The sequence below is a fragment of the Agelaius phoeniceus genome, chromosome 22 (assembly GCF_051311805.1).
Source record: "Agelaius phoeniceus isolate bAgePho1 chromosome 22, bAgePho1.hap1, whole genome shotgun sequence".
Lineage (NCBI taxonomy): Eukaryota > Metazoa > Chordata > Aves > Passeriformes > Icteridae > Agelaius > Agelaius phoeniceus.
In genome coordinates, this window is record NC_135286.1 from 3231711 (window position 1) to 3364721 (window position 133011).

General features: G+C 55.0%; 11 protein-coding genes across 22 annotated transcripts; 4 read left to right on the forward strand and 7 right to left on the reverse strand.

The window, feature by feature from the left end:
• Window positions 1-4604: 4604 nt before the first annotated feature.
• TRAPPC3 (trafficking protein particle complex subunit 3) lies at window positions 4605-11181 on the reverse strand. 2 transcript variants are annotated; one of them, XM_077189552.1, is made up of 6 exons: window positions 11023-11178; window positions 9495-9542; window positions 7903-8000; window positions 7066-7165; window positions 6624-6806; window positions 4605-6174 (listed from the first exon to the last, which is right to left on the reverse strand). In XM_077189552.1, the coding sequence occupies exons 1-6, from the start codon at window positions 11062-11064 to the stop codon at window positions 6055-6057; spliced, it is 591 nt and encodes a 196-aa protein (XP_077045667.1). In that variant the 5' UTR covers window positions 11065-11178; the 3' UTR covers window positions 4605-6054. The 2 variants fall into 2 exon arrangements, with proteins under 2 accessions (XP_077045667.1, XP_054504337.1); XM_054648362.2 differs by lacking the exon at window positions 9495-9542 and having other exon boundaries at window positions 11023-11181.
• Window positions 11182-13181: 2000 nt separating this feature from the next.
• Window positions 13182-17253, forward strand: LOC129130180 (uncharacterized). Its single transcript, XM_077189655.1, has 14 exons — window positions 13182-13599; window positions 13667-13827; window positions 13924-14083; window positions 14226-14396; window positions 14477-14568; window positions 14660-14817; window positions 14902-15005; window positions 15103-15327; window positions 15426-15511; window positions 15699-15835; window positions 15997-16086; window positions 16200-16408; window positions 16543-16749; window positions 16857-17253. Exons 1-14 carry the CDS (start codon window positions 13282-13284, stop codon window positions 17142-17144), a joined length of 2406 nt encoding a protein of 801 aa, XP_077045770.1. The 5' UTR covers window positions 13182-13281; the 3' UTR covers window positions 17145-17253.
• A 2644-nt stretch (window positions 17254-19897) lies between these two features.
• On the forward strand, window positions 19898-35142 carry MAP7D1 (MAP7 domain containing 1). 4 transcript variants are annotated; one of them, XM_077189660.1, is made up of 18 exons: window positions 19898-20047; window positions 26265-26927; window positions 27032-27100; window positions 27934-28097; window positions 28431-28545; window positions 30312-30422; window positions 31824-31946; window positions 32071-32213; window positions 32325-32458; window positions 32550-32899; window positions 32976-33150; window positions 33216-33375; window positions 33630-33734; window positions 33858-33911; window positions 34013-34070; window positions 34152-34269; window positions 34347-34537; window positions 34611-35142. In XM_077189660.1, the coding sequence occupies exons 2-18, from the start codon at window positions 26282-26284 to the stop codon at window positions 34619-34621; spliced, it is 2727 nt and encodes a 908-aa protein (XP_077045775.1). In that variant the 5' UTR covers window positions 19898-20047; window positions 26265-26281; the 3' UTR covers window positions 34622-35142. The 4 variants fall into 4 exon arrangements, with proteins under 4 accessions (XP_077045775.1, XP_077045774.1, XP_077045776.1 ...); XM_077189659.1 differs by lacking the exon at window positions 19898-20047 and adding an exon at window positions 20059-20203; XM_054648266.2 differs by lacking the exon at window positions 19898-20047 and adding an exon at window positions 20218-20573.
• A 518-nt stretch (window positions 35143-35660) lies between these two features.
• Window positions 35661-62146, forward strand: THRAP3 (thyroid hormone receptor associated protein 3). Of its 2 annotated transcripts, none has more exons than XM_054648169.2 (13): window positions 35661-35802; window positions 40764-40822; window positions 44848-44930; window positions 48465-48625; window positions 51770-52675; window positions 54069-54809; window positions 55352-55524; window positions 55970-56081; window positions 56323-56407; window positions 58685-58869; window positions 59470-59662; window positions 60250-60396; window positions 60664-62146. In XM_054648169.2, the coding sequence occupies exons 4-13, from the start codon at window positions 48489-48491 to the stop codon at window positions 60883-60885; spliced, it is 2901 nt and encodes a 966-aa protein (XP_054504144.2). In that variant the 5' UTR covers window positions 35661-35802; window positions 40764-40822; window positions 44848-44930; window positions 48465-48488; the 3' UTR covers window positions 60886-62146. The 2 variants fall into 2 exon arrangements, with proteins under 2 accessions (XP_054504144.2, XP_054504142.2); XM_054648167.2 differs by having other exon boundaries at window positions 35662-35802; window positions 60247-60396.
• Window positions 62147-64277: 2131 nt separating this feature from the next.
• Window positions 64278-65546, forward strand: LOC129129955 (SH3 domain-containing kinase-binding protein 1-like). Its single transcript, XM_054648080.2, has 6 exons — window positions 64278-64326; window positions 64464-64575; window positions 64710-64771; window positions 64849-65167; window positions 65255-65318; window positions 65392-65546. Exons 2-6 carry the CDS (start codon window positions 64484-64486, stop codon window positions 65428-65430), a joined length of 576 nt encoding a protein of 191 aa, XP_054504055.2. The 5' UTR covers window positions 64278-64326; window positions 64464-64483; the 3' UTR covers window positions 65431-65546.
• Window positions 65547-65767: 221 nt separating this feature from the next.
• Window positions 65768-68563, reverse strand: EVA1B (eva-1 homolog B). Of its 2 annotated transcripts, XM_054648451.2 has the most exons (3): window positions 68332-68563; window positions 67023-67139; window positions 65768-66941 (listed from the first exon to the last, which is right to left on the reverse strand). In XM_054648451.2, exons 1-3 carry the CDS (start codon window positions 68408-68410, stop codon window positions 66529-66531), a joined length of 609 nt encoding a protein of 202 aa, XP_054504426.1. In that variant the 5' UTR covers window positions 68411-68563; the 3' UTR covers window positions 65768-66528. The 2 variants fall into 2 exon arrangements, with proteins under 2 accessions (XP_054504426.1, XP_077045840.1); XM_077189725.1 differs by lacking the exon at window positions 68332-68563 and having other exon boundaries at window positions 67023-67287.
• Window positions 68564-69083: 520 nt separating this feature from the next.
• Window positions 69084-91268, reverse strand: STK40 (serine/threonine kinase 40). Of its 2 annotated transcripts, none has more exons than XM_054648330.2 (12): window positions 91169-91268; window positions 85095-85207; window positions 83080-83199; window positions 82055-82140; window positions 81461-81604; window positions 80080-80307; window positions 79206-79258; window positions 76241-76356; window positions 73041-73185; window positions 72273-72392; window positions 71916-72000; window positions 69084-71280 (listed from the first exon to the last, which is right to left on the reverse strand). In XM_054648330.2, the coding sequence occupies exons 3-12, from the start codon at window positions 83189-83191 to the stop codon at window positions 71062-71064; spliced, it is 1308 nt and encodes a 435-aa protein (XP_054504305.1). In that variant the 5' UTR covers window positions 83192-83199; window positions 85095-85207; window positions 91169-91268; the 3' UTR covers window positions 69084-71061. The 2 variants fall into 2 exon arrangements, with proteins under 2 accessions (XP_054504305.1, XP_054504307.1); XM_054648332.2 differs by having other exon boundaries at window positions 85083-85207.
• Window positions 91269-92341: 1073 nt separating this feature from the next.
• On the reverse strand, window positions 92342-93847 carry LSM10 (LSM10, U7 small nuclear RNA associated). Of its 4 annotated transcripts, none has more exons than XM_077189574.1 (3): window positions 93262-93607; window positions 93046-93183; window positions 92342-93013 (listed from the first exon to the last, which is right to left on the reverse strand). In XM_077189574.1, exons 2-3 carry the CDS (start codon window positions 93166-93168, stop codon window positions 92537-92539), a joined length of 600 nt encoding a protein of 199 aa, XP_077045689.1. In that variant the 5' UTR covers window positions 93169-93183; window positions 93262-93607; the 3' UTR covers window positions 92342-92536. The 4 variants fall into 4 exon arrangements, with proteins under 4 accessions (XP_077045689.1, XP_077045690.1, XP_077045691.1 ...); XM_077189575.1 differs by having other exon boundaries at window positions 93046-93213; XM_077189576.1 differs by lacking the exons at window positions 93046-93183; window positions 93262-93607 and adding an exon at window positions 93786-93847 and having other exon boundaries at window positions 92342-92913.
• Window positions 93848-93875: 28 nt separating this feature from the next.
• Window positions 93876-113420, reverse strand: OSCP1 (organic solute carrier partner 1). 2 transcript variants are annotated; one of them, XM_077189572.1, is made up of 12 exons: window positions 113222-113420; window positions 111417-111446; window positions 107211-107365; window positions 106334-106501; window positions 105898-105978; window positions 105232-105335; window positions 104519-104647; window positions 103988-104003; window positions 95791-95844; window positions 95092-95231; window positions 94493-94556; window positions 93876-94203 (listed from the first exon to the last, which is right to left on the reverse strand). In XM_077189572.1, exons 1-12 carry the CDS (start codon window positions 113331-113333, stop codon window positions 94087-94089), a joined length of 1170 nt encoding a protein of 389 aa, XP_077045687.1. In that variant the 5' UTR covers window positions 113334-113420; the 3' UTR covers window positions 93876-94086. The 2 variants fall into 2 exon arrangements, with proteins under 2 accessions (XP_077045687.1, XP_054504348.1); XM_054648373.2 differs by lacking the exon at window positions 111417-111446 and having other exon boundaries at window positions 93879-94203; window positions 113222-113419.
• A 935-nt stretch (window positions 113421-114355) lies between these two features.
• Window positions 114356-121428, reverse strand: MRPS15 (mitochondrial ribosomal protein S15). The gene is made up of 8 exons (XM_054648365.2): window positions 121271-121428; window positions 120254-120316; window positions 119600-119675; window positions 118828-118876; window positions 118248-118332; window positions 117083-117141; window positions 114893-115084; window positions 114356-114541 (listed from the first exon to the last, which is right to left on the reverse strand). Exons 1-8 carry the CDS (start codon window positions 121344-121346, stop codon window positions 114401-114403), a joined length of 741 nt encoding a protein of 246 aa, XP_054504340.2. The 5' UTR covers window positions 121347-121428; the 3' UTR covers window positions 114356-114400.
• Window positions 121429-121791: 363 nt separating this feature from the next.
• CSF3R (colony stimulating factor 3 receptor) lies at window positions 121792-128300 on the reverse strand. Its single transcript, XM_054648260.2, has 16 exons — window positions 128084-128300; window positions 127222-127317; window positions 126646-126945; window positions 126447-126570; window positions 126203-126372; window positions 125367-125521; window positions 125040-125199; window positions 124680-124756; window positions 124246-124459; window positions 123890-124078; window positions 123608-123709; window positions 123210-123356; window positions 122883-123023; window positions 122669-122759; window positions 122452-122533; window positions 121792-122350 (listed from the first exon to the last, which is right to left on the reverse strand). Exons 2-16 carry the CDS (start codon window positions 127289-127291, stop codon window positions 121967-121969), a joined length of 2406 nt encoding a protein of 801 aa, XP_054504235.2. The 5' UTR covers window positions 127292-127317; window positions 128084-128300; the 3' UTR covers window positions 121792-121966.
• Window positions 128301-133011: the final 4711 nt, after the last annotated feature.

The window sequence follows — 133011 nt, forward strand, 5'->3', positions numbered from 1 at the left end:
CAGGTCTGTTCCTTTGTGCAGGCTCTTTATGTCCATGTGTGTGCACGTTACTGATGTTGCTACTTTAGATTTATAATTCAGTTGGAGTGATGGTTATAGAAAATCCCATTTGAGCCATTCTGTACGAGTTAAATTATTCAATTGATCAAGTGCTGCAATTGCTGTGTTAATGAGGTATTGTTATGATTAAGTGTTGGTAAATCCTTTAGACTTAATCCATTGATCCAATCTGAGGCTAAATTTAGTAAGGGGATCCTCTCTGTGCCTGGTGACTCAGCTTGGGAGTGTCCCTTACCCCCTTGCATTCCTGACTTTTTCCTCCCTTCCTTTTTCTCTCCCCATTTCCACATAATTCATTGTAGATTGTTTTTAATCCTATTTTTCTTGGTGAAATTTATCTACACCATAAGAAATAGAGAGACAAAATTATATCAAACCTGCATTTGCCAGCAATTCAGCCCCAAACCCCTCATTCACCACAGGCTCAGGGAAAGAGCAATCATTCCAGAGGCTCCCTTCCTAGGAAGCCACAATTAAAACTATTTTAAAAGAAAACAAACATTTCTCATCGAAATTCCTGCCTGGCTCTCATTGTGGGCCAAGACTGCTCAGCACCAGCAGCTTCCTCTGGGCAAACCCACCGTGCTGGGATCCGCGTCCTGAAAAATGGGAATTCTCCTGTGGAAATGCAGGAAGGCTGGAGCAGCACTGCCCTGCTGCCCCGGGGTTCCTGGGGCTCAGTGAGATCATGGTTTTGGGGTTTATGGTGCAGAGCTGGTGCCTGAGCTGTTCCCATCCCATGGGCACTGCAGCAGTTTTGGGTGGACACCGTGTCCCTGTGCCACATCCTGCACCACCAGCAGCTGGGGGTGGCTTCCAGAGGGGAATGGAGGTGCTGCTGGTGGTTGGAATTATTGGGGTTTGGGGGTGTGGGGTGAATGAGGCATGGGGGATGGACTGTCCCACACAGGGAGAGCAGCAGTGTGCTCACTGGGTCATGCCATGGGGCTGGGAATGGTGGCGTGGCCAGTGTCACCCTCCTTCCTTGCAACTGGGTCACCCCTTCATAGTTTTCCACAGTTTTTCACAGTTTTTCAGTTTTCCACAGGTTTTCTCCACTCCTGTGGTTCCTCACTGGTCCTGTCCCAAAGCCCTCCCTGCTTCACACCCTGGTCCCCATCACCTGCCCTGGGACACTCCACAAAGCCAGCCCTGGGATGCTGGAGCAGAACCCACCCCATGGGACAGAGATTTTGGGGTGCTGAGTGAGCCCAATGCTTAAAATATTTTGAGAGCCTTGGAGTAAAAATCTGACTGAAGTGTTCTACAAACTGCACTGAACTGAACCCAAAAAACAGGCAAAAAATGGATGTTAACAACTAATTAAAGCCTTCAGTGTGGTGCCTCCGGAGTGTTTGACATGGAAAAGGCTGGAAGGTTCTGGGAATCCTCCCCAGGACAAGGATGGGGGTTTTATGTGGGCGCAGATCCAAAACGCACCAAAGGATGGTTCCCAGCTCCTCCCTGAGATAAAAATCCAAGCTCACAGCCAGGAAATTGCTGCACCAGAGGGTCTGGGAGCTGCACTGCAGGAACTCCCAGGACATGGGCACAAATCAGGGTGAAGAGCAGAAAATAAGGGGCTATTGTGAGCTGCATGGCCACATTCAGCACAAGAAGCACCAACGGAGACCCGGGAGCACGGACCTGAGCAGGGCAGGAGGGCACTGAGATGGGTCCTGTCCCTGCCACAGCCGCTGGCCGTCCCTGCACGTGTCTGTGCTGCAGCAGGGACGATTTTGTCGCCGCGTTTCCCTTGGCACTCAGCAGGGCTGGCTTTCACAGGGCTGGATCCGCCCCGCAGCCGGGCAGAGCGTGGGAGGAGGGTGCCGATCCCGCTTAGGAAACGCGAAACAATAAAAGAGGAACAATGGAGCTTCCTTCCCGTCCCCCCAAATACCAAACGCCACCAGAATGTGGCTCGGCTCCGAGCAGCGCTGCCGGGGCTGCTCCTGTGTCCTCTGACCCCAGGGAGGAACTGCAGACGCCTCCTCCTCTTCCTCGCCCTGGCAAGGGATGCTGCGGGAGGGAGGACGCCAAGGAGCATCGCCAAAGGGCTGCCCTGACCCGGCGCTGCTGCCAGAGGCATTCCCAGCCTTGGAAACAGCGTTTGGGCCAGGGCAGGGGTGTGCAGCGTGGCCGTGCCTTGAGAGAGGATTTTGTCAGCTGCCTGCGCTGCCAGGGTAGCCAAACACGTGCTGCAGCCGGCCCAGGGGCCCAGGAGGGGTTATAAAAACATCCAGGTACCCAAACTCACAGATCGTTATCAGCCAGAGAACAGGTTCTCATGGGTTTGGTGCCCATGTGGTGCCAGGCAGGCACGGGGAGATGCTCGGCCAGGCTGGGCATCTGGGGGGAGCTGGATCCACACCTGAGTGGAACCCACACCCCGAGTATCCCACAGCTGCAGGTGCTTAGGACACAGGGACAGAGCCCCCTGAGGGGATGGTACCTGCCTGTCCCTGCTGGCTCCACCCTCACCTTGGCTGCCTGAGGCCACGGGCACTGTGCCAGCCTTGCCAACAGGCCCCATCCTGGTGCACAAGGGTGGGTGAAACATCCTCTGCATCCCCAGCGAGTGCCCAGCACCCTGGCCAAGCACATCTGGCTGAAAGCTGTGGGAGCTGCCCTGGCAGTGAGGACACCAGCCCGGAAACGCTCCTTTCCCAGAGAGATTCTCTTGTCCCCTCCAGGATCCTCTCCTGGCACCATCCCTGTCCCCTCAGCAAGTGCTGCTTTGTGGGGTGTGGGCAGTGCCCAGGGATGGCACCCACCCTGTTTTGGGTGACATGAGGGAGGCTGGGAGCTCTGCTTCCCACTGGAGAGCAAAGAAGGGATCACCTGCTCATGGCTGGTGCAAGAGTGGGGAGTGGGGCTGGGGCTGCCACCAGCCAGGTTGTCCAGGTTTGCCAACACTGGCCAGGTTGTCCCCACGCTGGGGACATGAACTGGTTTAAACCCTCACCCTGGAGCCTGTGAGTCACACACTGACCTTCAGCTCCTGCCAGTGTGCTCCATCAGAAGCCAATGTCCCACTTTCCTGCAGGAGGGGGACAAGGGCTGGAAAGCTCCTTCCACCTCCACAGGCACTGCAGCAACCAAAGCTCCTGCATCCTGCTGCTGTGGGAGCCTGGGATGTGTTTTGGGACACGGTGCTGTGGCTGATGCCATTGTGGGGTGCCCAGGCTGGTGAGGGCACACGGGGCTGGATGGGGGCTCACCCCAGGCACCGGGGTCCTGCAGCATCGCTCCCCAGCACCACTCCCAGCCCACATCCCCTGTTTCCCCCTTGACTTGTTGCTATTGTCATCTCCAATATCACGCAGGGATGTGAGAGGCTGGAAGTTGCCTCTTTTCCTGCCAGGTTAAATGGCTCCCTAGGAATGTCTATTATTCCCACAAGTCAACTTTCCCCTCCGCGGTATGTGTCAGGGGTCAGGGCTGGCACCACATGAAAGCCACGGGTATTCAATAACCCAGAGCCGTGGAAAGGCTTCAGTCCAAGCCCAGCCACGTTGGGGTTTATTGATGCAGATGCCTTTCCCCATTTGTTTCCTATAAACAGCACATGGTAATATTTAGTAGGTTTCAAACAGAGCTTTTTGCATATTCTCCCTTGTCTGCAGCGAGCTGCTCAGTAGTAGACAGTTTTAATTTACTTAATGCAATTTCTGCTTTTTGTTCTTCCAGAAGGTCTGGGCTGGTTTTGACCCTGTCGCCCCAGCAAATTACTTGAATTCCCAAGGGGCTGGGAGCAGGAGTCCAGGATCCACTCTCTGCAGGGGTGAGGACAAGGGATCTCACTCCCCCCAGACCCTCTGGGGCACAGCCTCAGGATCTGGGTGCATGTTGGGGCTGTTTGGGGCTGCCCTGGCTGGCTCCCACTCCTGGCCAGGCTGGCAGCACGTGGTGCTCACCAGCTCCAGAGAAAAAAAACCACTTTATGGGAAAAGCTGCCACTTCCCCATCCCTGGGGCTGGCAGAGCCCTGGCACTCAGTGCCTGGGATGGAGCGTGACTGCAGGGTGACCCTGGAGCAGGGAATGCCCAGGAGCACAGAGCAGAGATCCCACCAGAGCAGGGCTCCTGGGGAGCACTCACACAAGAAAGGGAAGCACAAACTGCTCCTGGAGGGCAGCCCTTGCTGCTCCTTGTCTCCACACTCCTGGCAGCAGCACTACACAGCCAATGCCAGCCATGGAGCAGCACTGAGCTGGCAGCAGAGGAGGCTCAGATGCCCCTCCAGGTGATTTTTTGCCACTGTGAATGCCCACAGAGAGTTTTGGCTCTGCAGCAGCTGCCTCAGGCTGGTGGCACAGTCCCAGGCACTGGGCACACAGTGCATTCACAGACCCCAGGCTGGCCACACTGAGTGTCTGCCCCCAGTCCCTCCGTGGTGCAATGCTGGGCAGGTTCCTGCAGGCAGCAGCTTCCAGGAATTCTTGGGGCAGTGCTGCTGTCACCCTGCCAGCCCTGGACACCCTGTCACCACTGTCACCCTGCCAGCACCCACCACCAGAACACAGGCAAGAGGAAACCAAAGAATTGACATCGCGATTCTTTTAATGCAATTGCTCCTAAAATGCAGCTCTAAAGTGACTTGGAATGGTCAACAATGAGAAATAAGGGATGGTTTTGAGCTCTGCAACGTGACCAAGTGGCACCTCTGCCACCAACAGCCACCTGGCACTGCTGGGCCACTGCCATGCCTGACTGCTCTTACAGCCACTCGCTGTCCCTCCACAGGGCATGTGTCACACAGGGCATCCAAAGGGACTCTGGGGCCAAAAAGGGACAGGGCCAGCCATCCAGTGCCAGATGACCCTACATTCCCCCAGAAAAGCAAAAAAAGAGCAGCACAAGCAGTGGGTTGCTCCCTCTCACCTCACATTCAGGCATCAACCAACACAAATTCTGGAGTTCACAAAGACCTTGAGGGGCTGTGCCTTCATGCTATGTAAAGTGATTTGGGAACCCAATGCTTGACTGTGCTCTCTAGCTCTGGGTGGCAGAAGCTGATGTTCCAATCTCTTGCTTTTTGTTATCTAATACTTCTTTATGTATTTATTTTTGAGAGCGGCAAGTGCCACAGGTCAAGTAACTGGGAAATTCTACTGAACACCAGTGAGAGAGAACAAACCCTGGCACTGCCTTCACACCATGCAGCCTTTACATCCTCCAACATCAGAACAGAGCCTGAAATGTTTTTAACACCTCCCAGGCCTCAGCCTGAGTTTGCTCCTCACTCCATGACACCCCATGCAGCCCCAGGCTGTGCCCACTGTGGAGCACCAATGCTCCACATGTAAAATAGTTCCTCCTGCTCCACTGGAGTTTGATCTCCTCCCCTCCAGAGGTGAGGCTTCTCACCTTGAGGGAAGGGACAATGGAAAGGCCATGGGACTCTCAGATTTCTGAGGTGCCACAGCCCCCTGAGCAGAGCAGCCCCTGCCCTGGTGCCAGCAGCTCTCCCCAGCCACCCCTTTGGATCAAGCTTGCATTTGCCAGTGACTTCAGAATCAAGTGCAGGAAGCCAGTTTGATCTACAGAAACACTACACACATCTCCAAATGGATTTTAAACACCTCATTTAAGGAAGGACAGGGTTTAGCAGGGAATCAGTGGGCTCTTGTAGCTTGGTCTCCAATTCTGGCCCTCCAACACCAATGTGAAGAGACCAGAGCTCTCCTGGAGTCTGAGCAGTTGTTCTCACACAGCCCAGGTCACAACTGGAAACTGAGCTTAGGAAGCCCCCAGGGGGAAGGAAAAGGACATCACCTGATGAAAAAGCTTCAGAATGAACCTGGGAAATAAACAGCAACCAGACAATCATCTTCTACAAAGGATGGAAGTGAGAGTAGAAGAAAACAACATCTGAGACAGTCAGTGAGTCAGTCTGAGTGTGCAGGGGCTGGAGATCCCTATGGATCTGTGAGGAAAGCTAATGGCCAAACCCAGCTGGTCCCTCCAGTCCCCAGGGAGATGGGGCTGTGGTTCACTCTTCCCCAGCTGGAAGGTTGTCTTCAATCCTCCTGATAAATTTCATCCTTATTTCTGTGACGCTGTCGCCCTTCAGGGTGTCCTGGACAAACTTCACATCGACAGCCATCTGCACCTAAGTGAGGGAAGAGCAGAGAGGAGCTGGTAACTCCCTGTTAACAGCAGCTTCTCCAGGGACTGAATGATCCTGGAGCACCAGCTTAAGGGCTCTACAGGCATGACATGACATACAGAGCTCTACAAAGTCCTAAATTTGAGACACAGCTGTTCCAGCCAATTCCCAGCTAGGGCTCACAGCAGCTGCAGAGTGAGGATTTTGGAGCTTCATACAAACTCAGGGAGATGTGCTTAAACTTGGGTCGTGAGCTGAAAGGGCTCAGGCACTACCTCTGGGCCTCAGCTGCCACACATGACAGCAGCCAAGTGCTCCTGCAGTTCTGCCCTTCTCCTGGGAATGTGGTTCAAGCCCAAAGCAAACCCAGAAATCACAAACACAGAACTCAAGTACCTGCTGACACCTGGCTGTCCATACACCCATCCCAAGGGAAGGGAGATGTGGCTCACCATTTCCAGGGCACCTCGCAGCACCCCACAGAGCAGGTTGGAGTAGATGAGGGTTGAGTGGTTGTCAGGGAGCTCCACAAAGTCCACCAAGGGGTTGTTTTCCAAGATCAGGGAGAACTCGTCGCCCCCAGGACTCCAGTTGGTGATGCTCGGAGTGATGCCCAGGTACATTTTAAATGCAATCTGTTGTGGCAAACAGGAGGAACAAGAACAGCTGAGGCAACAGCACAGCTTTGATTTTGTAAAATTACTCAAGGGGTTTGCAAACATTTCTCCTTTCTTCCAGTTCCCACCAGCCAGCAGTACTTGGGCTAAAGCATTTTTTTTCCCTCCCCACAATCTTCATCAAACTCCCAAAACAGTCCTGTGAGTAGCAAATATTCCATCCTCACATGCAAACCCCCCCCCAAAAACCCTGACAAAGCTGTGCTTGGACATTTACCTTTGCTATAACATCTGCAGTTTCACGGAAATCGTGGCACCTCCCAACATTGGAGCGGGCCAGGAAGTCCTCAATGAGCCGGACACCGATGTTGTAACCCCTGTGAAGGGACCAGAGCAACAGCTTCAGAAAGACAACAAATATTTATAAAATAAGAGAGTGAAGAAGCAAAGTCTAATCTGAGAAATGTCAGTGTTAAATAACTTCAGCCTGCCAGGGTTTTGCTCCTGGAGCAGCACACAGGGATGTGGCTGAGATCCCTGCTGTGATCCTGATACCTGGTGAAGGCTGAGCTAGAGCAGAGGCTGGACAGAGCTAAAGAATAAAGCAGGGATTTATTAAAAGGCCTCAATGGATCCACCTTGGGCAGCACAAGAGCAAAGCCAGGGCTATACCCAAGATAAACCCAAAATGGTCACAAAAAAACAAACGACTGGTCACAGGGTCTCTCACTTTTATAAGTTCTGGTCCATTTGCATATTGGAGTTAATTGTCCAATTACAGCTTTAGCCCATGAAGTCCCATTCTTCTTCCTTCTTGTTTTTCTCTCTTCAGCCCATGTTGTTTGTGCTCTTGGGCCTGAAATTTGGATCATTTGTCCTTGGTCCCCAGCAAGAGGAGGAATTGTTTTGTCTCCCTACTCTGTGCAGAGAGTTTACCATTCCCTAATATGAAGCTCAGGACCACACACTAAAGCAGCACAGAATCTGAAAAACATAAAAGCTAAAACCTGAGGCACCAATCCCTGCTGTGATCCCTGCTGTGATCCTTGCTGTGATCCCAGCTCCCCTACAGCTCCAGCATGGCAGATCCACTCCCACCTGTGCATGTACTCACATTTTGTCCAGCTGCTTGTTGACATCATCATCATTCTCGTAGTCCTTGCAGAGCTGGGTCACCAGGGCACCATAGGTCAGCGTGAACAGCTCCGAGTTCTGTGCACAGGAAAACAAAATTCACCCAACAGAACCCGCCCGGGCTCCGCTGCCTCCGAGTCCAGCGCCGCCACCTCGGCACGGAGAGGGGAACAGGGACCTGCTGTCTCAAAGGAATCTGTGCTCAACAAGGAGAGATCCCAGCTCCAGATTAACAAGGAGAGATCCCAGCTCCAGATTAACAAGGAAAGATCTCAGTTCCAGATTAACAAGGAGAGATCCCAGCTCCAGTTTAATAAGGAAAGATCCCAGCTCCAGATTAACAAGGAGAGATCCCAGCTCCAGATTAACAAGGAAAGATCTCAGTTCCAGTTTAAAAAGGAGAGATCCCAGCTCCAGTTTAATAAGGAAAGATCTCAGTTCCAGATTAACAAGAGAGATCCCAGCTCCAGTTTAATAAGGAAAGATCTCAGTTCCAGATTAACAAGGAGAGACCCCAGCTCCAGTTAAATAAGGAAAGATCTCAGTTCCAGATTAACAAGGAAAGATCTCAGTTCCAGTTTAAAAAGGAGAGATCCTAGTTCCAGTTTAATGAGATCTCAGCTCCAGTTTAACAAGGAGAGATCCCAGCTCCAGTTTAACAAGGAGAGATCCCAGCTCCAGTTTAATAAGGAGAAATCTCAGCTCCAGTTTAACAAGGAAAGATCTCAGTTCCAGTTTAATAAGGAGAAATCTCAGCTCCAGTTTAATAAGGAGAGATCCCAGCTCCAGTTCTGGCAACAACTTCATTCTCCTTGGAATGAGGCTTGGAGGAAGGGGCAAGCTACTAGAAGGTGCCCCTGCCCTTGGAAGGGGGTGGAACTGGATGAGTTTTAAGATCCCTTTCAACCCAAACTATTCTGGGATTTTGGTAAAGACACCAACACCTCCTGGATGGCTGGAGGTGCCATGCTAGGGCCCTGAATTTACCTCAAGCACTGGCCTAGAGCTGAGATCTGACTCAAACTCTTCCCTCTGTTTCATGAACATGTTACAAGTGGGCAGTGCCCATCAGGCTCCAGCTCTGGTCCTTTCAACAGGCCCAAAATGCTCCTCCACTGAGGGATTTATGAAATTCTGTACCAAGTAAAAGGACTCATCTGGCCCTAGAAAGTTGTCCAGGCACAGAATTTGCTTCACAGATCCAGAACAGGCTCAGGGTGGCCAAGCCCAGGCCAGCTCAGCTCTCATGCTGTGCACGTTCTGGGACTGGCCAGGACCAAAGTCACTCATGTTTTCTTTGCACAATTGTCAGATTTGCAGAAAAATTGCAAAAAAAGGGAAAAATTCTCCTCTCCCAGCCACCACCTTCAATCCTCACCCTCAAATGATGTCAAAGAGCATTTTTTGGGAGCCATTAAGCCAGACCAGTGATTAACGAGGTCATTACAGGCTGCAAAGCAAAACTCTGCAAAAGGAAGTTTTGGGGAACAAACAAACCCCCAGCACTGGTTTCTGCTGTCAGTTTTGGCATGCAGAGGGATCACAGGGGCTGACCTGGGATCTGTCACCTACCATGAGCTGCAGAGAGGCAGAAGGTGAAATGAATGGCAAATACCAATACTAGAGAATGAAAGCAGCAGCAGGCAGGGAGGGAAAAGAGACAAGATCAGAGTTAAGTGACAACACAGATCACCATAAGTTCACACAAAGCCACAACAAACACACAGAGGAAATACCCCCAAACAAATAGAAATTGGGTTTGTAGAGGACACAGGGAATTCCACCTTGTCTCGTTTCTGGATTAGGAAAAAATTCTTCCCTGTGAGGGTGGGCAGGCCCTGGCACAGGGTGCCCAGAGCAGCTGTGGCTGCTCCTGGATCCCTTGGAGTGCCCAAGGCCAGGCTGGACAGGGCTTGGAGCAGCCTGGGACAGTGGGAGGTGTCTCTGCCCATGGCAGGGGTGGAATGAGATGAACTTTAAGGCCCCTTCCAACCCAAACCAGTCTGGGATTCTGGGATTGCCATTCACAAGGACAAAAAGGCTTTAGGTATGAAAACAACCAGAGGGGCTGCTTGGAGCTGTTGCCACACTTTGGATCTAAAGAACTGATATGTTCTTTGGGGGTTTTGCTTAAAAATTTGCTTTCCTCTTGGAAAACTAAAGGCTGGGCAATTCCCATCACTGGAAGGACAAGGGGGAAGTTCCTTTGGCTCTGCTGGAATCAGAGACTTGGCAGAGAATTTAACAGACATGCAGAACAGGGAGCGTTGGTTTTACGGGTTTCAGTTGTTTTAGTAAAGACAGAGGTGGAGAGGGGATGGGGATGGGGATGGATGGAGGGAATCCAGCTGTCCCCAGCCTGAGGTGCTGTCACCGTGTGAGGCCATGGCGGTGTCACCTGCCACCAGCAGCCCCAGCACTCCCAGAGCTGATCTCACTTATGGCTGAGATGCTGTTATTAAAGGCAACTTGAGCTGTTACAATAAGACAGATTTGGAACAATTTTTTCATTTTCAATCCATTTGATGTAATTAAGGTGCCCAAAGCTTTCCCAGTATTTCTATTATTTGACAATCCACACAATGCATCTGTTTTATGGCTACGGAAGTGCCAGAACTCCAGTGAATTAACACAATTCTTTACACAATCGTTGTATTTAAGGAGCTGAATCCCTAGAAAAGAATCCTCTGGGGTTTGGTGAGGCAGGAGAGGGCAGGTAAGCCCGAACCAACCCCTCCTCACGGCCAAAGAGGAAGAAGACCCCAGGTTTTATTTTTTTATTACTTATTTTGCATTAAAAATTCATGAATTCGACCTGGTTTGACCCAGAATTGGAGCTCAGCTCTGGAGCTTTGGGCTCCATCTTTCAGTTCCTGCCTCAGCCGGGCTGATAACGCGGAATGAGCTGGAGAGGGGAAGCGAAACACGCCAGGGAAGCGTTTTGGGTGAGAACTTCCCACAAAGGGGAGCGCCCGGTGCCGCTGTTGGCTGCCCGGCCCCGCCGCACCGGGCGCTGCGGCCCGGGCCCGGTCACCCGCGCCGCGGGCCGGTTCCCCGGGTGCCCCACGCCATGCGCTCGCCACGCCGGCCCCGCCGTTACCATTTTCTTGCTCTCGGTGCCGCGCCCGCCCTGCCGCGACATCGTGTCCGCCCGGCCCGGCCCGGCCCGGCCGCTCTGTCCGCCGCGGGCACCAAGGGATCCCCGGAACGCCGCGGGGCACCACGGGACACGCAGTCCCCGCCGCGCCGCCGTCCGCGCCCCGCCCGCCCGGCTGGACTACAAATCCAAGAGGGCATCGCGCGCCAACGTGACCGTGAGGCACCGCCCAATCCCGGCGGGAGGTGACGGCCGCGGTCGCCGCCAGAGGGCGCTACCGCCCGCCTCAACTGTGGCGCCGTCGCCATCGGGGCCGCGCTGGGCCCGGCCCGGCCCCGCCGCTCCCGCTGCCCCCGAACGCCGGCCTGTGGCCCCTGCCCGGCCGGTGGCTCAATGGTGACCCCGGTGCTGCTCCCTACGGCTGGTCCCGGTGCTGCTGGCTCCCTGCAGGCCTCCCCGCGGCCCCCAGCCCCATGGGAAAGGGGGCTTCGGCTGCGCTCCTGCTCCCACCTTGGTCCCACACTGCCACCTTGGAGTCGGAGTAGAATCGTGGAATATCCCCAGCTGGGAGGGACCCACAAGGATCGAGGCCAACTCCTGGCCCTGCACAGGACACCCCAGCAATCCCACCGTGTTCCTGAGAGCATTGTGCAAACGTTCCTTGAGCTCTGCCAGGGCCAGGCCCTGTTCCTGTGCCTTCCTTGCCCGGCTCCAGGGGCTGGACAGGGGCTGATTTCTGGGGAAAGGGCAGATAGGCGGATGAAGCAAGCCCTGTGCTGGCAGGATTGGGCAAGCTCAGATCCTTAGGCTGCGGCTCAATATGGAACACAAGCAGGTTTCCACCCCGTGAGGCCCACAAATGACCCCACAAGAGCAGGGCAAAGGACAGGCTGTCACAGAAACCAGCCGGCTCGGGGCTGCAGAACTGCAGGGAATATTCCCTGAACAGCTCAGCTTCCCCTGACCCTCCTCAAGCCAGCATGGCCCCGGGTGCACCAGGTTCTGCTCCCAGACAGAGTGTGCCTGGCATTGTTTACTTTTCATTTAATCTCCTGTTGTTTATTTGTTTATCCCATTATGTCCCCGTCCCAGACCTGTCACTGAGTGAGTGCTGGGGTGGTGTGCTGGGGGCAGGACGTGCTCTGGGCACAGGGGGACCGCCCCAATCCTGCTGGCTGCTCAGGAATCCAGCAGCTGGGAGCTGGCTCGCTGTCACCGCCGAGCAGGAGCCTGGGGACCGGCCGGGCTGTGGTGACCTGCTGGCATTGCCTTACATGGCTGCATCCCCAGGACACGGCCAGCTGCGGGGCACTGGGCTGGCACCGGGGCGTGCTTTGGTTGTCCCAGGCTCTGCAGAGCCACGTCCCCTCCTGCTCCCAGTCCCAAGTGCCACCTTGTGCTCTCCTGCCACAGTGGCCACCACTCCCCAGGTGGCTGATGGAGATCATTGAATCCTAGAACACCCTGAGTTGGATCAAACCCACAAGGACCATGGAGTCCAGCTCCTGGCCCTGCCCAGACACCCCAACAATCCCACCCTGTGCCTGAGAGCGTTGTCCAAACGCTCCTGGAGCTCTGGCAGCCTTGGGGCCATGCCCATTCCCTGGGAAGCCTGGGCAGTGCCCAGCACCCTCGGGGGGGAGAACATTTTCCTAATATCCAACGTAAGAAGGCACCGTGTCCCTGGTCACCACAGAGGTCCCTGGCAGTGTCCCTCCGTGCTGAGCTGGGGGGCACGAGGGGCACAGGGCACCCGCGGTGGCATCTCAGTCCGTGTCGTGCCACAACGCCCAGTGAGCACGGGAGATCCCTCCCAGGCGGAGCCGTTACTGCTCCCCGGCCCCGGGCAGGGGCCGAGCCAGCCCCGCTGCAGCCGAGGGCACCGAGAGCCGGTCTGACGGCGCCGGGCGGCTCTGCCGGTTCCCGCCCGCACACGGGAGATGCTCCGGGAGACGGGCGGAACCGAAACGCCGCCACTTGTCCCCGCGGCGGGGCCGGGTGCGCGGGGCTCGGGGCTCGCCGGCCCCCGCATACAGACCCCGATGCACGGGGTGAATCTCGCAAACCGGCCCGGGGGGCGGCCGGGACCTGGCAAAGCCCCCCGGGCCCCCCTGACCTGTCCCGTTCTACCGCGCTCCGCCCCGTCCGGTGGGCGCAGGACCGCCTGCAGCGCGCTCCGCCCCGCCGCGCCCATCGCGGGGGCTTGGTGCACCGGGGCCGGGCCGAACCGTGCCGTGCAGATCCCGGGAGCCGGGCCGGGCCATGCCGTGCAAATCCCGGGAGCCAGGCCGAGCCATGCCGTGCGGATCGCGGGGCCCGAGCCGTGCCGTGCCGTGCAAATTCCAGGAGCCAGGCCGAGCCATGCCGTGCAAATCCCGGGAGCCGGGCCGGGCCATGCCGTGCGGGGCTCTCCCAGCAGCGGCGCTGGGGCTGCGGGTGCTGGTGCTGAGCGCGGCGCTGGGCGCGGGGGCAGCCCGGGCTCAGACGCCCCCCTTCCCTTTCTGGGACCCCTCTCTGCCCTGGCAGCGCCGCCTCGACGACCTGCTGGGCCGGCTGAGCCCCGCCGAGCTGGTGCTGCAGGTGAGGGGGCGGCGGGACCCCCCCGGGGCCCCCGCGGGACTCCCCGCTCAGCGCCGCTGCCCCGCAGGTGGCGAGGGGGGGAGCGATGGGGAACGGCCCCGCGCCCCCCATCCCGCGGCTGGGCATCGCGCCCTACAACTGGAACACCGAGTGTCTGCGGGGCGACGGCGAGGCACCTGGATGGGCCACGGCTTTCCCGCAGGCGTTGGGGCTCGCCGCCGCCTTCAGGTACCAGCACCGGGGACCGGGGGTGTGGGATGGGACCTGGTGAGACAGGTCCCCCCTTGCCTACGTCGCCCTGACACCCCTGCGCTGTTCCCACAGTCCCGAACTCATCTACCGTGTGGCCAACGCCACGGCCACCGAGGTGAGAGCCAAACACAACAGCTTTGCTGCTGCTGGACGCTACACTGACCACACCGGGCTCAGCTGCTTCAGCCCCGTCCTGAACATCATGAGGCACCCGCTGTGGGGGAGGAACCAGGTGCCAGCTTGGGCGGGTGATCCCTGGCTGGGATCAGACCACAAGGGACCGTGGCTGACCAGCTGGATGTGGCCATGGCTTGCCAGGCTGTGGGGATGTGGGGACGGGGCTCCCAGAGGTGACCCACCTGTGCCTCGGACAGGAGACCTATGGGGAGGACCCGTTCCTGAGTGGGGAGCTTGCCCGCAGCTTTGTGCAGGGGCTGCAGGGCCAGCACCCCCGTTACGTTAAGGCCAGCGCTGGCTGCAAACACTTCAGCGTGCACGGAGGCCCTGAGAACATCCCCGTCTCCAGGCTAAGCTTCGATGCCAAGGTGAGCACAGCGGGGCAGGGGGTGTTAATAGGGCAGGGGACACTCCAGGTGCTGACCCCGCTCTGCCATGGTGCTTGCAGGTGCTGGAGCGGGACTGGCGCATGACCTTCCTGCCCCAGTTCCAGGCATGTGTGCGGGCTGGCTCCTACAGCTTCATGTGCAGCTATAACAGGTGTGGAGCATGGCAGGGGCCACGTGGGCTGGGCTGCCCTTGGCATGGCCAGTGCCCTGCTCTCCTGGCTGCCCCATCCCCTCTCCAACAGGATCAACGGCGTCCCCGCTTGTGCCAACAAGAAGCTGCTGACGGACATCCTGCGTGGCGAGTGGGGCTTTGATGGCTACGTGGTGAGCGACGAGGGGGCTGTGGAGCTCATCATGCTAGGGCACCACTACACACAGAGCTTCCTGGAGACAGCAGTTGGTGAGCTCAGGGGCTGGGCATGGGGTCAGTCCCCAGGCATGACACAGCCATGATGGGAGTTCTCCCTTCTCCCTGGCACGGCAGCCTCGGTGAACGCTGGCTGCAACCTGGAGCTCTCCTATGGCATGAGGAACAACGTGTTCATGCGCATCCCTCAGGCTCTGGCCATGGGCAATATCACGCTGCAGGTGAGCTGAGGGGAGTGGGACCAGGGGTGTGGGCAGAGAGCCTGGGCTGTCTCTGCCAGGCACAACTGAGGTGTTGGGGTCGTCGGGGTCTCCACAGATGCTGCGTGACCGGGTCCGGCCCCTCTTCTACACACGGATGCGGCTGGGGGAGTTTGACCCCCCAGCCATGAACCCCTACAGCTCCCTGGACCTGAGTGTGGTGCAGAGCCCCGAGCACCGCAACCTCTCGCTGGAAGCTGCTGTCAAGAGCTTTGTGCTGCTGAAGAATGTGCGGGGGACACTGCCCCTGCGGGCCCAGGCCCTGTCCAGCCAGCGCCTCGTGGTGAGCCCCTGCAAGGGGGTGGGCAGGGGCACATGCTGGGTCCAACCCAGGTGTCACAGGGCTGCTGGTGCCCACCCTCACCCCTCTGCCCTCTGCAGGTCGTGGGTCCCTTTGCTGACAATCCCCGGGTACTGTTTGGGGACTATGCACCAGTGCCAGAGCCTCAGTACATCTACACTCCCCGGTGAGACAGCGTGGTCCTACCTCATGTCCCCCTCTCCTGGTCACTATTCCCCTCTTCTGGGCACTGTCCAGGGCTGCTGCTGGAGCTGCTTGGCCCTTGGCTGGTGGCCAGGCAAGGGAGCTGTCCCCATTGTGCCCCGACCCTGGGGCACAGCTGCCCCTGTGTCCTCTGCTCTTCCCTGGTGCAGGAGGGGGCTGGAGATGCTGGGGGCCAATGTCAGCTTCACAGCAGGCTGCAGCGAGCCATGGTGCAAGCGGTACTCACGGGCAGAGCTGGTGAGGGTGGTCGGGGCAGCTGATGTGGTGCTGGTCTGCCTGGGCACAGGTAGGTGGGAGTGGGAGGGCACTGGGTGGGCACTGCCAGAGGAAGGGGAATGCTCTGGGAGAGAGGGGCTGCCCATGAGCCACCTCTGAGGCGGTCGGTGCCCCTCTGCCCTGTCTACCCACAGGGGTGTAAGGGGCTCTCCCTTGGCTGTCCCCACCCAGGGGTAGATGTGGAGACAGAGGCCAAAGACCGGAGTGACCTGTCCCTGCCGGGGCACCAGCTGGAGCTGCTGCAGGATGCTGTGCAGGCGGGTAGGGGCTCTGTGGCACCTCAACCCACCCAGGTTTTCCCCATCCATGGCACACCCTGGGGCCATCCCAGCAGTGCCACTACCGGCCTCTCAGTGACAGCCACCTCCCTGCAGCCGCTGGGCGCCCCGTCATTCTGCTGCTGTTCAACGCGGGGCCCCTGGACGTGAGCTGGGCTCAGGCACACGACGGCGTGGGGGCCATCCTGGCCTGCTTCTTCCCTGCCCAGGCCACGGGTTTGGCCATTGCCAGGGTCCTGCTGGGCGAGGCAGGGGCCAGCCCGGCTGGCCGGCTGCCAGCCACTTGGCCTGCAGGCATGCACCAGGTAAGGCCAGGGTTGCTGGTTGCACCCTTAGCCTTTCCCTGCCTTGCTGGCTGGAGCAGCTGCGGGGTGCAGGGCTGTGGTTCTTGCCTGTGCCCGCCCAGCCCTGCCCTGTTCCACTGGCCCTTGTCCCGCAGGTGCCACCAATGGAGAACTACACCATGGAGGGACGGACATACCGCTACTATGGGCAGGAGGCCCCGCTCTACCCTTTTGGGTACGGGCTGTCCTACACCACCTTCCGCTATCGGGACCTGGTGCTGAGCCCCCCAGTGCTGCCCCTCTGTGCCAACCTCTCTGTGTCTGTGGTGCTGGAGAACACAGGGCTGCGGGACAGTGAGGAGGTGGGCACAGCTGCTCTGCACTGATCTGGCTGTGTGGGGTACAAATGTGCCCGAGCTCCCCCTGCAAGGGAGAGTCCCACTGTGCTGAGTCCCATCCCTCCGTGCAGGTGGTGCAGCTGTACCTGCGCTGGGAGCAGTCATCCGTGCCGGTGCCCCGCTGGCAGCTGGTGGCTTTCCGCCGTGTGGCCGTGCTGGCCGGCCGGGAGGTGAAGCTGTTCTTCCAGGTGCTGGCCGAGCAGCGCGCTGTCTGGGCGCAGGACTGGCGCCTGGAGCCCGGCACCTTCACCCTGTTCGCTGGAGGGCAGCAGCCGGGCCAGAAGACACGGGCGCCCTCGGAGGTGCTGAGCGCACGGTTCAGTGTCACCGGCACGGCCCGGCCCTTACGCACGTGTTAGCGGCGGGGGTGGGCACAGGGTGCTGGCAGAGGAAGGGATGGAAGGTACTCCGTGTGCCGTGGGCAGTGTGGTGCTTCTCTGCCCTGCAATAAAGTGCTGGTGCTCCGTGGCAGCTGTGTGGGGCCTCCCCTCCATCCTTCCAGGCGCCGCGCTGGCATCTCCCCGGAGCAGGACCGCGCTGCCCTGCTCGGTGCTTTCACCCTCCTGCCCTGGCTGTCCCACCCCGAGGCGCCGCTGCTGCAGCCCCACACCCTGCCCGTGCCCCACACCGGCCTCGGGGCAGCGGCCGCCGGAGCCGCGTGTGCTGCGGCCACACGTGCCTGCTCCTCCCGCTCTATTTATAACCGCAGGGCTGCCCCAGCGCATTCCCTGCGCCGAGGGAGCGGTGACTGGCAGCCCTGCGAGGCTCGGCAGGGCAGGGGCTGGCTCTTCTCCTTCCCAGGCCGGGATGCTGCAGGGAAGGGGGCAGTGTTTGGAGCGAGCAAGCCCTGCGCTGGCCCGAGGGACAGATCCAACCCTGCAGCAGCTCGGGGGCTGTGGAACAGCGCTGGGATGTGATTCTGGCAGCAATGCTGGCGGGGAGCCGGAGCTGGGCAGGAACTCCTCCGGATGGTGTTGGAAGACTGTGATCTCCTCCAGCCCCGAGGCCGGAGGCCAAGGTGGGGGCGGCGGGGAGCGCGTGGGGCTGCCCAGGCCTGACCCCATGACATCAGGACACTAATTACAGATGCGGCTTGGGATAATTACAGAGCAGGCGCGAGCTGCGGCAGGGCAGGGCGCAGCCCGCTGTGGCTCAGCCCATTGCTGCCCCATTTGTCACTGACAGCCACAGGGGATTGTTCTGCAGCAGCTGAGATTTGCCATGGGCTGTGGTGTAGCCCCATGGCAGCATGCTGGGTGTCTGGTTGTTGCCCTGATATGCTTCTGGAGATGGGTTCCTATTGCATCCATCCATCCACCCCAGGACAGGACACAGGGACAGACACTCGTTCCCAGGGTCCTGTTGGGTCACTGCCCCATGGCTAGAGGGAATCAGCTGGAGTGCTTTGGGGACAGGGATTCAGAGCAGCCCTTGTGAGCACCGTGTCAGAGCAGCAGGGTGGGAGCAGCCTGGGGCCAGGGCAAAGTCCTGGGGCTGAGGAGAGAGGTGGGAGCAGAGGGATAGGGAGCAGGTGGAAATGGGTGGGATGGGGTGTCCCACACAGTACTTTGCTCAGAGGTGCTGGCAGAGTTTATTTGCCATCCTTATCCCTGTTTGCTCCCAGACTTGCACAGTGTCAGCTCCCGCTGGCAGGGCTGAGCTGTGGCTGTAGTTATCCTTTGACTTTGAGGTGCTGATCCCTTTGGGTCCCTACAGTTGGTATCAGGGCCAGGTATTGGGCCTGAGGGTGCAGCCCCCTGCCCAGACTGGCCCGACAGAGCCATGGCAGTGTTGCACCCCACGCTGCAGGGCTGAGGAGCACAGGGAGTGCTGGGGCATGCTGCAGCCAGGGCTGGGTGCCGTGCTCATCATGAGCTCATCGGATTTTCCATCAGCTCAGGGGGGGCAGCTGTTCCCAGCACCACGGGAACGGTGGGGCTGGACCCAGGAACCCCAACACAGCAGGGCTCTGCCTGCAGCAGAGTCATTGATCAATTCCTGCTTGTATAAGCCCATCGACTTGGGCTGGCATGGCATTCATGAGCCCTCTCATGTTGCACTGTTGGAGCACGGCCACAGGCCCTGTACACCCACGGCTGCCCCTTCCTCACCATGCCCCTGCTCCAGACTGACCCCTCTGTGGGGAGAAGGACCATGGATGTGGCTGGATCCAGTGCCAGGCTGTCCCAGGGCCTTGAGGTGCTCATCTGCTCCAGGTGATGCTGTGGGACCCACAGGCAAAGAGGCTTTGGAAGCCACCCATAGTCACCCTTGGAGCATGTCATGGAGTGGCTCCAGTCCTGTTCTGCCAGATCCCTTGTGTGCCATGGAAATACAGAGCTGTGGGGCTGCTGCAGCCCTTTGGAGGCTCAGCCACGCAACAATGTGAGTGGGGCTGTTCCCCTTTCCTGTGCCAGGGCATATCCTGGCTTTGTGAGTTCTTTGGGACATTGCTCTCCCTGCCATCCTCCTGGGGTGCCCAGCTCCCAGAGCTGAGGCTTGGCCGTGCAGCATTCCCTGGTGGGGAGTCAGCTGGCAGGCGAGGCTCTGGGAGTTTCAGGAAGCCTCTGCTCTGTCTGGTGAGGTGGGAGGGTGCAGGGCTACAGGCTGTAGGAGGGTGATGACTTTAGGGTGATTTGGGGTGTAGGGCTACCCCTGCAGCATCACAGAGTGGGGCCGCCCCGTCTGCTGAGGAGCTCCTCATCCCTGACTCAGGGGAATGCACTTCCAGGGAAAAGGGCTGGGATTTCGGTAAACCTGTTTGCCTGGTAGGTGAGGGAGGATGAGTGGCAGGGGATCTCCTGGCCTGCGGTGACATCATGCCCAAAACAGGCATCTCTGATGGGTGCTGCGCGCAGAAAACTAACTTGGTTCATCCACACACCCAGAGCCGGGCACTGTGCGGGATGCCTGGAGCAGGCTGGCCACGAGGTGGACAAGGACACGTCCCTGCCTCCCGGTGCCCCTGCACAGCCTGGAGCCGTGTTCCTTCCACTGCTGGTGCTGCCCACCCGTCCCCTACCCTGGCCGTGCTGCTGCATTCCCGTCCAAGCAGGGCCCAAAGGGGTTTCAGCGCTGAGCGGGGGCCGCTGCTCCTGCCCGGGGAGCGGGAGAGGCCTCTGTTGTCTGCCGGTTACCGGGGCAGGGTGGGATGCGGGCGGGGGGAAGCCCCGCCAGCGGAGGCGGCTGCTGGCGGTGACTAAGGCTCACGTGTGACGGGGAGCGGGGGAGCAGCAGCTCCAAGGCCTCTCGAACAGCTGAGGTGGGGCTCGGAAACGGGAAATCGGTGTCTTTTTGGGGCGCCTGAGGCTGGGGCAGCCGGTCCGGGTGATGCTGGCTGTGCATCGCGGTGCTGCTCGGGGCGGGGCGGGTTTGCTGCGGGGCCAGCGCTTTGCGCGTGACCGGAGCATCGTAAAATGTGTGTGCGAGCCCCAAAATCTGGGAGAGCAGGGGCTGGAGGCGGGCGAGTGGCCGAGCAGAGCTGGGGGATGCTGAGCGCTGCGGGGACAGGCCCGAGGCGGGAGTGACGGGCGCGGGGTCCCAGCCGCGGCTGCGGGAGGAGCGGCGCCGGCTCGGGGCTGCGGGGCCGCGTCTGGAGCCGGGGCGAGGCGGAGCATCCCCCGGCCGCTCCCCCCGGCCGGGGCCGCGGGGCCGGGGCGGGGAGCGCCGAGCGTCCTCCCCCGCGGGCCGGGGGGAGCGGGGCTGGGCCAGCCCCTGCGCCTGCCGCGCCATGGAGCGGAGCTGCGCCGGGCGGGAGCCGCAGCCCCGGCCCCAGCCCCAGCCCCTCGGTAAGGATCCGCGGCGGCGGCGGTGGCGCCGGTACCGGCTCCGGGGAGTGCCCGGGCCCCCTCCCGCACCGCGGGGCCGCAGGGAGTCGGGGTGCGGGATGCGGCCCGGGGCTGCGGGGTCTGCCGGGGGGTGCGGGATGCGGCCCGCCGTGCCGGCGGAGATGCGGCGGCCGGGTCCGCGGAATGCGGCGGAGCGGAGCGGGGCGGCGGCCCGGGGAGGCGGTGGAGGAGCCGGGGGGGGCGAGGGGGGGAACGCACTGCCGGGGCCGGGGCGGCTTCCCGGGAGGGACAAAGCCCGGGCACGGCCCTTCCATCTTGGGGAGGGCCGGAGCGGCCCCGGCCCCGCCGCCGGGGGGGTGCAGCGGGGCTGCCCTTGGGAAGCCCCGGGGGTGGCGGCGGCGGCGCCGCCCCGGCTCGTCCCCGCCGGGCGGTGGGCGATGCCCCCGGTGGGAGGCACCCGCTGCCCCCAGCCCGCCGGGGCCGCCCCCTCCCCGCCGCGTGGACTCGCGGCTGGTCCCGGCAGGGCCGGTCCCGCTGCCCCGGGATGAACCGGGGAGGGCGGCGGCGGCGGGGCCGCGCTCGGGGCCGGGGTTGGCGCTGCCTCTCGGGGCTCCAGCGCAGCGCTCGCTGTGACTAAGCAGAGCTCCGCGGAGCCGCTTCCCACCGCGGGAGGAAGAGGAGAGGCGGCTCCCCTCCCCCTCGGCCCCAGTGCTCCATCGCCCGGGCCCGCGGACAGGGAGGGATCGCTGCGGCTCCCGGCGATGCTGAAAACCGGCGGCTCCCGCACCAACCGGCCGCGAGTCCTGCCATCGCTGCCCGAAGGACGCGTCCTGCGCCAGACATGTTGTCTGAGTCCCGCTGTCTGCCCCCGCCGCCTTCCCGCTCGCCGTGGCCTGCCCACTCGATGCTGTGGCGGCCCGGGGACCGGGGCTGGCTGCTCCCGGCCGCCCTGTGGGTCACTGGCTGCTCTCCCGTGAGCACAGAATGGTGCTGAAGGAACACGGACGGTTTTTTGCACCATGTCCTCCTTCAGGGACCATCCCTGCCCTGTCCCGCGTGGGTGACCTGCATGACTGGGCAGCCCGGGCTGCTTCCTGTCCTGCTGCCTAGAGCGGCTCGGAGCCACCAGCAGGGATGGGATTTCACTCAAGGGGTCGGGACCCACCATGTGTGGGGCAGCCAGTGGCACTGGAGGCCAGCAACTCCTGAAGGGCAGCCAGGGCAGGGTGTGACCTGCAGAGCTGCCCAGGTGGGCAGAGGGATGCAGTGTACCAAGGGACAAGGACCGAGGCAGGGAGCAGGCAGAGGTTTGTCCTTATCCAGGTTTCCCTCAGCTTCTCCAGCCCTTCTCCCTTGGCACGGAGGAGAGGGAGGGCGAGCTGGTTGCCCGCCAGTGCCTGTGTTTGGGAGCAGCAGCTCGAGAGTTCTCCCAGCGCGGGAGCCGCTGCTGCGAAACCGTCAGAGCAACGTGATGCGACGTGCAGAGTGGTGATGTGACAGTCCCGTGGTGCCATGTCCAAAATAGTTAGCACAGCTCTCACTCCTTGGAGGGCTCTGAGCAGGGTCGGGCAGCCCCACAGGCAGCCTGCTGGGAAAAGAGCCGGATCCTGCATGGCCCCAGCCCTGGTAGGTGCCACATCCGTGTTGTCAGGCACAGGACCTGTTTTTTGGGGGTACTGACCTGCTCCCCAAGGGGCTGGATGCTGGCAGGCTCGGAGCCCCATGCCCTGCCTTCCAGCCAGGTTTCTGTTTCCCAGCATGATGCTAGCAGACAGGTTTTCGGGAGCGCGCCTGGGCTGGCTGCCCTGGGCACTGGTGGCGCCGCATGGGTCGCCCCAAGGACGAGGGCACCTCCTGTCGCCACTGCCAGTGTGCCAGATGGATGGTGGGCAGGTGTTCCTGCCCCTGCCCTCGGGCTGGTTGGGCTTGCACAGTGACCACAGCCACGGTTTGCTGTGGGGGTGTTGGGGCAGCAGCAGCAGCTCCAGCTCTTTCCTTCATGTATGTTTTAAACCCTGGAAACCCCCTGGCTCTGGCCTTGCTCTCGCCACGAGATCCCAAGTTCCCCTTGCTGCTCTCCAGCTCAGCACATCGCTGCTGGTTCACAGGAGCTCAGTGACCCCTGCCCTGGCCCAGGGGCTGGTGCAGTTCCCCCATGGCTGCCCCCATACCCCTATCCCAGAGCCTTGGCAGCACACGAGCCCTGGGAAGGGAGGCTGGATATGCCTCTTTCTCCGGCCTGGCACTTGGTTGTGCCCTGGCAGGGGCCCTGCTGCCTGTCTCCTCCTGCCCTGCTCCAGCCTGTCCCCCAGAGCAGGGCTCTGGGCAGTGGTGGGGCACTGTGGCTGAAGCCCAGCCAGCTGCCAGCTGTGTTTCACTGGCTCCAAGGTGGCGGGGAGAGGAGCCAGCCATGGGTGACAGTGCCCGTGTGCCTGGGGACAGGCTGCAAGTGGCTGTCCCTGCTGAGGACAGGGTGTCATTGCTGATGGCGGCTGCCAGGGTGGCACTGGCCACCCCTGAGGCAGGGGCTGCTGGCATTGCCCATATCTCCCTGCCCAGGCATGTGAGCCAGCACTGAGGGTGCGTGTCAGTGCTGTGCCTGCAGGCAGGACATAGTGGGGACGTGTTGGGAATGTGCTGTGGACGTTCCAGGGATGTGTCAGGAGCACTTGCTCACTGTCCCTGTCATCCAGGTGTGAGGGTTGCTGCAGCACACTGGAATCCCAGGAGCTGGGTGGGACAGGGCAGGGCTCAGCCCCAAGGCCCATCTGAGTGCTGAGCCTGGGGTGGGATCAGGGGCAGCACTGGGTCTTGGAGCACCTCCAGGGCTTGGAGCATCCTGGTGCATGCCACAGTGCTCTGGTGGCCTCAGGCAGAGTGGACACCAGCACCAACAGAGCCATCCCTGCTCTGTGGCCACGGCTGCCTTCCTGCTCTGCACCAGGACCTGCTGGCAAGGAGAGACCCAGGAACCCATCCCCATGGGGCTGCTATCAAGGCAGGGGAGGCAGCTGGGAACAGCTGCACCAGGGAGGGCCTGAGGGTGTATTGCACACATGGATGTCCCCAGGGCTGTGGGGAGCAGCTCTGCAGGGCCAGCAGTGGCTCTTTGGGCTGGCCTCAGGGTCACGTCCTTGGCACAGCAGGGACTGCTGCCATGGCCAGGGTGGCTGGGCACTGTGACACCAGCACCTTTAGGTGGCTTTGCACCGCTCAGCAATGACCTCCAGTACACCATCAGCCCTGCTGATGCCCCCTGCCCTGCTGGGCATGCGGAGCTGCCTGTGGCTGCCCTGGCTGTGCTGCAGAGCAGGAACACAAGGATATGGATCTGAGGGGAGCTGAGGTGACATTGGGCGGGTGCCCCCCCGTCCTTTTGGGCAGTGCCCTGCAGGGACAGTTAACGAGGGCCGCTGGTCCGAGCAGCGCCCGCGGGCCTCGATGTGCTCTCGCTTCACGGCACCGGGATCTGCCTGCGCCTGGCTGAGCATCCCTGGCCATGTGCCGGCCAAGGAACCGCGCTGCACCGGGCACTGCCGGGCTGGAGGTGCCGCTGGTGCTCGGTGGCACGGGCACCAGTGCCAAAGGGACTCATGGGAGGAGCAGGACGGGCTGGGTGCTGCAGCACCGAGGGCAGCACCGTGCCCTGTGCTGGGCACAGCGCCGTCCCGGTGGCAGCACCATGGGGCTGGGTGCTGCAGGGCAGCCGTGCCTGCGTGTCTGGGGGGACGGGAGCTAATCCGTGTGGAATGCCCCGGCCGGGGGAGAGGGGACGCCCGCGCCGCCTGGGCGCAGGCAGCGTTGGGTTTCAGGGCAGCTGCCGTGCTGGAGCAGCGACAGGGACAGATGGCGGCAGGGCTGGCCCTGCCCCACCTTGGGGTCTTGGCTGGGCCTGGAAGTCTTGGCCGTGCCCACAGCCCTGCCCTGGCCACAGGTGCTGTTTTCTCTCTGGCCATGGGGCAGGGCAGATCCTGCCCAGGGCTCTGTGCCTGGCTGTGTGGAGTGGCAGGAGCACCCACTGTCCCCTGCCAGTGCTCCCCACACGTCCAGGGCTCTCTGAGGTATTTCCATCTGCTCAGGGGATCAGCCTGGCCTTGATGCTTTCACACCCTGTGGGCAGCACTTGGCTGTGCCGCCACAGTGGTCCCAGGGTCACCCCTCCCAGCTGGTACACACGCAGTGACACTGCAGGTGCCATCCTGGGACCTGGCACCTGGGGGCTGCCAAGCCCTGCTGCCTGTGGTTGCCCATCTGAGGCAGCCCTGGGGGAACACAGCAGGGCAGCCCCCAGTCCCAGCCCCTCATCAGACCGACGGCTGCCTCGCAGGGCGCAGCTCTGGGGCCGTGGGATGTGCAGGATCGGGGCCAGGGGATGGGCTGGCTTCCTGCAGCACAAAATGCCCGGAAAGTCTGCGGGGGGGCCGGGGCTGCCTGTGTCCCACGGACTCCAGGGTGGGGGAACCCTGTGGCACAGCCCTGGCCTGGGGGGCTGCAGCAGCACCCCCAGCCCCTCTCTGGGGACCAGGGGAGCTGGGGTGTGGCCATGCTGTCAGTGCAGGGGGCTGGCAGTGCCCAGTGCCTGTTTGGGCAGCCTGGGCTGACCCTGGCTTGGAGCACTCCAGCATGGGGTGGGTGAGGAGCTGTGGGGTGGGTGAGCAGCCGTGGAGTGGGTGGGGAGCGGCGCCGGCTGTGTTTGCAGAGCCCACACTTTGCCCCTTGCTGAGGGTTGTGGAGAGCTCTGCAAACACGGCTGAGCCGTGTGTGACATCAGCTGGTGGTGGCTGCTGGTCACTGGGGTTCTGCCATCCTCCCCTGGAGCCAGGGACTCACTGCAGTGATGTCCATGGGGCTGGAACTGTGTGTCCTGGGGTGGGTCTGGCATCATTCTGGCTGGGAGTGACAGTGCTGCTGCTGCATAGGGGTTGGAGTTGGGATCCTGGCAAGTACTGAAGGGTTTGTTTGCAGAGGGCTGATAATGGGGGCCGGGGGAGTCACCACCACTGTTGTCACTGTGGACTCTTCTGACACCACTTCTACAGAGGGCACGTGCCATGGCATTGCCAGGCGCTGGCACCGCGTTGGGCTGTGCTCAGGGTGCCCAGGGGTCACCCAGAACGGGGGACATCCCCCAGGCTGCCCCAGGGCCGGCCTCACGCGGGGAGGGGGCTCTGTCTGGCAGCCTGGTGTGCATTCCTGGGCCATGAGTTCATGGCTGCGGGTCCGTGGGGGCCACGGGCTGTCACGGTGACGTCAGGCCAGGCCCGCGCCCATCCTGCCTCCGGCCGCGCCGCGGAAGCGCTCGACGTCCTCGTCCCCTGGGGAGAGCGGCAGGGGAGTGTGGGGGTCCCTGTGCCCCTGGGGGGTCTCTGGCCCCGTGTCCCCCCACGGCAGGGCCGGGTGGCAGCTGCCAGGGGATGAAGGGCAGCTTTGTGGTGGCAGTGCCTGGCGGAGCCCAGCTGTCCCTCTGTGCATTGTGCGCCCAGCGCCTGGCACCCGCTGTGGGTGCCCCCAGGATTGGGGCAGCAGCAGCAGGGCTGAGGTGGGGTCCCACTGCCCTCCCTGGCCTTGCTCCTGAGGGTTGTGTTTGGGGGGAGAGGGCTGTGTCCCCTGAGAGCTGTGTTTGGGGAGGATGGGTCTTCCACAGGCTTCCCCACTTGAGTGACCTTGTGTTCTGCTCTGTCCCTCTTGCAGGGAAGCCACCATCCCCGATGGGAGACAGCGTCCCCCCGCCCTCGGTGCCACCCCCTACGCCTGGGGGTGCTCTGCAGGGAGAGCGCAGCTTCCCCCAGCATGACCGACCCGGCCCTCCGGATGTCATCCCCTCTGAGAAGCCCATCCCACCCGTCCCTGCAGCCATCAGCCCCTCTGAGAAGATCATCTCGCCCATCCCTGCAGCCATGCCCCCCTCCCAGCAGCCCGTGTGCCCCCCGGCCCTGCTGCCCCCCTCTGAGAGCAGCAGCCCCCTGCAGCATGACCGACCCAGCCCTCCAGCCGTGGCACTGCCAGGACAGCCCGTGTCCCCCAGCCCTGCCACTGTGGTCCCCTCAGCACAGAGTGTTCCCCCCCGGGGTGACCAATCCCCCCCTGGACCCCCCAAGCCGCCTGGGATGGAGCACCCCAAAGAAGAGGCACTGTCCCACCCCACTGGCCAGCCTGTCCCCGTCCATGCTGCTGCCCCGTGCTCCGCGGAGACGCTGCCCCATGGGAGCCAGCCCCCAGCCCCAGCTGCCATCGAGGGGGCCCCTCCTGATGCCAAGAGCTCCCTGGGTGCCACAGCCGGGCCCTCAAAGGATGTGAGCCCCCGGAGCAGCCGCCCCTCAGCATCTCCTGCTGCCAGCCCCCGGCCCAAGCAAGGTGGGTGCCAGGAGGTTGTGGTGCTCCAGTGATGCTGCACCCCGTGGGCACAATCGATGCCTGGTGGGGCTGGGCACTACCCTGACGGTGTTTCCCCTCTGCAGATGCCCAGAAAGCCCAGGCAAGGCACAAGCAGGCGAAGGAGCGGCGCGAGGAGCGAGCCAAGTACCTGGGTATGGAGCTGGGAGGGAAAGTGGATGGGGGGGAGGCAGGGGCTAAGGAGCTTTGCTGGGTCATGGGCAATCCCATTAGCTGTGGTGAGCTGAGCCTGGGTGTGAACTGCAGTGCTGGCAGCACTGCCCACCAGGCACACCACTGATTCCCTGGCACATTGCTGACCCTTGGGCACACCACTGACCCCTACACACACCACTGACCCCCGGGCGCCCCACTGACCCCTACACACACCACTGATTCCCTGGCACATTGCTGACCCCCGGGCACACCACTGACCCCTACACACACCACTGACCCCCAGGCGCCCCACTGACCCCCCAGCACACCACTGACCCCCGGGCACACTGCTGACCCCCAAGCACACCACTGACCCCTGGGCACACTGCTGACCCCAGGCATGCTGCTGACCCCCCAGCACACACTGTTGCTCCCTGCTTTCGATACTCCCCGGGTCTGTGCAGGTGCCACAGCCCTGGTACCTGTCTCTGCCATGTGCAGGCAGCCCCAGCAGCCCCAGAGTGGCTCGGGGCAGCGGGCGAGCAGGGCCCCTGCGCTGAGCATGGGGCCTCCTTGTCCCCGCGCTCTTTCCACCCTCATTCCCCCATTGTTCACCGCGCGGCTCGGCGGGCTCCCGGCGGGCTCCCGGCCTTCCTTTTGTCCTGGCCCAAACCCCTCCCTCGCCGGCCGGCCCTGATGCTGCCTGCCCTGCCTGCCCTGCCTGCCCCGGCCGCAGCCGGCCTGTGGCCCCACGCCACCCGCATGGGCACGCGGTCCCAGCACGGCGCTGCCCGGGGCTGTGCCTCCGGTGCCACCCTGCTGCTCCCCACAGCTGCCAAGCGGGTGCTGTGGCTGGAGAAGGAGGAGAAGGCGCGGCTGCTGCGGGAGAAGCAGCTGGAGGAGCGGCGCAAGCGGCTGGAGGAGCAGCGGCTGCGGGCGGAGAAGCGCCGGGCGGTGCTGGAGGAGCGGCAGAGGCAGAAGCTGGAGAAGAATAAGGTGGGGATGGGGATGGGTATCAGGGGGCTGGGGTGGCACGTGGGATGCAATCCCTGAGGAGTTCTCGTGGCTCCAGCAGCCCTTCAGGAGATGCTTCATGAGCCCTTCAGGAGCTGCCCACTGTACCCATCCTCTGCTGCCCCTCCTTCCTGGTGCAGAGCCTGCGCTGTGCCCAGCTTCTCGGCACGTGTGCCCTGGCCAGGGCAGGCATCACTGTCCTGTGCCCCTCCAAGCACCCCTATCGCTGTCATGGCCTCAAGCTGGGAGGCTCTGGCTGGCCCCAGCCCTGCTCCCTCAGCTGCTGGGCTCAGCCTGTCCCTCTCCCTTGGGCAGGAGCGCTATGAGGCAGCAATCCAGCGGTCGGTCAAGAAGACGTGGGCAGAGATCCGGCAGCAGCGGTGGTCCTGGGCTGGGGCCCTGCACCACGGCTCCCCTGCACACAAGGATGGTGAGTGCTGGGCTGGGCACAGGCACCTGGGGACCCTGTGGCTCTGACAGCCGTGGGGGCAGCTGGGCATCTCTCTGCCGGCCCTCAAATCCAGATCAGCCCCACTTGGTGGGGCATGCTGCCGTCACTCTGGGCTGTGCTGGGGACTGATGGGGTCCCGTGGCTGTTCCCTGCTCCTGTGGGGCTGGGTGTAAGCTGGAGGCTGTGTGTCACAGTCCCTGTTCCAGTCAGAGACCTGCCTGGGGGCAGCCCTGGCTGCCTCAGCATGCCATGGCCACGCTGCCAGGTGTCCAACAGCTGTGAAGAGCCCCTGGCCCCAGGGGCTGTGGGGCTGCACGAGGCCTCTGCAGGCTCTGGTTGGGGTCTGTGCTGCGGCGTGTCCCCTTGTCCCCCAGCTGGGTAGGGGCAGTGCTTGGCCCCTCCAGGTCCAGTATGGAGGTGACCATGGCTGTATGTGTGGCTGCAGAAGCTGGTCCTGCTCTGTGAGGGCTTCTTGGGGACACCGTGCACGAGTCAGCACTTGGACAAGTGGAGGTCTCCACTGTCCCCTGACTGCTGTGCTGTGCTGGCAGGTGCCAGCACTGTCTGGCATGGATGGTGACATAGGGGAGAGCGCTGTGTCCCTAGGAACTGTCTGGCCTTCACGTGCCATGGGGCAGGTGTTGTGTTCTTGGCTGTACCTGGCCAGACTGTGTAGAGGTTCCTGGCTGTACATGGCCAGGCTGTGTACAGGTGTTGTGTGCCAAGTTGTGCATACTGGCACCAGTGCTGTGTGTACAGGTGTTGTGTGCCAGGCTGTGTGCACTGGCACCGTGTGCCCAGTGCCGTGTGTTCAGGTGTTGCGTGCCCGGCTGTACCTGGCTGGGCTGTGTGTACAGGCTCCACATTCTGGGTTATCCTGTCTCGGTGCCATGTGTGCCATTGTGGCTCGTGGCACGCTCGGGGTGTCTGTGATGCAGCACCTGGCAGGGTCTGGCAAGGGGACACCTTCCCCTGACACTTCCCATCGGGATGTGCTGCTGGAGCTGCTGCCAGCTGTCACTCACCAATCTCCTGTCTCCACCTGAGCTCCCCTGGCTGTTTGTCCAGAGCAGCCAGGCAGGGTGGGAAGATCCCAGCTACCTGTGGAGGTGCTGCCAGCCACCAGCACTGTCCTGGGAGTGCCATAGTGACCCAGCACCGGTGTGATGTTGTCTCATGTCTGTCTGGACCTGCTGCCCTCACTCTGCTCCCCCAGGGTGGATGCTCATCTGGTGCTGCCGAGGTCCCCGGCCACCCACTCCCAATTCCCAGGACTGTGTTTGGGAAAACTGTTGTAGCAGGGCCTGGGAGCCTCCCTGGCTCTCTGAGGATGAGATCCCTGCATGACCCAGCATGACCCTGCAGGGTTCAGACACTGCCATACTGAATGCCAGTGCTGTGTGTTGTGTCCCCAGACACCAGTGTCCCCTCTGGCCCCACTCTGTGCCGTGTCCCTGGATTCCAGCATCTCCTGTCCCACTCTGTGCCGTGTCCCCAGACTCCAGCATCTCCTGTCACATTCTGTGTTGTGTCCCTGGATTCCAGCATCTCCTGCCCCACTCTGTACCATGTCCCTGGATTCCAGCATCTCCTACCCCATTCTGTGCTGTGTCCCTGGACTCCAGCATCTCCCCTGGTCGTTCCACTTCTGCCCCAGTGCCCTGGCACGTCCGTGCATGCTGCATGTGGGGGGCCCAGCCCCGGCCCCGGGACCTTAATGCCCTTGTGTCTTTTCCCTCCTCCAGGTGCGAGCCGGTGCTCGGTGTCCGCTGTAAACCTCCCCAAACACGTCGACTCTATAATCAACAAGCGGCTCTCCAAATCCTCCGCCACCCTCTGGAACTCTCCCAGTAGAAGTAAGAGCCCTTTGCGTTTGCCCCAGCGCAGGGGGCACAGCCAGGCCCCCGCCCAGTGCTGGGGACCCCCGATGCCAGGGTCCCCCATCCCCAGGTGCCCGCGGAGAGAGGAGAAGCCGTTTGCTGTTTGGGGGAGGAGGCTGGAACCGGCCGGTGGCTCCTTGAGGCTGTGTGGGCTGGGAGGAGAAGGAAGAGGAGGAGGAGGAGGAAGAATGGCTGTGTGGTGGCAGCCCCATGGGGCGCCAGGATGAGGATGGGAGCTTGGCTCCCTGCCCCAGGGCGGCTCTGGTGGGTGCTGGTGCAGCCACAGAGGGGCTGCCTGTCACCTGCCCTACTGGGGCTGGGCACGGTGCCAGTGCCCCCACAGGCTCCTGAGTGCCACAGAGCTCTGTGGCCGTGGTGGTGCTGCAAGGTCATCCTGGCCCTGGGAGCGCTGCCCAGGGCTGCAGCCATGCCAGAGGGATGTGTCCAACAGAGAGATGTGTCCAGTGCCGGGGCTGCTGTTGTGTTTCGGGGTTGCCTGGCGATGGGCTCCTTCCCGGACGGGTATAAATAGCCAGAGCAGCTGACGCCGGTGGCTGTGGTGACGCAGGCAGCTCCCAGCACCCTGTGCTGGGGCTCAGCCCAGGGACAGGCACCTGGGGGCTGTCAGCACTGCCCCACTGGGAGCAGCATCTCCCTGGGCCTGTGCCAGACTTGCCACCCTGTCCCCCTGAAGCATCCATGGCTCTGTGCTCTCCCCTCCCAGCAGCTGGTGCTGCCCCTGGCCTGGTGCCCAGTGGAGAGGGGCAGAGGGGCCCTGTCTCCACGGGTGGTTCCCATGCGCCGCAGGGTGTTTGGTGACGTGCTGCAGGGCAGCCAGTGGCAGCTTGGTGCCCAGCTGAGCCAGCTGTGTGGCCAGGCATCGCCGTTCTGTGGGTGCTGTAATCCTGGCCTGGTGATTTAGCACAGCTCCCGTGGGATGAGGGCACACTGTGCTGTCCCCCGGGCAGCTGGTATGTGCCAGGGCCTTGGTCACACAGGGCAGGGGCACAGAAGGGTGCCATTGCTGGGCAGAAGGAGAGGGCAGAGCAGGGGGGCTGCTGTCACCAGGGTGGCACCTGGCACCACTGGCACACGGTGACTGCAGTTTCCACAGGACACAAGGGCGCCGTTGTCGTCATGCCACAGCGCCGTCCATAGCACCCACGCCCACCCATGGGCATGGCCCTTCATCCTGCTCAGCTCTGTGGGGCCGTGGGGAGCCCTCCCCAGCACGGCCAAGCTCTGGGCACTCCTGGAACTGTGCCTGCGCCGTGGTATTGCTGCAGACACACGGCTGCTCCCTCCCAATGGCGGCTGTGAGAGCAGGACTGGAGTCTGGAGGTTTGTGGTGCACTAATGGCCCCTCTCCCTCCCCAGACCGGAGCTTGCAGCTGAGCCCATGGGAGAGCAGCATCGTGGACCGGCTGATGACGCCCACCCTGTCCTTCCTCGCGCGCAGCCGGAGCGCCGTGACGCTGGCTGGGAATGGCAAGGAGCAGGGTGAGCCCCCAGGGCTCAGGGACACGCGAGTCCTGGCACAGGCAGCCAGATGAGTGAGCCTGGAGTCAGTGGGCATCTGCCATTGGTGCCGGCTCCATCCTGACCCTGCTCACTCCTCCCCCAGTGCCCGTGTGCCCCCGCTCAGCCTCCGCCAGCCCCCTCAGCCCCTGCCACAACCACCGCCTGCCGCACCGCTGCTGGGAGCGCCGGAAGGCGGCCGCCGCCAGCCCTGATGTGACGCCACGCCGCAGGACCGAGCCCTCGCCTGTGAGTGCCACCTCCCAGGGGTGCCAGGGCAGCTGTGAGGCACGGCGTGGCTTCTGGCCAAGCCCAGCACCCAGTGCTGACACCATCTCTGTCTGTCCTTGGCCGGAGCAGAAGAAGAAGGAGAAGAAGGAGAAGGATCGGGAGAATGCCAAGGAGCGCAGCGCCCTGTCCCGTGAGCGCAGCCTCAGGAAGCGGCAGTCGCTGCCGGCGGCACAGCCCCGGCTCCTGCCTGCGGCTGACAGCAGGTCGGGACCCCCACCCTGAGGCTTCCCAGCTCCTGACCCCAGCCGAGGGCTGCCCCAGCCCGACTAACACTGTCTCTTGCTCTGTTTGCAGCCCCGGCCCCAAGAACCGTCCCTCATCCCCTGCTGCCCCCAAGAACCGTCCTTCATCCCCTGCCACCCCCAAGAACCGTCCCTCATCCCCTGCCACTCCCAAGAACCGTCCCTCGTCCCCTGCCACTCCCAAGGCCCGCCCGGCGTCCCCCAGCCCGGCCCTCAGCTCTCCCCACAAGCCGCCCCTGCCTCGAAGCGTCCATTCCTCCCCCAAGGTGCGGGCCAGGGCTCGGGAGGAGCGGGGGGAGCAGGAGGGCCAGGCAAAGGCACGGGAGAGGAAGGAGGAGGAGCGGGGTCCGGCACCCCCAGCCCTTCCCGAGCCCCCCAAGGTGCCCACAGAGCCGACAGCAGGTGGGTACAGTGTCACAGGGGAAGCCACAGGGCTGGGAGAAGCCAGAGCAGCCCTGACACTGCCTGCCTCCCCCAGGCCCCCCAGTCCCTGCAGCCCCCGGCCCTGTGCCAGCCAGCCCCCCAGCCAGACCCCCTGCTGGCACCACGGACCGCGAGGAGGCTGCCCGGCTGTTGGCGGAGAAACGACGCCAGGCCCGGGAGCAGCGGGAGCGGGAGGAGCGGGAGCGCCGGGAGCAGGAGGAGCAGGAGAGGTGGGTGTTGTCCCCTTGGCCCCCAGCCCCAGGCTCCTGCCGTGCTCAGGGCCCCCTCCCCGCAGGCGGGCGCAGGAGGAGCGGGCACAGCGGGCGGCCGAGGAGCAGAGCCGGAGGGAGGCCCTGGCACGGCAGCGGGAGGAGGAGCGGCGGCTGCAGGAGGAACGAGAGGCCCAGGAGAGAGCCCGGGCTGAGCGAGAGGAGGTGGAGCGGCTGCAGAGACAGGTGGGGGTGACAGAGTGTGGGGGAAAGGGGCTGCAGGAGGTGGGGGGCAAAGGCAGGGATGGAGGAGGAAGGTGGGGATGTTCTCCTGTGATTCACTCTCATGAGAACCAGCCCAGCCCCTCAAGGCCCAGGGTGGCAGGAGGGAACATGGGGCAGGGCTGTGCTGAGCTGTCCAGGCAGCACATCCCCACAGTCCCTGCCCCATCCCTTTCCCCCCATCACATCTCATCCCTTCCTGCCCTGCTGTGGCACAGAAGGAAGAGGCCGAGGCGCGGGCGCGCGAAGAGGCTGAGCGGCAGCGCCTGGAGAGGGAGAAGCACTTCCAGCGTGAGGAGCAGGAGCGGCTGGAGAGGAAGAAGGTGAGGCTGGGGGGCATCTCCAGGCATGGGGCTCGGCAGGTTTTTCCCTGGAAGGGGTCCTGCCTGGCACCAGGGGCAGGTCTGGGTGGTCAGGGCCGTGTGTGAGTCCCTGTGTGACTGCAGCGCCTGGAGGAGATCATGAAGAGGACGCGCAAGTCGGACGCAGCAGACACCAAGGTGGGAGTCTGTCCTCTGTCCTGGGGCACAGGGGATTTGGGCACTCAACAGAGCCCTCCTGCCCCTGCCTGCAGCCCCTCACAGCTCTCCTCTCCCTGCAGAAGAAGGACGACAAGAAGGTGGTGAACGGGAAAGCAGCCGAGCAGGAAGATGCCCCAGGTGTGTGGGCACCCCGGGCTGCTTCCCCCAGCCATGCTCTGGCCCAGGCCATGGCTGAGCCAGGTTCTGCCATGTCCTCAGGCCGTGAGAAGCACCTGGGGCCAATCCCCAAGGCAGAGGAGCTCCCGGAGACAGAGACCCCAAGCGCAGGGACGCCGGGGGGAACGAAGGGCTTGGTGGGCGAGGGGCTGCAGCCAAGGTGAGACACCGTGGGGACACCGGGCAGGGGCCAGGGGCAGTGGGGCTGGGGCTGAGCCCAGCCCTCCCATCCCACAGCTCCAAGGAGGCGGCAGCCCTGGTGAACGGCGTGCAGCCCGGCAAGCACGAGAACGGCTTCTCGGGCAGCGAGGGCTCCAAGGAGCTGCGGGATCTCTCCCACCACGGTGGCAGCCCCGGCAGCATCATCCCCTTTGGCGACAAGGAGCCCTTCCTCAAGCAGGCCGTGGTGAAGCCCCCGCAGGTGACAGGTGAGCAGCAGGAGGGGTGTGGGGGGACACTGCTGTGAGCAGCCCAAGCTCACACTGCTCTCCCCACCTGCAGAGGTGCTGTGAGGGCCTGGCTGATGTCCCCAGGGGCCAGTGCCTGCGCCCTGACCTCAGTGGCCCACGCAGACCCGTAGCTGTCGTCACAACACGACCCTCGCTGCTCCTCCCGGGCACCCGGGGGCTGCAGGACCCCGGCGAGGACGCCTGGCTCCTCTCTTTGTTCTCGTTTTTATTTCGTTTTGTTGGGTTTTTTTTTTTATTTTAAATATGCACCTTATCAGACTGACAGCCCACCCTCGCAGCCCGCCGGAGCCGCCCCAGACGTGTGGTGTAATGATGTAGTTATTTAACTCGCTGGGTACAACGTCTGTGAATACTGTAAATAGAGCCGGCCGGGCGTGGGGATGCTCTGGGGGCCTCGGGGCAGGGGGAAGCCGTGTCACAGCTCCCGGTCCCCACGTTCCCCCGCATGTCCGTGTGTCCAGTGTCCCCGGGCCCGGCCGGCACCACGCTGCTCTGTGCCCTTGTGACAGTGTTATGCATCCAGACAACCTTTGACAACAATTAAAAGTGGACAATGCCCTCGGCGTGCGTCTCTGTGTCCGGGGAGGGGACTGGACTGGGCTGGGCTGGGCTGGGCAGGGCAGGGCAGGGCGCTCTCCCGGCCCCCACAGCAGCGGGGCAGGTTTGCCCCCGTGCCCGGGGTCGCCCCCGGAGCTCCCAGCGGTGCCCGCTCCATCAGCTCCGTCCCGGCGATCGGGGGAAACCTCATCCCAGCGGCCCCACCCGCAAGCAGGGCCCTGTCCCGTGGCTGCCCCTTCCCTCCCAGGCCCTCAGGAGCCGCACGTGGGACAGACTGGGAGGGTTACATTAGGGCTGGACGGGAGAGGGCCCGCAAGGCCCCTTTGGCGAGGGCCGTGCCGCGCCCTGGCCGCCCGCACGGCGAGGGAGGCCGCTCCCCGTCACCGCCCCCGCCGCCATTTCCCGCCCGCGGTGCCGCTCCCCGCCGGAAGGGCTGCGCGCACTGCCGCGCCACGGGCGGAGGAGGAAGTGGCGGAATGGCACTCGCGACGCCCGCCGGGAGCTGTAGTGCGGCGGAGCCGCCGGGTTGGGGGCGCGCTGTGCGGGCCGGACTACGGCTCCCGGCGGCTCCCGCGGGCGGGCAGAGCGCGCGCGCGGGCCGGAAGTGCGTGAGGCGGAGGCGGAGGGGGCGCCTGGTGCGGAGGGGCCGCGGCGAAGCGGCGCCGGTGAGTGTAGGGGCACCGGGGGGGTCTGCGGGTCCGGCTCCGCCCTGCCCGCCGCCACCGGGAGCTCTCCTTACCCCTCCCTCCTCCCCGCGCCCTCCGCAGCCGCCTCGCCCCGGCTCTGCCCACTCCCCCCTCCCGCCCCTGCTGGGCCTCACCGCGGCGCTGCTCCCCCCCGTTCCCGGTGTCCTGGCCCCGCACATCCCCGGGCGAGGCTCGTTCGCGGCTCTCGGGACCGCTCTGGCCCGGCCCCAGCGGCGCCTCGTGGTAGGCCTGGGCCCGGGCAGGCCTTGGCGCCTCCTCGCGGCCCCGGGGCCGGTTGGGCCTGCCCAGCCCTTTCCCAGAGCCGCTCGTGGTCCGATGTGGTTTTCGCAGCCTGTTCCGCTGCCCCATTCCCGGAGATCCCCGTCTTCCGCCCGCGCCTCTGGGCCGCGCCCTTTAGGTTCTCCTCTTCGTCGGTCTGTCCCGGAGGTCCTGTCCCAGTGTCCCGCGGCGCGGGAGGCGCTGCCGGGGCCCGGCACCTGGAGGGAGCCGCGGCCATCACCCCCGCGTCCCAAGCGCCGCGGGTGTGCGGCTCCCGCCGCGGCGCTCAGCGCCGCCCGGTTCCCGGTGCGGCGGGAAGGATCAGGATCGGTGCTCTCTCACTGCCCGCTTTGCGTCCGCTTGCTCGTGAAGTTTGGCTGAACTTCAGGCGATGTGGCAGAAGAGGCGTTGCAGTGGCTCAGACACACGTGTGAAGCCTGAGTCTTCGTTTTCCATGTACTGATAAAGGGTTTTTTCTGCTAGTTCGTGGTGTTTTGGGGAAATGAACGTAGTTGAGGTTTCTAAATATGCGTTTTGAAGCCTGCCCAAGGTGATTGTCACTGTATTTCGTCCTGGATGGGGTTCTGGGTGTTTCTGTGGAAAGTGACGTGGTAAGTGTGGAGTAAGCAGCGCTCCATGGCATCAGCAAATCATGGCATGGTTTGGGTGGGAATGGGCCGTAAAGCTCATCCCATCCCACCCTCTGCCATGTGCAGGGACACCTTCCCCTACCCCAGCCTGGACACTTCCAGGGATCCTGGGTGATCTGTGCCAGGATCACAGAGAGGAATTTCTCCCTGATCTTCAATCCAAACCCACTTTCAATGTGAAGCCATTCCCTGTGCCCTGCCTTGGGAGGAGCAGGTGAACTTGTGTGTGTGTTTGTATGCAACACCATCATCTCAGGACCTGGCAGAGGTGGGGGACTCCTTGATTTTTATGTGTACAGTGATGTGCCAGATGCTGTGGCACGAGAACAGATTTGCTGCTTTAAATGAACAATGTAAAACCATTTGGAAGATGGTCTGGGTTGTCTGGGAGCTGGTGCTGGAAGAGAAGAGCCTTTATTGCTGCAGCAGCAGGGTCACATCAGCAAACGGACATTTTCAGGCTGCTTTCCCTGAGAGCACAATTAAATCATCCAGTTCCTCTCTGGAAGGACTCCTGAGAATTCCCTCTCATGGGGAGCGAGGGCAGATGCTGTGTCAGTGCTGATGGTGTGTGACATTTCGGGTGGGCTTTACTGTGCCCTTGGTGGGTGCTGGGCTGGGAGAGCAGCTCGCAGGGATTGGGTGTCACAGCCTTGGCTCCGCTCACTCAAAAGGTGTTTCAAAGCTTTGCCTCCCAAAAGAGAGTCAGTGTAGGCACAGGAAAGCAAATGCTAGGATACAGCAGTGTCTTCTCCTGGAGTCTTCTGTGGTTGCTTTGTGTCCTGCTCTGGAACTTCACAGGTGCCCAGCATGGAGTGAGGAAATGGCTGGCTTTGTGACCTTTCTGATGGGTTGCACAATCTCACAGCAGATGAAAGGACAAAACAGGACAGTTAGTGTAGAGAGCTTTTGCAAATGTACATTTTTGTGTCATAGGATCCTCTGGAGGGTCCAGGGCCTTGTGATTTTTGTCTAACATTTCTTTGGGTGCTGTTAGATATTTTTGAATTGCATCCTTCCTTCTAGGAATTATTGTCCCTACTTCAGCAGGAACAGGGAGGGCAAGTAAGAACTTGATTTGAACAGTTTCCTCCAATGTCCTTAGGCAGCTGAAGGCTGGGAATGCTGCTCCTGAGGCAGTGCTCCAGTGGATGGGCCTTGGTGTCTGCTCCACATGAGTGTGATTTGGAAATGCTGCAGTCTGGTCACAGGGGGTTGCAGAGTTCTGGGGTCTGAACCCTTCCCCTCCAGCTGGGGGTCTGGTCCATGGGGTGAGGGAGGTGCAGGGCTGCCCCTTATCTCATTTTCACATCCTTTTTGTCCAGAGATCCAGAAAGGAAACCTTTTACCTGTCAGGTTATTGCAAGGGGAGGTCAGGCATTGGGAGGGAGGGACTGCCCAGGGAAGTTTGGAGTCCCCATCCCTGGAAGTGTCCAAGGAACACCTGGATGTGACACTCAGTGCTCTGGGCAGGGTGACAAGGTGGGGATCAGTCACAGGCTGGACTTGATGATCTTTGAGGTCCTTTCCAACCTAAATGAATCTGTGAAGAGATGACCTGGCCCTGGGGAGGAAGTGCCTTCCCAAGGTGCTGTAACGAGCAGTGGTGCTCTGGCTGCAGCCACGTGTTCACCCAGACTTGTTGGCAGCAGCAGCTGGAGCAGCCATGGATCCCTGCCCCTGTTCTTTGTCTGCCTGTGTCTCTGCTGAGTTATACCCTGCTGACTTCCTGCTGTTTTCCATCCTTCCTAATTCCCTGCCTCTCTGTGAGCTGTGTGTCTCTGGAAGACAGTTCTGCTGTCAGTGCTTCAGCAATGCTGTCTGGGAAGAGGCTTCCCTGGACACTGGGCTTTGGCCCAGCCATGTGCCCTGACCTTCACTTCCAGTTCTTTTTCATGGAAGTAAGGCTTTGTCATGTGTATTGTAAAAAAAATGGATATTCTGCTGATGGGGTTATGATAATATAATTTAGCTGTCTGCTGCTTTCTCCAGCTGATTTAAGTCAGGAAGTGTGTAAAGTATTAAAGAAAATGATCATTTGGGTCAGGCCAGGCATGTGGGCTCACAGTGAGGTGCAGGAAAGCTGGTGAACACTTTCTGACATTGGTGTTGCTATTAGAAAACAAAAGTGTTATGGTTATAAAACACCAGCACATAGAGTAAGTGACAATCCATGCACATCAGCAGATCTAAATTTAGTTTACCTGTTCCCACTTTCTCTGTTGTCAAAGAAATGTTGCTTTGGGAGGCCTAGGGAGTGCTGAGCTGGGCTGGATAAGGCTGAGGATGCTTTTCATTGTAAGGCCGTGATGTTCCCTGGTTGTATCCCTGGAGGAATCGAGTGGTTTTGCAGAAGTCTGAGTATTTTTCAGCTCACTTGGCTTTGTCTTTGTGAAAGGGCAGTTTGTCATGTCGGAACTCGTTAATTGTTTGAGCAGCCACAGAGCCCTTGAACTTTTTCTCCATTTCTGGAAAAGTTTACAGTATCCTGAGCTGTGTTTAATGGCTGCACGTGCCAGGGCAGGGATGTGGGGTTTGGGTCGTGTGGTTTCCTCAGAATTATGGCGATACAGGGAGTTCTTTGGTGAGGCAGGAATTGCAGGACATTTAGCCACATCGTTCAAGCCATGGGCATTGGAAGAGAAAGGAGTGGTGGTGGCAGTTACAGAAGCTGTTCTGGCTCCCTGGGGAGCTTGATGGTGCCAGGCTGTGTGACAGCTGCTGCTGGCAGTGGGGCTGTGCCAGTGCCCCTTGAGCTGCCCCCGTTCCTGGACACGGTGGTGCATGTGCTGGGCAGGCCTGGGAGCAAGGCTTAAACTGCTCTGAGGGAGTCTGTAGTGAGTCCCAAGATGAGGAAGTTGTTAAGTTTGGCCCCAGCAGCTCATCAGGTCTTTGTTCCTGCTGGTGCCAGGACAGATGGGTGCCTGGGAAGGAGCTGGTGCCATTTTGTTTCCGGGTGACAGGCTGGGTGTGTGGGTCTGGAGTCTCCTACCCTAAAGGAAACATCCTCCCCCTCCTCACAGAGAAACTGTGTTAGGAGAGCCTGAGCATTGAGGGAGTCACTGCTGGGAGCTTGGAGAAGTGAAGAGTTCCTGCTTAATTTAGCTTTATCATGTCAGAGCTATGAATAGTGAAATCACGGGATCACATTTCATGCCAGCTGGGAATGGTGTTTGCGCTGCCTCACTCCATGGTAACCGGAAGCTGCTGGGCCTTAAAAAAAAAAAAAAAGTGAAGCTAATGGCACACAGAGATGGCAGCTGGCTGCTCTGGGGGTTGTTTCCCACCCCAGGAGGAGTTTTCTGTCCATGCCCTTGCTCCTGTCGCACCTGAGCACCGCTGGTGCCTCTCTGGTGTCTGAGAGTGCGGCCTGTGCACAGCCCTGCTCCCAGCTCCAGTGATCCCACAGCAAGTGCCCTGCTCACAATTTCACCTCCACAGTCGTCACCCGGCCATTTTTAGCCTGCCATGATTTACAGGGTAAGGTGGGTGTGCAAACCCCAGAGAGCCCCTGCTGGGACTGCAGGGTGAGGAGCTGGCTCAGCTGGGCACTGCTCCTGCTGCTGCCTGGGGTCGCTCCTGCCTTTGGCTGAGTGAAAGCAGCAGAGGAAAGCGGGGCAAGGAGCCCCCCAGGAATGGCTGCTCTGGGAGCACTGGAGGTGATGGGGCTGTGGGGTGTCAGGCTGGAATTCATTCATTAATGATGTTAACTAACCTGTGCCTTAACACGGGGCTGGACATGTGATACCAGGTGCCATGGTATACATTGTATTTTACACCTGAAATAATTACAGTAATTGCTCCTGTGGGGCTGTGGGTGAGGTTGGTTTCCCGAGTTAAGACCTGTGTATGCACTGTCTGATCAGATGAGGTTATTTTCATGGCCTTCTTTTATTGAGAAACAGTGCTGAGATGAATGGCTGCAATCAGAATCCTTTCCTGTGCTGCTAAAATAAAATGATTTACCAGTGTTTGGTTTGGTTTAAATTTGATTTTCCTTTTTTTACTTAGGTCAATCGCTTCTAAAGAAGCAGTGTTTAGAAGCAGATTTGATGGGACACTTGTACAAGGTACGTGAATACAGCATGGAAAATTGTTCAAATAAGTGTTCAAATAATTGTTCAAATAAACTTATTCCATATGTACAGGATTCCTGTGGATGGGCATTTCTCTCTGTTTTGAAGTTTGTCAGACTGTAGGGATGGCCTGGTCTGGTGCATTGTCCTTACAATAATGCCACAATTAGAAAAAATAAATAAAGAACTTTAAATGTTATACCAGGTCATGGAAATCCCTGAGGTAGTGGGATTCCCATTAAGGTAGAGATAAATGAAGTGCTGGCTTGAGAATATGTGAGTAGTTTTGCTCTTTTCAGCTTATAAATGACATTTGCTGGAGTTTGTATTTTCATAGGTTAAATGTGTGGAGAGTTGTAATCCCTCAGGAGATTTTTTGGCTGACACTATACTGTGTATTGCAGAAGAAATTCCAAAGAACCCCCAGTCAAACTGTTTTGCTGTTACTTGCTGTTTATTTGGAAGCAGAACTTCCACGTTTTTAAGCGTGCGTGGCGCCTGCTGGGCTCCAGCTGGCAGACACCTGAGAGGATGGAAATGTCCTGGAGGGTGCAGTTCATCCTCCCTTTGCTGAGAACTTCACTTACACACAAGTTTGAATTCCTTGAGTTAACTAATTTGTGGACAGTTTTCTTAAGGGGAGTAAATTGGACCATTTCTTGCTTCTTGTGGGGGTTGCAGAACTCCAGGCATGGATTCCCAGCCCTCCCAGCATCCAAAACTGCTCAGAACAGCAGGGCTGTCCTGTGAGGAAGCCATCAATTTGGGGAAAGACCTGATCTTTCTGCTTTTCCCAAGCTCTGTAAATTTGGACAGAAAAAGCTGATGAAATAGGTTTTTCCCTTTTTTAAAAATTATGGCTGTTTTCTTCTGTGTTTAACAGAAATTCCAGCCGCCCAACTTCTGTAACAAAAGCACCCAGATTTCTAATCAGCTTTTTCTTGGATTGTTTCCTTGAGCTCCCTGTCACTAAACTGTCTGAATAACAACATATGACTTTTAAAGCTCAAACATTTGTAAAATAGTGTCTCTCAAAAAGCCAGTTTCAAAAAGTCACTGATTGGGGTTTGTAGCTGGTCACATTAATTGGAAAGGGATTGTTCAGCACTACAGTCTGCAGAATCAGTTCTTTCCACAAGAACCTGTAAATACTCTTCCAGCCATTCCACAGAAACTGCTTCTAATTATCTGAACCCAGGGCTGGAGCTCAGGGTTAAACTTCTTTAGGGATTTGTTTAATGATGTGAGAACCCAAATGTGCTTGAAGGAAGATCTTCATTTTGAAAGCACATAGACTGGAGAGAAATTGAAACTGCTGCTGACAAATTTGTGTTTCTCTTGCTGTGGCAGAATAATTTTGGATGTTTATCTCTTGTTAGGGTAGAACACTCTGTTTTGTGGTTAGGTTTTTGGTAATTTTTTTTTAGCAGTGTTGTCTGGGACATTTTTTGCTGAGGAGGTCGGTAGGTGTAGTTGTACCTTTGGTTAATGTGTGTCATAAATCTTCTGAAAACACACTGGTATTGGATCTGGGAAGAGAAATCATTCTGCTTTTTGTTCCCTCAATGAAATTTGATTAGAATTAACATTTTAATTTGCTCCTCCCTGGCTGGCTGTAGGAACTGTGCAGGTGGCTCTACCTTTCCCCTCAAGTTTTCCACTGATATCAAGAACATACTTTAAGCATCTTGCACCAAAAATTAGCTTGAAAAAGAAGAATCCAGTAGAAAGTGAGGTGTTAAGAGTTGGGTTCTGAGCTAACAAAGATGAGCCTGCTCTCTGCACTTGCTGCTGCACTTCAGGGACATGGAGAGAGCTGCAACTCTTTATAAGCTTATTTTTGCAGTGATTGTTGTTGCCTCATTATACAGAGCACACTTTGTAAGGTATTTTGTGGGATTATTAGTTTTTTTCAGAATGAACTAATCTTGTTTGGGTTTTGGGGCTTGGGATTAGGAATTGTAGAGCTGGCAGAAGGAGAATTACTTTTTTTTTTTTTCTTTCCTGATAATGAGGGGTGTTGAGCAAATGAAGGAGCAGTTCAGCTGTTCCTCCTGAGCTGAATGTCTGTGCTGGTGACACCAAATGGATGCCAAGAGGCTCGGGCAGAAATGTGCTCTCTAATGAGGTGCCACCTCATTTGCTTTGGGCCTCACAGCAAAATAAATCACAACGGCTTCACTCAAATGCTGGCCAGTAAAAAGCAAATTTTTGTTTTCCTACAGCACTTCCAGAGACCTTCTTACAAATGCTTTTACAAAACATTTAATATTGATGAGCTGAGTGTTTGCAAGCACTGTGTGATAAACAGAAACCACTGTAATGAATTTCACCACACTGCTTGTGTCTGAGGCGTGTGCATGAGCCGTGTCACTTGTTTCCAGGTGTTTTGGGGTTTCTGCTCAGATAGGAACTCAAACAGCTGCCTTGGCAGGGAGGTGCATGCTGCATTCCCTGTCCAAGCTGGCCAGCTGTGGTGCAGGATCCTCACTGGCACCTGGGCATGGAGTGGGCTCAGCTGGAATGTGCCAGCTGGCTGCTCTGGGCAGGGCTGCTCTGCAGCAGCTGGGGAAGGGCTGAAATCCCAACTCCTGCTGCCTGAAAGACCTCGAACAACGGAGTGCAAGATGGAAAGAGTCACAAAGTAACACAGGCCAGTTGGAAGAAGGGAACAGATTCCTGGAAAAAGGCTTTTTGACAACCAGCAATGTTTTCGATTTGACCCATGACTTGGCACATGGAAATGTTCTTTACAGTGTTCTGGAATAAGAAACTCCTGGACTATGATTTCCACTTCAGCACAGAGCGTTGAGCACATTTCCCAATTTCCTTTCACTATCTGAAAGAAAGGTTTGCTACTCCTGCCTGTTGTGTCTTGACTTGATTACTTTTTCTGTAATAGTGCTCTAAACACAAGAATAGTATTTTTCTCCAAAGGAGAATCCAGGTTTTGCTCTGGATGACACCTCTGTGTGGGGGATTGTGGTGGTAACAGTGGTGTTTGGGAAATAGGCAAAAAAACCCCAGAGCCCCAGGGTCACAAAGCAAGAAATAATGGATATCGCAAATTCTTTCTGCCACTGTGAAAGGCTGAAAGTCAAAGATTTTTGTATGATACAAGCTGAGATTTCTTTTTGTGGACATTTAGACTGATGGACAAGACAACAGAAAAATAATAAAAACAGTTCTGTGGTGTGTTCTTTGTGGCTTTTTTCCCAAGATTGGTAAGCAGGATTTAAAAATCACTAAACTTTGCAACTCCACCTTTCCTCTTGGGTAAGAACAAAACTTAATCACCAGTTCAGAGAAAGGTTTCAAGGCTACTTGAAAACTGCACTCTTTCAGTGAAGTAAGGACAGGAAATTAATACCTTTTAACAAGTCTATTTTATGGCTGAACACAGAGTAAGTGACATTCTTGCTGTTAGCTCAGAGGTTTAATAACATGGAGTAATTTCTGAGGTTGTGTTTACTGTTGTTTTCTCTCCTAAAACCTCTGCCCCTCCAGCAGTGCATGGAAGGATTCTGAAATGTAACTGTAGACCTGTCAGAAAAGCTCCCAGTGGACTGGTGGCTCCCTTGGATGACGGCCATATACTGATGGATGAATTGTCAGGAAAAGAATTGTTTCTGTTGACTTGTGGATTCCTTTAACAATATGGGAAAATCCTTAGTCCTGAGCCCAGTAAGAGCATTCCAATGGGCTGAGAGGAATGGCTCCAGCACGGCTGTACAGGTGCACTGGCAGATGTGTGTCACAGCAGGTGGCATGGGGCAGGGGAGGTGGAGCAAGGAAGGAAGAGGATTTGAAATTTTGGAAGCATGAAAGGATCATTTTGAAACCTACATTTTCCATAAAAGTCCGTGAAAAAATTCCTGGTCAGCTGTGGTGTGTGTGTTCCCTGAAACACTGAGGATCTGATGAATCTTTTGGGTGCAGCAGGAGCTTAGGGCAGCCAGTTCACCTCTGGTGGCAGCACAGCAATGCATGTACAAAGGTGTGCTTTCTTCTCATTTCAGGTTTTCTTCCTGATTTCCTAATTGACAAAGCTGAGACGGTGAAATCTGACAGAAGGGTGCAAGGTGTGAGCCTGCTCAAGCAGGTAAGCACAGCAAATAAAATATTCACAAGAGGTAAAACTGCCTGTCTTGGGATTTCTAATAGACTTCTTTTATCTTCTCTTCTGGGCATGCTACAAGTTAGACTGATGGTAAAATTCTGCTTTCATTGTTGTTGTGCAAAAAATACGGAGCAGGTTTAGAAGAAAATTATCAGCCTTGTGTCTTGGAATGTTTGGACTTGTCCTCCTAAGTAACTGCAAAATATAAGAGTAAAGTAGAACAATTTAGTGAAAAAATCCTGGATGTCCTGGAAGAAGTAGTACCTATTTTTGGTTTTTTAATGCTATATTGATTAATCTCTTGATTTATGCCCTGGTGATTTTTGGGAGAAGAGCACTGCTTCCCCCATATACCATAACTGGCCAGATTATTAAATGTCACACTGATCTAAGTGTTAAATCCCATATTGTGCCATGTGCCCTCCTCCAGCTTTGCTCTTAGCTTGAGCATTGCAGTGATTTCAGTCAGTGGCTTTAAAAGTTTTCCTTAACTATTGTGAACATTTAAATTCCAAAGCTGTGGAAGCTCTTGGAAGGGCCCAGCTGTGAGAGTCTCTCAGTGGTGACCTTTTTTCATTGCTGCAGAGTGGAGCAGAGTTGTGCCTCCCTTTTGGGCTCTGTCAGGAGGTAAAACATTAACTTCCCTGCCACTGTTTCCTGACAATAGTTTGCCTTCTGGGCAAAGTCCATCCTGGTACTTTAGTGGGAGCATTTGCTCCTCTATTGTTTCCATCAGTGGTCTGCTGGATTGCCCTGAGGGTTTGGGAATGCAGAAAGCAAAGTTTGCTCTATGCAGTGTGGTTTTATGACAGATGAACAAAGCTGTCAGGTGTCTGTTTCCCAGGGGGTGGTGCCTTTACCACAGCTTCTAAACAGCACACAGATGACATCCAAAACCAGGATGTTTTTGGATGGGACACTACACTCCTTGGGAAGATCTGCTGGGCAGCTTAGAACTGGGCCTGCAGAGGAAACAAACCAAAAAACAAAAGTTGCAAATCCCTGGCAGTGCTTCCCAGCAGGACATGCCTTCCAGATGAGTGTAGCCACGCTTGCCTGCTGGGAGAGGAGATCTGCAGCAGGCAGCAGCTTCAGCCTTGTCCCTTCCCAGGTGCAGGAGGAGCTGCTCTCGGGGGGTTCTGTAGCTGTAGGAAGGAGGTGGGACTCTGGCAGGGCAGATTAAAGATGAGTCCCCATAGCACTGTGCAAATGTTTCTGCTTGCAGTCCCTGCTCAGGGCCAGACCCAGCATCTCCAGGAGCTCCGTGGGCAGGGGAAAAACAGGAATGGCAGGGAAGAATGGGAATGGGAGGTCAGCAGCCACTGCTGTGCTCAGAGTTTGTCTTTGCTTCACTTACAGGCACCTCTTTATTTAAAACATACAAAATCCTTTTTATAAGAACAGATGCTTTCAGAGCAGGGTATTTTGCTGAACATAATTTATCTGAGTCAGTCATTCTTAAAACTAAATGTGTATCACAGTAAGTTTACAACTGCAGTTAGCTCAGGGGAGCTGACGTGACTCCAGTGTGCAATTTGTTTAACCTTTTAAGTGCTGGTGGAGCATAGCAACTCTGTTTCTATCCTAGTAGGAGTTACTTCATATGTTAGGAATGAATCAACTTTAAAATGTTGGCAGAGATAAAGAATCCAGGACGTGAGTGTTTGGCACACATTGCACACACCAGGGTGGTTTGGCTAGGAAGTGCTGTAGATCAAAGTGAAAGGCAAAAGCTATTAAGCAGATCAAAGTGGTAATTTAAAAATCTATTTTGGGGTCTTCTTGGGATTTCCTGAGAGTTGGTGCCACATCTTCTGTATCTTGCAGTAGTTCCTGTTACCATTTCTTTCTTCTCCTCTTCCATGTTTTGGTTTCCAATGCTCAGCGTTGGATTGTTGTGAGCAACAGAGTAGGAAGTGTTGCAGGAAGTGGTTCAACAGACATAGTCAGTGAATTAAAAGGAAATACTTAAAAATTTTCCTTTCACACATTCTTTCTCTGAAAAATCTCCAAGCACAGGAACAAACTTTGGTTCTCAGTAGCAGTATCTTTCGATTTTCATTCCTGGGGTAATGGGGAATAAAACAACATCTATTGTTTCCTAACAGAACAGGAACATCAATTTTATTATTTTTCCTGCATGCTTTCTGATGTGGAATATATTCAAATACTTCAGTTGAATTGATCTAACATCTTTAGTGTAGTTAAAGGGAAGAACAGGAGCATGTAACATGATTTTTTAAAATAAAAGCCAGCTTCCCATTTCTAGAAAGTCCCAGCTCTGGTGATGAACCACCATCCACTCTCCCAGCAGCTGCTCCTGTCCCAGACATTGTGTTTTTCCTAGAAGTGCCCTGGCAGAAGTTGAAGCCTTTAGTAACCATATATGTAATTTTGGAGAGCCTCTGGAAGTGAAGGCATTGCAAGTCAGTCCTCTGGAATTTCCTTAAAATGGGTATAACAGCAGCAGCCACACTTGATCAGTTGTGTTTATGTACCTGAATGTCTCTATTTTTAAACAGTGGGTAAAAAAAAAAAGATGAAGTTTGTGCTAACATGGTTCCTTTTTATTTCTGGCTCTTTTTCATTAGTCATTGTAAGTGGAAAGGTTGTTGGTAACTTATTGAATATGCAATTAATGCAAATTTTGCTCGTTGGTAAAGGAGAACAGATCAGGGAGGGTGTAGCTGAAAGATTTGTGTGGTCAGACTATTCCCTGAATCATCTTCCAAGGGACTTTCTAACCTTTACCTGGATACATGCCTGAAAATAGCCCAGGTAACTCATAATTACAGCTATTTTGAGTCATTTAGTGCTACAGTGTAATCTCTTCTCTCTCTGAATATTTGGAAGGACATCTGATTTATTTTGGCTGCAACAGAACTCCTGGCTGGGTGATCCACACTGGTGACTGATCACAGCAACTGCAGGAACTGCACAAGTAGAGAGGACAGGACTAAACCTGAGCAGAGCTGTGCAAAGAGGGTCACATTCCTGTGTCTTGGAGTATCAACTCTTTTTTGATTGCCTCTGAAAGTTTAGATAAAAGTTTATGGGGTGGGTTTTTTGATGCTGAGCTTTTTTATTTCTTCCCTGTCGTTTAAAGCAGTGGCAGCTGGCTGCACAGACAGGGATGTGGCTGCAATTACATGGAATTTTCACTTCCATGGACTAGTTTGCCTCTAGAGGTGTCCTTGCCTCAGCCAGCACCGTGGCCCTGCCCCTTCCCAGGTTTGCATTAACTTGGTGCTTTCAACTGTCACACTCTCATTTGTGATTACTCTGAGTTTAGAGCCTTTTATTCTTTTTGCAGTTTTCCTTTTTAGACTGAAATAAACCTTCTATTCTGAGCCCAGCACCATTCATCTGTTCCTAGCAGCACTTCAAACATTCCTATTTCCAGCCTTATCGAGCTCCACGTCCCTGGAGTCTGTCAGCCTGCCAGGTGCTGCCTGTCCTCTCCTATCAACCACATGCTTCATTTCTCAAATACTTCTGTGTCCCTGTTTCCCTCAGGTGCACTGACAGGTGCTTGCAGAGATGTCTAAAACAAACAAATCCAAGTCTGGCTCGCGTTCCTCGCGCTCGAGGTCGGGCTCGAGGTCCCGCTCCCGTTCCTTCTCCAAATCCCGCTCCCGGTCCCGCTCCATCTCCCGCTCCAGGAAACGCAGACTGAGGTGAGTGTGCAGCCAGAGGGTGGGACAGGGCTTTTCCTCCCTTGCAGGTGGTTTGTCACTTAGCTCCTTTCCAGGGAAAGATTTCGATTAGATCCCAGGACAGATAACGTCCTGTGGGTCAGGCTGCTTCCTGCCAACCTGTGCTCTTTGGGTGTTTCAGTCACTTAGGAGAACAAATAAATAAATAGGAGAGTATGATGTTTGTCAGCACAGTCAAGATCTTTATTTTGAGACTTTGACTTTTTTATGGAGGCTTTAATGTAATGGATCCCAGACTCAAGGGTCTTGGTAGATGTCATTGTGTGGTTTTCTCCTCTTGAGAAGTGAATTCAAGCAAGTTTTAATATCAGTTTTAGACACTGCTGTGAAAGGTGGGAACAATTCTTGATATATTTCTGATAATATTCTTCCCTTTCCAGTTCTTCCCTTGCTCCTCCCCTTGGCATACAGAAGCCAGGTAACAGGGAAGATCCTCCTGGAGGAATAAAGTGAATAAAAAATAATTTTGCTGCAGTTAATGTTAAGAAATTATTAATATCTGTAATAGTTGTTCCTGTCTCCCTGAATTGCTTCTGAGCAGGCCATTACAGGCTTGTGTCTTCCCTGGATGTTGTTTTTTTCCTTTTCTTTTGGCTAAGCATTCTGCATCTGGCAAAGCCATTCCAGTTGGAGGGGGTGTAATGGTGTTCTCCTGCCTTTTCACACGTATTCTGAAAACCTCTGGGCTGTGAACACATGCAAGTGTTACCAGTTAGAGATTTTAAAAGTACAGAAGCTCTGATGAATGTACAGTTGGAGAAAGAAGGACATGACAAAACTAAATTAGAGGCGGAGACTTGAGTCCAACCGAGCCCTTTGCAGAAGGAAGCTGGAATGCTGGAAGATCCATGCTCATTTGGGAATATCTCCTAGCAGTGAAGGAGCTTTGGCAGTTGAGAAAAAGGCACCCTGTGTAAACCTGATTGTTTCCTCTGTGCTGCTGCTGCTGCTGAAGCTACTTCTGCTTTATAAATAATTCCTTTTTTTTAAAAAAAGGAGTCTGAATGGAGGGGGTCGGCCCAGCCCAGCCCCTCTGCCTGGCCTTGGGATGTGCTCCAAGGTAGGTCTGGTGGGATCTCAGCATAAAAGGCCATTGCTGTGTACTTCAGGATGCACCACAAATTATTTTATTCTTCTTTTGGTAGGTTTCTGTTTATCCTGAGTTACATTGCTGTGTTGGAGTCTGCCTAGTATCTTCTGCTTTCTTTATGACTTTATTTCTCACTTCTTGTAAATGCTGGGGATTTAGCCCTGGAGCAGTGCAGTGCCTACAGTTCTAGGGGCTAGCAGAGTTGGGGGAATTACCACTTTTGGTGCTTCTTTTACTGCATAACTTTTACTGTATTTTTCTAAAAAGATTTCTGGTAAATAGTCTGCAACTTTTGGAGTGAAATCTTCCTGCTGCAGCCTCTCTAAATCACTAGAACAGATTTTGGAAGCGTCGTACGACAGGTCCTTGTTGATAATTGATCCCAGATGCAGCAGTTGTCTGAAAATTGAGCGTCTCTGCTCCTCATGCCTTGGACTAGAGCTTCTTATAACTGGTCCTTGCCTCCTGCCTCTCTGCTTTTCCTTCTGGTCACTGTTGTTTGAATGAAGAAGTGCCTCAGATAAGTTTTTTACTTGTTTGAAGGATGGAAAAATCTGTTAAAATGGTCATTAAGCTGTTTGTTAGCAATGATTGGAGTATGAATAAGAGTTTCCTGCTAAACTGTGACCTGTTTGGTAGGAGGAAGAAATGAAAACAGAACTAAAGTTCATCTCTGACTGCACATGTGTGCTAACCATGTAGGAATTCCAACAGCAGGTTGTTCTCCTTCGCTTCTGGGGGTTTGGGGTGTGAGAGGTGAGGAGCAGCAGTGAGATCTGTGTGAGGAAGTTCATGTCCATTGGAGTACGACCAACGTGTGTGTCAGAGCTAGAAAGGGCTGTGGAGTGCAAGAAAGGGCTGTGGAAACCATTCCAATGAATGTTATTTACTAAAATTCCATTCGGAAAAAAATCTCTTTTCTATTTCAACTTCCTAGTTTGGCCAGTCCTTCCTGTAGCTCTGGCATCTGAGCTACAACGGGACCTTTAAACAGTTACACAACCGCAGCAATTTAATGGGAGAAGCTGCTGGGACAGTTAGTCACTGGAATCTGCATTTTTCCAGGGTTTGTGTGTTCCGGGATTCGGGTTTTGTGGATGTGGGCAGGGACGTCCACAGCGGCACCTGGTGGTGCCTGGCAGAGGTGTCCCAGAGCTGTCCCTGCCCGGGAATTCCGTGGGATGGAGCCACGGGTTGGAGCCACGGGATGGAGCATGGGATAGAGCCATGGGATGGTGGAAAGGTGCCATGGGATGGTGCCATGGGATGGAGCCAAGGGATAGAGCCATGGGATGGAGCCAAGGGATAGAGCCATGGGATAGAGCCAAGGGATAGAGCCATGGGATGGAGCCATGGGATGGTGGAATGGTGCCACAGGATGGTGCCATGGGATGGTGCCACAGGATGCACCTTTGGGAGCTTAAACCCACAGGGCAGCGTGCCCTTTGCCCTGCTGCTGTTGGAGTGTAGCCATTTATTGAACTTGCCTGACTAAAAAGTGAAGTTTCATCTGGATTATCCGAATTTTAAAGTGCATCTGAAGTTGGGACAAGAGAGGGAGATTTGGGGTCTGTTGCAATAACAGTAGTCTGATTTGTGTAAAAATTACTTCTTTGTGGGTGAGGTATAACCATGACCTTGAATTGTTAAGGGCTGGATGCTTGAGATCTGTCACTTTTTCTGAAGCTGGATAACAGCCATTTTCATCCCAGCAAAATAGAGAGCAAAGTGTGCTTATCATGGTCTCTGCAATGATCCTGAAATCAAATACTTGACAGTATCACAGGTACAAGTTATTTCCACTGCAATTTGTTCATGGCAAAGTGTAATACCTCAATCAGATAAGGGTAACCTAAAGGATTTTCTTTTAAAAGCTTAGAAATGAGTTTTTCAAAGTCTTTTAAAAATATGTCTTCAAATAAAAAGTTGTGGCAGAAGAATAAACTCCAAAAATAAATTATGAAAAAAAAAAACTGTAACAAAAAAAAATGGTGTAATTCTTTTTTTTTAATCAGTTCTAGGTCTCGTTCAAGATCCTATTCTCCATCTCACAACAGAGAAAGGAACCACCCACGGGTCTATCAGAACCGTGATTTCAGAGGCCATAACAGAGGATACCGGAGACCGTATTATTTCCGTGGCCGGAACCGAGGGTTTTACCCCTGGGGCCAGTACAACCGAGGAGGATATGGGAATTACAGATCCAACTGGCAAAACTACCGCCAGGCCTACAGCCCTCGCAGGGGGAGGTCGCGCTCCCGCTCGCCCAAGAGGAGATCTCCTTCCCCAAGGTCCAGAAGCCATTCCAGGAATTCGGATAAATCATCTTCCGACCGCTCAAGGAGGTCGTCCTCTTCCCGCTCGTCCTCGAATCACAGTCGGGTTGAATCTTCCAAGCGTAAATCTGGCAAGGAGAAGAAATCATCCTCCAAGGATGCCCGGGCATCCCAGGCTGCGGGAGACAACCAAGGAGACGAGTCTAAGGAGCAGCAGTTTTCAGGAGCCGGGGCTCAAGATGCCAAGGCATCCGAGGGATCAAAAGCGTGGCAAGATGTCAGCAGCTATGGCACGGGCTCCACGTCCAGAGGGTCGGTGTCGGAGCTGAGCCCCCGGGAGCGCAGCCCTGCCCTCAAGAGCCCGCTGCAGTCGGTCGTGGTGCGGCGGCGCTCGCCCCGGCCCAGCCCCGTGCAGAAGCCGAGCCCACCACGCTCCAGCCCGTCCCCGATGGGCTCTGCTGCCCAGAGCGGCTCCACCTCCTTCCAGGGGGGCTCCCACCAGAGCCCCTTCGAGCACGGCTCGGCAGGAATGAGCCCCACCAGAAAGAGCCCGGTGTGCAAAAGCCCCACACCCGTCAGTTCGCTGTATGGTGCCGCTCCGAAGGAGGAGGGCACGGCTCCCGGGGGAGGAGCCTTCTCCAAGAGGCAAGTGATGTGTTTTGTGGTGTTGGGTTATTTTTTGGGTTGCTTTTGAGGAGCCAGATGCACATGTGGGTGCTCCATGAGCGTGGCAAGGGGCTGGGGCAGGCTCTAGCTAGGAAGCTGTGCCAGCATACTGCCAGCTCTGGGCCTGGCCCTTTCTGAATTATGGAAAAAAACCAGCCCAGAGTTGTAGGAAGTTGGAATTGGTTTTCCAACTTGGATGATTCTAAAGATTGTATATATTCCCTGCAAAAATGTTCATAGCCCATGAACATTTGAAGTGGAGATTGCCCAAGGAGGTTTCTTGGCAGCTGGAAGCTCACATTTCCCAGTTACATACGTGTTGGTTATAGACATTTTTAGTGTTGCCTTCTGGAATTGTTAGGTACTGTAAATTAGAAGAAATTAATTAAATCCTACTGCATATCCTGCTGCAAACAGCGTGGGGCAGGTGCAGCTGCAGTGCTTGTGCCTGTGTGTGTGGGTAGGATGAGAAGCTAAAGCACCAAATACATCTCTAAAATGAAGACAGCCTTCCATGCAGGAGGCATCTGCTTCCATCATTCTCTAGATTAATCCACTGCAGATTGTGCCCAAAGGTGACACTTTGTTTTAAAAGATACAGCACTATTTACAAGTGCTTTCAAGTCTTTTATTGTTTTTAAAGATGGTTTGAAGTGATTCTATATTAAGGATGTCTGAAATTTAAAAAGGGGAAAAAACTCCTGTGACTCTTTATTTGGACTTTCCAAAGCATGGAGCTGGTGTCCGTGGGCTTTCCTGCTGTCCCACAGAGCCAGGGTTTTGATTTGTGAATGCTTTAAAACTGTTCAGATGCTATAAACCAGCTGAATTGTTCTCAACAGAAGTGTTTTATCTCTCCCAGCAGCATATTCTCCTCTGTTAACCTGTTTGCTTTTATTTGTGTTTGCAGTCTGTCATGAAATATTTAGCTTACCTATGAAACTTGCATCCCAAATTTGAAGTAGCTTTTGAGGCTTTTATTTCCAGTATGTTGTTAAAAGCAGAACAGTCCAATTTCAAAGGTTTGATGTGTTGTTCTCCTGAACCAGGTTTGTAAGTAAATAAACAGAGTGGGTAAGATGTTCCTCTTTTCCTTCCAATACATCTGTGGGTCAGCTGGGTTTGATTTGTCCTTGAGCCTCATTCCATCAGTTCTGCATATCCATCTCCTTGTACATTTGCTGAATTTAGTGAGAACAAAAGTCTGAATTCAGGCTGAGTAATCTGCTTGACATTTTAATTATTTTAGGGCCTAGAGGCAGCTTTCAGTACATGCATAGCTTGGTTCTCTGAAGTTTTGACTCTTTGAACTGAAGAATTGACCTCGTTGAGCTCTAATAAGAAACCTCCTGTAATGTCTCTTTATGATCAGGTATCTGGAAGAGCAGAAGACTGAGAACGGGAAAGACAAAGACCAGAAAGTAACAAATGCTGAGAAAGAAAAAAGTAAAGAAAAAGGGAATTTCTCTGAGTTGGGATCAACAGATGGAAAGGCAAAATCTGACTCGTACGGATCGAAAGCTGACTCGGAGAAGGGATACCGCGGCAGCCAGTCGCCCAAGCGCTACAAGTTCAGGGATGACTTTGACAAGCTCAAGGTCCCAGAGTTCCACAAGGAAGGTCATTATGGGAAAGATGAAACAGATGAGCAGGACAAGAAAGACAAGGCAAAGGGCCGGAAAGATTCGGAATTTGATGATGAGCCCAAATTTATGTCTAAAGTCGTAGCGACTTCAAGTAAAAGTCAAGAAGAGGATAGGTCAGGAAAATGGGAAGGTGTGGTGTTCCTGCCACCTGGAAAAGAGAAGCAAAGGAAGTCTGATGAAATGGAGGAGGAAAGCTATTCTGAAAGATCCAAAAAAGAAGAGAGATCAGGATCCAAGAGAAATGAACCTGGTCACAGGGGTTTTGTACCTGAAAAGAATTTTAGAGTGACCACTTACAAGTCAAGCCAGGAAAAAAGCTCTTCCCCTCCACCAAGGAAGGCTTCTGAGGTGAAGGAGAAGCCAGGCACCAAAGTAGAGGGGCTAACTCCTGGCAAATCCTCCTTTTCCATTACTCGTGAGGCCCAGGTCAATATTCGAATGGATTCCTTCGATGAGGATCTTGCACGGTAAGGATCTCCAGCTTTTGAGCAGTCTCAGTTGTGATGTTTTTTCCTGTTTCTCTTCCTGAGATCTCCATGTGCTTGCCAAGTGTGAGGAAGGCTAAGCAATATTGCATCACAATTTGTGGTTTGGGGAGCTAGAGATTAACTTTTTCCTAACCTTTGCTGTGTAAGATTAGTTTAGGATGTACCAGGCTCTGAGAAGGACCCCAGATGGAGTCAGGTACTCAGTGGCTTCTGGCTGAGGGAAGCTGAGTTGTTCAGGGGAGCTATTGTGCTGCTTAAATCCCTTTGATCCTCTGCTGTGTGTTTTACTACTCTTATTCTCCATGCAGCATTAGAATAGTGACCTGAATTATCACAGGAACCTGGAGCAGTGTGTTTAGGGATGTTTAAAGGAACTCCTTGCTCATGCTTTTGAGTACTCATGGGTGCCTCCCTAATAGCAACATAAACCATCAGTGAGCTCCCAGCTCCTGCAGAATTAAACACCTTCAATTGCTCTCCTTCACCCCATTCTTCTGTTTCATGGGCTCTTCTTTTTCCAGTCCCAGTGGCATATTGGCTCAGGAGAGGAAGCTGTGCCGGGATCTTGTGCACAGCAACAAGAAAGAGCAGGAATTCCGCTCCATTTTCCATCACATCCAGTCGGCTCAGTCGCAGCGCAGCCCTTCTGAACTGTTTGCTCAGCACATAGTGACTATAGTCCATCATGTAAGAGGTGGGTCAGGAGTCCGTGTGTCCTCGGGGAAGGTTCACTCCTGCCTTGCCCAAATCAGTGGGGTTTGTGCACTCAAAATGCCTGCAGTTGTTTTCCAGCAGATATTCCAGAGATGAGAGCAGCAGCATGATCACGATCATCTTTATTTACATAAATACTCCTCTGCACAGACAGAAGGTGTTCTTGTTTTTACCTGAGCAATATTCAGAGTCTGGGACTTAGAATGTTGTGTTCTGATGAGTTTGTGACTCGCTTGAAGAAATTGTGTTCATTTCACTGAAACACCAAAAACTGAAACTGCAGTTTGTCAGCAGCATTAGAGCTCATCCCCACGCTGCTTCACTGACCTGCACCTGGGTTTTAACAGGCTGTGGGATGGGTGGGCTTTGTCTTTTTACAAAACTGGCACTAATATTTTGGTATTGTTTGTTCAAACCCCTGACAGAGCATCACTTTGGGTCTTCAGCTATGACGCTGAACGAACGCTTTACCAAATATCTAAAGAAAGGAATGGAACAAGATGCAGCTAAAAACAAAAAGAGCCCTGAAATCCACAGGTTGGTGCCATTAGACACTGCCTTAACATTGCAGAAGTATTCCAGATTTCATTTCTTAAGCTCTGGAATAATTCCAGAATAATTCAAGTATATAACTAGCTTCAACCAAAAAAAGGAAAAATATGGGAAGTTTTAAATACCTTTGGAAATACTGGTCTGCTTTAAAGGACATTTGATCTAAAATCTTCAGGTTCTTCTTATGAGCAAGGTTATATCTGTGTTGTTTTGTTTTTTCCTTTAGGAGGATAGATATATCTCCCAGTACTTTTAGAAAACATGGATTCTCTCAAGAGGAATCGAAAAGCTCCAGAGATTCTGGCTTCAAGGTGAACTGTTACTCTGATTAGTTTAATTCAACAAAATGAGTGCATTGGGCATGAACTTAACAGTGATGTTTTTGTTTAAATTACTCTCTACTTAAGTTTGTGTTTTTCTTTTAAGGATGGGCATAATTCTAAAAATGAACTACAAAGGGTTAATTTTTATTAAAAATGTATCAACAACCTTTGTGAAGTGGTTAGACTATGGTAAATGACCCCAAATCAATTGAGGTGAGCTTGAGAAAAAAGAGAGGATTTTTGGAACAAGTGCCCATGATGAGAGAAGAGACTTTTTGTGATATTTTTCTGCTTGTAAGTATGATTAACTCCATTGTTACGTGCAATTTTGCCAACCATGTTTTCAAAGACATGCATGTCAAAAAGAGGAAAGTAAAACTAAATGCTGAGCTAAAGCAGATACACTATTAAGCAGTTGATAAATTTTGTTCTAACAACTGACTGTGCCATTTCTGTTGATTGCTGTTACTTTAACATTCAGCACTTGTCTTAGATCCAGAGCATTTGGGATTGAGTGTTTTAGCTTTGCTGAGTAGATGAATGTTAAGCCATTGCACTCACTGTAAACAATTATAAAAAAGGCTTAACGTAAAATGTTTGAGATTTTAACCTTTGTTTATTCACCTTCATACATATTTACATTGAAGAGATTTTAACCAGTCCTGCTGAAACCTTACTTGTTTCATATTTGTTTTCGATTTTTTCCAAACACACTTGTGGCTTGACATGGACGATGGTGAGATGGATTTGATGGGCCTGAACTCTGAGCATCAGCTTGGCAGAGTGTGTTATAAACGTGGTTTCCAAACAGCTCGCCAGCCTTCCGTGAAACAGACGTGCCCTCCCAAACCCAAATAGGTGTTTGCTGTGCCACATAAGGGAGCTGCTGCTGATTTTGTCACTTATCTGACATCCATCGTGTTGGGAGCAGTTTTATTCTCAGAGTAGAAATTAAAGCTCTTTGCCTGGGGAAAGTAGAAGAGCAAAATATCAAAACAAAATGCCTGCTTTCACTCCTGCGTTATTTGACATATTTATTTAAACAAAAAAGTGGTTAGAAACTCATGTAAGTAAAAATTTAACAGCTAGAGAATTACTAATCCTTTTGTATTTAATTGAAGGCAATTAATTTGATGTATGTTGCATATCAAGTTGTACAGTTCCCAGGATGAGTGTTGTGTAAATGCAGTAGCAATGGCTGAGGCTGGGTGTTGGTACCAACATGGTGTAAGGCTTCCTGCTGCCCAATTACCTGTTTGTCAAACCACAGCCACTGTCACTTAGGGCAGGCAGCAGAATCTCACCCAGGTGCCACAGGGCTCAAAGGAGGAGCAGGGACAACAACTGCTCCTTTCCCAAAGAAACTCCTAATCCCTTCTTGAAGTACCAATTTAAATACAGCTCAAAGCAAGCATTGCCAGGTGTCTTTTATGTTTGTTTTTAATTAGCAATGTAAATTTAGTTTTAATTTTTCATGCAGCTGGTGGGTTTTTGCTCTGTGAGACACCAGCTTGCCTTAGCAGACTTGGCAGGACTGTGGGAGACACGCAGTGTGTCGGTGGGGCTTTGTGGCACCTGTCACACGGTGCCCTCCAGCCCAAGGGAAGGAGCTGTAGGTGGCATCTGCACCCAGTAAATCTTCCTGACAGATGTAGTAATTCCTTCCTATCCATGGGATATTGGCCTTCTCCCAGACCCCTTGGATGCTGCATTTCACTGGCCTCCTCCTGCCCCTTGGATCACTAATCTTGGGTAGCTCCAAGCAGCAAAGAGCTTTTGCTTCTCCCAGAGTGTCACTTTTAGATCTGGGGTTCAAATCCCTCTGGCCCCTGCCCAGGTGAGACTGTCAGCAGGACCTCAGGTGCACCCATGGGCTGTCAGAGGGCTCTGCCACACTGTCCTTGTGGTCCATAATGAGCTGCATGGGATTCCCAAGTTGTTCACATCCTTGCTGGCTGTGGTGTACAATAAATGTCAGCTTCCATGTCTCCCTCCCCTCTACCAGACTGTTTATTTTAATGCTGTTTAAAGAGGAGATTAAAATTTTAAAAATCAGTTATTTTTAAGTGTAGGAAAATTGAATTCTGACAGACTTATTTTAATAGTGCATTATTTGACATCTTAAAGTGGAATATTCATTAGTGCTCAGTTAAACTCCAGTTCTCCAGAAGTCTGTGCAGTCAGTAAAGCAAAGTAAATGGTGCTGAGCTGGGGCACTGCAGACCTTGTGTTCAACTCTGCCCTCCCTCTCCTCTGCATTTGTAGGCTGAAGGAAAATATAAGGACGACCCTGTTGATCTGCGCCTTGATATTGAACGCCGTAAAAAACATAAGGAAAGAGATCTTAAACGCGATAAATCCAGGGAGTCGGTGGACTCGAGAGATTCAAGTCACTCAAGGGAAAGATCAACTGAGAAAACGGAGAAAAGTCACAAAGGCTCAAAGAAAAAGTATGTAGGAAACCCAGTAGCCATTTCCTTGTGCCTCTCGTGTCTCTGCTGCTCAGGTTGGAGATGGCACCGTGTACAACAGTTGTGCACACAGTTGTGCACCTGTGACATAACTCCTCCAGTGGCCTGAGCTACCCCTCTGCGTGTCGTCTCGCTATCATTGTATCTCTCAGAAACACTAAATAATTGTAAAAGGTAGATGGGAAAGCTCCATGTGTCAGGATGGGTGAGTCACTTTTCCTTCTTGTTCCTGTTGTGTCAAGAGAGAAACAGCCATGTTAAAATGACTTGGCTTTGATGTTCATTTAATCCTTTTCTATTAGCTTAATTTTCCATTTGACTAAAACTCCATGGATGCATGCTAAGCTGAGAGCAGATGGTGTAAACACCTTAGGAAGGAGCAACGAGTTCCTTCAGGAGAGGTCTTGGGCCCTGTGTTAAAGCCTGAGCTCTTACCATGGCTTTTCCTCTTGTAGTAGGAAAAGGAGAGCATGGCATTGATAAGACAGTGATAAAGAAGTGGTTTTGTATCTGATGGGTCACAGCTGAGTGCCTAATGCTGTTGTGTCCCACTCCCCTCCATCCCCACCACTGGAACAGGAAACACCGACGGGTGCGTGAGAGATCCAGGTCCAGCTCGTCGTCGTCGTGGTCCTCTCACTCCGTCAAAGCAGAGGAGTATCCCGAGGAGACTGAGGAGAGGGAGGAGAGCTCCACAGGCTTTGACAAATCCCGGCTTGGGACTAAGGAATTCTCTGGTCCAAATGAGAGAGGAAGAGCGAGAGGAACCTTTGTAAGTGTTCTCCACCCCTGCTCCAAATGGTCTCCACCTGTGCCGTGAGGGTTGATTCCCAGAGGGGGCAGGAAGTGGCTGTTGTGTGTTGCTCTGTCAGTTCAAGCTACCCTAGAGGAGAAGCCCTCAGGCTGATGAGCCCCAGTGTAATCACTCCAGGTTTAGAGCATAAACCAGGCTGCTGGGGCTGTGCTGTGGGCAGCAAACTCCAGCAGAACAAAGCCTGGAAGCTTCTGTGCATTAGTGATGCTGAGCAGCCCAATGGCCACACGCTGTGCTTCCACTGGGGTTTGGCCATGCTCATGTGTGCAGTCCATGTACAGTCCTGGAAATGCCCCTGGGTGATTTTCATCAGCTTTACAGGAGCTGTGATGTGCTGTGTGATCAGATGAACTGAAAATCCAAAAACCAAGAGTGCAGGAGGTGGTGTGGCCACATTAAAGCCATCCTCTTGCTTTAGTGATGGGTTTTAGAGGTGTTTTGGATGGGATGGTGGGAATGTTAGGAGCCCTGGAAGCTGGCTGGGGTGGGAGGATTCTGCCTCTGCAGCTGTTCCATTTTTGTCCTCTGTGTTGCTGTTGCAGCAGTTCAGAGCTCGAGGGAGAGGATGGGGCAGAGGCAACTTTTCAGGCAACAACAACAGCAACAGTGGCGGCAACAATGACTTCCAGAAGCGCAGCAGAGAGGAGGAGTGGGACCCTGAGTACACACCTAAGAGCAAGAAATACTACTTGGTACGTACCTGGGTGCTGAGACACCCGCGTGCTCCCGGTGTGTCCGGTCTCAGGTGCTTTAGAGGCGAAGGCACCCGCTGTCACTGACACACCAGGTAAGGCTTCGGGTGACGCTTGACGGGCGGCTGCCGGCTCCTGCCTAAAGAGAGCTCGTTCCTGCTCCCTGTAGAGTGGTTCCCATTAAGTGGACCCCCAAGGGCGGTCGCAGAGGCGCGGTGCAGGGCGGTGCCAGCCTGTCTCACCTGCTGTCCTTGGCTTCCCGTGCAGCACGACGACCGCGAGGGCGAGGGCACGGACAAGTGGGTGAACAGGGGCCGCGGCCGTGGCGCCTTCCCCCGGGGAAGAGGCCGCTTCATGTTCCGCAAGTCCAGCACCAGCCCCAAGTGGGCTCATGACAAGTTCAGTGGGGAAGAGGGAGAAATCGAAGACGACGAAAGCGGAACGGAAAACCGGGAGGAAAAGGACGCCCTGCAGACGACGGCCGAGTAGCCGCGGGGCCCGCGCGGTGCTGGGAGCTCTGGCAGGAGGGGAGGGGTCAGGCTGGTGCTGGGGTGTCAGGGTGATCCCCACGTGCTGAGCAGAGCCCTGGAGAGCAGCTCGGAAACCATCCCGACGTTGTTTAACTGCATTTCCAGAGTTCAGCCTCCCCAAGCACGGACTGGGACTGATCCATCATTTACGCTCGGATCCGCTCCTGGAGTTTCTCTTCCCAAAGACTTCTCTTCCCTTCTGGACTGGATACGGTCAAGCGCTGGGTGAGACCCCAGATTTTCCCTTCTCTGTGACCTTATGGATGGTCGGTTATTTTTTGGTAACAGGCTTTGAGGACGATGTGGTTTTAGTTTGTGCCCACCTGACCTCACCTGTCCTGACATTTTGTTTCTCTTTTATAATTTGACCCAGTGATAGTCGGGGTTCACTCGCCCGCTCAAATTTTCCTCCCCTATTGTGTATTCAATTTTCTAAATTCTGCTTATTTTAGGCCTTTACATACGTAGTAGCATCAATTCAGAGATAATTTTGGAAACTATTTTTGGTTCTTATAAATAAGAAAATAATGAAGCATGTGAGTAAACATCTAAATGTTCATTTGTTGGGACCAAACTGCTATGACCTTTTTTTTTTTTTTTTAACTTTTTTTAATGTAACAGTTGAGTTTAGGGCCTTTTAAAAATTATTGTTTTCCTTTTATGTTGGAAGTTAACAAAATTAGCATGGTTTAAAAGAGAAAAAAAATTATACCCTACTTCTGGCCACTGTTTGTGTTCACTATTAGGCCTGGTGTGTGCTGGACCCCAAACTGCTTGTAGCATTTGTGTCTCCTCCCTGCAGCTGGTTGTGACCCGAGTGCCCTTTCCAAGGTGACACAGTTTTCTAAGGAACTTCCGAATTCTTCTTGGGGAAAAATATAAATGGAGATGAGAATTTTTCAGTATTTTTTATTAATCTTTTTATAAAACCAAAAAAGCAGATTCCTCCTGAGCTGGTTGAGGACGGCCCTTAGGATGCATTTCTTTTTATCTTCTACTTTATTCTGGAGCAGTTTGTGAGGGTTCCCGGCCAGGTCTGAGCCTGGGCGGGGAGGCACAGCCGTGCCCGTGCTCCCCCTGTCCCTCTCCCCAGGATTGCTGTGCTGTTCCCCACACACCAGCTAGAGTTTGGTTTGTTTTGACTTGAACAGTTCCTGTTTAGCAAAGCCCCGAAGTTTGTTTATGCAAATAAAATACAATAAAATAAGTCGTAGGTGTAACTCTGCTTGGTTTGTGTCCTGAGTTGCTGGGTGGGAGCCTGAAAGGATCAAGGAGCAACAGGGGAGCAACTCCCTGTTGGGTTTTATGCACTAATAGATAATTCAGCTGCTGTTTTGGCAGCCTGGGGACAGTGATGATACAGCCACAGGCCCTGCCTGCTGCCAGCAGGGATTGTGTGACTCGTGCACAGGAGCAGCTCCATCCTTCCCACCAGGAGCTCCCACGGGCTGGTCCCGGTGCTGGGCAGGTACAGCCCTGTGTGCTGCCCTGCCTGGAGCCCAGCAGCAGCTGCTTCTCCACTGCTGCCAGCCCAAGGGAGGCTGCTGGGGGTGCTGCTGGCTGTGCAGCCTCTGCAGGAGTTCAGCTTTCCTGGCTGCTGTGGGTAACGCTGTTGGCCAAGAGCTGTTGGGGCAGTGCTGGGTTAACGGCTGGTGCTTCCCTTCACACTCAGCCTTGAGCCAGCCGGAGGAAATGGGTGCCCAGTGTTCCCAGCTCCTTGGCCTGAGTGGCCACAGCTGGGGAGTGCAATGGAATCTCTGTTCTGCCATCCTTCTCTGCCCTGCGGCTGATTCCCTGCCCCCAGCTTGGTATTCTGGGTCAGGTGCGTTTGGCCAAAAGGAATATCCACGCTGTCTCCTGGAGCAGGCGGTGGCCATGGCCAGCCGGGATTCCTGGTGTCACTCTGACCCTTCAGGCCCTGCAGAGGGACAGCTGCAGCGTGACCACCCCCTGCACTCACGGCCTGTGGGTTTTGGCCCCTCTGCGGTTTGGGTTTCACTTCCCCTCCAGCCGAGGTGTCAGAACCGCTGTGAGACCCGGCTGAGCGTGAGCTCCCACCCCGGGCCGGCTGCGGTCCTGGCCCCGGCTCCCCCCGCGGCCTCAGATCCGTCACGCAGGGAAGGAGCCCCAGTGCCGGCACCGAGCCCCGGCCGTGGCACAGATGGCCCAGCCCTGCCCGGGGCCGGAGAAGGTGCGTGAGGGCTCCAGGCTGGGGATGCCCAGGGGAGACACAGCTCTGGGGGGCTCTGTTATGCCAGCGCTCCCTGCCCGCGGTCCCAGCGCCCTCCAGTCCCACCCTCATCCAAAGCCTCTCCCACAGCCCAAACCCAGTACAGAGACTCCCCTGAGCCTGGCCCTGGTGTCCATCCGGCCCTGGTGTCCATCTGGCCCTGGTGTCCCGCCGGGATGGCCGGGCAGCCCGGGAAGGGCACGAGGTGGGTTCGGGGAGCCGGAGTCCCCCGCGGGGCACAGGGATGCGGCGTGGACCAGCACTGAGGTGCGTCTGCTTCAACTTCCTTCCCAGCGTGGAGCCGATTTCCTCCGGCATCACGTGCACGGTGTGGGGCTGGGGCAGCCTGGCACGGCACGGCTCGGCCTCGGGGCAGCCCCGCAGCAGCAGGTAGGAGGGAGCAGCCGCGGGTCCCTGCACGGGGATCATGCCCAGGGCAGTGCCCGTGTGTGATCGCACTGCTCCAGGGCTGGGCTGTGCCCTGGGGCCCGGGAGAGCTGCTGGAGAGGGGCGGGCAGGATGCTGGGCACTGCTGGGCACCATCTCCCTGTGCCACCGGAGCCAAGGAGCACCGGGGCCTTGGATAGGGGTGTTCTCACCCCCGCAGCCCTCGGTGCTTCAGCCGTATCTTTGGGTGGGTAATCCCAGCACCATTTTTGGTGTCTGCGAGGCCTCTGTGACAAGGGCTGTGCTGGTGGCAGCAGCAGGGACCGGGCAGCATCAGGGCTGCTGGCCCACCATGGGGTCAATGGCCCACCACGGGGATATGGTGGCCCACCACGGGGACATGGCGGCCAACTGTGGTGACAGGGGGGCCTGCCATGGGGACAGGGTGTCCGTCATGGCCTGATGTCCTGTATCCCACCTCGCCAGTGGGTTTGTCCTGCTGTGACCCCAGGGTTCAGCAGTTCAGGGATGCTGCTGTGCTGTGCCATGGATGGTGGTGGGGATGACACCCTGCCCGTGTTGCAGCGCTCACGGCAGCTCTGCAGCTGCCTGCTCTGTCTCACGCAGAGGAAGCACCGACCACAGCAGGGCTGGTGTGGGGCTGGTGCAGGGCTGGGAGAGGCTGGAACAAGGGCCCTCCTCAGCACCCGATGATCCCCTTTGCTCCTCAGCAGCTGCAACCAGAGAGAAGAACAAGGAGGGCGAGGACAGGGATCCCCCCGGGTGAGTCCCCCCGGCTGGGGGAGAGGGAAGCACAGGGATGTGCCTGGGCCAGCGCATGTCACGAGCAGGAAGCGCTTCCTGCCCCTCTCGTCAGTGCTGGTCCCAGCCCCAGCCTTGCTTCTGCCTCCTCTCCCCAGAGCTCCCAGCACCAGTGAGGATGGAGCCAACCAAGTTCCCACTCACCAAGAGGATGGCTCCTGCTCCCCCCATTCCTGCCAAGACCAAACCAGCCCCCGTGCTGGCCACCAAGTAAGACACGTGTGGCTGTGCTGGGCTGTCCAGGGCCCCTGCGGTGTCCCAGTGACAGCACCATGCTCATGGCTGGCCTTGGTGAGGGGCTGGCACCTCCCTGGCTGTGCCACTCACACCTCTGCTGTCCCCAGGCCCAGTGACCCCCAGCCCAGCACCTCAGCTGACATGGAGTGGGGCAGAGCCGGTGACCCAGGTAGGATGCAGGGGCCATGCAGGGGTGGCCGGGCCCTGCCCAGCACCAGGGGCTGATTCTTGTTCTTTCTTTGGCAGATCCCAATGGCTTCAACATGGTGTCAGTGACCACAGCCAGGCTGAGCCACCCCACAGCCACACGGCCACGAGTCCCCGGCCAGCGGCCACCCAGCATGGCCTTGGGGAGCACGGAGGGTCCCCATGGCGGGGAGCAGCCCCAGGGGCTGCCCCATGCTGCCCTCTGTGCCCCTGTCCCCAGCACGGGGCAGGCGCCTGTCCCACCATGGAGCACAGAGGGGCAGGAGGTGCAGGAGGGGAGGCCACTGGCCCTGGAGGACCTGAAGGCTGAGGTCCGGACTCTGCACATCCTTGTGGACCTGATGCGAGTCCAGCACCTGTGAGTGGGGATGGGGGTGTCAGGGGGTCCCCAGTGGCTCCTGGCTGCTTGTCCTGGCCCCAGCTGAGCCACCCTGGTGTGTTGCAGGCGGGACCTGCAGGAGCTGCGGCAGGAGCTGTGCCAGGAGCGGGCTCAGCGCCAGGCACTGCAGGTGAGTCCCTGCCAGGGGTTGCCTTGTCCTGGGGTCCCCTGTGCCCCCCAACAATCACAGCCTCTCCCCACAGGCGGAGATCGAGCGGGTGAGGAAGGGGCTGCCCTGTTAGCATGGAGGGCAGGTGGGTGGCACACGGCTCTGTGTGCCCCCCCAGCCTGGTTCTGTACCCATCGGATACCAAAGGCCACCCCCACACCCAGGCACTGCTCCCTGAAGCACAACAGCCCCATGACCTATAGAAATCGTTTAAAATAAACTATTTTGGGTACAAAGTGCTGTGTGGGGGTTGCTCAGGGCTGCCATGCCCCTGAAGGGTTGGGCTGGTCCTGCCAGGCACAAAGGGTCCCACCATGGCCCAAGGGGTCCCTCCAGGGCCCGTGGCAGGGTTGGGGCAGGGCCTCCTCCTCCTCCTCCCCCCCCTCCTCCTCCTCCACCCCCGCACAGTTTCCCAGGCCAGCTCCAGTCCCAGCCCCAGCCCATCCTGGCCTCCAGCCACTGGAGAACATCTGGAAAACATCTGGATCCTGCTGGCGCTGGCGGCAGGGGGGAACCAGCCTGGGAAGGAGCTATTTTTATAAATCTGCCGGGGAGGGGGCAGCGGGGCCCGGCACCCCGCGGGGCTGGGCTGGGATGGGGCAGGATGCGGCTGGGCCCGGCGGGAGCTGCCGCATCCCTGGGGAGCAGCGGCCGGCCCAGAGTCCAGCGGGAACATCCGCCCTGCTCCGGCCGCAGGGCGCGGGGTCACGGCGGGCGGCGCCGGAAAAGACCCGGCTAATTTTAGTGGGGCCGGGAAGGGAATTGGCTCGGGGAGGGGTCCAGGGCCCCCAGAACGCTGGACCCGGCACGCTGGGCTCTAGTTCCTGTACAACAGCACCATGTTTGTGGGGCAGGAGCCCGCGGCTCACACGGACGCACAGCCCGGCCCTGCCCCACAGGTGAATCCGGCAAGGGCTGCCCTGTCCTTGTCCCTATCCCCGCGTGTCCCGGGGCTGCTCGGCTGGTGCCAGCCGTCGTACCAATGGCTCAAAGTGCATCGTGTCCCGCAGTGGCGGGGGCGAGTCCAGCCCCGGGGGTGCCCGTGACGCCGGGTCTGGCTCTCCGTGGTGCAGGGACAGTCCAAGGCAGCTCCTCCGTCCGTCTGGTCCCTCCTGGCACGGTGTGGGATCAGCCGCGGGGAGCAGACACCGTGCCAGGGCAGCCGCCGGGCTCAGTAGTAGTGGACGCGGCCCAGGGTGCCGATGGTGCCGGATCCCAGGATGTCGGGCTGCCCGTTGCGCCAGATCTCGCGGATGATGCGCTCCCGCTCCTCCAGCCGCTGCGCCCGCTCCAGCTCCTCGGCCGACGCGAACACGTTCACGGCCAGCGCCCCGTCCCCGGGACCGTGGCTTTCCAGCGGGATCTCGGTCACCGGCAGCAGCGACTCAGACGCTGCGCGGTCGACGGTGTCCTCTTCGTCCTCGTCCTCCTCGTCGTCCTCGTCGTCCTCGCTGATGTCGCCGGGGCGCGCCGGGGGCCGCGGGGAGGGCCGGCAGGACAAGCGCAGCACCAGCAGGCACAGGGTGAGCACCAGCCCGAAGCAGACGCCCAGCACGAAGTAGAGCCCGAAGCTCTCGGGGTTGGCTGCAGGGGAACGGAGGAGGTCAGGGACCTGCCCGTGCCCGCCGGGGGCCCGCGGTGCCTCCCAGCCCCGTCCCGGCTCACCTCGGATGTGGGCGTACGCGGCCATGCTGTTGCTGAGCAGCTCCATGTCCCTCCGGCGACTCTCCATCCTGTGCCTGGCGGTTCTCAGCGGCTCCAGGGGCGGCACATGCTGGGCATCTGCGGGACACGGGCTGAGCAAGGCTCTGCAGGGGCTGGGATCCCCCCCAAGTGCCCCGTCCCTTTCAAGGCCGTGCCTGGGCATGCCCTTGATGAGCTCCAGCTGAGCAGGGCTTCGTGCCTGGGCTGCGCTGCTCCATCCAGGGCTGGAGCCGTCCCACTCCCGCCGCCCTCCGTCCTTCCTGAGGGAGCGGGACGGATGCGGCCCCTCCTGGCCACGGCATCAGGCGGGTCTGAGGCACCGGGCCAGGGCTTGTGTGCCCTGCCCGGCCATGGGATGGGTCACGGGGCAGAGCAGGGCCCCAGCACCAGGCTGCCGGTGCTCATGGGCACACACGTGTGCTCCACACGCTCCTGGGGCGGTGTCCCTGTCCCCCACACTGTTCCGGCCCAGCTCCAGCCTTGGCCCTTTGCCGTGGGACCCTGCGGGGCAGGGACAAGGCCAGGCACGGTGCAAAGGCCACCGGGACAGGCCAGCGGTCAGGATGAAAGGCAGGACAGCAGGAAGGATGGGCAGCAGGGCGGTGGGAAGGATGGGAGGCAGGACAGCGGGCAGGGCAGGGCAGGGCGGGAGAAAATTTGGCCCTGGCAGGGGACGAGCTCATTCCCAGAAACGGCTCCAGAGAGGGAGGAATGAGGAAAGAAATGCAGAAAATGTGACACATCAGCAAAACCATCCCGGACGGTCCAGAGCTGAGGGGCCGCGGCACATTCTGGGGCTGGGCAGCCCCTCTAGTGGGACACCCCAAAACAAGGAGTGGGGGGTGCCCTCCCCATGGAGCAGCTGCACGGGCAGCCCTGCCCCGGCAAGGGGCTGCGGTGGGGCTGGAGGGGCACAGCCCCCCATGGAACCCAGGGATCCCCTGCCGGTGGCGGGGCATTGATGAGGGCTGGGCCGGCTGTAGGGCCCGTGGGTCCCCAAGATCCAAGCCCCGAGGTGCTCAGTGCCGTGTCCCCGAGCATTACACCGTGTCCCCAAGCCGCCTGCTCCGCATCTTCCAGCGCTACGTGCCCGCAGCCCGAGCTGTGTCACCGAGCCCTGTGCCCTCAGCCCCCGTGTCCCCGCACCAGCCCCGCATCCACCGGCCCTGCAATTCCCCGACGCCAGAGCACCTGAGCGGGATGGGACCGAGCCTCGACACCCGCCGGGGCCGTGCTGAGGTGCCCCGGGGCGCCCGGGGCTGGTACTCACCGGGGCGGGAAGGCGGCGGCGGCAGAGCCGCTGCACTTTGGCTGGAGCGAGGGAAGAGAGAGCAAGGTCTGTTTAGCATTAACGCTGCAGCAACAGGAAATAGTTCGGAGGCGGCTGGCGGTCAGCGCTCCCGCCGGAGCCAATGGCAGCCCCGGCCGGTGCTGAGCGGGGCGCGGGGCCGGGGCTCGTCCCGCTCCCCCGGGACGCCACGCTCGGCCCTGCGCTGGAACCGCCCCGGAGCGGGGCCACAGGCGGCTCCAGGCCCCGGCCCAGCCTTGTCCAGCGCCCATCCGGCCAGGCCGGGCTTGGCTGTGCCCAGCCTAGGCTGGGCGGGCGGTGCCGGAGCCAAGGCGAGCGCTCTGGGCTGGGGGGTTCAGCCCCAGCGGCCAGCGTGGGTTTGAGGAGCTGCCGGGGCCGGTGCCAGCCCCACGGAGGTGGCGGCCACGCAGGGTGGTGCCCTCAGCCCCACGGGCCGAGGTGCGGGACACGCCAGGGCTGGTGGGGCCGCACCTCGGGGCCACGAGGCTCCGCATGCCAGCGCTGTCCCCAGCGGCCACTCCAGGCTGGCCTGGGAGGGACAGGCCCGGCGGGACTCGGGGCCCTGGGGCAGGACAGGGCTGGGGGTCCCATGGGGCACTCAGGCCCGTTGGTCTGTGAGCCTGCCCCCCTCCCAGAGCACATCAGTACCCCAAAATCCCCCATCCCACCCATCCCTCCCACCCCTTCCCTGTGGGGTCACCGGGCTGTCGTATGAAGTTTTATTGCCGACATGCAGGAGTAGTTCCGATGTAGTACAAAAATAACGTCTTTATACAAATTTTTTTCCTTTTTTTTTTTCTTTTTCTTTTTTTTTTCCTTACAACAGGCTCTGTCCCGCCGTGGCCCTGTGGCCCCCATGCCCCCTGCACCACCCCCTTCCAGTTTGCCTTAGCACAAGTGAATTGACCGGTGCTGCCACTGCAGGATCCTGGTGTGATACAGCCTCAGGGAGTCCCAGAATATTGCTTTTTGCTTTAACATTGGGGAAAATCAGTAAAAATAAACAGGGAATGAGGCAGGAGAGAACCAGAAGGAGAGAGCAGGGCCCTGCTGGGGTGCTCAGGGGATCCCTGCCCTGCTGCTGGTGGCACAGGGGGTGATGGGCCCACAGGACAGACCCACCATTTCAAAATAAAATAAATAAGGCGAAAGAGTTGGGGCTACTGGCTCAGCTGGGGTGGTGCAGGGAGCTGGTCTGTGTTAGTGTTCACAAGGCCCTGCCTGGCCACAGGGCCTTGGCGAGGCGCAGGCAGGACGTAATGCCCAACACGGCCAGGGAGGTTCAGGTCCAGCCCCCTGTCCCCACAAAGCCACTGCTGGGGTGGCCCAGCTTAGACCCCGTCCCCTTCCCTAGCCCGGGGCAAGAAAAGGCAACAAAACGCTACAAACATCTGCAACTCGCTCGCTGCCCATGCCCAGAGAGCAGTGCAGCCCCAAAAAGCAGGGCAGCCGCCCCAGCTCCAAGCCTCCCTGCTCACAGGGCTGGCAGGAGGGTGATGCCAGGGCTGGGAGCAGCCAGGAGCAGGGAAGGAGGCAGCTGAAGAAGGAGCTGCCTTGAGCAGGAGCCTGGGGCAGGGCACTGGGAGCCTTGGGAGCTCTGTGTGAGAACAGTTCATCGGGCAAGACAGGCATCCAGTTCATAAATGAGGCTCAGAAACAATCGTTCCTGCTCTCAGCACAGGCCAAAGCTCTTCCAGTGGCACCAGGTGACAAACCAGGATGTCTTTCCCCTGCCTTGGCATGAGGGCAGAAGCAGCCCCAGGTTTGGGCTGGCATGGCAAGAAAAGCTGGGAACAAATACAGTAGAGACTTCAGCCAGCCCCTCCTATCTCTAGGCGAATTATTTTGGGAAGCTTTTCACATTATAACTCATATATTACATCTGTACCACAACTGAGGGGGGAAACGCTAAATCAGAATTAATGCAACTGTAACTGCACCTGGGATATGCTACTGAAAAATAAGATAAAATCATAAATCCTTATAAACTAAAGGAATCAGTGAGAGGTGGGAGAGGGGGCAGGGGCCCTGGCAGGCCAAGTCCTGCAAAACCTTTGAACTGGGGACAGGATCTGATCCCTGCCCAGACGACTCCTCAGCTCCTGCCTGAGGCGGTGGCCGGGCTCTCCGGTCACAGCGGTGGCCACACAGGACTGGCCAGCATGGCCAGACCAGGTGGCACCTAAGGACAAAAACAGATTTGATGCAGATGAAGGGAAGTGGGAGGTTTCAAGAAATTCTGCCTTTCGAGAAACCCTGATAAATCCAAGCTTATTCAAACCACACGGAGCGGGCGCCACGGGCCGGCCCCGCGCTGCACGGCCACGGCTCTGTGCCAGCAGCTTCACCCTTGGAAGTCTCCTCCTTTCCCACGGGCTTTGCTCGATCCAGAGAACAGCATGGTTAAAAAGACAAGAGAGGTAGATTACAGTCATGATCAAAAGCAGATTAGTCATCTAGGCTTCGATTTTAAAAAAACAGATTCCAGAAGATGCCAAGAGGTTGCTGCTTCCAAAACTAGCTTTTCCAAAAGTCTTCTCCGTCCGGGGCGGGTGTGAGTGCGTGTCCCTGGACAGAGCTTGGGATTGCTACATTATTCCCCGTCGTGGGACACCGGTATTGCTGTAGGCTGGAGCAGGCGAGGTGAGGGCAGACTGCAGGGTGGTGCTCGTGCTCTTGGGGCAGGGGAAGCTACTTCCGGAGGTACCTCTGGGCCAGGATGGCCGCGTCCAAAGGGTTCATGGGCTGCGCGTCGTGGCCCAGGCGCCGCACGGGTGGGATGTTCCCGAACTGCCGCTTCTGCAGGAAGCTCTTGGCCTCATGCAAGGTGTTCTTCTCCTCAGCCAAGAGCAGCTGCTGCCTCATGTAGTTCTCAAACTCGTACTGGGAGCACTCCTCCGTCACCTTCACCTGCAGAGACCGACCTGTCAGAGCCACACCTGGCAGCCCCACGGCTCCTCTGATGGGCCTGAGCTACCACGGGATAACTGGGGTCCCAATGCAGGGAAGGGACCTGCTGCTGGGGACACAGGCAGGACTCCTCGTGAGCTAGCAGTGCCACCAGGACACAGCAGCTCTGTCCTGACATGGCTCATCCCAGCCCTGGCAGCACTGAGGCTGCAGCTGCCTGACCCCTGTCCCTGCGGCACCGTCACAGATCCTGCATGGCTGTCCCTGGGCAGCCAGGCTGTGGCCAACACTTCTAGCATGAAACAAACCGGCAGGAAAACAGGATGTTTGCTCCCATGGCAGAGCTCACTGGGAGCCAGAGCCAACACTGCTGCCTCCTCCCAGCATTCCCAGCTGTGTGAGAGGGAGTGAGCGCTGCTGGGAGCGGAGCGAGCTGCTCTCATCAGCTCCGGGGCCGAGCTCACTTCCTGGCAGCTCAGCCAGCTGGATGTGCCTCCTGCTCCCAGCAGCATCGGCCTTTCCTTCCGCTGCACAACGTGAAGGACTCGGCTCTGTCCTCCCCACCCTCCCCTTCCCAGCTGGGGGACACAATGGGTGCCACCACAGACAGTTCTGTGGAAAGCAGGGAAACCTACCTCCTGGGGGTTTTCGGGATTAGCCACTTGGTCATCTATGTCCGGCACCACTTGCAAAGGGCCACTCAGTGAGGACATGGACTGCCTGGAGGAGAGCACAGCATTGGGATCCAGAGCATGGCACTGGCTCAGCCACTCTCACCCAGCCCCAGGGTGATCCCACCGGGATGGTCACGGCTGCCATAAGCATTTGCACAGGCCTCCCCAGCTGTATCCATCAGCACGCAGTGGTGGACACATGGGATTTAAAGACTTACTGCAGTTCCCAGACTCTCCTCTGGTGAGGTGAGCCAGCCACAGCTGGAACAACACAGCCTGTGGCCAGAGACAGCGTGTCCTGTCTCTCCTTGCACATACCAGGACGCTATGATGGAGCTGAGGGAATCCAGCACTTCAGAAGCCGTCAGCCGCTGCTGCGGGTCCAGGACCAGCAGTTTCCGGATCAAGCACACAGTGTTTTCTGAGACCCGGCCATCCCTGGGACAGACAACACAGGGTGAGCCTGGGGTGGGCTCAGTGTGGCAGGATGGACATGCTGGGAGCACAGCCCAGTGTCGCAGGCAACTTTTATGAAAAATCCTTTCCTTAGGACTTTTCCTCCTGAGAAGCTGAGAGGCCTCAGGAACAAAATGTAACCAATGGTTATCTGCTGCTGTGGAATGCAACAGGTGCATCTGGGATTGGGCTCATGTGGTTGTTTCTAATTAATGGCCAATCACAGCCCAGCCGGCTCGGACACAGAGCCCGAGCCACAAGCCTTTGTTATCATTCCTTTCTATTCTATTCTTAGCTAACCTTCTGAAGAAACCTTTTCTTCTATTCTTTTAGTATAGTTTTAATGTAATATATATCTAAAATACTAAATCAAGCCTTCTGAAACATGGAGTCAGATCCTTCATCTCTTCCCTCATCCAAGAACCCCTGTGAACACGGTCACAGGCCAGGAGCTACAGGAGCAACCACTGCTCTGAGCCTGCCTCACCTTCCCACAAACTGTCCCAACCCCTGCTCCTGCTTCCTGCACCCCGCCTGTTGTCAGTCCTGCTGTGACCCTTGGGGTGCTGAGGGGTGCAGCTGGCCCAGTCAGCCCCTCATGGGCAGGCAGGAAGGGCAGGCTGTACTCACTCGGGGATGGTGTACTCGGCAGCCTTGATTTTGCGGAAGAGCTCCTGAGGTATGCTGTCGTAGAAGGGGAACTGGCCGTAGAGCATGGTGAACAGCACCACCCCCAGCGCCCACATGTCACTGGGCTTCCCGCGGTATGGCCGGCCTGCAGGAGAGGGCACACACAGCCTGAAAATCCTGGAAAGCACAGCCCTGGCAACCCCCTCACCTCCCACAGCAGGGGTGCTGAGTAACCCTCACATGGGACCCTTTTTCTAAGCATTAACCAAAACAGTTAAGGCTTCCCATAACATGACACCAAAACTCTTTCCAAGGTGCATCCTCTGTGAATAAGCAAATTGTCCATTTCCACACAAGTGTCCTCCTGTTTCCTATGGAGCAGGAATATCCCTGCTGTGAACCAAGGGCATCAGGCAGTTGGAACTGCTGTGCTGGAGTTGCCAGGTCAGTGTCCCTCACACAGAACCACCCAGCTTGCAAGGTGGAGGGAATTCAAGGAGCAGGGAGCACAGGGCAGGAGGATGCAGGAAAGAAGACCAGGCAGGATAAAGCTGAGCCCATGGAGAAGGGACTCTGACTGTGGGATGAATCTAGCACACAGCCACTGAAGCCAGATGTAAAAGCACAAAAGGTGCTTTCCTGCACAAAGACATTTAGACAAAGACACCAGACAAACCCTAAACCAAGGCTGCTGCAGCCCCAGGATTCACCTGATGGAAATGCTGCTTCTAAATCCCTTTGGTCACAACAATCAGCACACAGCAGCATGGACAGGGTCACAAAATCAAACCCCAGTGCTACAGCAGAGCACAGGACTCGGGAGAGACTTCCTCTGACTCACACAGTGAGTCACTGCTGCAGCATTTGGTATTTGTACTAATTATTCTTTGCTTTATATGCTCAGAAAAAGGCACCTCTCCCTCCTCCTCCAACTTTTCCTGCTGTGACATTTCAGCAGCCATCCCTCAGCAGAGACAGCTTCTCCTGGAGACCCACAACAATGATTAATTCCTCAGGCGCTCCAGCTTCCCCCTGCCCAGGAGCACCGGCAATACAGAGGGAGGCATGTGCCAAGCCTGAAGGTGGAATGTCCTCAAGTAACTTCCCCCTTGATACTTGGGGGGGAGCTGCAGACTGAGCAGTTTTGGGAGAGCATTTTGGAGAGCACAGGATGGGCCCCATGGGCTGTTGGCACACACCAGAACTGGGGTGCAGCACAATGGCAGTGAGAGCAGGATGAGTCCTGAGCTAAGGCTGTGCCTAGCAGGGTCTCAAGCAGCCTCAGCTGTCAGGTATCAGCCAAGACAGCCTGTTCAGTGCCCCTTGGCCAGTTATACCACAAGAGTGCCCTGAGAAGGTAGCTGGAGGCCTGAACAGATCAGCACCCTGGAGCAGAAGGAGCAGCTCCTCGTAGCCTCCTTCAGCTACTTGAGCCACAACTGCTCCAAGCTCCTGCAGAGCAGTTGGCTTCTATCATCCATCTGGTCACAAGGGCCTCAGGATATCCTGCAGAACAGGAAAGGCTTGCAAGAGCCCCAGGATCCACCTCCTCGCCTGCCTTTGCTCCCTTCCTTGCCGGGAGGGAAGTGCCTCAAACCTGCCTGGCAGATCAGGATGGAAGAGCTCGGCTACATTTACTGCTGCTGCCTGCAAACCTGACAAAAAACCTCCTGAGGGGAGTCCACTGGGGTGGGATCCTCCAGGACTGGCTCCCTCTGAGGCCATTTCTGCAATACAGTTGCTTGGGATAGCAGGAACAAGTAACTCGTGTTAATGCCTGATATCTGGATCTACAAGAGGGAGAGGCTTTGTGTGCACAGTCCCACCTGTATGTGCAGCTACTAATCTGGCTCACCTGCATGAGAGGAAAAACCCCCCAAAATGATGCCTGGGTCACTACACTGACAACCAGGACCAGCCCTGCCTGCTCAAAGGCTGGTACAGGAGCACAGAATCACAGAGTTACTGGGTTGGAAGAGACCTTCAAGATTGAGTCCAACCCAGCTGCAACACCTCAACTAAACCCTGGCACCCAGTGCCACATCCAGGCTTGTTTTAAACACACCCAGGGATGGGGACTCCACCACCTCCCTGGGGAGACCACTCCAGGACTTTACCACCCTTTCTGAAAAAACTTTTTCCTAATATCAAACCTGGTCATAAAAGGAGACCAGGTTGTTCAAACACAATCTACCCCTCCTAAACCCCTGCTGGCTGGGTCAGATACCCTGGCCATCCTGTAATGCTGCATGATGAAATCAATAAAAACTGTTCCATTATCTTATCAGGTACTGAGGTTAGGCTAACTGACCTATAATTACCAGGATCCTCCTTCCCACCCTTTCTGTGAATGGGTGTCACACTGGCCAGCTTCCAGTCATCTGGAACTCCCCCAGTGAGCCAGGACTGCTGGTAAATGATGGAGAGAGGCTTCACAAGTTCCTCTGCCAGCTCCCTCATCACCCTGGGGTGGATCCCATCTGGTCCCAAAGATTTATGAGCAGAGCAGAGATGAGAGCTCATGGAGAGAAACCTCCTGAAGCAACTGGACAGAAAGTACAGCTGTTCCTGATGGTCCCATGCACTGGGAACAGTTAAAGGCAGGAGGACACCAGGGAAAGCTGCTTTGTGGTGGAGCCAGACTCTGCTCAGAGCCTCTGCTGGAGACAAGGCACAGGCCAGGCTGCTGGAGGGGGGGATCCAGCCCAGACTGCTTTGGCCTGCTGTCATCATTCCTTTAATTTTAAGTAACTCCTCTCAGTTGGTCCAGAAGCTGCCCAGAGGGTCACTGGCAGTGAGCAGCAGCTGGAGGAACTGGTGCTCTTAGGGCACAGCTGGAATGCACTGACATCCTGGTGGGATCTGGACTGGCTGCCCCTTGGGCCCAGGGTTTTTACCTGCAGCTTAAGGAAAGCCTCAAGAACTGAATTCTGACACTGGAAACAGAACATGTTGTCTGCAGTCAGATTCATTTGGGAACAGCCAAATTTGAAGCAGCTTTGAAGTTCAGACAAGCTCTAAGAAAAAAGTCAGCCTCACTCCTCCCCTCCAACTTTCCCAGCTGGAAAACCAGACCAAGTCTCCTAACTGGACCTTAATTAAGAGGCTCTCATGAAGGTGCATATGGGAACACAACAGGTGTTTTTATTTACTGTCAGGAGGCACAAATAAGTGAAATGAGTGCTGAGGGGAATTCCTACCACTGAGCACGTCTGGGCTGATGTAGGCAGGGCTGCCACGCTGGTCCTTCAGCAGGTCATCCTCGCTCACCAGGTGCTTGCCCAGGCAGAAGTTGGTGATGGTGATCCTGTGAGTCCTGGGGAGAAGCACAGGGAAGGGTGTCAGGGGACACAGGCCATCCTGCACAGACAGCAAGGTGACTCCAGAACAGGGACTGTGCCTGTGGGGCTTTCTAGGGGGCTTGAACTGCTGGGAGAAGACACATAGAGGTGTAAAATGAACTCTATCCCAAAGGGGAGGGATTCCATGCCTGCCAGAAAGGCTTGCAAGGCACTCACAGGGGCAGTAAAAGGCTCTGTGACAATGTCTGGGTGGCCTGTGTCAGCGTGGCTGCAAGCACAGGCTGTACCTGGCTCATCTTGCAGCCTTGGCTGATCTCCTAGGAACATCCCAGCCTGCAGCACCAGAGTTGCAGGATCTGCCCCAGGTGCTGCCTGAGCACTGGAGGGCAGGAGTGTGAACAAAGCTGAGGTTTATTTCAGCTGCTGATTGTGCCCTGCACTTCCCAGCTGCCATCTTCTCCACACAGCATCTTCTGGGAGCTAAGGGAAAATACCCTGTGGAAGCTGCCCCATGCCTGGCCCCTGAGCACTGGGTGTTTACAGTCACCACAGGAGCTGCAGGAGTTGTGATCAGACTCAGCACAACCACGCCTGTGTCACTCAAGAATCCCACACAGGAGCCTTCAGGTGGCAGTTCCATCTGATCTACAGGACTGCTCTCCACACACAGGTGTGCACAACACAAGGCCTGAGCAACACCCAAAAACCTTACACAGAAAAGGGAGAGCTGCAAGTACACAGAATTTCTTTATTAGTTCACCCCTACTTCTCTATGGTACTGCCAGCTCCCATTAACAATTTTTTCCAGTGCAAGTGAGCTAATTACAAAACTATTGTTCCATTAATCTTCCCTGTCATTCAGATAATTTGGATTTTAACTTACAATGTAAAGGTGTGAGTACAAAAACACTGTCTGGAAGATTTCTTGAAAAGTATTTCACAACTAGAACCTGAGAGAATGGATTAAGTCAGTCACAGTAACAAAGAAACATTTCCAGCCAGTCTCACAGACAAATGAAATAGAAGCAAGTGTGGGTTGGCCATGGAGAGCTGGTTATTAAAACAGACAGACTTGTGTTTAAGAAGTGTTAGCTTCAACTGTCAGGAGACTTCCCTGGCTGAATAACAAGCTGCAGGATTTGTTAAGGATTTAAAAGACTAAGTGTTCTATAGGACACTAAAATGTTCAGGGTTGCTTGATTCTATTTAGTCCCTGAAATTTGATCTAATCTGTAATCACTCAACTCCTCCTGCACTGGCTTATGAGGAAACCTGAGAGGCTTTAATGTTTGTGGGGAAGGGAATCTGAGGGAAGTCCCCCAGGTGGGATGTGCCTGCAGGACCTTGCAGTGCCACGTTGTTACCTTCCTTCCCTGCCCTGAGAAGGGCCCTGGCTCTTTGTGAGCAGGGCTGGAGCAGAACAAAGGGTTCAGCTCAGCCCCACGGGCTGCTCCTCTCCATGGAGATGGCGCTTACGCCTCTCCCACCCTTCCCTGTGACTCACTGCTGCACAGGCTGCAGCTCTCCCTCAGCAACGCTGAGAAAAAAGCAAAAGCAGAGATGTAACACAAAGAGAGACTCTGGCAAGTGTGTTCAAAGCTTCAAACACCTCCCCCTGCTAGTGGGGCCCTGGGTGTAGCTCCACTGGTGGGGTGCTCCCCTGCACTCAGTGCCCAGAAAAGAAGGGAAGTTCTGCATGGATCCTTTAAAGCACCAACCTTTGTCTGCCTCTTCCAGCAAGGAGGAGAATCAAAGCAGCAAGCACAAGAGATTTATCTTAAAGCAGCTCTACAGAAACAACTTGAACCAACTTAGAGGTGGCCCTGAGAAGCAGCAGCAGCTGTGTGTGTGTGTGTGGGGAACCAAGAAGTTCAAGTTCTATAGATAAAAGCTGTTTCCTCTCAGTGCTAGGGAGGAGAAAGCAGCAAGCTGTGAGCTCAGCAAACCTGCAAGCTTTGTAGACTCAAAGCCAGCAGAACTCCAGCCTTCCCTCTTTTTATTCATTCCACAGAAACCCAGACAGTGTGAAAAGGATGAATTCCGCTCATTCTTCAAGTAAGTGCAAAATATTTAGTCAGTAATGTAATCCTGGAGGAGAGAGCAGAGGATCTGAGCTGCACTAGGCTGCCAGCTAAGGAACACAGACCCCAAGGCACTGAGCAGCTCCTCAGAGCCCCCAAGCAGAGCCAGGCCACCTCCCCCTGCCCTGGGGTCCTGCTGAGCTCCTGCCCCTCTCTGGGCTGGTCCCTCTGGGTCTGCACCAGCATCCAGCACCTGCCAGGCTCCAGAGGCTCCTGTCAAACCAGCAAGGGAACAAGGGAGCCATTTCATACACAAATCCACACTGGACAGAAGTGCTTTTGTTTTGATAAGTCAATATTTCACTGCTAGCAAAAACACAGCAGGGCAGCAGTCAGATCTAACACTGCTGTGATTGTAGAACAGCCAGCAGGGCTGGGAATGCCTTTAGCATGATGGAGGGTGAATGATGGGAACAGAACCAACCACCATGGTTTTTTTTGGTTCTTTTTAATATATATAAAATCAATACTTTTCTTGCAGGTTACTAAATTACTATAAAATTGAGTTTTCAGCAGTTAGAATCCAAAAAGAAGTCCTGACAAGGGGCCACTAAGCTGGGTGGGAAAAGTGAACTACCCAGGTGGGGCTAAATTCAGTTTTGGAGATTAATTTATATAACTTTGAGCTGGATTTGTGGTTTTGCACAGCCTGCTTCCCTTTTCCTCACTCTCCTGCACAAGAGTACTCAACAAGTGCTGCCTTTGGCAGTGTTTGCATTAGAAATCTGCTTCAAGGAAGAAACAAGACTACTGCCAGGCCAGCAGCTCTCCAGCACACTTACCTTTTGTTTAGCACCATGTTTCCTAGTTTCAAGTCTCTGTGCACAATGTTTTTCTGTAAAAAATATAGGAGTATTACATGAGCAAAAGCCTATTTGTTGTAGAAGTATAAATTTCATACTTGCACAAGAGCACTAAAAAGAAATCATGGCATCTGCACACTCTGAAATAACCCAGGTCAAGGTTTCAGATCAGGTTTCACCCTGAGTACTTTGTGCCCTTCACTTTTGATTGTGATCAGGACAGAACAAGCAAATTTGCTACTCTGAACACAAAGACAGACTTAGTGTATCCAAGAGACCTGGAACTGAAGTGTCCAGGCTTGGTTAGAGCAATCTGATGAGCATTCCTTTACCAGACCCACAGTGCACTGCCCTGTGTCACAGGGGAACGAGTCAAACACCAGCAGAATCCATTTTTATTACAATAGTTTCTAGTTCATTGATCTCAAAATCTGTAGCTTGAGGTTCTGATCTCCAATCAATTCTTGCACTGTGATTTATTTTGCTTTGCAGGGAAACAGTTTCTGTTTCCTGTGCTTGATCAGGCTCTGCTCTCCTCTTTGACTGCCCCTGTCTGAGCTTACCACACTGTGGTTCACCTGACCTGCCCTCAGCCCAGCTGGTCCCTCTCCACAGCCCACAAACACCACATTATCATTCAGAAACATGAGGAGCAGGGAGGGAAGGGAATGCAAACATGAGGAGCAGGGTTAGAAGGGCTTGGGGCACGAGGTCTTATGCAGACCACTGTTAACATCCCTGCCTTGTAACCTGGCCACTGCCAGCCCCAGGAAGTTCTGAAGCATCTGCTATTCTAACATGGGAAAATTTTGCCTCCCAGCACTGGAAGGGAGCTCTCTTTCCAAGCTCTCACCTTGTGTAATGCTTCTACCACTCGTACCACGTCATAAAATATCACCACGGTTTCCCGCTCGCTGAGTCTCTTCTCTTTAATGACATAATGCTGCAGATTGATCAGATCTGCTGTTTTGTCACTGAAATCATGAGCACAGAGACAGTCCAACACCAGGCAAATGCGCTTCTTCATCTTCCTGACCATCCTGTTGGCTTCCAGATCTTCTATGATTTCACAAGCTCGGTCCTGGGGGAGGCAAACACAGAAGCAACCCCTGAGGGCAGCTTCAGGACACATGCACAGAGCCTGGCAGAGCAAATAACTCAGTATCTGGGGGGTGATCTCAAAATAAGCAAATGCAATCACAGTGCTTGGTCTTTGTCCTGAAGCAGGATTTCAAAAAGATACAGGAGCTCACTTAATGAATCACAGAGTCTCAGGCTGGTTTGGGTTGGAGGGAACCTTAAGTTTCATCTCATTCCATCCCCTGCCATGGTCAGGGACACCTTCCACGATTTCAGATTGCTCCAAGCCCTGTCCAATCTGGCCTTGGACACTTCCAGGGATGGTGCAGCCACAGCCAGGGCCTCCCCCCCTCACTGGGAAGAACTTTTCCTAGGAGGAGGAGTACAGAAGGCAGAGGAAGTCTCTGCTCTGTGTGCACATCAGCACTAATGCTCTTTATGCACACAGACACCTTGAGCTGAACCCAGGACAGCTCTGCAGTGGAGCAGCCTCTGGGAACAGAAGGATCCAACACACTGTTCATAAGAAGAACAGAAATCTCAAGGCACAATTAGCAGTTCTTCCATGACAGTAAACAACACACAGCAGAGCTGGACATTTGGCTTATTTAAGATTTAGTACAGATGGTCTCAAGTGAAAAGCGTGTTGGCAAAATGTAACCAGCAAGTCAGGCAATACCAACACCCAAACCAGTAATTGCTATCAGCCCCTCACATCAGTGAACAGCCCTAAAGGCACCAACAGCAACACAATCCAGTCACACAAAACTGATCAGCACAGTGACTGGTTTAACTTGCTGAAACAGTGTCTTGGCTATTTGTCCCCTCTTACAAGTTATAAACAGTAGAGGGACCAGAAAGCACAAATTTAGTTCTAAAATATGCTAATTAATTTGCCAATGAAATAGCTGTTGTTCTGTCTGAAGAGGGGGGTGCTGAGTGCCTGTCCCACCTGTGAATGTTCTCACATTTCTCAAAATCCTGCTGTACTCTCCAGAGCTCCTGTTTGAAGCAGCTCTGAGGTGGTTAACCCCAGAGTGCTGCAACTTGGACACACAAGAGCAGGGTCAGCACGAACTGTACATTAAACAAAAGCAGCTCAATCCATCAGCAATCCCTGGCATTGCCCCAGCCTGGATGGTGACCAAGTGTACCTGGAAGAGCCCGTGATGATGGACCACTCCTTCCTGGTTGTGGAGCAGGGAAAGAAGAGAATACTCCGTGTGCAGCAGCATCTTGCCCTGTCGCTCCTCCTGGGTTTCTATTCCTTTATCACCTCTTTCTTCTAAGGTGAGAATCTTCAGGAAAAGGGAAAATGCCTTTACAGTTCCCAGAGGCACACAAATGCCCCCAGCCCTCTCTCATTTTTGGCATTCCCAGGTGTTTACAGCTGGTGGAAGTGCTCTGATGGTTGTGTCCTTGCCACAGGCCTGTCTGAACTCAGCACCATCTGTGCAGAATGCACAGCAGCAGCTTCATTAACATGCAAAGGAGGCTGTTTGCAAATATCCCAAGTGGGTTTCCCCTCCTGGAGCTGCCCCATTCAGGTACAGATCCAAGGGCTCTGGGAGAGCAGCAGAGGCCTCATGTCAGGGCTGATCTGGACGTGGATCTGGCCCTGCCAAGGGGGAGCTGCAGCAGCCATGTCCCACTGCACTGCTTCAGCCCACACCACTCACTCACTGCCCAGGTGCTTCTGCACAGGAGCTGGCGAGCCCTGAAGGTCTGGGAGCCTGCAGTTTGCTTACCTTCAGCTGATAAAAGTCATCTGTCCCGTCCTTTCTTGCCAAACACTGAACAATACTTGGCACAGGGGAGTTACCTAAACGTGGACCTACAGCACAAAGCAGAAACAGACTTGTTTTCCCTCCAGCAGCAGTGACTAACCCGGGTTACATCAGCTGTCACTAGTTATGTTTGCTTGCACCAAGTTCCCTTTTCTGCAGGAGGCTTGAGTGCATTTTCACAAATCTAAAGCCAAAAAAAAAAAAAAATAAAAAAGGTCTTGAACTCTGAAACCTTTTGGGGTAATGTTTCATTTGTTTTCTGGAGCAACATTTATCAAAGCCCACACATGGCCCAGCTGTTTGCAGAAATCCTAATTTCTGCATGCCTGAACCACACAGCTCTTACATTCACAGCAACACCCATGGCAACTGTTACTGCCACACCTGGGAACACAGCTGCCACCTCTGCAGGGATGGCTCAGGGGTGTCCAAATTAGCCCAGATTTCAAGTAAACATACAGTCTCCACTCCTCACTTTAAATCAGTCAGCTCCAACTGATTTTCTATTGTGAAGTCTATGATGACAGTTCTGAACTAACAACTATTCTAGAACTGTCCAGAGCTGGCAGAGTGGCCTTGCCTTGGTACATAGCACTTTGAGTAGCACTAGTGAACTGTTAAGTTGCCCCCATGCTGATGTGACAACACATTCCAAGTCAGCAGGGTCGAACACAGCTCATATCAAAAAAAAACCCCAATGAATTTGAAACAAAACAAACCCCTCCCAAAAAAAGCTCCAAAGGGGGTAAAATCAGGATCCATTTCTCTCCCAAGCCCCACCTGCCTTGCTGCACTGGCATCCCACATCTCCTGAGCTTGGCCAGCTGCAGGAGCTCCCAGGCTGCTGCTCTGCACATCCAGTGACCTGCGCTCTCAGGTAAGACACTGAGTTACACCCCTGCTTGCCCTCACTCCACAGTGCCTTCTGTTTTCAGTGTTGGCACCAGCAGCCAGCCTGCCCAGTGCAGAGCCCCCTCCCTGCTTACCCAGGATGAAAGGACCTGCTCTCTTGGCGTTATTCCCGGAAATCCCCGCGCACAGAGCCTTTGCCTTAGCGGATGTTTCCCCAGCTCCTCTGTCCGATGCTCGCCGCTTCATCCTTGGCTCTTGAAAGAGAACAGAGATCGCATCCCTGAGTTATTTTCTCTTGTTATTCCTGATTTCTACTGGAAGGCTGTCACCTACAGATGCACTGGTGGCTCTGCCTACTTGTGTGTCTACACACAGCCCTGGCTCCCTGCTGACAGACCAGGGGTGGGCTGCAGGCTCAGAGCAGCTCTCAAGGCATAAATCAGCCTTCTTATTCAGGGCAACATTTCCTACAACAGTTGTTTGAGAGACATAGTGGGAACAAGTCAAGATAATTAAAGCTTGTTTTACAGCAAAAACAAGTTTGCAAATTAACATATTCTAAAAGCTCTGAAAGAAGATGCCCAAGTTAGCCCTGTGTATGGGTGTCTACTGCTGCTGCAGCCTTTTGGGGGTTTCTCCACAGAGGATCCACATGAGGCATCACAGCCACCCACTGAGTCCCTCAGAGGTTTGAGTCTGTTCCTCAAACAGCCAAGAATGCACAAAACTGACCACAAAAATCAGTGTCTTTCACCTTTCCCAACAAGGGCATAGAAAACAAGCACAATAGTTATTGTGACATTCAGTTCAGTTCACAATGTTTTTTCAAAAATGTATTTTTAGCCTTGAAAAAAGTCCCCTCTCTCTGTACCTCATTAGACTCTGACCTTATTACGTTTCCATCTACCTACATCCAGTGCAGCTGGAATTTGGACTCCAGCACATAAAACCCTGTCACCTCAGCCTCCATGTGCAGGAATCAATGCTGTGTTTAGAACTAACACGTTATTAAATGCTCCAATGGACATTCCAGTGAAAAGCAACACTGGTGACAACGTGTGTTTTCCTGCACAACGACTATGGGCAAAACCCCATTTGATCTATTAAATGTGAATCTCGTGGTTTGCATCTAGGAATTTATTCAAGGTCCACACATCATCGCTATTTAGCACTACTAAAAACTCAACTACCTCCTCCTTATTCAGATAGTGCAGAAAGTCTGATTTCCAACATCCATTTTCTGCTGTTCAGAAATCTAAAGAGAATTTGCACAGACAAGATCTAAAGGGCCAAATAAATTCAAGGCTTATGACTAAAACTAAAGAAAAGTCTTGTTTCAGTTTAGCTGGAAAAGCATCTCTCAGGTGAGCTTCTGGGTGTGGTGTGAGCTCCCCACATCCATCAGCTCCAGCCAACGGAAGCTCTGCTCCCAGTACAGCTCCTCTTCATCTTTAGATTTTAGAAAACAGCTTCAAAGACTTTTGCAAAGACACATTCAACGTCTGTGCTCTCACTTTTTAAAGACACTTTGGGGGGTAGGTGAGAAGAGGAACCAAGCACAGCTCCATTTTCTTACTCAAACCCAATCCCAAGAGTTCTGCCCGAAGAGGTTACTACAGCAGACAGGGGAAAACATTTTCTGGGTTGTACATATTTGTTTGAGAAGATCCCAGGTGTTTCACCACATAAGAGATTGATAAATCACCTCCCTGTGAGTGAAGTTCACCCTCTGGCAGTCCCGCCCTTTCTGTGGACACAGGCTGATCTCACTGCATTGATTCATCCAGCAGCACCTGCCCAGGACCAGCAACAGCCAGGAAATAAAGGGAGGAGCCTTGCAGCAGACTTTGCATCCCTGCACTCCTGACTCCAGCACCTTCACACCTCCACAGAGCAGTGTCACCGTGCCAGTGAGCTGAACGGGACCCAGCTCTGACCCCCATGTGCTCCTTGCTGTTCATTCTGCATCCCTGACCCAACATCCTGATGAGCTCCTCCTCTCCTTGCACATCACTGTCTCAGCTGGAAATGTGAGTAACACTTCCCCTGGAGAAACCCCATGCACAGGAGCTCTGAGATAATCCCATTGTGCAATTTGGCTTGCTGGTGTAAATGGTGCTACTGTAATCAAAACAACCCGAGGACTCACGTAGTTCAGCATCAACTGTATCGTTACTCTTCTTCCAAACTAGGTTTTCCAACGTCTCAGGAGGCAGGAGTTGTCACCTTGGAGAAGGCTGGATGGGCAAAAGGTCGAGGACTCTGTAATGTGAAATGAGATTCACTTGATGCCGTGGTTCTGGATTATTCTGATTATGATAACACAGGATGCACTGAACCTTTATTTGGGCTGTTTCTCTGGGCTTGGAAAAAAGGATTGAAGCTCCTGGTGAGAGAATAAAAGGCTCTGGAAGTTCAGTTCCTGCACTGCTGGACAAACTCCCATGTCACCCGTCTCCAAAGTGATGCAGGGCAGGCCTTTGGAGCAGGGACAAACACAGGCTCCACTTGAACCCCCACCATGCAGAACCTGCCTGGGTCTAATAACATCTCAAACACACCTGACTGAGCACCAAGAGACTCCCTGCCACCACCAGCAGCTTTTTATCATGCTAGGAGTTGAGTTCAGGTCAGATCAGTATCTGAAATCACTTTCCCTGGGATGGAGTTTTAAACATGGGTTTGTGCTGGTTCCTTGCAGCAATGTAAGAGGCTCTCTCTCAAGACTGATCCTGCTGATGTTAAAATGATTTTTTCTTTTCAGTCTTAAGAACTGGAAAGTCTCACCTGTTTGTGGACAGATGGATCCCTTCCCCCTAAATCCAAGCTGAATCAAACCATCCTCCTCCCTTGTCCTGCCATTGGAACAAAAATGGTTCCTCACACAGACAAAGTTACAAGTCCAGTACAGAAATTTATACCTAATTTTGATGTGACACACAGGATGTATCAAACATCTCACTGGAGAAGCCAGTCCAAAGCCTTTCAGTGTGCTAGCTAGGCCTTTAATAGAATTATGAATCAATTAATTTGGGGACCTAAATGTAATGCCTTTTAATTATGTAGCTTAAGGGAATTGTTTAATTCCTGAATTACTGCATGTCCCAGTGCCCGGTGTAACAACAATGGAAAACATGAGCTGAGGAAAGCCCTTTTCATCCCAGAATGAGGAACAAGCAGGTCCTGCAGTCCAGCAGCCACAGCTCAGAGCTGGAATGGAAAAGGTACCTCTGGGGCATGAGCAGAATTACTCAGCAGCACAGGAACCACTCTTGGCTTCAGAGCAGTTGCTCCAGCCCCCACTGCACTTTTGGGGGGCTTGTCTTGCCCCAAGGGCACAGCATGAACTCAGTGGTGGTTACACTTCTGGTGTGAGGACTAGGAACCCCAAAGTGCTTGACCCTGCTGCTGTGATGAGCTGATTGTGGTGAATAAGGCAGTGGCTGGGCTGGGAACCAGCAGCAGGTGACAGAGCCCAAGAGCTCCTGCTGGAAGTTCAGGACTGCTGAGAAGTTCCTTCAAGGAGCTCACACCATTCCAGGGACCTGCCTCTGGAGGCCACAGATGGAGACATTCCATCACCCACTGCAGCAGCATTCCTGCCCAGCATTCCCTCCTGAAGCCAAAAGCTGGAACATTTGGGATGAAGCTGCAGAGCTGCTCCACAGGTTTTTGTCCCTCTCTGTGCAGCCTTCAGGTTTGCAAAAATAGAGTTAAAAAAACAGAATCACATGAGCAGCATCAGGCTGCACCTTTTCTCACCCAAATACCACAGTGGGCAGTATTTATCAGTGATGGTTAACCCAAGGTCACATTTAAGCCTGGCTCATGGGAAGCTGTGTTGAACATGACCTAAAAAGCTCCACGAACAAAACATTAAATGGGAAAAAGCTGGAGCACGGCCCAGCTTCCCACATGGAACACCAGCAGGTCGGTGTCACTGCAAGGAGCAACGATCCCAGTGTTGCCTCACTCCTTCCCGGGCAAACCCGGCCAGAACAGCTCAGAGCCGAGTCATCAGCACGCCCAGGGACAAAGCTCGGCTCTCATTGGAAAAGCTTCCCTGAGAACAGGCGGAGCTTGGATCGGGCAGGCCTGCGGAGGAGTCACTGGCTGGGGGATTAAAGGGAATGTTTGCGGGGCAGATCCCAAGGAAAGCAGGCTGTTGCATTAAGTGTATGAAATATGGGCAGAAACACACCCCTTGTGTCCCAGCTGGTCCTCAGAGACCAGGAGCACATCCAGAGACCCCGAAGACCAAGAAGACATCATCCCACCCTGGGAGCAGGGAGAGGAGAGTCACCCACCAAGTGTATCCAAGGGTTTTTTAGCTTTTCTTCCTCCTCAAAAGGTGAAATTTCTGCCCCCCCCCCCTCATCCACAGCCCACCCTTATCCTCTTCCTCCCACAGTACACACAGCATGATCTAGGGGGAAATTGAGAGAGAGTTATGTGTGGTAGCATGTACTTCATTAAGCTGATGTGCATTTTAATATTTAAATGACTCTTAGTCAGGCAAAAGTTACTTTCTGGACATAGCGTCCTTCAAAGTTTCAGTCACAGGACTTTTGTTTTGTTCTTCAGTGCCAAACCTGTCTGTCCCTCCTCCTACAGCCAGCTCAGCCTTCCTGACATCAGCCAGGAACAATTTCATCCCTAAAGATAATGTGGAATGCACAGGGGAAGCCTCAGCCCTTCCCTGGCTCCTTGCTCACATGGGAAGAGGAGTGGGGGTATCAGGGTGGGCTCCACTCCTCTCCCTCTGCACAGCACAGAGGAGATTCCCTCTTCAGGAATGTTAACTGTTAGTTACTGAAGGCTCTGGGGGTTGAACGGTTCTCCAGGAGAAGCAATAATAGATCTATGTATATATATTTATATATATATATATATATATAAAAAGCCCATTGGATGACTCAGTGCAGCCTGTGTTCCGCTGTGCTGCCCTTCCAGGAAGGGAAGCCTGCTCCCGAAACAGAGCCCTGACTCACACGGTTCTTGGAACCCAGAGGAGACTCATTCAACTTCTTCCCTAAGCGAGAAGTTCGCTCAAAACCAGGCACAGAGTTTCTCTGCCCACGGGAATAGGAGGAATCCTGGGGCACTGGGGCAGCACGAGGGGCTGGGACAGCCCTGTGCTGTTGGAAGGCACCCAGGGGAGTCTGGAACCGCTGAGCTCCACAAGCTGGGAGACAGGAACACCTCTGAACTGCCCCACTGGAGATCCTCCTGCCTCAGCCCAGCCTGAGGATCAGCTGAACCCCAGGCACGTGAACAAGGCACAGCCAGCGCCTGGGAGTCCCTACAGGAGCCCAGCACACCTTACCTCCACCCACATGCAGCTGTGGCCAGTCTCCAGCTCCTCAGGGGCCAAAAAGGCTTCCACAGGCCAAGTCACATAGCAGGGAAAGCAAATTCCATCCTGGCTGCCCCCCCTGGCAGCCAGGGAAACTCTGAAGCACAGGATTCCAGTGCGTAACTACGGCGCAAGCAACAAGCCAGGCTTTCTTCAAGCCCTTCTGATGCATCAACACATGAGATAGCCAAGGACTCATCTCTGGGAGTTCCCTCTTTGGTTACATAAACACCAACCTCAGCTTAACCCTTTCGTGCTGCAGCACAGGCCACATCCACCAGGAAAAATCCCCGTTGCAGCCCAGCACCCTGACAGCAGGAGCCTGGAAATGCAGCTGCAGCACTTGAGGCTGCACTGCTGCCCCAACACAAATCCCTGACCCGGTCTGTGCCTGCAGTCAGGCTGTGCTCACCTCCCAGACCCCACCAGGGGTGAGGGCTGGGTTGTATGACAAGGTTTTATTTCTCATTGATTGCTTCTGATACTACCAATATGCCATAAGCCCCTGCAGCAGGACCTCTGTGTGCACAGAGTGTGACCCACACACGTGCTGACACTTCCCAGCGAGGTGTGGCTGCAGTTTCTTTCAGCAGTGACTCACCTGGCCCTACCTGGAGACAAACGTGTTGAAGTTACCTGCACACACTGCCAGGCCTACGCTGCTGGGGTTTGCAGTGTGACAACACACTGACAGGAACTGCACACTTGCAAAAAAAATATTACCCAAACCAGCCTGTTTCACACAGAAAATGGCCAAACAGAGCCTACTCTGTCCAGCAAGAGCTCCCAGGCAGGAAGGAGACACACACTGCACCTGCCTGGAGCCCCTGCACAGGTAACACCCCCCAAGCTCACTGGGCAGCTCAGGCAAAATCCCCAGGGCTGTCTCTAGTCATAGTCACAGAACAGATTGGGTTGGGAGGGACCTTAAAGACCCTTCCACCCTCCAGCCATGGGCAAAGAGACTTTTCACTACCCCAGGTTGCTCCAAGCCCTGTCCAACTTGGCCTGGAACATTTCCAGGGATGAGGCAGCCACAGCTTCCCTGGGTAACCTTTGCCAGGGCCTCCCCACCCTCACAGGGAAGAATTTCTCCCCAGTATCCCATCCATCCCTGCCCTCTCTCAGTGTGAAGCCATTCCCCCTTTTCCTGTCACTTGAGGCTCTTGTGAATAGTCTCTATCCATCTTCCCTGTAGCCCATTCAGGTACTGGAAAGGGCAGTTATGTCACCCTGAAGGCTCTCTTCTCCAGGCTGAACAACCCCAAGTCTCTCACAGCAGAAGTGCTCCAGCCCTCTGATCAGGTTCGTGCTTCCTCTGGACTCACTCCAACAGGTCCATATCCTTTCTGTGCTGAATCACAGCCCAGCTCAGTGCCTGTCAGCCTTCCCTTGCCTATCCCAGGCTCTGAAACATCCTGAGGGTCACAGCCCAGCTGAACTTTGCTTTTAAGGAGCACAATTATGAGATCAAACCCTCAGCATGGATAGCACAGAGAAACAATCAATGGATGCAGCACAAGCCCTCCAGCAACGGGGAAATATGTCCTGAATCCTGAGTACTGCCAGCCCAGGGCTCCATGCCAGCAGGTGAGTGCTCCCCTGCTGTCCCTCGGGCCACGCCTCACCTGGGTGCCAGGTCCAACCTCACCTGGGTGCCAGGTGCCTCCCCTGCTGCCTCAGAGGAGCCAGCTGTCCCACAGCACATGGCAGAGGGGTGGTGGCTCAGCCCCGCCACATCAGGCAATGGCCTCTGCTCTGACTTCTCCAGCTCCCTCTGGACATGGGATTGCAGCCCCACACCTCCAGCACACCTGTTCATACCGGCAGATGTTAAGCCCATACATTAAGGCTCTAAACTAGCAAAGAACTGAATCCCCAGCTCTGCTGCAGCACATTTCAGCACAGCCTGGGCAGGAGGGAGCACAACCCCAAACCCCTTGTGCAAGCAGTGGAGATGATGTCCCAATGAGGTCCCCCCAGCAGTGAGACCTTTCACACCCTCAGTACTGCACAAGCAGCAGGGCTCCCAAGGCCACAGCCAGAGAGGGACAGCACCCAGCTCTGGGTGTGGGAGGTTCCCCAGCGCCCCGGGTGAGCTGCAGGGAGTGCAGGGCAGGGTCCGTCCCTGCTCCGAGTAACACCTGCTGGTGTTACTCACCCTCACTCAGAGGCACAGCCCTCACCTACTCACTGCTGAGGCACACGAGGCTCCTCCTCGGCACAGAGGTCCCAGAAGTCTAAATTCAAACGTTCCTGCCCAGACTGGAGGCAAAGCCAGCCCAGTCACGGGCTGTGCCTTCTTCAGCCCCCCGCTCATGCCCCCGAGCTGCTGCGGGGCTCAAACCGAGCCCCCAGCCTGGAGAGCACCGGCAGCACCGAGCCGAGCCGGGCGGCCAAGGCACCTGGGGGGCTCCCCCGGCCCGGCGGACGAGCGGTACCACCGGAGCGTCTGCCCGCAGCGCCCGGCCCGGCCCAGCCACGGTGGGACCGGGATGGGGACGGGTCCGGGGCCATGTTCCCCACACTCTACTCACGCTTCGCCCTCATTCACCGACAGCCCCAGCTCCCTCGTCTCTCACGTATGTCCATGGGCCCGGTCCCGGTTCCCTCCGCTCTCTCTCATCCTCCTCACTCAGTCACGGCCCAGTCCCGGTTCGGGTTACCCCCGCTCTGTCTCACCCCTCACTCACCCGTGGCCCGGTCCCGGTTCCCCCGCTCTCTCCCGCCCCTCACTCACCCCGGTCCGGTTCTCCCGTTCTCTCCCACCTCTCACTCACCCCGGCCCGTTCTCCCGCTCTCTCTCGCCCCTCACTCACCCACAGCCCCGGCCCGGTTCCCCCCGTTCTCTCCCATCCCTCACTCACCCATGGCCCCGGGCCCGGCCCGGCCCGGCCTCGCTCCGCTCCGGCGGCCGCCTGGCACCGGAAGTGACGCACCGCCACCGCCCCCCGCGACCAGCCCGCCCTCTGCCGGCCGCCGCCGGAACGGGGAAACGCGGCGCTGATTGGGCGATGGCGACAACGCGAGCGGTGATTGGAGGAGAGCCCGGGGGCCGGACCGGGTTTTGCGGCGGGCTCTGATTGGTTGGAGCGTGCAGCAGAGAGGGAAGCAAGCAGCGGACGCTGATTGGCTGTGGTGCGATGAACCTGTCGCTGATTGGTTCAGGCCGGGACCAGGAGCCTGCAGGGTTGGTGAGCACGCGGGAGATTCGAACGAGCCGTGATTGGCCAAGGGGCGGGGCCTGTCGACACGGCCGCACCCACAGATTCCGCGGGCCACGCCCACAGAGCCCCGCCCGGCGGCAGCGGGACCCCCGGATTGGGACCCCCGGATTGGGGCACCCTGGGTTGGAACACCCTGGGTTTGGACCCCCGGACTGCGACATCCTGGACTGCGACACCCTGGGTTGGGTCTCCTGGACTGCGACACCCTGGGTTGGGTCTCCTGGACTGGGGCACCCTGGGTTGGGACCCCCGGACTGGAACCACAGAACCCCCACGCTCTGAGCCCCAGGCTGAGACTGGCGGGGTTGGAACCCCCCAGGCTGGGCCCACCGGTCTGCCCTGCGCTGCTGCCCAGCCCCAGGCCTGTGCAAACGAGCACCCCCAGGGCACAGCCCCCGGCTGTCCTGTGGGGTCCCTGTGGGAACTGGCTATGGTGGACTGCAGACTTTGGTAATGGAGGAAGCAGAGGAGCTGGCAGTGCCAGCATTCTGTGTCCTGGGTGAAGCATGTTCCTGCTTTTTGAGGCAGACTGTGCTGCCCCTTCGCCAGCATGTTCACTCTGTTCATCTCGCTGAACTTCTCGAATGGTGGCTCAGCAGAATGATGAGCACAGACCAGAACCAGCCCCTGCCCAGCTCAACACCAGTGGCTCCAGCTCCTAGGGTGGCCATGCTGCAAGTCCTTTACTCAGTGGGCACGGAAAGGCTGAGCCAGGGGCAGTGGGATGGCAGCTCCGGCCAAGAGTCCTTTGGCCATTGGAGGAGGGACGTGAGTAGTTGCCAATGGAACAGGAAATCAGCAGAGAGACCACAAAGCCTTTAAATGGTGTTATTCACTACAAAAACCAGTCCTGCTCCTCTGCAGGTGGGGGGAACAGCAGAGCCCCAAGTCCTTGGGGGAAAACGTTCCTTGGGGGATGTCACTGGGTGGGACAGCGAGAGCTGGCAGTCCATCAGAGGGGCACATCCACCCAGGTCCATCCTGGCTGCTGTGGGCAGCACCAGGCCCTCACTTGTGCTTGGCAGGGAGGAACTCCCTGCGTCCCTTGTCGCGGCCCCCGAAGTAGCGCACCCTGTGGATGGCCTGCAGCTGCTCCTCGATGGTGGCCCGGATGTCCACCTCGTCGGGGATGTGCACGTAGCGGATGTTCCTGCCGGTCACAAAGAGCTCGTCCAGGCGGGACACGGCGCCCTGCCTGTCCGTGAAGGTCACCTCGGCCAGGCGCACGTTCATGAAGGCGTCCACGCTGGTGACGCGCCCCGCGGCCGCGCTCTCGTCGCGCAGCTCCACGGTGGTGACGCGGCCGCGCAGGCCCTGCAGCAGGATCACCAGGCTGTTCTCGGCGATGGTGCGCTCCTTCACCGAGTGGCTCACCTCCATGGCGGCTGCGGCGGGACAGGGGCTGGGGACAGGGGCTGGGGACATCCGCCCGCTGTGCCTCACATGGAGCAGTCCCCTCCCAGGGGCCAAGCCCTGCACACACACCTGAATATGGACCAGGCCCTGAACACACACACCTGAATATGGACCAGGCCCTGAACACACACCTGCCCACGGACCAAATCCTGCCCACACACCTGCACATGGATCAGCCCCTGCACACGGACCAACCCCTGAACACACACCTGAACATGGGACATCCCCTGCACACACACCTGCCCATGGACCAACCCCTGCACACACACCTGAACATGGACCAACCCCTGCCCACGGACCAAATCCTGCACACACACCTGAACACGGACCAGCCCTTGCACACACACCTGCTCACAGACCAACCCCTGCACACACACCCGAACATGGAAAAACACCTGAACATGGACAAACACCTGAACATGGACCAAACCCTGCACACATACCTGTAAATGGACTAACTCCTGCCCATGGACCAGTCCCTGCACACACACCTGCCCACTGTACCATCCCTCAAACGCTCACCTGCACGCACACACACCGTGTGCTCACCTGCACTTGCACACATCGCCCCTCGCACTCTCACCTGCACACGCATCACCGCTCACACACGGCCCCTTTCACACTTACCCGCACACTCCCCTGCTCCCATAGCACCCCTCGCCCCAGTCACTCCCATTCTCCTCGCCCACCCCCCTGGCACACGTTCCTCCCCCCTCCCCGCCCGCTGGGCTGCTCCGTGTCCCTCTCGCCCTGTCCCTGCCCTCAGCCCCCCCTCCCGGGTCCCCCCGCTGTCCCTGTCCCCATCCCCCTCTCCCGCACACCGGGCCCCCCCCGCACTCACGCGCCGCCGCCTTCCCGCGCGCTCGCCCGCGCCGCCCCGCCCCTCGCGCACGCGCGGCCCCGCCCCTCGCCCCGCCCACGGCGGGAAGGGGCGGGGCGGCCACGCGCGCTGCCCGTGTGTCCCAATGTCCCCAAGTCCCGTTGTCCCCGTGTCCCGGTGTCCGTTTGTCCCAACGTCCCGGTGTCCGCTTGTCACAATGTCCGGGTGTCCCGGTGTCCGCTTGTCACAATGTCCCGCTGTCCGCGTGTCTCAATGTCCCCAAGAGCCGGTGTCCGCTTGTCCCGCTGTCCCCATGTCCCGCTCAGAGCCCGTCCATCAGTGCCAGCAGGTCCTCGCCCTTCTCGGCGCTGCCCGGGCGCGGCTCGGCCACGTCCAGCTCGCCCAGGATGCGGGACAGCTCCGCCCGCCGCGCCGGCTCCTGCGGCACAGACAGACCGCGCTCAGCCCCCAGCGCTGCCCCCGCAGCCCGGGCTGGGCTGGGACGTGCCCCTTCTACAACCCCAACTCGGCTAAAAACTTGCTCTGGTGTTTGTCAGGATTCAAATTTTCTTAGTAAATATTCACCAATCCCACTGTCTTGGCAGAAAATTGGGCATTACTTCGTTACAAGCTTAAGTGAAATGGGGGAAAAATGTATTTTTAAGTCCCTACTCTGGGTGAAACACAGTCCTTAGTGAGGCAGGGATGGGGAGAAACATGTTACATACCTGTGTGGCTTCAATGTTGATAACCTTGTAGGACAGCTCCTCTGGTCTGGTCTGTGCAGCGTGTCTTGGTTAAAAACATGAAAAGAGTGGTTAATCCCATGAAGATGTATAAGGAAATTATAAAAATCAGGCTTCTGTAGGCACAAATGATGCTCAGAGGATGCTCACAGGACCAGACTGGATGGGGCTTGAAGCAGCCTGGTCTACTGGATGGCATCCCTTCCCATGGCAGAGTAGAATTAGAGGTCCCTTCCAACCCAAACCATTCTGGAATTCCATGAAGTTTGGCAATGCCTCTGTTCCTACTTGGCAAAATAAGGTATTCACCCCAGTTTGGAGGATTCTCCCTGTCCTAGATATTTTACTAAGTGCAGAAACAGCAGGAATATTTCTGCAGCAGAAACAAGCAGATAGAAACGTCCTGCTAAAATGGCTGGGGGGATATTTCTGTCCAGTGGCACTGGGAGAAAAGCTGCATCACAGGAGGCATCTGGAGCAGGATAACAGCACACTGCTCTGACCCCAAAGCTCTCGAGGGCCAGCTTTGCTCTCCAGGGCTCCCCACAGGGCACCCCAAACCCAAAAGGACCCCAGCATACTCTTCCTCCTCGTCAGTGGTGAACAAGTTCAGCCGAAATCCCGACTCGCCACCAGCAGGTTTCTGGATGTCCAAACCTCCCAGCAGCCTGGCCAAAAAGTTCAGCTCTTCTTTAGCAAGAGGGTTGGGGGCTATGTTCTCCTGCAGGAAACAGCAATGGGTTTGTTGGGCAATTACCTGGGAGATTTGGGCTGCAAGGAGCTTTGATATTCCATATATGTCCTTCATATATTCCTGCTATTCCATACATGTCCTTCATATATTCCTGATATTCCATACATGTCCTTCATATATTCCTGATATTCCATACATGTCCTTCAGAGGGATATAAACACATTTATTTCCCTGTTTTTCCTGGGACAGATTGTGCAGATAACCACAGTAATCATCAGCTCCAGGCTGGAAATGGTTGCTTGAATTTATAGACTCAGCACAAGATACTTTTCCAGCTAAACTGGACAGATGAGAAATCTGTAAGGCCAACTTTCTGTTTTCTGAGGAGATTAAAATGGAAGCAGGAATATCCTTGCAGCAGTGTGTGGATTCTTTGGGAAAACGTGCCCTTCCCCTGGCTTCAAAGGATAGGGGAGGATTGGATGAGGCTCTGAGAACACCAGAAAAGCTTCCCTGACCTTATCCCCTATCTATAGAGTCAGAATTTGGCCAGTTTAGGCAGGGACAGGAGGAGGACAGCACTGACCTTTGCCTGGGATGCCAGGTTTTTGGAAGATCCTGCCATGTGTGTCTCCACTGGCCGGGTTGTCGTAACGGCGGGAGAGATGCGACACACCATATGCGATGAATAGCAAATCTCGAAGTTTATTGAAAGCTTACACATTTTTATAATAGTGTTAATGAAGCTTATGCATATTGCAAAATCTAAGCTCATTATTGGTTAAAGCACACTATAATCAAACACACCTACTTCTATCTCTTAACAATTATTTTGCTTCTATGTATACATTCTTCTAATTTCTCTACCTTGGGATAACTACATTTTCTGGCAAGCAATTTTCTCCCCCGTCTTCCCGTTTTAGAGAAGGTCACTGTGACCTTCATCAGTAATTGGGCATCGGTTGCTCAGTTCCCAGCTTGTTTCTCTTACCCTTATCCATTGGTATCACATCGGAATGTCCTTTCTCAGCTAACCAATTATCCAAAAAGCTCTCTACATCTCCCCTGTTTTTCTGTTGAACAAGCATAGTTTGATTAAATGCAGTAGTTATCATCTTTCTCACCATATTCTGCAAGCACATACAAAAACAAGGCAAAACTAATACTAACAGCAAAACTACAATAGCTACTACAATGCTAACCTTAATAAGTGAACGTAACCATGATCCTAAGTTTAAAGATTTGAGCCATCCATCAATACCAAGGCCTGATTCCACCTGTAAGTTCCCAGTTAACCTCCGTAACTCAGAGAGCTGTGAGTGTACAGATCGTGCATGATCAGAGAGATTCATGCAACACATGCCCTCAAATTCATCACAACCATGGCCTTGTGCAAGTAAGAGAAAATCAATTGCAGCTCTATTTTGAAGCGTTGCATGGCGAATAGAATCTACATCAAGCAAAAGACTAGAAATTGCTAAAGAAGTTGCATTTGTTTGTTTAGCAAGCCAACATCCTAACTTATTTAAAATAGCATGAGCACCTGCTGCTGATACCCCTGGAGTTAAGAAAGATGCTGCAACTATGGCCGCTGGGGACCAAAACTTTACATCATCCCGGCAGTCGGCTGCAAAAGCATGAGCCATTCGCTTGCTTCTACGATAGCGACGGCTCATGTTCAGTATCATGGACATGTTAGGTGTAAGTAGAGACAGCCGTCCAAGTGTACATGGTCCCCCGTGCAGCATTGATGGGATACCGGCCCAAGCACGGTCTCCACATATCAGGAAATATCCTGCTGGCAATTGAATAGGGTCATTTGATGAGACTGACACTCTCTTTGTTGTATAACTGCACCAGGCCGATGCATTTCGGTAGACAGCCATGCTGGAAGTTACAACATTAGAGTGGTTCTTGATTGACAGCTGGCTTCTATGTTTAAAGTGAATGCATGCATCTGCCATCACTGACCCTAACAATTCTAACTCTTGGGGTTCCTGTGGTGCTAGAGGAAAGCGGGAAATCCATTGGTCCCAATTGTCCACACTCACCCTAGCATTGCTGACCTTACAAGTTGGCACATGTAAAGGGCACGGCCAGGGATCTGCTGGCAATCCAACCAAGCAAGTTGTGAAAGGATTGCCAGGGGAAGACAACGACAGGCAAATAGTCTCCTGTTTAGTTAGGTTTGCCAGGGTGACCCATATGTTAGTTTTGGGCTGAGGTGGGGCCCATGCTGGATGGTCTACACCGTCCCCAAAGGAAGCAAAAATTAATAAAGCGACAACATAAAGTCTCCATCCCATCCTGATTTCCTCAGGCACCCTTTTGGGCCACCCGGCCATCAAGCCTGTCACAAACTCTTAAGAACGTCTCTTTCTCCTTAGCTTCAGCCCCTTTAAGCTTCTCAGACAATCGTCCCACACTTGATTGGGATCCTGACCCACCAAAATAGGACCTATCACGTTTGCTTGTGCCAGAGGAATATTTCTACCACACTTAGTCTGCAAGATACAGGACCGGGATATCCCCAGAATACGTCTGACTAAATGTTGTATTTCCCACCTAAACCATGCAAGGATCTTCTGTTCTGGGGACTCATACAATTGTAACCCCTGGAAACCGGGCAGCCCTGTGAATGATGTAAGATCCCTCTGCCAAGAGTTAAACCGCCAATAGAACTTACAGTGTTCACACCACAACTCAGGTAAACGAGTTTGGTGTACCCACTTAGTCTCCTGACAACCTCCACAGAAAAGCAGCACCCATGCAGTACAGCGTCTATCTTGACACTTAATACAAGCTAAATTTCTAGGCCCCTTAAATTCCAACTCAGTAAGCATCGAATACAAACTTAATATGTTATCAAGAGACTTGCACCGATCAATTGCTCGATCGATGGCAGCATCACAGTGTCCTTTCAGTTTGAGAAGTATCGGTCGAAGGATGATCAGCAGCTTCGTCCCCACCCGCTGACGATCCTCTTCGCTCAGCCGGTCGAGCTGTTCCATCAAGCACAGCTGCTCGGGTCCATTTAGCAGGTACCCACAAAGGTCCTGTAGGAGTAGAAACACAAAGATATCCGCGGCCCCAATATAACACCTTAGCAGGACTTTGCCACTGTCCTGACTTGGGATCCCTGTATCTCACCCACACATCTTTCTTTACACCATCTGCTTCACGTACATAGTGACGAATCACAGCAGGAACCTTGTTTTCCCCAAAAACACACAGGTGGTTCAAAACAAACAAGCACTTTAACAATCTCTCTTGTGGCTCTCTGGTATCCTTATATTTACTCAGATATCTTTTTAAGGTACCATTTGCTCTCTCAACAATCGCTTGTCCTGTAGGAGAATTGGGGATGCCGGTTATGTGCTCTATTCCCCACATTTGCAGAAATTGCTTTATTCTTTTGCTACTGTAAGCAGGCCCATTGTCTGTCTTGATACGCTGTGGTACTCCCATTACTGCAAAACAACTGCTGAGATGTCTCTCTACCTGCCCTGCTTTCTCACCAGTCTGCGCTGTGGCCCATATAAAGTGACTGTAAGTGTCTATGGTAACATGTACATACTTCAACCTCCCAAACTCTGCCACATGTGTGACATCCATTTGCCAGGTCTCATTTGTGCTCAGCCCTCTTGGGTTAACTCCCAGACCTAAACCACAGCCTCCATTGTGATGACTGCATATAGGACAGGCTTTGACTATTGCCCGTGCCTCCTCCATAGATATTTGAAATTCTCTATGAAGGCCTTTTGCATTCTGATGGAACATGGAGTGTGCCTCTCTGGCTATGGTCTGTTTGGGAATCGGAGTTGCTTGTGTGACTGAGACTAACTTATCTGCTCGCATGTTACCTTCTCCCAGGCCAATATTCCATTTGTGACTTCTGATATGGATAACACAAAAGGAATGCTTTCTTAGCCTAATTGCTCTCTGCAGTTGCATAAACAGCTCATGTAACCTCCTGTTTTGAACCTCTTTTATGGAGGCATCCTCTATTCTCTCACACACCCCTGCAACATACAAAGAATCTGTTACAATGTTAAGAGGTCCAGAGAAATGCATCATGGCCCATACAACAGCCAAAAGCTCCATCGTTTGTAAAGTGTCCACCTCAGTAGCTCGGAGTATGTGATGATGCCATTGTCCCTTTTCTCGCCAGGTCACTGCAGCAGTTTTAGATTTTCTTCCTGCATCAGTGTAGGCAGTTGTAGCATCCGACAAGGGCTTCAGTGATCTTTTTGGGCATTGAATCCAACCCCATTGTCCTACCCAATTCAATGGTACATTGGGAATATCATCAGTGGCAGTCACACTACCGGCTCCCAACAGAGCCTCTTGTAACTCCATACTGTTTGCCAGATACCATGTCAATGTATCCTTTTTCATTGGTATCTGTATCTGATCAGGTTCCTTTCCCATAATCTGTATTGTCCGTTCACGACCCTTTTTAAGGAGATCAGCTAGACTTTCAATTTTCTGAAGAAGGGTTTTCTGTTGTTGAAGTGGAGGAGATATCCATTCCAAGGCCCATGTCTCCCCCGTTTTTCTGTTGTGCTGAGTAAGTGCACCCAGTAAAAATTTTTGTCCACACCAAACTGTCAGCTGTATAGGAAGGTCGAGATCACGTCTCCGAACACTGCCTTGCGTAACACAGTCCAATATCCGCTGCAGTGTCTCAGCCTGTTCAGGGGCTATACGAACAGGCTGTGCCGGATCAGTCCCCTTCAGTAAAGGTCGAAGCTCGTCCAAGAGGTCATTAGGGATACCCACAATGGGGCGTAGCCACTGTAGATCCCCCAGTAACTTCTGAACATCATGCAACGTATGCAATTTGATGTTTAATTTCAATTTCTGAGGGGTAACAATTTGATCAGTAAGTGTCCACCCCAAATATTTCCACGGTGCAGACAACTGAATTTTTTCAGGAGCTACAGCCAGTCCATGGAGCTTCAGAGCATCATGTATTGCCTGAATTTGTTGACGCGCAAAAGGTTCTGGTTGTGCAAATAGAATGTCATCCATATAATGATAAATAATTGTGTCAGGCCAGGCATGTCGCAAGGGCTGTAGAGCTGCAGCGACATAAAGTTGACACAAGGTGGCGCTGTTCCGCATTCCCTGGGGAAGAGAAACCCATTCGAATCTCTTGTCCGGCTCTGCTCTGTTTAAAGACGGCAAAGTGAATGCAAACCTGCGAGTATCTCGAGGATGCAGAGCAATAGTAAAAAAGCAGTCCTTCAGATCAATAATCAGAAGTGGCCAGTCCCTTGGTAGCATAGCCGGGTTAGGTAAACCAGGTTGTAGGGCCCCCATTGGCTCCATCTGTTCATTCACAGCTCGCAAATCATGTATCAAGCGATACTTTCCCGACTTCTTCTTAATCACAAAGATCGGCGTGTTCCATGGACTTGTTGACAGCTGTAAATGTCCATGTGTATATTGTTCGTATACCAGCATGTGAACCTGCTCGAGACTTTCCCTTTTTAAAGGCCACTGCTTAACCCATACCGGTGTGTTCGTGGTCCAGGTCAATGGGATTGGGAAAGTCCATGCAATGGCCCTTAGCCTAAAGGGTGCTCATTTGTCAAAACCACACCCATCTGAGCCAAAATGTCCCGACCGATTAGACACTGCACAGTAGGAGGCAAAGGTACAACTGACAAAACACCCCGTACAGCTTTATCCTCAATAGTCACAGTTAACATGGGTGTCTTCCTTGCAAATGTCAGGCCTCCAACTCCGGTTACTGGCATAGTAGTTGACTGCAATGGCCAAGCGTGGGGCCAAAAATCCGGACTCACAATGCTGGAGTCTGCGCCAGTGTCTAACAGTCCTTCCAAGGTTCGCCTTTCGCCCTGATAGTCCAAAATGACAGTGCGCTTTGGCCGTTCATTTAAGTTCATTGTCAAAAGGGCAAGGCCCCCCGTGGATCCGAATCCATGTTCTCCTCTGGACTGTGCCTGACGAGGGGGTACAGTCTTAGCCAACTGCTGCAAAGGAATTAATTGAGCTATCCTCTGTCCCTTTTCGATCCTTATCGGTGGAAAAAGAGTATGCACCATAATAGAAATCTCTCCCGTGTAATCAGCATCTATTACTCCAGGTAAAACAAATAATCCCATCATCGTAGCCGAGGAACGGCCTAAAAGCAGAGCTCCCATAGGTAATCCATCAATAATGAGTGGTCCTTTTACCCCAGTTGGAACCTTCTCCGGGTGGGTAGTCATCAACGTCACGGCTGCTGCTGCTTCGAGATCTAGTCCAAGGCTCCCGGCAGTTGCGGGCTGGGGGCAGGTTGAGTCGAAGTTGTGACAGCTGCTATTTGTGTCTGGGCGCGGCGGCTGGCGGGCGCGCTGGCTCTGCCGTTTCCCGAGCGGCGTCTGCAGACTCCGGTATTGTGGGTGTCCAGGCGGCAACGGCTACACCAAACACTGACGGCGGGACAGTCCCGTCGCGTATGTCCCGTTCCTCCACATCGGTAGCACCTGCATCGGCTAGTGGATGGAGCTCGTGGAGCATTTATTGCAGCTGCTTGGAGCGGGGCGAGGGCTGCCAGTACTTGGTTTTGAGAGGACTCTGCCTGCCTCTGCAACCCGACCCCTAGCTCTTTAATAGCATCTACTAACATTGCCTGTGATCCCAGCGGGACATTAGCTAATCGCTCTAAAGCTTCCTCTATAGACCAATTAGCCCCCAGGGTATTTATCACATTCTTGGTAAGCTGATTGCCGTTTTGAAGTGCGCATTGTTTAAGCATGGACCCTTTCATGAATTCAGGGACTCCTGCTCGTTCAATAGCGCTGGCTACCCTGTCTATAAAAGCTCCGAAAGACTCTTCAGTACCCTGCTTCATTCCCATGTAAGAAGGAATTCCTCCTGGATCCTTAATTCTATCGATAGCTAAACGTGCTAAGCGCATAGCCTCTCTGCACTTTTCGGGCCCAATCAATGCTTGTGCCTCTGTTCTAAGAAATGGCCCGAACCCCATTAACTCCTCCAGGGTCACCCCATATAACGGGTCTCCTGGCTGCCGTACCACTGCGACATATTGCTGACAAATCGCCTGCCAATGGGCATTAAATAAAAGCTGTTGGTGTTGAGTAAAAATGAGCCGCGTTACCGTCCTGCAATCTGCCGGCAGCAAAACCTGAGTACCCCAGATGTAATCCAGCATTTGTTTTGTGGGCTCACTAGTTACCCCAAATTGACTAACTGTGGACCGTAACTGCGACAAGAGTTTCCAGTCCAGGGCAGTTATCGTGGCCTGAAACCCTCCCCCTGGCTGGGGAGAATAGATCACCGGGCAGGCCATTTCCATAGCAGCCGATCTTGCCTCCTCATCCCCCGTGTCCATAAATTCTTTAGCTACCGCCGCCCATGCCTCCCTTCGCTGCTGAGCAACGGCCCTTGCAAGGTCACCGTTCGACCCGGGGACGGTCGAACCGCTAAGCGGAGGAGGTGTAGGGCTTAACACCGGGACAGGCGGCGCGGACGGCACGGCTGGAGGACACGCAGGGGGGGGGCTGCTGCCCGAAAGAGGAACTGGTAGCGGCGGGGAGCCGTTGTCTGGAGCGGGGGCTGGGGTTGGCGGGGAGCCGCCGCTTATTGCAGATGCCGGTGCCGGCGGCAGACCGCCACCTGAGGCAGGAACCGAAATCGATGAGGGGGTGCCCGTCAAAACCGGCGCCGAAGCTGGCGGGGCCGTGCCGCTTAAAGGAGGCACCGATGGGGGTGGGGAACTGCCGTTTAAGGTAGAAGGCGATGCCGGCGGCAGATTGACTGTGGACGTAACAGGAGGCAGCGGGGAACCAAACCAGTCCCCATAACTCCTGTTCCTTTCATGAGCTGCACTGGCCTGCCGGGCAGCTCTTTCCTCTGCCTGGTATTTTAGCAATTCATCATGAACGACTCGCCATAACTTCCCCCACTTTTTCGCGGTCTTATCGTCATCTATGACTGCGTGCCACAGCTTATCCCCGAATATACGCCACTCTGACAATTCATGCACTGTATGTGGATTACGAAAAAGCCCCTGTGCACACCCATAAGCTAACAACCCAGGAAGTTCTTTCTGTAAATCTATCCCTCTAATCTGACGCCCTCTTAAAAAGTCAGTAAATAAATCATATGCTGCTTGCCTGTCTTTATCCATTTCAACGACGATTGCGCGCTTCTTGCGGCTCTATTCAGGTCCGGCAGCACGTAGCAGCCGGGCCCTGCTATCAGGTCGCCCGGGGCACGAACACCTTCCTTTTTCAGCGGTGTTTTTTGCCGTCCCCAGCCGCGAAAGGACCTGCACTTGACTTTTACGCCTCCGACCGTGGCTAGTCCCGAAGGTACACGTCCGGGGTCACCATTTGTCGTAACGGCGGGAGAGATGCGACACACCATATGCGATGAATAGCAAATCTCGAAGTTTATTGAAAGCTTACACATTTTTATAATAGTGTTAATGAAGCTTATGCATATTGCAAAATCTAAGCTCATTATTGGTTAAAGCACACTATAATCAAACACACCTACTTCTATCTCTTAACAATTATTTTGCTTCTATGTATACATTCTTCTAATTTCTCTACCTTGGGATAACTACATTTTCTGGCAAGCAATTTTCTCCCCCGTCTTCCCGTTTTAGAGAAGGTCACTGTGACCTTCATCAGTAATTGGGCATCGGTTGCTCAGTTCCCAGCTTGTTTCTCTTACCCTTATCCATTGGTATCACATCGGAATGTCCTTTCTCAGCTAACCAATTATCCAAAAAGCTCTCTACACCGGGTCACACTGTACCTGCAGGGAAAACACTCGTCAAGAACAGCTTGTTCTGGGACCAGGTGCAGAACCAGAGGGAGCAGCACAGGCTGCAGAATTTTAGGATATTTCCCTGAAGACTGAACAACTGCAATGAGAAGCTGCAGCTCAGTGTGGTGCAATGGTGAGGCAGTGAGGTGTGTGAGGGACAAAGCTGTGAGAAGGAGCACAGATCTCTTTGGATGGAAAATGTACATTAAGGCCAGCATGGAGAACAGAGAGGATTTCTTGATTGTGGAAACATTAAATCACATTTCACATGAGATGCAGCACCAGGTGATAACACTCCTTGCTCAGCTCCACTGACATAAATGAAAGTTTTGCCTGTTTTTTGCAGCTCTTTATACACTGTCCACACAGGACAGCACCTTGTAACAAAGTCAATCTGATAATTAATAGCAAAAGAGGCCAAAACCACACCAGGCTGAAGATGTGCTTCTGACCAATCCATCAGCATTTGGTCCCGGTTTCTACACAGAACAAAAATTACTTACATATTTGTCCCAAGTTTGAGGACTCTGTCTCCATAAAGCTCAAAAGATCCTTCCCTCTGTGGAGTAACATAATTCCCAGCAGTGGTGAACTCAGCCCTTTTAACTTCCACTCCTTTGTGATTGAATATCCTTAAAAACGAGGCATTATTGAAACATTTAGTAGCTTCAGTCCTGATTTTAGTACCTAATTCCTCTGCTTTCTGCACGAGGGGAATAAAACTCTATTTTGTATAATAATAATAATAATAATAATAATAATAATAATAATAATAATAATAATAATAATAATAATAAACATTATATTATGTATAATAATAATCTGTGTAATAATAATAATTCTGTACATTGCTAAATGCCTCTTTTATGGGATAAATTAATAATAGCTAATTTATTATAATAGAAAACTCCCAAAAGCAGCTCAGCATTTCATTGCTGGGTGATTTAGTCCGAAATCTTCCCCTTTAAATTGTATTAAATATAAATAATATATAAACATATAGAAATAATATAATATAATATAATATGTAAATAATAATAATAATAATAATAATAATAATAATAATAATAATAATAATAATAATAATATTTTAAGGCCCCTTAAATTTCATGGAGTTTCAGCTATCCATGCATCAGGATTGTCAGTCTGAGCTAGATTTCTGAGCCCTCTGGCATGGGATGCTCCTCCCTGTGCCCCACACATGGCACCAGCTCACCTGATGAGCCCTGGCACCTCTGTGCCCCACGGGACGGGCCCTGAGATTGGCAGCACGAAGCGACCATTGGAGTTTTGCACTTTATCCTTCAGGAAGATGGAGACCTGCAAAAGGACATCACAAACATCACAGCCTGGGGAAATCCCCTGCAGACCTTCCCGTCCGAATTCCCTGAAATCTGAGCCTGAGCCTCTCTGCCTGTGCTGGGGAAGGTTTCCCAGAGCTCTTGATCTGTGTGGAGGGATGTATTTACAAAGCCACTGATGTGGAATTGTGGTGCTGAAGATGGGCACACTGATCTAACATTAAATAAATTATATTAAAAACTACATCCTGTTCATGCACGTGAGTGTGACCAGCTTGTTTAGAGAACATCAAGAGTTCATGCTCAGGTTTCCTATCAAGTTTCTTCTGAAAGGAAAACCAGATTTATCAATCAGCAAATCACACTAGTAGAGATTCCTTTTTTCATCATATTGTAGAATTATTCAGCATTATTACAGAATATGTGCTCAATTTGTGAAATTTGAGTGCAATTACAAGCACATCAAGATCATTGAAAAGCACAAACAACAAACCCAACCCTGCAGTGTTTATAAGCAGATCCCTTTATATTCCAGCCCCAAACTCCATCATTCTCCCTGCCTAGTTGGTTTGGGCTCTTACCCTGATGTGCATGTCCTGGAAGAAAATGAGAAGTGTTTGCCTGATGAGCTGGAATTCACCATCAGAGAGAGGGTTGTAGGTCTGGAAAAGGAAAATCATCATGCAAGGGTTTACAGGGGTGCCAGGATCCATCCAGGGAAAGAAGGAACAAGCTGAATATTCTGATCCACTTGCAGGGGGAGCAGAGATGCTCTAAGGGGGCTGCTGTTTTTATCAATAATTATTGTCTGCCACTAAAATTCTGATTTAATTTCTACTGAAATCAGTGGAGACTTAAATCAGGCTGAATAAGCAACATATTGATTTAAACTGGGCCAGTAAAAGAATACCACTTGACTCACAGCCCTCTCCAATGCAGTAATTAATCTCTTGAGAGGTAAAAAACCCCATAAAATCAAACCACAGTGTGTCCCACCCTTTTCCTGAGGATTCTTACCTCGATCAGCCTCCGGAAGGTCTCATCCACCTGGTTCAGAATGCCAGGGGAGTCAGAGATGAAATCCTTGATGGCATCCAGGTGGTTGAAGGTGACCAGCAGAATGTCCCTGGGCCGAGGGCACAGCAGCACTTGGTATTTGAAGGCCATGGTCATGAGGTCGTAGAGCTGCAAAGAAACACAGGAATGTTGGTTGGAAACCTCCTGGGCATGGAGAGAGAGATTCAGTCCAGCCAGCGCCTGCCTGTGACACAAGGAACCATTTTAGCTTCATTTCTTACAAAACAAGAGCACTGCAGTCCCATCCCCAGCCTTCCTGCTGGGTCTCCAATGGCACCAGGGCTCAGTGAGCAATACTGTTGTATTTGCAAGGTGCCCTGATGAATGATCAATCTGGGCCATGTTCTCAGAAGGCTAATTTATTATTTTATGATACTATATTATATTAAAGGAGACTATACTAAACTATACTAAAGAATACAGAAAGGATACTTACAGGTTAAAAAGATAATAATAAAAACTCATGACTTTCCAGAGTCTCTGCACAGCTTGGCCCTGATTGGCCAAAGAGTGAAAACAACTCACAGCAGAAACCAATGAAACAATCACCTGTGGGTAAACAATCTCCAAACACATTCCACATGTGAGCACAACACAGGAGAAGCAAATGAGATGAGAAATTGTTTTCCTTTTTCTCTGACACTTCTCAGCTTCCCAGGAGAAAAATCCTGGGCGAAGGGATTTTCAGAAAATATGACAGTGACAGAGAACCATTTTCACAAGGAAAGCTGCTCCAAAATGCTTCAAAATGGAAAAGCCACGGGTTAAATATTGCGACAGAACCTGGTGAAGGGCAGCTGGGGAGCAGGAGTGTTACCTTGTCCATGCTGGCCTGGTTGAGTCTCATGATGGAGGCGTGGGCCAGGCGGTCGTACACGGTGCGCAGCGCTTTCTTGGAGTACAGATCCTGGGGCTTGAACAGCTCCTCCATGAATTTCCTGTTGAACATGGTGCTGATGATGTCGTTCATAACTGCAAAGACAAAGTTAGGCTCTGTGGTTTGCTCCAGAACAGCCTGGTCCTGCTCCATGCCAGGGGCACACCAGGGACAGAGCACAACGGGAGAGGGGGAGCAGCACCTCTGCATCCTGCTCTGCCTCAGCCCCACCTGAGCAGCACCTCTGCATCCTGCTCTGCCTTAGCCTGAGCAGCACCTCTGCATCCTGCTCTGCCTCACCTGAGCAGCCCCTCTGCATCCAGCTCTGCCTCACCTGAGCAGCCCCTCTGCATCCTGCTCTGCCTTAGCCTGAGCAGCCCCTCTGCATCCTGCTCTGCCTTAGCCTGAGCAGCACCTCTGCATCCAGCTCTGCCTTAGCCTGAGCAGCCCCTCTGCATCCTGCTCTGCATCCAGCCCCACCTGAGCAGCCCCTCTGCCTCCAGCTCTGTCTCAGCCCCACCTGGCCTCAGCCACCTGATGTCCCCCAGGGCACAAATGCCACCTGAGCTGAAGGCAGCAGGCCCTGTTTGCCAGTGGGAATAAGGCTGGCTTTGCTGCCCTGGTTTTACAGCTATGGTTGGCAGTTTTAATTTTTAAATAATGTTGTTCGTAGGCTGCTCTGATGTGTTATTATCTTAAAAAGTTGCAGTTCTGCTTCCTAAGGAGAGTTTTGCACTGTGGTAGATCTTTGCTGTGCCTGTTTCTCCACACCCTCTGACACCACCAGTCTATTTTTTAACTTCTCAACAGAAGCTCCTGCAGGGCTCTCTGTAATCTTTATTCCAATCAGATTAACACTGGCAGGTATTTAATAAAGCATTTATGTCCCTGGGATCTACATCAACCCACTCAGGGCTCTCACAGATGAAACATCTGCAGGCCCTAGAGTTTCAAATGCACTACTCCAAACTTCCTTACTTGTGGTTAATTTTTGATGTGTAAATTTAGCCATGGAACTGTTTTATTACTGAGGAGTTCTTAGAGCTCAGGAGTGCTGAGTGTGAGGGCTGTGCTCTGGTGATTGAGCTTCTAATGCAAACAAGATGGAAAACATTGTGCAGTGCTTCCAGCAGATGCAGCACCTGAGCTTTTGTGCTGGATCTGCCACTTTTATTATCTCCCTGATACACTCTAAAGAGTTATCATCAATAAACATTTATTCCTCTATCAAAAAAAAAAAAAAAAAGGGTAAATGAATACATCAGGTCACAGATTACTGTACAAGTGTGGATTTTCCTAAGCAGATAACTGTTACAAAGCTCATAATGCCAGACAATTCTTGTGGACTAGAAAAATCTCAGAGCAAATAATAAAAAAATTAAAAAAAAAAAAGAAAAGAAGAAAAAGTGAACATACAGAGAGTGGTAGTGACCAATGGTTTGAGTTATTGCCTTAATGATTCCCTGGGGGGGGTCAGACACCTGGCTTTTTACACCTGTCCTACCCCAGCAGACAAAACAAAGGTAATTTCCTAATTTCCCTGTCACTTCATCTCTCCCCAGAGGATAAACTCCCTGGGGACTGCTGGGAGCCAGGGCGGGGAGAGCTGTGCTCCCAAGGGCAGAGGCCTCCTGAAGTGGCCCCAAACCTCTCCCTAAACCCTGCTGGTTCCAGGCTCCTCACACACAGCTCAGCAGCCCCTCTGCTGAACCTGACAGGGCTCCCTGGTCCTGGCTTAAACACCCCAAAACCACAGACAGATCCTCAGCTCCTGAGCAGTCTGGATTAAGAATACACCTAATTACAAATGGGGAAAAAAAGTCCCTCCTTCCTTTTAAACAAACTGGCCATAAAACAATCCCTACTTGCAATCTCAGGCAGAAATCCCCTATTTTTCATGGAGAAAATAAAATATATCAGTACTAGTAGATATTAGTATCTAGTTAATTTTGCAGGGAATCAATTATGACAAAAATAAGAACTTCTGCTTTATTCTACTATTAAGGAAAATATTTTTTAAGCTGCTTGTGTGTGCTGCCCACAGAAAGACTTCTCCTGTCTTTGGAGAGCCACAAACAACCCAAACCAGCAGGAGACAGACACCTCCCAGTACACTGATTTTTCAACAGAAAAACCAGAGTCATAAATTATATTCTGAAATTAAAACCTCTTGTGTGGGCTATAAAAAGAACTGAGAAAGACATTAAAAAAAAAATCAATCATGGTAAAGGGCAAATCGATAATAAATCTCTCACATGTTTGATAATGACACAGCAAAGGTCTCAGAGGGGGCCCTGGAGTGGCCATGGCAGGTGACACAGGAGCATTGGCCCAGGGACATGGCACAAGCAACACAGAAAAAGCAACTGAGCAGAGAGGGGAGGTCATCCCTGGGATGAGAGGAGGGGAACCAGTGCAGCCAGTGTGATGGACAGGACTGAAGCTGGGGGTGATGGTGGCTTTGGCCTCCTACACCAAGTCTCTGGTGACAGATTGGTGTCACTGGCATGGCTGGGATGCATGACAGGAGGCTGGAGCTAGGCCTGGGTGATGCTGGTGCTTCCTGGTGTTTTGCAGAGATAATCAAAACTCTACAACCTTTGTGAAAGTTGTAAAGCTGGTTTATGTTTATTGCAGCGCTGGATGCATGTGGGAATTGCTCTTCTAAAATGACACGTGTTCCTCTGGGAGCTTCAGGTCTCTTTTTATCTCTTTCTCAAATACATATGCATATAATTTCACAGTAGGTTCATGCATATTCATTTTTACGAATTTTGCATGATATTTGCCACTAGTTCTTCTTTATCAGAAAGAATTCTTAGGTCAGGTTGAGCAGCTCTCACAGCAGCCTCTCTCTATCACCCTCTGTCTCCTGCCCCTTATCTCTGTCCTTCACTGAAGCAGTTTCTCTGAGCCTAGGCTTTTGCAGTCAGGCTACAGAGCTATGCTTTCTAACCACAGACTCAACTCAAAAATGTACATTTCACCTTTATTTAAAATGCATTTCTACCCTGGAAAATTTCCACTCTGCCTCAGTGGAGGATGTTTGGCGCGGCAGAAGGAACATTCTGTGCTCTGGACAGTCACCCTGAGTGCCACAGGCTCCTCAGGGACCTTGTCACTGACAGGGGCTGACACCAGAAGCCCCCTGAGATCCCCTGGAGCACTGAGCACAGTGCTCTCTCCCACAGGAGAAGGGAAGGGTCAGCCTGGCACCTGCCCCTGAGCCAGCCCCGTCCCCTGCCTCGCAGCTCTGGGCAGCTCCTCCTGGTTTGGGATGGGATGGAATCTGTCCCTGGATGTGTGCTTGGAAACAGGATGTAATGGTAAGAAAAAAGCTGGGGCAGACCCCAGGACATCAGCATTTACCTTCAGTATATATGAAAACCTACCAAAATGGTGCTTGTTTTGCAAAACACCAATCACAACCTTGATAATCACAGCCTTGATCCCTCCTAAAAAAAAAGGGCTGCTCAGAAGGACCCTGTAAGTTCTGCTCGTGCTCACTTGAACAAAAACCTGAGATTCAAGAGATTCATTTCCTCATTCCCCTGCTGCAGGCTCCTGTTCCAGGGCAGATTCCAGAGGGAAACACCCAAGGGCTCAATCCCACCCTCAGGATCCTCCAGCCAGGATGAGCTGAGGGCTTCTGCTCCTTTGGGATGGCTCTGCCAGGTGTGACCACCAGCACAGGTGGGTAAAGCAGCTGGGATGGGAATGCCTTCGATCATCCCTGGAGTTCACCTGTCCAAACCCTGAGCAATGCATGAGATAAAACCTTAAAAAAATGGAATATACCCAATATTCCTGCAATTAAGCAGAAAAACAACCTGCACAATGCTCACACAATTACATGCTTGCATGAAAACGGTGGTAAAGAAACACAAACACCATTTTTGCAGGCAAGACCACCAGGATAAAAAGCTTTGATCCATTTACATTCTTGGTTAAATGAACAGCTGATTTTTGAGGCCATATGATTTTAAGGTACGGTCTGGGGGTATTTTTGTCACTGATTTACAGTAATTTAAGGAGCAGGTGAGCATTATTTGTTCATTTGTGACACTGACTGAAGGCTGCAGGAACAGCCTCAGGTGTTCAGGCACGATGAGCCCCAGGTGTGCATGCAGCCAGCAGTTACTGTACCTCGTTTCCTGTCCACATCTGTCCATTCATCTACACGAAGCATACAAAACAAAACAGCAGTTCAAGATGTAAGAACAAGAGTTGCAAGGAGAAGAAAAGAAAATAGAAAGAAATAAACTCAAATAAAAAAAAAGAAGCTAACTAATGGATTTTGCCTCTTCTCATCAGCATTCAGCAGTGAATGAGAACCTCACCCTCCCCTTGGATAAAATTCTGCTGCTTCAGTGCACATCAAATTTTACCCCTTGCATGAGCTTGGGTAGTTTTCAGCTGTATTTTGCACTTAGAAGTAACCAACATTTGAGTGAACAGCTTTAAGCATCAACAAACACCTCAGTGTGGATGAACCACATCTCAGTGAAATTAACACACAATTTTTTGGAAGGAAAAAAAAAATCCATGTGTGGACAAACTAAAACAGCCCAATTCTCCTGCTGAGATACTCCACCAAGATTTAATTTAGCTAAAATCCTAAACTTGTCCCTGCACGAACAGCAGTAAACCTCTGTCACATCATCCCCTCATCAGGACACACATGAATAATTACAAATTTCCCCCCTCACAAACAACACAACAATTACACAGTGAACCCTTTGTTGTTTAGCACTTCATAAAGGACAGGCAGAAGGGATAACAATACCAAGCTCATACCAAGTTGATTTTTTATTAAAACATCACAGAGCTTCCCAAGGCACATTCCCCATGCCCTGACAGAGAGGTGCAAGGACTTGTAAAGCAGAGATTTAAACTGAAGTGGTAAATGCAAAGATGCTTGGCTGGGAGCTGGAGTTTCATGGCCCACGTGAAGACACGAGGCTCTGTTTGTACAAGGATTTTGGCCAAATGAGATTGTATAAAAGCCAGGATTTCAGGAGCTGTACTGGTATTTGAATTTCACACAATTGCATGTGCTGTCTCTGCATGAGATTTATAATTTTATTCCCGGAAACTCCTTCCCATTGCAAAGCATCCTGCTTTGCCCCAAACAGTCCAGGAGCTGTTATCCTGGGTTATTTTGAGTCCAAAAGTTCATTTCTGAAGCTTTAACCCCCGAATTGAGCACAGAAACACCAACACAAACTCCACTTTCTCCTTTTGGGTGAGAACCTCCCAAACCAACCTCAGCAACACCCTCGGGGCTGGGAAGGAACTTGAGGAACTTCACCGAGCTCAACCCAACGGGCTGTGCTGCCCAGCGCAGAGCACAAAGCGCTGAGGGCTGATTTCTGTGATAATTACTGCGGTAATTACTGACATCGGGGCAGGGAAACTGGCGCCGTGAGCCCGCAGCATCCTCTGGTGACAGCACAGCGTGTCCCTGTGTGTGTCCCTGTGCCACAGCTGACAGAAGGAGAGGACACAGCCTCAAGCTGCGCCAAGGGAAGTTTAGGTTAGAAATTAAAAAAAATTATTTGCTGAAAAAGCGATCGGGGAATGGAATTGTCTGCCCAGGGAGGAGGTGGAATCACCATCCCTGGAGGAGTTTAAAAACAGACTCGAGGTGGCACTCGGTGCCGGGGTTTAGCTGATGGGGAGGTGTTAGGGCATGGGTTGGGCTGGGTGATATTAAAGGTATTTTCCAACCTGGCTCACTGTGATTCTGTGGCATCCCGGGAAGCGGCACCGCGGGGCGGAGCAGCCCGAGCCGCCCTGGGGGAGGCGGGAGCGGGGGCAGAGCCGTGCCCGGGGACACCGGCAGCGGCACTGATGGCACCGGGACACCGGCAGCGGGGGCAGGGCCGTGCCCGGGGACACCGGCAGCGGCTCCGCCACACCGGGAGCGGAGGGAGCCGCGCACCGCTCACCTTTGCGCGCCTTCTCTCCGGGGATGCTCTGGGCGCGCAGCCGCTGGTCCAGGATGTAGAGCATCTCCCCGCCCAGGTTCAGGAACAGCAGCGGCAGCGTCCGCGCCGACATGGCCCCGGCACAGCCCGGCCCGGCCCGGCCCCGCTCCCCGCACCGCCGCCGCCGCCGTTGCCGGGCAGCCGCGGGGCCAATCGGGGAGCGCCGTCTTGGCCGGGCGGGGCGCGCCTGCGCATCGCCCCGGAGTGAGTGAGCATCGTCCGGTCTGAGTGTGCATCATCCTGATCTGTGTGCATCATCGTGATCTGAGTGTGCATCATCCTGATCTGAGTGTGCTTCATCCCGATCTGAGTGTGCATCATCGTGATCTGAGTGTGCATCATCCCGATCTGAGTGTGCTTCATCCCTATCTGAGTGTGCATCATCCCGATCTGAGTGTGCATCATCCCGATCTGAGTGTGCATCATCGTGATCTGAGTGTGCATCATCCTGATCTGAGTGTGCATCATCCCTATCTGAGTGTGCATCATCCCTATCTGAGTGTGCATCATCCCGGTCTGAGTGTGCATCATCCCGATCTGAGTGTGCATCCTCGTGATCCGTGTGTGCATCATCCCCAGTCCGTGTGTGCATTGTCCCTGTCCCTGTGCCATCATCCCAGTCCCTGTGTGGATCATCCCAGTGCACAAGCACAGCCCCAGCACACTGAGGAATGGTTTGGGTTGGAAAGGACCTTAAAGCCCACTCAGTGCCACCCCTGCCATGGCAGGGACACCTTCCACTACCCCAGGTTGCTCCAAGCCCTGTCCAACCTGGCCTTGGACACTTCCCAGGGATCCAGGGTCTCCCCACCCTCATAGGGAAGAATTTATTCATAATGTCCAATTTAAATGTCTTAAGTTTCAGTTTATAAATATCTAAGAAGATGTGGCAGTGCAAACCTCTGGACTGGCTGTGCTGACAGGGCACAGGCAGCCCTTGAGCTGTTCCCACTGACAGACCTGCAGGGTAATGCTGGAGCCCCCAAGGTCCTCTCACAGACCAACCTGCCCAGCACTCGGCCTGAAATTAAACTTCTAAACCACTCAAACCACCAGCTGCCCTTCCCAGGTGCCCACACCACATGAGCAAAGAGGTTTCAGGTCTTTGGGCAGGAGTTTATTGTCAGCCTGGCTGTGCCACTACACAGGCGTCCCCTCCTGCGCCTGCTTCTCCTGCACCTGCTTCTCCTGCTGTTCCCGTGCAGCTCTTGCTCTCGCCTGCCACTCTCTCCTCTTCTTCAGTCTCTCAGCTGCTTGCAGCTTCTGCTTCTCCTGGAACACCTGTGGAAGCAGAAGGGAGAGAAATAAAGCTGCCTGCAGAGCTGCTGCCCAGGGTGTCTGCTGCAGGCAAAGTGGCTCCAGCAGGAGCCAGATCAAATCCTCCTTCTGTGCCTTCCTTGCTCCAGGAAACCATCTGAGATTATTCTGTTACAGCCACCCAGTCAATCACTGAATCTTTCAGGCTGGAAAAGACTTCTGAGACCACATCTTTACAGGGGTTTTTCCCTGTGCAGCCTGCTCCATACCTTGATGCACAAAGCCTTCCTGACCAAAGGGATTTCTCCAGCAAACATGAATGCCACAAAACCCATTTCCCACACTTTCACAGAGGGGTTTTTCCCTGCTCCATACCTTGATGCACAAAGCCTTCTTGACCATCCAGCGCTTGGTGATGCGGCGGGTGTAGGGCTGGGGGGGGCTGTACTGGATGCCCAGCTCCTTGCAGGTGTTCTCAAAGGTGCTGTAGTTGACCCGGCGCAGGTAGCCCAGCATCTTCCTCCTCCTGTCCAGACCCATCAGCATGAGCCTGCGGTTGCTTTTGTCCTGCAAAGCACCCAAGGTTCACTCCACTACAGGCAGATTATTGTATTTCATTCCCCCCAGATGCAGGAAGGAATGATGTGTTACTGTCATATTTTCTGAAAAATCCCTTCGCCAAGGTTTTTTCTCCTGGGAAGCTGAGAAGCCTCAGAGAAAAAGAAAAACAGTATTATCTCATTTGCTTCTGCCTGTTTTGCTGCTTTGGAATGTGGTCTAGAGATTGTTTACTATCAGGTGTATATTTGATTAGTTTCATGTGAATTGTTTTTACTTAGTAACCAATCACTGTCCAGCTGTGATGGGACTTTGGAAAGAGTCACGAATTTTCATTATCATTCTTGTTAAGCCTTCTGTCTGTATCCTTTCTCTATTCTTAAGTATAGATAATATAATATAATATAATATAATATAATATAATATAATATAATATAATATAATAATACATTAGCCTTCTAAAAACATAAATTCAGATTCTCAACTCCTCCTTCATCCTGGGGACCCAGCAAATCCCACAATAATGAATCTGACTCCATGGTCTCAGAAGGCTAATTTATTATTTTGTGACACTATATTAAAGAGTACTATACTAAAGAATACAGAAAGGATACTTACAGGTTAAAAAGATAATAATGAAAACTCGTGACTCTCTCCAGAGTTCCTGACACAGCTTGGCACTGATTGCCCAATGAGTGAAAACAACAGCAGAAGCCAGTGAAACAATCTCCAAACACATTCCAAATGAGCAAAACACAGGAGAAACAAATCAGATAGTTATTGTTTTCCTTTTTCTCTGAGGCCTCTCAGCTTCCCAGGAGAAAAATCCTGGGCTGAAGGGATTTTTCCAGAAAATGTGACTGCCACAGCAGATCATCCTGCCTGTCTAGTAAATTACTGAGAACAGAGCAGCTTTTGGCTGAAATGCAATGATAAGGTTAAGGACAGAGTCTTAGAACAATTTCTGTTGGCAGATGCTGGGAGTACATCAGGTCAGCACAAGCTGATCCAAGGAGATGTAATTTACTTTGCACTGCAATTGCTTTCTCCCTTCCATGGTTGCACCTTCACCTTCCCTGAAGACTGTTTCCAGCTTGTGCACAGTTTCAGGCTGTGCCAAAGCTGCAGGGAAGGTCTTCTGGGTAAAACCTGCTTCTCTTTAAGTGTGCTGCTTCAGAATAACAGAAGCATTTACCTTTGTTTTGCCAGAAATTAAATATGAAAATAATCTGTGACTTGGCTCTGACTGTCTGGCTGTTCTTTGGAAGGGCACAAGCACAGCCTGAGCCACACCAGTCAGGGCAATCCCTCACAGGAGACATCTCCCTGCCCTATACAAGTGATTTATGTAAAAAATTCGGCCAAGGAATTCCAAGAGGTCCAACTTCAACACTTGGTACAGCTTCTGGTGGCTTGTAGTAAAAAGCTCAGTTCTGTTCTCTTGTATCCCTCAAGTTTTCATGAGTAACAATTATGCACTTCTTTCAAATGCAGTTATCAATCCATTTCCCACCTTTTGCCCTGCATAAAGAATCCTTGATGTCTCTTTCATGAACATAAATTCAGGCAAGTTGTCTCAAATTTGGGCCTGAACCCAGGTAGCTGCAGGCAAGGGAGTGGGACATTCACACAGTGCTGTCCACCAAACGTTTCCATGAGCAGAACAAGCACAGATTTTGCTCTTTGTTTATTACTGCAGCTGCAATCATCAATTAGTCAAAACTAAGGGGTGAAGCCACATCTGCAGTGAGGAGAAATGGAGCTCAAGTCTGCCCAAAGGAATCTGCTCAGCTGTTTCCTCCACTACAGTAACAAACCTGAACACAGAGCAGAGTGGGCGAGAACCCAGCTGTGCCTGAGCCAGCAGCTCCCCACACTGGCACCAAGGAGCAGCTGTAGCTATTTCATAAACCTCCTTAGGAAAGCCATAATCCCCAAGATTAAACTCCTTTTGCTATAAACTGAGAAAACCACCTGAGCAGCTGTGGGCTGAGATCCCTGAGTTACCTTGGGGTGCCTCTGGAGGTGCTCCTCGAGCGTGCGAATCTTGGCGGTCAAAATAGCAACTGCAAAGGACAGAGAGAGAAGCTGTGTGAGAGCAGCAGCTTTCCCAGGTGATTTAGGATCATCTGCCTTGCCTCAAGCTGCCAGCTGAGCACTGCTGCTCCTGCAGGGACCCACAGCAGCACAGCAGGGGCTGCCCATGGCAAAACAGCGCCCAAAATAAAACAGTGTCCAAAATAAAACAGTGCCCACAGCAAAACACTGCCCACAGCAGCACAAAAAACACTGCCCACAGCAAACACTGCCCATGGCCAAACGCTGCCCAAAACAAAACAGCACCCAAACCAAAACAGCAGCACAAAAACCACTGCCTACAGCAAAACACCATCTACAACAAGCACTGCCCACAGCAAACACTGCCCAAAGCAGCCCCTGCCCACAGCCCACTGCACAACAAACAAGAACACACAACCTGCAGGGCTGTGATTGTTATGAGGCTGCTTAATTAGAGGGTAAGGTTTTAGCAACACATCATATAAATTTGTCTTTGAATTTATTCCTCTTGCATTCATTCAGTTCCCAGCGATTTGACATTTGTTTCACCTCATGGGGTTTAAGCTCTGGGGGAGCAGACAGCAATAAAAGGGTTTTTTTTCCAAGGGCAGCACCAGGTCTTTGGGATTTCAGGTGCTAGAGGGAGGGGCTGGTGGCATCCTGAGGCACTGAAGGGCTTTGCTGATGACAAAGGAGCTGTCAGTGTTGGTCAGTGCAGCATGACCTTTGTCCCTGCACTGTCCCCACTGTGCCTCAGCCACAGCTCTCTGATGCAGAGAAAAATTTGGGTTCTGTGGCTGAATTTGGTTCATTTTGGTAACAGCTGCAGCTCAGTGCTTCAAGTCACAGAAGCACTCCAAGCAGAATGAAGCACACAGTGCCTCTGGAGGGTGGATGTGGAGCAGGAATTTGGAAGCACCCCAGCAACCTCTGCAACACTTGCAGACCTGGAGCAGCCCTGCAGGGCATCCTGCAGGCTACCTGCCCCTCAGCAGCTCTCCTGGAGGAGATTCTCCTGAATTCTACAGCAAACTGGAAGTGCTGGGGTGGGAACAGCTGAATAGAAGCAGAGATGTTTCATCTGCCAACAATACCCTTCCCTTTTTTAACTTGCCTTGCACCTCAAAGGAGCCATTGTCATGGGGAGACCTCCTGACCTTCTCCACCAGCTGCTGGGTCTTTACCTTCAACTTCTCCCTCTGTGGGGCACAGAAAAGAGGTTGTCACTGTCCCAGAACACTCAGCTCTCTTCCCAAACACCCAGATAAAGGCTTTGCAATTCAGACCTTTACTCATCCTTTTAAGCTGAAGTGGCAAGCGTAGAGGAATGGCATGGAGATCTTTGTGCCCCTTTCCTACCTGTTTGTTTTTTGGGCATATGGAAAGTAAAAATAACTCGAAGGACATCTGCTGTCCAGTGCAATGGTTTCCAGAACACAGGGGGTCAGCCATGAGCAGCAGCAGAACAGCTCACTGCCCTGTCACCCCTGAATACTTTCTTCTCCCAATTTAATATGCAATTGTTACCACTTTAGTGTGATAAATTTTAAGAGCAAACTCTGGTTTTTCATCACCCCATGTTTACAGTCACTTAGAGATACAGTAAGTGAAAGATATTTAACAACATAGACAAGTTTCACATGAAGGTGTTCATTAAATCTGTTTGATTTTCAAGCAAGCAGAATGACACTGACCTGACTTGCCATTTCCAGGGACAGCAGGCGTTTCACCACATCATCCACGCTGCAAGGAGATGGCAAATCAGCTTATAAACCAGAAACAATTCTATTTAACAACAGAAATTAACTCAGCTTCTCAGAACTCAAATACTCCCTTTTCTCAGCTTTAATTAACTCTAAAAATTTACAGGGACTCTCCCCCTCCCAAACCTGGCAGCCATAAACTGGTGCTCACTTTCCTAAGCAAAATCATGGCTCAGATCACAGGAGTATAAAGTAGTTTTGCAGCAAAAATATTTAATTTTAAGGCTGGTTCCTTCAAAGAGCAGTGAAAGTCACAGTTGGGCCACTGGGGGCCCTCCCTGCACCACACATGAGCAGCTCTGCATCAGAGCACAACAGTGCTGAGCCCCAGAGCCCAAAGCTGGCAGCAGCTGAATTCATGTGGAGTTGTTTAATGACTCTCTCCATCACCTGAGTTCAGGACAGGCATAGATTATTTCCAAGATGACTGTTTCTAGTATTTCAAGATTATTTCCTTTTTTTTGCCTTATGTGCTACAAAGCCCACAGAGGATGTTGGCAACCAGCACTTGATCTCACATGGAGTGAACAATCAAGCCCTGACCACTGTCTGTGTCTGTAAATTTGATTTCAAACTGACTTTGCCATTTTTGTGCCCACAGAGCATTAATAACTAATTAGTGAGCAGGTGACAGCTTCCACATACCTTATTTGTGAGGTACAAACCCCTGGAGAGAGCAGCCACTCCCTCTCCCTGTCCATACCTGTTCATGATTGGGAGATTGGCATAATCCTTCTTCAGCATGGTGGGAGGAAGGTCATCCAGATGGCTGGGGATGTCTACAGAGAGAGGTACATTGGAGGAAGGGCAGGACAAAGTCAGAGCTCTGGCATGCTCTGAAGGAAACTGGCTGTGTGCTCCAAACAAGAACTGAGCAGATCCAGCCAAGAAGGCAGAACTGAGTCACAAAAATAGGTTCAGCCTCTTCCATTCAGCACTCTGGGTTTACAATATGGTGTACATGTATTCACAACAGTCCACTGAGCTCAGAGGTCACAGAATACCAAAATAGTTTGTGCTGGAAGAGACCTTAAAGCTCATCTGATTCTACCCCCTGCCATGGCAGGGACGCTGCACTATGCCAAGATGCTCCAAGCCCTGTTCAGCCTGGCCTTGGGCACTTCCAGGGATCCAGGGGCAGCCACAGCTTCTCAGGGCAGCCTGTGCCAGGGCCTGCCCACCCTCACAGATCTCCTGGTACTGACAATTGTTCATTTCCCCACACTCAGAAGAAGGAGAATCTTCTGACTAACTCCTGAGCTTGCAATGAACTATTTCTGGAATGATTTCTGTGCCATGAGGGCACAGCTCTGAGCATGCCAACAGCAAAACACTGCTCCTGTGGATGCTGACATACCTTTCCTCTTCTTTGTCACAGGTCTGGCATAGCCCCTGGCTGCCTGGAGCACAGGACTGCAGCCTGGGTGGGAGAGACAGAAAGGATTCAGAGAGGAGTGCACTTCTCCAGTCAAATACTCTGTACAGTCCAGTCAATGCTCTGTACTGTGTGCTTCTCTGTACAGTCAAACACTGCTGGGTGTGTGGGGTCAGAGCACTGAGCCTCTGGGTGATCAGTGCCCAGGCAGATCTTTAGTCCCAGAGGTGTGGGATAGCTCAGGGTGGCTCTCACACTGTGCTAACACAAACTCTGTGTGGTCAGTGACCAGGGAGATCTTTAGTCCCAGAGGTGTGGGGTGGCTCAAGGTGGCTCTCACATGGTGCTAACACAAACCAAGCTGTGGTGCCTGACAGTGAGCAAATGCCAGGGCTGGAGCAGCAGGGCTGACTGCACACACTGAGTAGAGTGAGAGCTCCCCTGGGCAAACGTGATCATTTAGAGGGTTCAAACTGCTGAATTAACTGATTAATTAATCTCATTAGCGACATGGATGGGCTGCCCTGGGCCACCGCGGTGCCTGAGCTCAGGGGCAGTGACACCTGGGGACAACGCGGCGACAACATTTGTCTGACACAGATGTGAATATTCATCACCAGCCGGGACTCGGTCACTCTTTGACCTTTCAAGAACAAACTCTTCCAGCTGCTCGTTCAGGGCCCTGCTGCTGGGACCAGAACCCGCTTCAGGCCGCTCGCCTGTGCCCGGCTCGGCCAACCCCGCTCGCCCACGCTGTTCCGAGGCACCCCTGCACCCCGGCTACCCCCAAGGTCACCCGGTGCCCCGTCTCGTTTCACGGGGACAGACCACGAGCCCGGTGTGCGACCCCCTGAGGGCCCCCGGCCACCCCCAAGATTGTCCTTTCCCCGCACCCTCAGCTCCCACCGCGGCCCCGGCCGCTCCCAATTCCTCCAGCGGGATCCGCTTCCCTTTCCACCCTCCCTCCCAGCGGCCTCCCGAGCCCCCCGTGCCCCTCACCGGGCTGTGCCCTGCCCAGCACGGCGGCCCCGGCACGGGCGGGCCCGGCCAGGCCGCGGCCCAGCAGTGCCAGCATGGCCCGCGCTCACCGACACGCCGCCATGGGCGCCGCCATCTTGCCCAGGCGCGACTGCCGAGCGCCGAGACGGGGAGGAGAAACCGAACGCCGAGCGCGTCGATGGCCGTCCAGGATCCTGGTCCCCTCCCCGTCCTCGTTCCGGTCCCGGACCCTTCCCGGTGCCTTAACTGTCCCCATCCTCGTCCTGGTACCCGTGCCCATTCAGACCCCGTCCCTATCTCCATCTCCGTCCCCGTTTCGGTTTCGTCCCCTATCCGTCCTCGTCTCGGTTCCGATCCCCGTCCTGTCCCCGTCTCGGTCCTATCCCATCCCATCCCCATCCCCATCCCCGTCTCGGTCCCGTCCTCTTCCTGGTCTGGTCCCGGTCCCGGCCCTGGTTTCCATCCTGTCCCCCTCCCCGTCCCCATCCCCTTCCCGCAGAGACGCCCGGGTTGTTCTCAGCACGACCCCGTTTATTTCGGAGGGAGGCGGTCGGGAGGGGATACGGACACAGAACGGGATGGAGCCGGGCAGCGCCCCGGGGTGCGGCTGGAGCCCCGCGGGCGGACCCGGTGTCCCGCACCCCGGGGCTCCATCCCGGTGGCGGACCCGGTGTCGCTGCCCGGCTCCATCCCGCGCTAGTCCGCCCGGCACTCGTGCAGCTCCTCGGCCCCGCCGATGCGGAGCCCCTGCAGCAGCGGGAAGGTGGCGGGGGGCTCCTCCAGGAACGCCCAGTCCCCGCCGCCGCTGCCGTCGCCGCGGCCCCGCAGGTTCTCGTAGAAGCGGGGAGCGGGCTCGGGGAGCAGCCGCTGGCCCCGGTACCCCGCGCCGCCCACCCGCGCGTACTGCACCGGCTCCCCGGGACCCTCCTGCCGCACGTAGGGCCGCGACAGCGCCGGGGGGACGGCGGCCAGGGCGGGGTGCTCCTTCCCCGGCTGCTTGCCCGGTTCCCCTTCCAGCACGGTGACCGTGGAGATGGCGGCCGGGCCGGGCTCCCTCGCGGCGAGGCTCTGGAGCGGCTCCTGGGGAGCAGCGGGAGGTCACGGGCGGTGCCACCCGTCCCTGCTGTCCCTCCCGGGGCCATGAGCTGGGTGGGAACTGGGGAAGCGGCGAACGGTCTCACCTGTGGCAGCGCTGCTGGCACCCACTTGCCCAGGCTGCTGTTGGCAGGGTCGGGGACGCTGGGCCAGAGCTGCTCCTTCATTCTGGGGACCACGGGGGTGAGGGGACTCAGCGAGGCGGGCTGGAATGGGTGGCCTCAGTGCTGGACTGGTTCCCAGCTCTCCAAGGCCACCCTGTCCCAGCAGCAGCCCAGCCTGGGGCAGGGCTCTGCCACTCACCGCTCGTTCTTCTGGAAGCAGATGAGCAACACCATGAGCCCGACAAAGACCAGCCCCAGGCTCAGGAAGAGGAATTGGAGCTCAGTGTCATCTGGGAAGAGGGACAGGGTCACAGGGAGCTGCAGTGGGCACTGCCAGCTGTGCTGTGCCATGAAGCCAGGGCAGGACCAGGTCCCCTCCCGTGTCCCCTGCCCCGGCTGGCTGCAGCCCTCACCCAGCACTGTGGTCACCAGGATCAGGCTGGTGCCGTTGGTGCTGCCAGCAGCCGTGGATGCCATGATGTGCACCTTGTACAGGGTCGATGGCTTCAGCCCCCGGATGGCAAAGGAGCTGAGGGAAGGATTCACGGTGGCACCTGGGGACACACGGGGCTGTTGGTGTGGCAGAGTGCCCCCACCTGCACAGCCCTCAGGGCTCTGCTGGCAGGGAGCCCAGTGAGGGACCCACAAAACTCCCTGATCCTCCCAGAGCAGGACACAGGGGCTCCTGATATTGAGGTGGGACAGAGGGCCAGGTCAGTGGTGCTGCAGGCAGGACTCACTGGCCATGCTGGTGATGCTGCTGGCCCAGAAGATGGTGTAGCTGGTGATGAAGCCGTTCTGCACCTCCACTGGCAGTGGCTCCCAGCACAGCTCGGCCTCTGACTTGCTGATCCTCTTCAGGTGAAGCTTGGGGGCATGGGACGGTGCTGGAAAGAGCAGGAGAAAGGGGGACCAAGTGCTGAGCAGAGCCACTGCCTCGGGTGGGAACTGATGGGGGGGTCCCACTCCCAAGGTGTGGGTGCCCATGGTGTAGGGGGCTGAGCTGACTCAGAGATGAGACAAATGCAGCCCCCCAGGCTGAGGTCTTTGCTACAGCCCCTGGATTTGGGGTACACGGGGGAGAGGTGGTTCATTCTTTTGGAAGGGCAAAGTCCTGGTGGTGGGGCTCCTCACATACCCTTCTGCTGGGAGTAGGCTGTGGTGTGGATGGGCACCCCGACAGTGCCCTCATAGAGGGGGTACAGTGAGATGTTGTAGCGCTGGAAAGGCTCGATGCCATCTGCAATGGAGAGCAGAGGGGGCACTGCTGAGACCCCCCAGCACCACGGCACCAGCCCACCCACCCTGGGGTGGATCCACAGGGAGGAGGCAGGGTGGGGAGTAGGTTGGGTCCTGGTTTGGTCAGGATGGGTGCCAGCCCCCTGGGCCAGCTGACCTGGGGATCAGGAGCCCCCCTTACCCTGGATAAGGGCTGTGGTGGCTGCCCCATCACGCTCCATCTGCCAGCACGCCCTGCAGTGCCCAGGCTCTGCTGCCACCCGCTGCCACTCCAGGATGTAGGCGGTCACTGGGGCCAGCGGTGCCTCCCAGTGCACCCAGAGGCTGCGCTCACCCCCGGGCACAGCCCGGAGCCCGGCCAGGGGCTGACCTGCGTGGGACAAGCAGCCGGGATGGTGGGAGAGGAGAGCACCTCTCCCTCATGTCCCCCTGTGCGCCCGGGTTTGGAGCCTGCCCTCTCCTTGCCCTGGCTGTGCAGCTCGCTCGGGGCGAGCAGAGCCCCGGGGCACCCGCGGAGGTTTCGGGCGCTGCCCTCACCTGTCCTCTCCAGCAGCATCACCTCGGTCGGTGCCGACTCGCCGGCGGCGTTGTAGGCTGAGAGATAAACCCTCCTGGCGGCCGCGGGCACCGAGAAGTTGCACTGGGTGTGGGTGGTGTTGCAGACGGTGGGGGGGTCCCTGCCCCTCCTCCGGGGGCTCAGGGTCACACGGTAGCCCAGCACTCGCCCGTTGGCCTCCCGCTGCCGTGGGGCCTGGGTGCGGGCAGGGCGTGTGGGTGGCAGTCCCTGCGGGGACCTCAGGCAATGCCCCATAGGCAATGCCCCCCAGGCAATGGCGCCCAGGCAATACCCCCCCAGGCAACACCCCCCAGGTAATGCCCGCCCAGGAAATGCCCCCCAGGCAATGCCCCTCAGGCAATGCCCCCCAGGCAATGCCCCTCAGACAGTGCCCCCTGCCCACCCCCCTGCTCACCTTCCAGCGCAGCTGCACCTCCAGCTGCCCCCCGGCTGGCTGAGCCTCCCACCACGCGTCCAGCTTCCCTGTGGGGGCTGCAATGGGAGGGGAACAGGAGCTGAGAGGGACCCATGTGGCTTTGCCCCCAGGATTATGTCCTGTGTCCCCAGCACTGTGTCCCCAGCACTGTGTCCCCAGTACTGTGCTGTGTGTCCCCAGCGCTCTGCCATGCGTCCCCAGCTGCTCTCTGCCATGTGTCCCCAGTGCTGTCCCATGTGTCCCCAGCACTGTGCCCTATGTCCCCAGCACTGTACTGTGTGTCCCCAGTGCTGTGCCACCTGCTCGGGCACAGGGCACCCCCCGGTGACTCACACTCACCCTTCTCGTGGGTGGTGTAGTTCCTGCCCGGGCTCCACTCGCTCCAGGAGCCCAGTGCTGAGGCTGAGCTGCGCCGGCAGCGCATCTGGAAGTGGTACTGAGTGCCAAAGAGGAAACCGCAGCGCTGCGCCGTGCCCGCCTGGCCGATGATGCCGCTGACCTGGGGGCGGCCAAACGAGGGCTGTGCTGGCTCCTGCCTCGGGCCCTGCTGTGGGCTCAGGGGACTCTTTGCTGTCCCACTCACATGGGGACTCCTCCACTCCCACTGCTTGGAGCAGAGGGAGGGTTCTGGCTCCTGCCCAGGCCCCCTGTCCCAGCAGCACTCACCAGGGCCCAGGCAGGGTCCTCGGGTGCCCGGTAGCGCAGCTCACACTGCAGCTCCATGTGCTTTGTGCCCCGCGCCACATCCCAGGCCAGGGCAATGCAGTCGGTCTGGAAGGGGATGGACTGGATGCTCTGCAGGGTTGGGGGGTCCAGCTTGGCTGCAGGAAGGGCAGGGGAGAGTTGGAGAGGTGTGTGGTGGGCAGTGCCCAGAGCCATGACCTCACATGTGCCTTTGTTAGTGCCAGGAGCTGCAGCCAGGGTGCTGCGGCAAGAAATGTGGGAAACCACCCCAAAACATTTAGGAGAATGGCTGGTGGCAAGGGACAGGAGCTGGTGTATGCCCCTGCTTGGGATGCAGTAATGCAACACTGGCACAGCTCTGCATTAATGCCTATGCAGAGAAAACAGATTCCATGGGGCCTGGTGCCTGGAACACCCCACATTTGGGTCTGCTCGGGGGTCAGAGTGTGGCACAGCCATGGGAGAGCTCAGCTGGTTCCTGGGCAGCCCTTCCCCAGCCCCAGATCAGGGCGGATAAATCTCTCCATCTGGGAAGGCTCCTTTTATAAATAGTTTATAGGCACAGGATCCATTATTAATAGAGCTGCTGAATAAATGGGTAATCAATTGCTGCAGGAGCTGTGGAGTGCAGCAGGTCAACTGGCAGCTCATAACCCGCCGTGCGTGCTGCTCGCTCTGCAGCGTGGCGCTGGCACCGATTCATCCCGGCAGGACATTCATCACAGAACCTGCCCATAAAATGGGCCCCACGTGCTTTAATGTCACTTTAATACCCCTGACGAGCTTCCCTGGCCCCTGACCTGTGTGCTGTCACTCACCCACGTCCATGGGGTCGATGTGGAGGTGCTCGGACTCGGCCGTGCCCAGGGCGTTGGTGGCAGACACCCAGATCTCCATTTGCCGGTACAGCTGCAGCAGCCGGCGTGGCACCGTGCAGTGGCTGTGCCCTCCTCGTGGGGTGCACCCTGTCACTGCCTGGGCTCTGCTCCTGCAGCAGACAGGGCAGTGAGCTCGGGCTCCTTGCTGTGGGGTTTGGCAGGGGATAATGGTCCTGGCACTTACCCCATGCATTTCAGCACGAAGCTGGTGGGGAGGTGGCTGTTGGTTCCCGGCTGCCATTGGCACGTCAGCCCGTAGTCATCGAGGTTCAGGACACAGCTGAGGTTGAGGGGCTTTGCAGGAGGGTCTGGGGGAGAAAGAGGCTGAGCAAGTGCCCGTCCCTACTGGGAAGGAGGGTGACCTGTAGTGGCAGCAGACTTACAGCCCGCCCTGATCTCGGCCATGCCAACGCGCTGCTTGGTCCCATTCCACTCCACACAGCAGAACAGCCTGGCCTGGGTGCGGTTGAAGCGGGGCAGGGTGAGGTTGGACACCTCTGTGCCCCCTGGACCCTGGCGCTGGCTCCCAGCCACAGGCTTGCTGTCCAGCATCCAGCTGATCTGGAGCCTCCCCTGCTCCAAGCCTTGGCAGAGCTCTCTCTGGATGGTGCAGGATGCCGTGACAGCCGAGCCCAGGAGCACAATGGGGGGGCTCACAGTCACCGAGGCACAGCCCAGTGTCCCTGCAGGCAGGAAAAACCTGTCACATCCTGGGCACAGCTGTGCCAAAGCCATCTCAGCTCCTCAGCGCCCGGGCAGGACATAGGGACGAGCCTCTTCCCTTAGATGGGCCCCCCACTCTGGAGAGGAAGAGCCGAGCGTTGGGCAAGGCACGGGCACGTGCCAGGCCCCATCCTGCCCGTGCCTGCCGTTCCTGCCTGCCCCGGGGCCCCGGCCAGGGCACAGGCTGCTGGGGATGCTGTGCCTGTGGCACAGGACAGGATGGACCCCGCACTCACCGCCCAGGTGGAGCAGCAGGAGCAGGGAGAGCTGCGGCAGGAAGGGTGTCCCAGCACCGCGCCTGGCCATGGTCTCCTCCGTGGCTTTGGCATCACCTGGAACGGAGAAAGCGGCTTGTCCTGGGGGTCGGCAAGGGCTGGGGACGAGGTGGGCTGAAGGAGCCGGGCTCCATTGTCACCGGCTCTTCCTGGAGCAGAATGTCCTTTCGCTGGCAGCGTCAGCCCTTCCCGCAGCCCTTCTGACACCTCCGCCCCCGGCTCGCCGCCCGCGCCGCCACAGCCGCTGGAGTGGGAAGCGCAGCGGAGAGAGCCCGGAACGCGGGTCCGTCCCCCCGCACCCGGCACCGTCCCGGGCACCACAGCACCCTGAGCCCGGCCGCAGGCACGGGCTGATTTTTATCTCCATTATCTCCAGCCGCTGCCGGGCAGAGATTTGCGGTTTGAGGGCGGGTGAGGGCGGCGGAGGGCGATAAGCTATAAGGAGAGGGAAGCGAATGACGGACAGCAGCAGAGCGGGACAGGCCGGGGCCGCGGGGTCCTGCCCACGCCCCTCCCGGCTGTCCCCTGCCTGCTGCTGGGAATGGCCCTGGAGGGGCGGCCGCCTCTGCCCCGGACGGGTCCCAGACACGTTCGTGGCCCAGGAGGGGCTGCCCACACTGTGCCCAGGTGCCCACAGCTCCTCACCCCCAAGCCAACATCCAGAGGGAGGTGAAGCACTCGAGTGTGGGAGTGGGACAGCGGCCAGCCCTGGGCACTCGGCACGTGTGGCTGTCCCAGGCAGGGGACGGGCAGAGCAGCCACGGACCAGATGCTGCTCTGTGTGACCTGAGTGGCACCACCCCTACCCCACCTCCATCCCTACCTCTCCTCCATCCCTGCCCGTCCTCCGTGTCCGGCGTGCCCGGGAGCCGCTCACCGCCCGCTCCGAGCGCGGGGCTCCGGCAGCCGGCGGCTGGCCGTGCCCGGAGTGTTTGCTAACATGCTGCTTTCCCCGTTAGTTCCTCAAAACCAGGGCCGTTAGTTGCTGTGACGCTCTGAAGAAGGTGATTGCAAAACACTTCCCTGAAGCCTGCGACCCCCTCCTCGCTCGCCGCAGGCAGGAAAGCCCAGGGGGCGCGGGCACCCCGAGCAGCGCCCGGCCTCCACCCTGCCCGCTCCAGGGCTGGGATTGGCGCAGCCGGGATGGGGCACGGACACTTCCTCACTGCAACTGCCCTGGGGCCACCCGGCTGGGCTGGGGGACGCGGCAGAGGGACACTGGGGGAAGTGGCAGGAGGCCATGGGCCAGGGAATGAGCAACTCAAGGGGCAGGAGGCAAACCCAGCTGTGTGACGCCACCTGGGAGCAGCTCACATCCCCAAGCCGTGTCTGTGTCCATGTCCACATAGTCCAGCTTGCCCCAGGGTGAGCAGCCCACAAGGGCAACCCAGTTCTGACCATTAACCCGTGTTATTTCACAGCTCCTTTTCTGGGGCCGTGCCGAGCTGCTGTGCCCACCCGTGCCAGGCTGGAGCACAGCCCCAGTGGGGAATCCCGTGTCTGGTGGGATGGGGCTGGCATGGGGGTAAACAGAGGTTTGCTCAACCCTCCCACACTCAGCCTTCGCAACCACGGCGGCTGTTGTGCAAAGAGCTGTTTACTCTGGCCAGGGGCGGTGTTTCATTTCCATGTTACAGGGCTCACATAGCCCCACGCTGCCAAAATCTGGGGGGCCAGAGCCAGCGCCCTGGGGGCAGAGTGTGTCAGTGGGGTGGGAGACCCGCCTGGGCAGATCTGGCTTTGCCTCCTGCAGAACCGGAGGGGACGGCCTGGGGCTCTCAGCACCGACCTCACAAGCCCGACGGTCCAAGCAAAGGCACTTTCCCCCAAACCTGCCCTGCTTGTAACGGGTCAGGCTGCTGGTAGGGGTGGGGTGGGGGCTCAGCACCCTGGGCTGGGGCACGGGGCCGATGCCCACTGCCTGCCCGGGCTGGGGGGAGCTGCCCTCGCAACATTTCCCTGGGGTGTAGCAACCTCCAGCACTTCGGGACGGAAGCCGGTGCCGTGCGGGCTGTTTACCAGCCGAGCAGGAATATCCGTGGGGTAGCCATGGCGACCCGGGCATCTCCGTGGGAACCGAGGGCGTAGCGCTGCAAACACCCAGCTGGACACCGGCAAGGGCCCGCCGCCGCTGGGGCCCCGCCGCAGGCTGGGATCCGGGCTGGGGAGGGGATTTTGCATCCCTCACCACCGCACGCCCGTCCTGGGGCTCGCCTCGCTCTGCTCGGCGGGGAAAGGCTCGTTCCAGGCGGCTCCGAGCGTGCCAATGCTCCGGGAGAGCCGCCCGGGAGCGGGGATGGAGCAGACGTGCCCTCTGTCAGCGCTCTCGGTTCCCCTTCGGCTCTGAGTCACGCTCACAAGCTCCCAGATCCCGTCCCTGCCATGGGACAGGAATGGGACGGTGTTCACAGGGGTCTCAGGTTGAGGGAAGAGATGAGGATTTGACTCCATGTTTCAGAAGGCTGATTTATTATTTTATGATATATGTTATATTAAAACTATACTAAAAGAATAGAAGAAAGGATTTCATCAGAAGGCTGGCTAAGAATAGAATAGGAAAGAATGATAACAAAGGTTTGTGGCTTGGACTCTCTGTCCGAGCCAGCTGGACTGTGATTGGCCATTAATTAGAAACATCCACATGAGACCAATCCCAGATCCACCTGTTGCATTCCACAGCAGCAGATAACCATTGTTTGCATTTTGTTCCTGAGGCCTCTCAGCTTCTCAGGAGGAAAAATCTTAAAGAAAGGATTTTTCATAAAAGATGTGTGTGACACAGGAACACGAGGCAGGGTGCAGGGTCCTGCAGGGGTCCCGAGCCGTGTGTCCCAGCCTGGCAGAGGGGCTGGGGCAGGAGGATGTGTGGAGAGGGAGCTGCTGGGGTGTGAGAGCCAGCTGGGTGCCAGAGGGTCCCACGGTGCAGGTGACACTGGCCATGGGGCAGGACAGCAAGGGGAGCACAGTTTGGAGGGAGGGTGGATGCTCACGAAGCTGTTTTGGGGTGAGTGGTGAGGCAGTGGCTCCCAGTTCGTGACATGAGAACCTCCCCAGGCTGAGGCCATCAGGCAAGGGGGAAGGTGGAAAGGGGAAGCAGCTGCGGGGCTTTTCCTGGTTGCAGTGTGTGGGATGGGGACTGAAGGCACTGGACAGCTGCCCTTGGGCCTGTCCAGACCTTGTGGGTGGCTCTGCTTGCAGTGCACAGGCAGCAGCCCCACATTCGGTGCTCAGGAGCTCTCAGACATCTCTCTGTTCCCAGTGCCTCTGATTCCATCCCTGCTGGGTGGATCATTGCTCTTAAACAGAATAAAGTACATTCCTGGTGCGTAGCAGCTCCACAGGCAGCAAAGCCCAGCTCCCCTAAAGGGATTTTCCCTTTCTTCTTTTCATTCCCTAAAAAAATAGAATATTGCCAGTCACGTAAGATGCAAGATCCAAGTGCAAAAGCTTCTGCAGTCTCTAATGGGTGAGGAGGGCTGGTTAATTGGTGCCCAATGCAATTAGTTCAGACTACCCCCTTGCTCAGCCACCAGCAATGAGGAGGGAGCAGAGGGCTCCCCATCAAGTGGGGAGAGGCGGTCAGGAGAGGACTCTTGGCTCTGGATGGCATCACTAGGGGACAGGGGGACATGGGCAGCCAGCCTGGAGCCACTCCTGGGACACCCATGCAGGACCCTCCTGTGTTTGCAGGCTCTGGTCACCCAAACACCAGAGAGGTCCCCAGTGCCTGTCCCTGCTGTGCCCCTGCCAGCTCCTCCCCAGCGAGGCAGCTGCAGTTTGGAGAGGATTGATGGCAGGGCTCCTCCAGGCTGACCTTGAACAGCTCCCGACACATTCCTGCAATTAATGAGGCAGGAGGATTAATTTCTGCGTGGCAGATCCGGGGAGGCCCTGATGGGCATGGGGAGGGGAGGAGGGGTGGGATGTGCTGCCATTATTCATCTCTGCTCTGCGAGATGCCAAAGTGGTGCCGGGGGGCTGCAGCTCCAGCTCAGCAGAGTGGTTTGACAGGGTGGATGGACAAGAGGGGGACATCCTCCATGGCATCACCTAGAACTTGCCTGTCCCTAAATTCCTGCCTCTGTTGCACAGGTGTCTGTGGCAGAAGAACCTGCCCATGAGCTTTGGCCTCTCACCCCTCATATTCCTGGAAATTCCTGCTCTTTTCTGCTGAGTCACTCCAGAGCTCAGACTTGTGAAGCGTTTCCTCCTCCTGCCATTGCTGAAAAGAAATTTCCCTTTGATGCTGCCTCCCATCAAACCACCTGGGCAGGGGCTTCTCACCCCCCCAGCACAGCCCCTTGCCTGGCTGTGCCCCTGGTGTGCCAGGCAGCAGCTCTGACTCTGATCCCAGCTCTCAAGGCTGCCTGGCCACTCCCGTCACTTCCCAGCAATCAGGCTGCAAGCAAAGCACTGTTATTTTTCTGCTCTAATAAACACCTCTGAGAATAATAGGAAAAAAACCCCCAGCTTTTATCAGGAGAAAAGGATACCTGGGGATTATTTACTCAGAGTCAATAGTTGCAGGTAGGGGCCGCCAGCCCAGGCAGGCACCGACAGCTGCTCGTGGCTGGAGCATTGCATGGAAAAGGGGCAAAGCTCTCCCAAGAGCTCCCCCCTTGCTGCTGCTGTATGAGCCCCCCATCTGGGCTGTGGAGACCCCCTTCATTCCCCATCCATGTCAGTCTGGGACATGCTGCCAGTGCCAGGCCCCTGGAGGGCACAGGAGGGCTCTGGGTGCTGGAGCTGTGGGGCAGGAGTGACTTGGAGCTGGCACTGCTCCTCTTCCAGGGGCTGAGATCTGGGAGAGCAAAAATCCACGGTCAATTGAGCTAATCACAAAGGCAATGAAATGTCCTCGTGAGGTTATAAACATCCCTGCTTGAACACAGTGACACAGGGAAATAGGAATCCAACCAAGCAGCCTCCAGAAGTGCTTTATTCCCCATTATTTTCATTAGCTGCCTTGTAATTTGATTTGTCCCTCTCCTGCTGCTGGCTTTTTCCATGGCCAAGAGGAGTGAGAGATGAAGCACCCCCAAATGAGCCTGACAGTGTGCAGGGGGGTCAGGAGTGACACAGCTCCCCTGGCTCTGTGTCTGTGCCCTGCCAGGTGGGACTGAAGCTTGGGGTGCCTGCACCACCCTCATGGCTCTGACACTGCCCAAACCTCCTGGCCAAGACTCCCTGAGCCTCAGGCTGTGGCTCCCAGTGCCATCAGTGCCCTCCTGGGGGCACAGGGTGAGCACTGTGTCAGCACCACCACCTGTCTCTGGGTGATCCTGTGCCCCCTGCTCCACGCTGACATCCTGTCCCCATTATCTGCAATTTCCTTGAAAGCTGTCAGGCATGGAAGGGGGCCCCTTTGCAAATGAAGAGAGGAGGAAACAACCAGGTCTGCATTTATCCCACTAGAAATTAATCCCCCCTTCTTATTTAAAGGTATCAGTGAATGAGGCCAAGTTGTTAAGTGACAAAAGAAAAATGATTCTTGCCTTCCAGGGTTATTAAAATCATGTTCTACAATTTTAGCAGCCACAAGGAAGCCCAGATAATGACAGATGATGATAATCCATCTCCAGCACAGCCTGGTCTATAATGATACTGCCCATATCTCTTGTATTACCACCAATTACTCAGTGTATAATGAAAATGTACATCCATTCTGGGAGCTGCATTTGCTGCCTCTGAATCCAATTTCTCTCTCTCTCCTTCTCCCAGTATTCTCCTGCCACAGCTGGAGCCCCACCA

Excerpts from the sequence above, each read along its gene's own strand:
- TRAPPC3 (XM_077189552.1), bottom strand. The coding sequence starts at position 11,064 with ATGTCGCGGCAGGGCGGGCGCGGCACCGAGAGCAAGAAAATG. Across the intron at positions 9,543-11,022 it reads GCACCGAGAGCAAGAAAATG|TATTGGTATTTGCCATTCAT; the intron begins GTAACGGCGGGG and ends TTCATTCTCTAG. Across the intron at positions 8,001-9,494 it reads CTGCCTCTCTGCAGCTCATG|AACTCGGAGCTGTTCACGCT; the intron begins GTAGGTGACAGA and ends TCCTGTGCACAG.
- LOC129130180 (XM_077189655.1), top strand. The coding sequence starts at position 13,282 with ATGCCGTGCAAATCCCGGGAGCCAGGCCGAGCCATGCCGTGCGGATCG. Across the intron at positions 15,328-15,425 it reads TGTCCAGCCAGCGCCTCGTG|GTCGTGGGTCCCTTTGCTGA; the intron begins GTGAGCCCCTGC and ends TGCCCTCTGCAG. Across the intron at positions 15,836-15,996 it reads GCTGGTCTGCCTGGGCACAG|GGGTAGATGTGGAGACAGAG; the intron begins GTAGGTGGGAGT and ends GTCCCCACCCAG.
- MAP7D1 (XM_077189659.1), top strand. The coding sequence starts at position 20,116 with ATGCTGGCTGTGCATCGCGGTGCTGCTCGGGGCGGGGCGGGTTTGCTG. Across the intron at positions 32,214-32,324 it reads GCAGGACCGAGCCCTCGCCT|AAGAAGAAGGAGAAGAAGGA; the intron begins GTGAGTGCCACC and ends TGGCCGGAGCAG. Across the intron at positions 33,376-33,629 it reads TGGAGCGGCTGCAGAGACAG|AAGGAAGAGGCCGAGGCGCG; the intron begins GTGGGGGTGACA and ends GCTGTGGCACAG.
- THRAP3 (XM_054648167.2), top strand. The coding sequence starts at position 48,489 with ATGTCTAAAACAAACAAATCCAAGTCTGGCTCGCGTTCCTCGCGCTCG. Across the intron at positions 56,408-58,684 it reads CCAGAGATTCTGGCTTCAAG|GCTGAAGGAAAATATAAGGA; the intron begins GTGAACTGTTAC and ends CTGCATTTGTAG. Across the intron at positions 60,397-60,663 it reads AGAGCAAGAAATACTACTTG|CACGACGACCGCGAGGGCGA; the intron begins GTACGTACCTGG and ends CTTCCCGTGCAG.
- LOC129129955 (XM_054648080.2), top strand. The coding sequence starts at position 64,484 with ATGGAGCCAACCAAGTTCCCACTCACCAAGAGGATGGCTCCTGCTCCC. Across the intron at positions 64,772-64,848 it reads GGGCAGAGCCGGTGACCCAG|ATCCCAATGGCTTCAACATG; the intron begins GTAGGATGCAGG and ends TTTCTTTGGCAG. Across the intron at positions 65,319-65,391 it reads CTCAGCGCCAGGCACTGCAG|GCGGAGATCGAGCGGGTGAG; the intron begins GTGAGTCCCTGC and ends CTCTCCCCACAG.
- EVA1B (XM_077189725.1), bottom strand. The coding sequence starts at position 67,224 with ATGCCCAGGCACGGCCTTGAAAGGGACGGGGCACTTGGGGGGGATCCC. Across the intron at positions 66,942-67,022 it reads CGCGTACGCCCACATCCGAG|CCAACCCCGAGAGCTTCGGG; the intron begins GTGAGCCGGGAC and ends GTTCCCCTGCAG.
- STK40 (XM_054648330.2), bottom strand. The coding sequence starts at position 83,191 with ATGAAGCGGCGAGCATCGGACAGAGGAGCTGGGGAAACATCCGCTAAG. Across the intron at positions 81,605-82,054 it reads ATGACTTTTATCAGCTGAAG|ATTCTCACCTTAGAAGAAAG; the intron begins GTAAGCAAACTG and ends CTTTTCCTGAAG. Across the intron at positions 79,259-80,079 it reads TGGTAGAAGCATTACACAAG|AAAAACATTGTGCACAGAGA; the intron begins GTGAGAGCTTGG and ends TATTTTTTACAG.
- LSM10 (XM_077189574.1), bottom strand. The coding sequence starts at position 93,168 with ATGTCCCATGTTCAGGTGTGTGTTCAGGGGTTGGTCCGTGTGCAGGGG. Across the intron at positions 93,014-93,045 it reads AGGGCCTGGTCCATATTCAG|GTGTGTGTGCAGGGCTTGGC; the intron begins GTGTGTGTGTTC and ends GTCCATATTCAG.
- OSCP1 (XM_077189572.1), bottom strand. The coding sequence starts at position 113,333 with ATGTCGGCGCGGACGCTGCCGCTGCTGTTCCTGAACCTGGGCGGGGAG. Across the intron at positions 106,502-107,210 it reads ACCAGGCCAGCATGGACAAG|CTCTACGACCTCATGACCAT; the intron begins GTAACACTCCTG and ends GTTTCTTTGCAG. Across the intron at positions 94,204-94,492 it reads TCAACATTGAAGCCACACAG|GAGCCGGCGCGGCGGGCGGA; the intron begins GTATGTAACATG and ends TCTGTGCCGCAG.
- MRPS15 (XM_054648365.2), bottom strand. The coding sequence starts at position 121,346 with ATGCTGGCACTGCTGGGCCGCGGCCTGGCCGGGCCCGCCCGTGCCGGG. Across the intron at positions 118,333-118,827 it reads CCCTGGAAATGGCAAGTCAG|AGGGAGAAGTTGAAGGTAAA; the intron begins GTCAGTGTCATT and ends TGTGCCCCACAG. Across the intron at positions 115,085-117,082 it reads ACCTCCAGAGGCACCCCAAG|GACAAAAGCAACCGCAGGCT; the intron begins GTAACTCAGGGA and ends GGTGCTTTGCAG.
- CSF3R (XM_054648260.2), bottom strand. The coding sequence starts at position 127,291 with ATGGCCAGGCGCGGTGCTGGGACACCCTTCCTGCCGCAGCTCTCCCTG. Across the intron at positions 124,757-125,039 it reads CTACACCACCCACGAGAAGG|CCCCCACAGGGAAGCTGGAC; the intron begins GTGAGTGTGAGT and ends CTCCCATTGCAG. Across the intron at positions 123,357-123,607 it reads AGCCTACTCCCAGCAGAAGG|CACCGTCCCATGCCCCCAAG; the intron begins GTATGTGAGGAG and ends TGCTCTTTCCAG.